This window comes from Cnephaeus nilssonii (genome assembly GCF_951640355.1).
Source record: "Cnephaeus nilssonii genome assembly, chromosome: 22".
Lineage (NCBI taxonomy): Eukaryota > Metazoa > Chordata > Mammalia > Chiroptera > Vespertilionidae > Cnephaeus > Cnephaeus nilssonii.
In genome coordinates, this window is record NC_137093.1 from 11,756,639 (window position 1) to 11,863,760 (window position 107,122).

General features: G+C 51.0%; 3 protein-coding genes across 7 annotated transcripts; all 3 read left to right on the plus strand.

The window, feature by feature from the left end:
- Positions 1-1,513: 1,513 nt before the first annotated feature.
- Positions 1,514-10,450, plus strand: PSMD9 (proteasome 26S subunit, non-ATPase 9). Its single transcript, XM_079763331.1, has 6 exons — positions 1,514-1,685; positions 5,479-5,581; positions 7,385-7,596; positions 8,395-8,496; positions 9,712-9,800; positions 10,096-10,450. The coding sequence occupies exons 1-6, from the start codon at positions 1,548-1,550 to the stop codon at positions 10,121-10,123; spliced, it is 672 nt and encodes a 223-aa protein (XP_079619457.1). The 5' UTR covers positions 1,514-1,547; the 3' UTR covers positions 10,124-10,450.
- Positions 10,451-12,660: 2,210 nt separating this feature from the next.
- On the plus strand, positions 12,661-61,106 carry CFAP251 (cilia and flagella associated protein 251). 5 transcript variants are annotated; one of them, XM_079762401.1, is made up of 22 exons: positions 12,661-12,736; positions 14,244-14,758; positions 15,450-15,788; positions 17,746-17,886; positions 19,483-19,592; positions 23,257-23,368; positions 23,620-23,700; positions 25,337-25,414; positions 26,924-26,974; positions 28,785-28,999; positions 32,333-32,527; positions 33,468-33,718; positions 34,247-34,398; positions 36,723-36,896; positions 37,915-38,099; positions 45,485-45,599; positions 47,915-48,078; positions 50,752-50,842; positions 51,081-51,224; positions 57,657-57,885; positions 59,077-59,178; positions 60,853-61,106. In XM_079762401.1, the coding sequence occupies exons 2-22, from the start codon at positions 14,264-14,266 to the stop codon at positions 60,987-60,989; spliced, it is 3,561 nt and encodes a 1,186-aa protein (XP_079618527.1). In that variant the 5' UTR covers positions 12,661-12,736; positions 14,244-14,263; the 3' UTR covers positions 60,990-61,106. The 5 variants fall into 5 exon arrangements, with proteins under 5 accessions (XP_079618527.1, XP_079618528.1, XP_079618526.1 ...); XM_079762402.1 differs by having other exon boundaries at positions 12,713-12,736; positions 14,141-14,758; XM_079762400.1 differs by lacking the exon at positions 12,661-12,736 and having other exon boundaries at positions 13,901-14,758.
- A 10,357-nt stretch (positions 61,107-71,463) lies between these two features.
- Positions 71,464-95,319, plus strand: BCL7A (BAF chromatin remodeling complex subunit BCL7A). The gene is made up of 7 exons (XM_079762455.1): positions 71,464-71,970; positions 72,422-72,517; positions 79,413-79,494; positions 81,831-81,927; positions 84,190-84,357; positions 88,837-88,958; positions 92,565-95,319. The coding sequence occupies exons 2-7, from the start codon at positions 72,426-72,428 to the stop codon at positions 92,634-92,636; spliced, it is 633 nt and encodes a 210-aa protein (XP_079618581.1). The 5' UTR covers positions 71,464-71,970; positions 72,422-72,425; the 3' UTR covers positions 92,637-95,319.
- Positions 95,320-107,122: the final 11,803 nt, after the last annotated feature.

Genomic DNA, 107,122 nt, shown 5'->3' on the forward strand with positions numbered 1-107,122 from the left:
TCAGGCCGGTTGTTCTGAAGAATGTCCCTCGTTTAGGATTTGAGTGTTTGTTTGCCGTGACTGAATTCAGGGTAAACATGTTTGAATACTACATAAGTGATGGTGTGTCCTTTTCGGTGTGGATGGGCTATTCGGGCTATGGTACACCTTTCGGGGCGAGGCTGGGCTCTTCGGAGCTAGGCTCCGCCCTTCACGACTGGCTCTGGCTATCGGGAAGTAGGTTGGGGTCTTAGGGGCCAGTCTCCGGTTTTAGGGGCTAGTCTCGGCTCTTCAGAACTAGTTTCAGCCCTAAGGGAGGAGATTCAGCTCTTAGTTCTTGGCTGGACTCTTCGGGGTTAGGCTACACCTTTCAGGGCAAAACATTAGGGGACACATGTTACGAAATTAAGTTCCGTCAGTTTGCTTTAGGCAGGGTTGAAATTCAGGCTGCTGGCTTTGCTACTCGGGCAAGTTGGTTATTGAGATGGTGTTGTCGGCTGTCAAGTGAGGGTAATAACAATCCTGGTTTCAAGAGGTTGTTTATATGTAAGGCACTTAAAACAGTGTCTGGCACATTGTAACTATTTGATAAATTATTAGTATTAATTTATTATCATCAATACTATAAAAATAGTAAAACCCAAAATTTGTAGAGATCTACTATCTGACAGGCACTGAGCCCAGCACTCAATTCTTTACCCATCCAGCACCCAGGACAGAGTATGACACAAAGGAGGCATCCAATAAATATTTGCTGGCAAAATGTCAGCTCTATGAGATGGATTTCTATTGATACACAGATGAGAAAACTGAGGCTCAGAGAAGTGAAGTAATTTACTCAAGATCACTACATTGCCGTAAGTGGCAAGAGCCCTGAGTTTGAACACAACCTCGTAGGCTTTGTAAAAAATGAGGGATAGGAATAAGAATATGTTTTGTAAACCCTCCAGCACGCGTAGATGCGAAGAGCTGGATTTGAGCACCACGCACAGTGCTCTCACAATGCACACAGTGGGCGCTCAATAAATGTTAGTTGAATGAATGAGGACAGAAAATGAGTCAGCTAGCCCGGCAGGTGTGGCTCGTGGTTGAGTGTGGACCCAGGAACTAAGAGATCACGGTTGGATTCCTGGTCAGGGCACAAACCTGGGTGTGGGTCGAACCCCAGTAGAGGGGCGTGCAGGAGGCAGCAGGTTGATGATGTTTCTCCCTTATTGATGTTTCTATCTCTCTATTCGTCTCCCTTCCTCTCTCTCTAAAAATCAATTTTAAAAAAAGTCAGCTAGAGAGAGAGAGATAAACTAACTGGCCTTGTCCCTAGCCGTGGGGTACAGGGAACCATTCCTGCGCACCCTGCGCCAGGTGGAGGCACCACAAGACCGCTGGTTCCAGCAGGGTGTGGCTTCAGGCGACCCCGCCCACCGACGAAGCCACGCCCCTTGCTCCTCCCAGCGCTCGCGGACGGACGGACCGCGGTGTTTTGGCCCGCGGGCGGAGCCGTAGCCAAAGTCTTCTCGGGGGTCCGCGACCGGAAGCCGGGTGTCCAGAATCCTGGCTGGAGGTCCAAGATGTCGGAGAAGGGAGGCGAGTCGAGCGGGGGCTCCCCGCAGGCCAGCGCGGTGACGGTCAGCGATGTCCAGGAGCTGATACGGCGCAAGGAGGAGATCGAAGCGCAGATCAAGGCCAATTATGGCGTACTGGAGAGCGTGAGTGTGGGCGCCCCGACCCCTCCGGACTCGGCCCCACCCCCCGACCCGGGGGACTGGGAGGCCCTAGAAGCCGCAACTGCGGCCTCTGTCGGTGGCAGAGAGGCTCCGCACGTTGAGAACTAAACGGCGTGGGTGTCCTAGCAAGCGTGTATGGAGCCCTTACTCTGTGCGGGGCGTGGTTTCACGTGCTTTCGTTCCACCCGTGAGCTCATTTCATCCTCGCCGCAACCCTTTGAGATGAGCTCTGTTATTTCGCCCATTTTAGGGATGAGGAAACTGAGGCGTTGCTTACCTTAGACCTGCCTCCCGTCACAGAGCTAATAAGTTTGCAGAGGCCGGGTGATGGACAGTCACCAGCATCACCAGTCTGTGTTGAACGTTTACCAGATGTTCCGGGTTTTGCTAACCCATCATGATGGGGGCGGGCAGAGCGCGCCGGAGCAGATGCTGCATTTCTGGCAAATTATTAGCGATGCTGATGCTCCTGGTCAAAGGACTGAACTTGGAGCGACAGTGAAGGCTCATTGTCCTTATTGCATAAAGAGGAAACTGAGGCCCAGAGTGCGGCGCACCCTTGCCTAGGGTCTTGTAACTAAAAAGTGGCCGTGGTCGAGCTCGATCCTAGGTCTCTCTGGCTCCAAAACTGATAGTTTTCCTTAAGCCATCTGATAGTTTTTCTTAAAACCACAAAGCAATTTATAGAGGAAGTAAGTTAATTACATCCTGCATAGGGCGGATGGATGCTTTTTAGGTAATGGGAGTAAGATGAAGTACTGGATGGGAGGCCAGGGTACCATTTTACTGGGTGCTGACTGTGTATGCCTGGAGGGCAGTGGGTTATGAAGGGGAAGTCACTTGCTCAAAGTCACACAGTGGGATTTGGGTCGCAGGCCTGTTGAATCCAGAACCTGTGCTTTCAGGTGTTATGCCAGCAATTTCTTTAACTTTAATTACTGTCTACCATAAGCACGATGCTGTATCCATATACTTCTTGTTATTCCCTTTATGTGTTTTTTTTTTTTTTCATCCTCACCCGAGGATATATTTTCACTGATTTTTAGAGAGAGGAAAGGAGAGAAAAAGAGAAACATTGATGTGAGAGAGAGACATTGATCGGCTGCCTCCCGCATTACCACGTGTGTCTGGACAGGGGTTGGAACCTGAAACCCAGCCATGTGCCCCGAATGGGAATTGAACTAGCAACCTTTTGGTGTATGGGATGATGCTCCAACCAACCGAGCCACCCAGCCAGGGGCTCCTTGTATGTTTTACTTTAAGTTGACCCACTTTTTTTACTTAAATAAATTTATTTTAAAAGGAAATTTTACTAGTATAGTTCTATAGCATGTGAAAAAATGAGAATCTCTTCCCTTAAATATAAGGTAAAAATGTACACATCAAGATGATCCATTCAAATCTCCATTAACTGATGAGTGGATAAATAAAATGTGGTCTCCATACAATGGATGTTATTTAATAAAAAGGGACAAAGCACTAACACACACCACAATGTGCGTGAACCTTGAAAGCATGATGCTGAGTGAAAGAAGTTCATCAAAAAGGCCACATATCTTATGATTCTGTTTATACGAAATGTCTAGAATAGGCAACTCCATAGAGACAGGAAGTAGCTTCGTGGTTGCTAGAGGCTGAGGGGAGGGGAGAATGGGAATGAGGGTGATGAAAATGTTCCAAAATTGATTGTGGCGATGGTTGCACAACCCTGCAAATATTCTAAAAACCATTGAATTGTACACTTTAAATGGATGGATTGTATGGTTTGTGAATTCTATCTCAGTAAAGCTGTTAAAAACGAACTTGAGGCCCAGAGATAGCAGGTGATCTGTGGGTGATGTCACCAAATGGAGACTTTCTTCCTGATTATTGGAGGATCGGAGATCATTGGAAAGGGAGTTATTTAATGCCCTGTGTGTGAGGCGCCAGTGGTGTGTGTCCCCACTTTGGAAATCAGTATCTTACATGGTATTGCTTCGGGAATGCCAGTGAACTCAGGCATTGTGGAAAGGCGGGCGGCTGATACAGGTGTGTAGCCGTGGGACATTTATGCAGCATCTGTAGAGCGTCCTGTCTTAAGGGACTATAGTGGACCCCCATCCCCCCACCCTCTTGCCAACAGGAAACAGTCTGTGTAACCCAGTGGCTTCCAGAGAGACAGGGAGAGAAGCAAATGGAATCCCTCCACCCGGTACCTGTGTGCGCTGGGCGCTGTCTCTGTGCTCACTAGGAATTACCGGTACAGCCATCATTTACTGCTGTGTGTATTCAGTTCCTAGGGCCGCCATAACAAATGACCACAAACTGGGTGGCTTAAAACAAGATAAATTTACTCTCTCACAGTTGTGGAGGTTAGAAATGAAGTCCGAAGTCAAGGTGAAGGCAGGGTCTGAAGGACAGTCCATTCGATGCCTCTCTCCTAGTTCCTGGTGGCTGTCAGCCATCCTTGGATTGTAGCTATTTTACTTCCTTCTCTGCCCTCTACCTTCACATGGCCTTCTCTCTGTGTCCCAGATGTCTCTCTCCTTTCTCTTATACGGATACCCGGTACTGGATTTAGGGCCCACCCCAAATCTAGGGTGATCTCAGAGACCCTTAACTTAATTACATCTGCAAAAATCCTTTTTCCAAGTAAGGTCACATCCCCAGGTTCTGGGGTTAGAATTTGGACATATCTTTTGGGGGCCGCTGTTCAACCCACTTTGCATTTTCCTGGCACTGTGCTAAGCACTCTACATAGGTCAACTCATCAATTCTCATGATAGGTGGGCGGGGTGAGTACCTTTGTTCCCATTTAGTAACCGAGGAAGCTGAGACTGAAGGAGGTAAAGGTCTTAGCCAAGGCACCCAGATTGTTTGTGGCAGAATTGAGATCACATCAAAGGCTGTCCGACTGCAGAATCCCTCCCCTACATCATCATCGGTGTATAACACGTTTCACTGCTTCTGTACATCATGCTCTGACTTATGTAGGAAAAGACTAAAATGTTGAAAGAGATCTATTGTTTCAAATAGGGAATACAGTCCCATGGTCAAAATTCAAAGGCTACTAAAGGATGTAAAATGAAAAGTCTCTCTTCCTCGCCTGTTCCCCAGCCCCCCAGTTCCTGTCCCTCATGGGCCCTTGGTGATATCAGTGTGTCCTGCCAGGGGCGGGAGCCTCTTTGAAAGCCCTCTGAGGCCATCTTTTGTACATTCAGCAGAATCCAAGTTGGGCCACAGCTGGATGCATCTGGGGCTTTCACTCCCTTCCAGCTTCCAAGGCTGTTTGTTGGCCAGATGTCAGCTGCCTGGAGGAGGAGGGTTTGGAGGAGCCAGAGGAGGCTGGTCTTGGGGCTCATGCTCAAACGAGTCCTTAGTTTTATCTGCACAGTTCTAACTTCAAAAAGGGAGAATGATTCACACAGTACTTGTATTTTTCAAAAATTAATTTAAAAAACAGGGCCCATCGTAGAGGGTACTTGTGAGAGAATGTGGGTAACATACCGAGTCTATGCCAGGTGGTCGCCTTCATTATGACTACGAAGGCAGAGTCTGGGAAAGAGGTCTTGAGGACTTCAGACCTGTGCGACTTTAAATTTAAAAAAAAAAAAATGTTTTTGTTGATTTTTCAGAGAGAGGAAGGGAGAGGGGGAGAGAGAGATACAAACATTAATGATGTGCCCTGACCGGGAATTGAACTGTGATCTTCCTGGTTCATGGGTCCTTGCTCAATCACTGAGCCACACCGGGCGGGCCTGTGCAATTTTTTAAAATCCACATTTCTTTCCTCCAGCTAAAAGGTGTTGGGATGAATGAGCCGCTGGTGGACTGCGAGGGCTACCCCCGCTCAGACGTGGACCTGTACCAAGTTCGAACTGCCAGGCACAACATCGTCTGTGAGTGACCCGTGGGGCCCCACCTTGCAGAGGGGGACATTAAAGGCACACAAATGAAATCACCAGTATCCCATGTTATCTGCTGCCGCGACAGGGTTATCTCATTGTCTCCATGGAGGAATGAGAGCTCAGGGAATGGGTTAAACTCAGGGTTCTGTATTTATAGCTTCCTTTTGTTTTTAAGAGCTTTACTTCATTCTGGAAACTTTATTGAAATAACAATAGAAACCCAGGTCAGATATTGCTGACGATCCTAACCACATCGATTATGTGTTAGGAATTATGTTTCGCTGTTGATGATAGTGACCCAGGAACGGAGGGAGAACAGAGGTGGGGCAGTGCATTCGTTTTCTGTTTCTCATGTAACACATCACCTCATACTTAGTGGCCTAAAACGTCACAGACTTGTTATCTCACAGCTCTGGAGGTGAGACCTCCAAATGGGTCTCACTGGGCTAAGATCAAGGTGTTGGGCAGGGCGTGTTCCTGCCGGAGGGTCCAGGGGCGAGCCCGGTTCCTTGTCTTTTCCAGCTCCTAGAGGCCGCCCGCATCCCTTGTTTTGTGGCTCCTTCCATCTTCAAAGCTGACAGTCAAATCCCTCCAACTCCGATTCTGTCACATCGCTTTCTTTCATTTTGCCTCCCTCCTTCACTTAAAAAGACCCATGATGGCATCGGGCCAGTGGTTCCCAACCTTTTTTTTGGCCATGCCCCACCTAAGCATCTCTAAAATCCTGATGCCCCCCTATGACATATAATTCTTATTATTCAAAAAGTGAACTCCTATTCACGGGGAGGAAGCCTAAAAGGCCATTCACTTGGTCTAAACAAGTTTCCAAAGAACATGGCATCCGTGAAAGAGAAATAAAAGAAGGAAAGGACAGTTGAAGTACTGAGGAAGAAATTACTAAGAAATTGTTAAAAAATAATAATATGAAGTGGTATGAAAAATAGCAAATAAAGTTTGAAAACATAAAGAACTGAAATGCATAAATATGTCACAATATATATATATATATATTATATATATATATATATATATATATATATATATATATATATATATATACTGTATCCGAGGCTCCTAGAACCGTAATACATACAAAAATTCACTGTTAATAACTCATTCTCGAATTGCCCCCCTTAAAAATCAAATTGCCCCCCCTGTGGGCGTGTGCCCCACGTTGAGAACCACTGTATTGGGCCCACCCCCTCGATAATCCAGGATAACCTCGTTCTCAGGGTCATAAACTTAATCACATCGACAAGTCCCTGTTGCCATGTAAAGCAGCACAGTCACAGGTCCCGGGGATTAGGACGTGGACATCTTTGCGGGGCCCTTGTTCACACTGCCACAGGTGGGCAGCCAGTGGTCTGCCACCAAGTCATATTAGAAGGGAATTATCGCCCTGACTGGTGTGGCTCGGTTGGCTGGGCATCATCACTGAGAGGTCGCCAGTTCGATTCCTGGTCAGGGTGCATGCCCAGGTTGTGGGTTCGGTCCCTGGTCAGGGTGTGTACCTGAGGCACCTGATCGATATTTCTCTCTCACATCAGTGTTTCTCTCTGTCTCTCTCTCTCCTCTCTCAAATTAATAAAAAGCATTTTAAGAGAAGGAAGGGAATTATCGTCTACATTTTCTGCTTCCTGACTTCTGTTACTGTTTGAATCATGACTCCATCTGAGTGTTTCAGTATAAGGCCGAGCATGTAGGCCGTGCTCGCTGAGTATTCAGTGAATGAAAGAGGGAGTCTTGTGTCCTCGGCTGTCATCCTTGGCCCCTGATCCGGTTTCCTCCTCCCAGGCTTGCAGAACGATCACAAGGCGGTGATGAAGCAGGTGGAGGAGGCCCTGCACCAGCTGCACGCTCGGGACAAGGAGAAGCAGGCCCGGGACATGGCCGAGGCCCAGGAAGAGGCCATGAGCCAAAGCCTGGGCCAGAGCGAGGGCCTCAGCCCCCCTCAGGCCTTTGCCAAAGTGAACAGCATCAGCCCCGGCTCCCCCGCGAGCATCGCGGTAAGCCAGGGCCTGTTACACAGAGGCTCTGTCCTGTTCACCACTGTATCCACGCATTCAGCACAGGGCTGTCGTTGGCCCATAGCAAACATATATTTTTTAAATATATTTTTATTGATTTCAGAGAGGAAGGGAGAGGGAGAGAGAGATAGAAACAATGATGAGAGAGAATCATTGATCGGCTGCCTCCTGCACACCCCCCACTGGGGACCAAGCCCACATCCCAGGCATATGCCCTTGACCAGACTTGAACCTAGGACCCTTCAGTCTGCAGGCCAACACTCTATCCACTGAGCCAAACTGGCTAGGAGAACACAGCAAATATTTGTTGAAGGGATGAGTGCATCACCATCTGTATTCTTAGAATGAAAAGGTCACACTAAGGCCTGTGGTCAGCCTTGTGCCTATGGCTGCTCATTTGAGGGCAAACTTATCTAAGTTCTGACCCCTGAACAAAAGAGGTCCAGACTGTCCTGCGTCTGTCTGCCCCGAACCTGGGTCAGGACCCCAGAGAGCAGCAGTTGGCTTTTCCCCACATATCTCAAGGCCTCCACAACCGCCAGCTTTTATCAGACACTGGGCAGACCTGGCCACCTTCTACTACATCTGCCCTAGAAGGAGCCCCCCGGAGGAGGTGCCCAATTATCTGCCTTCTGCATGACCTCTTCGCTTTGGGCCTGTCCTTGTCCCCGGTAGAAAACACGCTCTTGGCCTTGACATTCATTAGGTATGGAAGGGTAAAGAACACCAGAAGCACATCTAACCTCTAGCCTGGTTTTCCATCTCTTCTTTCTTTAGGGTCTGCAAGTGGATGATGAGATTGTGGAGTTTGGCTCCGTAAACACCCAAAACTTCCAGTCGCTGCAAAACATTGGCACCGTGGTGCAGCACAGTGAGGGGGTGAGTTGGGGGTTACGTGGCATTCGGTCAGTAACCCTAGAATTTCCGGAATCATATAATATTTGTCCTTTTGTGACTGGTGTATTGCACTTAGCATAATGTCTGCATGGTCCTTCAATGTCGTTATATATGTCAGAATTTTCTTCCTTTTTAAGGGTTGGTTTTTTCACTCTGTTGATAGTATCCTTTGATGCACAAAAATTTTAAATTTTGATGCATCTTGTTTTAATTTTTATTAAAGTAGTACATACAGCCTGGCTGGTGTGGCTCAGTTGGTTGAGTATCGTCACATGCACCAAGGGGCCGCCGGTTCAATTCCTGGTCAGGGCACATTACTGGGTTACGGGCTCCATCCCTGATCAGGGGCATGTGGGAGGCAGCTGGTTGATGTTTCGCTCTCACATTGATGTTTCTCTCTCACATTGGTGTTTCTCTCTCCTCCTTTCTTCTCTTTCTAAAATTAATAAAAGCATATTTTAAAAAATACTAATACATGCACATCATTAAAAAGTTAATGGTATAGAAAGATATAAAAGTAAATGTTTTCTCTGACTCCATTCTCTCTGGGAAGTAACGCTGTTCACAGTGTTTTGGTATATCTTCCAGAAAACGTTGTATGCACCAAGCAATACATATGTTCTTTTAGAAAATATATTCAAATGGGTTCATTCTTAGTTGGTTTTGCTTTGTATCCTAAAACTGCCTCATTCACTGTACTATATTTGAATCATACCTGACTAAGGGATATTTTGGGTGTTTCCAGTTTTTGAATTTATAAACTGTCCTGGGATGAACACTTTGTTCATATATCTTTCTGTATTTTTGCAAAATGTATTTTATATGCACATTTTAATTTTAATATTTGTTAATCCTCACTTGATGCTCTTATCCACTGAGCCAAACCTGCTAGGGCTGTATGCACTTCTTAAAGATTTTTTTTTTTTGGGGGGGGATGTGTCTCTGAAAGAGGATGGTACCGATTTGCAGCCCCACTGACTGCCCTGAGAGTGCCACATCCCCCACCCACCAACTGCAGGCTAATGCTTAAAGGAAGCATCCTTGCTAACCTGATGGACGAAAAGCCGGAATCGAACCCAGGACCCTTCAGTCTGCAGGCGGACACTGTGTTTACTGATAGAGCATCTCAGCATTTTAGCCTGGATTTCTTTGAATGCTAAGGAGGTTGAACATAAAACAAGCTCATTTTCTTTTCAGAAGCCCCTGAATGTGACAGTGATCCGCAGAGGGGAGAAACACCGGCTTAGACTTGTCCCGACACGCTGGGCGGGGAAAGGACTGCTGGGGTAAAGTATCTGTTTTGGTTCATTCACACGGCAGTGTCCATTGCATGTTTGTTAGACATAAAGCTGGGGGGGAGGTTGGGAAATGATGGGAATCCCCAGGTGACCTGTAGAACTGATGATGAATACTTGGGGCAGGAATGAGACTGTAGGTGCAGAGGTGGAGGGAGCCCTGGTCTCTGGGCATTTGCTTTACGGGACTAAAGATTGTAATTGAAAAGCTCAGGAGGGCTCACCTCCTGATCTCTCTGAATGGAGCCGTCAAACTTACGCTGTTTCTTTTCTTTTTTTCTTCCAGCTGCAACATTATTCCTTTGCAAAGTTGATTGTCCCTGAGGAACAGTATTAGGAAAGCATGTTCTGTGGCCCTAGACTTGTGTCTAGGGGGGGATTTCTCCCTTTTCTTCTCTCCCTGGAGTTTTAGGATCTGGAAGCCTGAACTTCTAGGTGGGAGAAACGCCGTGGCCTCCGAGTGAAGTCTCTTGGGATTAAGGCTTGTTCAGAACTTGATTTGTGCTCAACATCTTTCTGAGTTAGACCTTGGCCCCCAACGGGAATCTCTGATGGCAAGCGGGTGGGAGTTATTCCAACAGGTGCTGCCATGACTTTATTCTTTGAGGAATTATTTTCTCCAAATAAACAGTTTTATAGTACTGATATGAGCGTGTTATCACCCCAACTAAACTCCTTGGGGCCCTCTCAGACCAAATCTTAGAGCATCCTCACAGAAAGTTGGGCCCTGGCCGGTGGCTCAGTTGGTTGGAGCGTTGAACTGATGTGCCAGGGTTGTGGGCTCGATCCCCGGTCAGGGCCCATGCAGGGGTCATCCGATGAGTGCATGAATAAGTGGAACAACAGAACGATATTTCTCTCTCTCCTCTCCCTAAAATAAAAAGAAAGGAAGGAAGGAAGGAAGGAAGGAAGGAAGGAAGGAAGGAAGGAAGGAAGGAAGGAAGGAAGGAAGGAAGGAAGGAAGGAAGGAAGGAAGGAAGGAAGAACAATAATTGTACCAAAGTCAAATTTGACCACGATATTTCAGGAACATCCTTCTTTATGGCACGGGGTTTCCAGACACCGGCTGCCTGTCTCCCTTTGCAGTGCGGCGTTGCTGCCCTAGATACAGAAATCTTGTCCTTAGCACTTGGACCTCCAGAGCCACAGCTGCTCCCTTTAAGTATATGACATGCAAATTCGTGAAGCATTCCATATTTTTATAACTTAAAAAAAAAAGAATAGATAAGCCAGGAGGCTCCCCAGGCAGCCCAGCAGGTGTCCGCTTTCTCATCCATAATCCACCAGAGGGCAGCACGCTCCCTTCACTTCTAGAATAAAAATGGCTGCAGATTAGCTTCTAATTTGGCTTTTTATCATTGAACCGCCTTGTCACGCCCTCAGCTCAGCACATTTTATAAACTGCTAAGGTGTGCTTGACGCTGATGGGAACAGCAGTGTGTACGGATCTGACCGTTTGAAAATGCCGAGTCCTCCTTTTGTTCTCTCTAATACGGCAAAATGGATTTCAGGGATTCCTAGGGACTCTAGTCTTTCTCTCTTCACTGTATTCATTCCCACAGTTTGTGTAGACCCCTCTCTTTCAGAGATCTGGCACATTCTGCCGGGGCATCTGTGTCTCGGGACTGGATTTGCTTGGGTTGGATACAGGTCCCAGCTTGCCCTGACGGGAGTCGGTATTGGCCTGTGCTTCCTGCCATGGGTTCTCATGCTCAACTGGGAAGCCTTCCTGTGGAGGGTCTTCCCCAGACTTACTCCAGCCCTGCCTCCACGTGTATTCCCCTCCCAGAGCCACAGTGTTGACCGAGCTTTGCTGTTTCAATTGAGTGTTCTAATTCCAAGTGTTTTTCAATCTTTTTTTTTTTTTTTTTATAAGCCCTAGACTATAATCAACACAGCTTCTCCCATCCAGGCCATGGGGGTGAGGGTGGGGAGGATCAGGGGGTGCCCAGCAAAGCATTCTCCTAAAGTGCTAGCAGCAGAGTCTTCTGCATCGTGCCTTTGGCTGGTTTCCTGCAGGTCTTCCTTTGGGAACCTCGGGATGGCCAGGTGTGCCCTCTTCCATGAGATTCTAGGGGAGGGTCACTGGGAGGTAGAATGGTCCTAATTTTAAAAAAATATATTTTTTATTAATTTGAGAGAGGAAGGGAGAGAGAGAGAGAAACATCAATGATGAGAGAATCATTGATTGGTTGCCTCCTGCACGCCCCACACTGGGGATCGAGCCTGCAACCCAGGCATGTGCCCTGACCCAGAATCCAACCGTGACCTCCTGGTTCATAGGTCCATGTTCAACCACTGAGCCACATTGGCCAGGCGATCCTAATAGATTTAACCAAACTGGATTTGCAGAAATCTTTTGTGATAAGAACAGCAAGACAATGTAACCTCTACTATAATCTCCCGGCTAGCTAAAACTCGCTGAACACTTTGCCTCGGTGAGAAGCTGTGGGAGACATCTAGGTGCAGCGTCCGCGAGACCGGGAAATTTAGTCTGCTTTTGGAAAAGAGAATTTTATCAAAACATTTCATACTTCACTTAATCTTGTTAAACCTTCAGAAAGTCAAAACTGCTAGTGTTTGCTGCTGCAGTTTCTCAGGGGATGGCGCCATGGGAAAAGTGGATGGAAGGAAAGAAAGACCAGAAAAGCCAATTTCGCCGCCCCACTCGCGGTGGCACCTCTCCGGGGAGACCGGCAGGGGGCGCGCGGGCCGGCTCGCGGCTGCTTTCTGGGCACGTGACCACCGTACAGCCCTTTCGCTTTACGGCACGTCGCCTGCCGCGGCGGCGGTTACCATGGGGATAGGGCTTGGGTGGCAACCGTAACTAGGGAGCCGGTGTTGGAGAAAGCGGCTGCTGGGAAGTGTCTGAGGAGTCCAAGCGGCGGGACGACCCTGGCCTGTGAGCACCTGGCTGGGCGCGCTCTGTGAGTCAGGGTCGCAGGCCACGCGGTCCGCGCAGGGGGTGCCCAGCAAAGCAGGACTTGGTGCCTCGCGGGGGTGCTCACCCGCGTCGGGCCGGGCCGGGCCGGGCTGGGCCTGGGCGGCCCACAGACCACACACCTGCGCTTCCCACCCCCCCGCTCCTCCCCCTCGCCCCTCCCCCTCGCCCCCGCATCCAGATTCACCGGCCGCGTTTGGCATTCGGAGGAGGCTCAGTGCCAAGGGCCCTAGACTTGACCTCAGTAATTTTTCGGGTGGAGGAGCAGAGCGGGAGGAGGGTCTGCTGCTTACCAGCTGTGTGATCTGGAATAAGTCACTTCAACTCGCAGAGCCGCAAATTCTCAAGTTTGTGTAAGGAATAAATGAGAGGAAAAAAGGCTTTTTAAACAGTTGCTACCATTTCTCAAGCACCGTGGGCCACAACTGTGTTGAGCATTTTATCTATATCATATAATCTTCACAATAACGCCAGAATGAGGAGTTGCTATTTTTAAAAAAGATATATATATATATATATATATATATATATATATATATATATATTTTTATTTCAGAGAGGAGGGGAGAGGGAGAGACAAATATCAATGATGAGAGAGAATCATTGATCGGCTGCCTTCTGCGCGCCCCCTACTGGGGATTGAGCCCACAACCTGGATATGTGTCCTTGACCGGAATTGAACCTGGGACCCTTCAGTCCGCAGGCCGACGCTCTATCCACTGAGCCAAACCGGCTAAGGCGGGAGTTATTTTTATTTTGCCTGTGAGCAAATGTAGACCCTGAGGCATAAATTGACTTGCCCAAGGTCACAGAGCAAGTGGCGGGCCGGGGGGAGGGAAGGGAACTGGGGTGCCAGGAGAGGCTGGCTGCAGAGCCTGTGCTATACATATATATTTCAGAGAGGAAGGGAGTATCATTGATCAGCTGCCTCCTGCACACCCCACACTGGGGATCAAGCCCACCACCCAGGCATGTGCCTTGAATGAAATTAAATCTTGACCTCCTGGTTCATAGGTCAACACTCAACCACTGAGCCACACAGGCTGGGCACAGAGTCTGTGCTTGCTTGCTTATTTATTTATTCATTTATTTTTGAGCGAAAATGAAGGTTTATTACAGAAAAGCTCCCTGCTATAGGGAGGAGGCCCAAGCGGATTGCCCGAGCCTGTGCTTTTAACCACGAAGCTACACTGCTTCTCAGTCATTATTGGAATTGTCAGCAATGCCTGGGTTACGCATGTTGCTGCCTGTTGGAATACGAATATCTTTAACATGAGTTAGAGAGCTCTGAAGTTATTCCTAGAAAGATGAGAGGCCCTGGGATCAATATTGTCAAGATTTGGGACAGGCTTTCCCAGGAGTCTGACATCCTTTTTATTCCCGTGGGAAGGAGCCAGAGCTGGTCTTGCACATTTCAACGGTAGATGACGTCACCAAGGAATGAAAATGGGAAACAGAGGGTCTTGCTGATTATTATTGTCAAATTTCTCTAGAGGAAACGCCAGAGAGAAGAATGTCAGATGCAGAGAGAAACCCACTAGAAGAAGCGGAAGATGGAGAAACAGAAATGAAAGAAGAAGAATATCCAGATTATTCTGAAGAGGAAGAAAATGTACCACAGGAATCAGAAGCTGACCTAGTACCATGGAGAGACTCTCAGGAGGAGAAAGAGGCAGGGGATGAGGAAGAGGAAGGACAGCTGGAGGAGGAGGAAGAGGAAGGACAGCTGGAGGAGGAGGAAGGGGGAAGACAGCTGGAGGAGGAGGAAGAGGAAGGACAGCTGGAGGAGGAGGAAGAAGGAGAAGGACAGCTGGAGGAAGAGGAAGGACAGCTAGAGGAAGAGGAAGGCGGAGAAACAGAGGAAAAGGCTGGAGCAGCACTGGACGAGGTGGTTGCACGATTCCAGGAAGAACTCACAGAGGAGCCCCAAGAGATCACCATGTCCATGATCAGTTTGCAGGGACGCCCACCGACTGATTCCCAGTCAATCATGTCAGAAAATTCTCCAGTAAGTAGTAATCATCATTCATCCATCCATCATCCATCCATCCATCCATCCATCCATCCATCCATTCATTCATAACCATTCATTGAATGCTTACTATATGCCAGGCTATGGGGATACAAAACCAAGTAAGACACAGTCCATTTCCCATTCTCTTGAGTTCTAGGGTGTGTAGGGAGGCAGACCCACAACCAAACATTATAAAACAATATGCTAAGTGCCGAGATTGAGAGGTGTATAGGAGATATTTTTCAAACAAGGACACATTAACACAGTTTGGAGGGTGGTCCGGGAGAGCTTCCTGGAGGAGGAGCTGACTTTAAAGGGCTGGTGGGGGTTAGCTGGTCGGTGTGCTGTCAGTGTGATGATAGTAACATAAACTTCCCAGAGACCCTCCCTGTAGGAGAAACTCAGCTCTGGTCCAGGGAGAACTGACTCTCTGACTAGTCGGCCATTTGGAGACCACCAGGAGAACGACTGTGCTGTTGTGGTCTGCTGGAAGGCCAGGGATAAACCGGTCACACCCACGATTCGTGTTATTTGAATACCAAGATGTCCAGGCTCCTTTTAAAAACACTTCCTAGCTCCAGTTCGAGGCTAACACTGAGCCCGGCTGATTTAGGAAAAGAAAGGGAGGTAAGTGAGGATGTATCGTATTTGGAATCACAATCTCCTTTTACTTCTTTTTTTAAAGACAACGCGTAAGGAGTCAGAGCATTCATTGCAAGGGGGGAGTTCGAGCACCCTGAGCTCATCATACGACTATGACTTGGAGATGACCAGTTCTGAGGAAAAACTGGTAACTTCCCTTCAAAAGAAAACGGCCCAAATGCCCGCGGAGGAACCGGGCCAAGAGAGAGTTTCAGAACCAGTAAAGGGGGAAAGGAGACGAGACAAAAGAGTATCTTACTTCGACATGCGAAAAGAGAAAGAAGCGGAGCCCAAAGCCCGCCCCCGGACGGACTCGCTGGTGTCCATCAGCAGTAAGGACATCTTGTTTCAAAAGGACGACCAGGCCAAGGTGTATCCCTTGGTAAGGGTAACGCGCTTCTGTGTTTCCCCGGTACTTTGAGAGTATTGTGAAAGGCGGGGGGGTGGGGGGGGGCGGGCGGGGGGGAGTTATGCATGTGGAAAGAAATACCACCAGAAAGATCCCTTTAAAACTAATCGTAGACTCTGTATTTTAAAGTCCAGTTCAGAGCTCTGGCTGGAGATGGGTGACAGCATGCGGACGTGAAGGAGCGCTGCATCCGGGTCCAACAGTGTTGCCCCGCAGGCAGGAAAGGCCCGTGTCGCCTGTCTTTGCACAGGGTGCTGTTTGTTTTGTGTGTGTGTGTGGGGGAATTCAAAATCCATCTCTCCCTCTCCCCCTCCTCCCCACTCCTTTCCTCCTTTTCTCCTTCTGCTCCCTCTCCCTCTCCCCTCCCTCTTCTCTTTCTTTCTTCCTCCCTCCCTCCGTCCCTCCCTCACGATACAACTCCTCCATTCCATCGATTCCTTCTTGTAAAATTTTTACTGATTTTTAGAAAGAGAGGAAGGGAGAGGGAGAGAGAAACATTGAATGTGAGAGTGAGATATTTATCGGCTGCCTCCTGCACACCCTCTACTGAGGATCGAGCCCAAAACGCTGGCATGTGCCCTGGCCAGGAATCTAACCAGCAACCTTCCGGTGTACGGGATGACGCCCCACCAGCCGAGCCACACCAGCCAGGGCATCGGTTCCTCCTTTTTCCCTCCTCCCCTCGCCCCTCCTGCCTTCACTGGTTCCTGAAACGATCCATTTGCAGACAGATCATCAGGTAAAAGGTCTGGAGAACTGAAAGCCACCGGGACAGGCACCAGGCAGCCCAGAGCGCCCTGCCTTGGCGGCCGCTGACAATATTCCAGGAGGCACCATCTGCCAGGAGTAAAAATGTTATCGTTTACCAAGGGAAGGAAGAGCAGGGCTTTCCCCCCTTCTTTCTCCATCTGCTGTTTTCTGAAAATCGTTTCCTAGGATTCATCCCCCTCCCCCTCTTCCTCCTTTCCCCCTGTAGATTCATGGCTGTGGAAGATCTGTAAGTGACTGAGTGTATGTGAAGTACTTAATGTCGTTCCTAACACACAGCGAGCACTTGACAGGTGTTAACACCGAGATGAGGAGGAGGAGGAGGATGGGAAAATGCCTAGTGGGAAATGCAGACAACAGACAGCCTCCTTTCTGCGGGTTTGGCTCCTCTGAGCAGTGGAGTTCAAGGTTAAACTTGCAGTTGCTCAGCCTGGAAGAAAGAATCGTTGGGTTTTAGAGCCAGTGAAGACTTTTGCCTCCATCAGCCAGCTCCCAGGAAATCGGGGACCGTCCACTCATGAGAGCAGGTGGTCTCCGCGTCGGGGCCCCGCTCTCCGGACCTGACGAAAGCCGCTGCCCGGGTGTGGGTCCCCCGTCAGCCTCGGGCTCACTGCAGAACCAGAACTTTCCTGGACCCCTTTGCTTTGCAGATTTGTTTAGCTCTTTTTCCTTTTATCTTTTCCCTTTCCTTTTGCCTTTATTGTTTCTTCTTTCTGTTAAAACGAATAGATGCTCTTTATTGATTTATTTTCTTAAAGGCAGGGTTCCAATTCTTGCACCCTCCCTACCCCAATCCCTTCTGCCTGAGGCGGCTACTGTTACAGTTCGGTGTAACTGCAGCCCTCTCCTGTCCCCTCTGTGCTGGTGGCATCCAGACCAGCCGTGGCTTTTTCCAGCTGCACCTCCTGGGCATCACTTGATGCATTTCAACATTTATTTGGTTCCTACTGTTTACCTAGTGCTGGTCATGCTAGGAATAAGGGAGAAAGCCTTGTTCCTCACGATGACCCTCAAGGGACCCACAGGCCATTGCCTGGATACCTGACTTACGTCCGGAACTGTGATGGGGCTGCAAGGAGAAGAAGGGACGAGGGAAGTGCCTGGAGCCACAGACCGGGGCTGGGCACGTTTAGTGTCTTGCTGGTCTCGCCCTGTCTTCCAGACCATGACTTGGAAGTTCGGGTGGAACAGTTCTCTCCCCGTGTACTACATCCGAGACGAAAAGCAGAGGGTGCTCCTGTACGCCAGCGCCCACACCGCGGTCATCTACAACGTCTTCAAGAACGATCAGCATCACCTCATGGTAGGCGTCTGTTCTGACTGCGGCCCCCGCGGCCATCTTCAGCCTGAACGCAGCATTTCGTCTTTTATCGCGAGGGCTGACTTCACTCTGTATCACCCCCATGCTTCCGCACCTCTTGTAGCAAACCCTGTGTTTAGGAACACATTTTATTTTATTTTTAAATATATGTACATATATGCATATATATATATATATATATATATATATATATATATATATATATATATATTTGATTTTTTTACAGAGAGGAAGGGAGAGGGATAGAGAGTTAGAAACATTGATGAGAGAGAAACATTGATCAGCTGCCTCCTGCACCCCCCCCACCCCCCCCCCCCCACTGAGGATGTGCCCGCAACCAAGGTACATGCCCTTGACCGGAATCGAACCTGGGACCCTTCAGTCCGCAGGCCAACACTCTATCCACTGAGCCAAACCGGTTAGGGCTAGGAACACATTTTATGGTTCGTTGTCTCTGATTCTAATCAGAATCAATTTACAAACAGCAGCGGATTTTAATTTTAGAGTAACACGAATTTAAAACATCTGCGCGTTTCACATTTCCGTAAAAACGCGGCCAGAAGAGATGGTGTTGTCCCTGCAGAACTACGCACAAAGGGCTTCCCTTCCAGCTTTCACAGGGCGTTGGTCCGCTTACTCATGCTGAGAGGTGGGCGTTAATCTCCCCATTTCAGGAGAAGAAACCGAGGCTCAGAGCATTTAACTGACTTGCTCAGGACGGCACTGGTACCTGGGGAAGCGGGTTGGAAACCTGGGTCTTCTGACTTGACAGTATTCCGTGGATCAGTTTGTCCTGTCCCTCCCTCCCTCCACATCTTCCTTCATGTTCACCCCGCTCCGCGCCGCCCCGAGCAGCCTCCCTGTCTGCCCTCCCCCACCACTCTGCTTCCTCTGCTCTGACATTTGGGGCCGTTTCATAGCCATCGTTTACCTGTCCGAGTGCCACGTTTCCTTGGTGTCTAACTTCCTAATGGTTAGCCTGACAGACAGTTCTCTGTTCCCCTTTCTATGAACATGTATTTTTAAAATTTTTATTTTGATTTTTTAAATATATTTTTTATTGATTTCAGAGAGGAAGGGGGAGGGGAGGGGAGGGAAGAGAGAGAGAGAAAGGGAGAGGGGGAGAGAGAGAGAGAGAGAGAGAGAGAGATCAATGATGAGAGAGAATCATTGATCGGCTGCTTCCTGCACGCCCCCGACTGGGGATGGAGCCTCTAACCTGAGCACGTGCCCTGGACTAGGAATCGAACTGTGACCTCTGGGTGCATGGCACAAGGCTCAACCAACTGAGCCACACCAGCCAGGGCAATTAGCATATATTTAAATAAGGACTTCCTTAGTCAATGCCTAGAACAAAACACCAGGAAGTATTTTCCAAGAGGTCAGTTAATACTCAGCATTGTGCCAGGGGTCCCAGACATGTGGCTGCAACTTAAGGCATCTGCCTCCTAGCAGTAGAATTTCCAGCCCCATGCGCCCGGGAAGGGGCTCAGTTCTCTGTGGGGCCCCAGTCTTTCCTGATACCAGGGCTGGGCTGCATCCTGGATGTTTCAAAGCTGCTTCTCTCCGTTTCCGCAGGGCCACCCTAACGTGATCTCCTGCATGTGCGTCAGCGAGGACAGGCGGTGGATTGCCACGGCCGACAAAGGGCCCAACTGCCTGTTAATTATATGGGACTCCTTCACAGGGTAGGCTTGGCGCAGTCTCTACCCCGCCCCCCCCCCCCGCCCCCCAATTTTCCTAGAATATCTGCCACTGTGACCAGCAAGCAATGAACAGAGCCGGCGCGGGCAGGCTGACGCCAGGGATGGGGCACAGTGAGTGGGAGGCTGCCAGGGAAGCCTGGCTGTCCTGTCGCCTCGAGGCCTGACGGACATCGCCTTGGCGAATTTCCCATTTACGATTCTTGGTTCTTTCAGCCCGAAACTCAGTCTGTTTGTGCCCCAGAGTGGACTGGGCCGAGGGGAGCCAGGTCGCACTCACCCGGCTTGGAGGCCCAGAGAAGTGAGGACTGTCCCCATGGAGCCATACCTGTCCTTTCCTTTCCCGCGGCTCCCGCGAGAAAGGACCGCCCACTGGGTGGCTGAAAATAACAGAGATTTCTCCGTTCATGAGTCCAGCAGTCGGCAGCCGGGTTGGTTCCGACTCTCCTGAGAGCATCTGTCCCATGTCCTCTCCCGGCTGCGAGCCCTAGTGCTCCTGGCCAGTAGACCAGTCCTCCAGGCTGTCTCCATCTTCACACGCATTTCCCCTACGCGTCCCTCTGTGCCTTCTCTTCTGGGAGGACACCAGTCATTGGATTCAGGGCCCAACCTGTCCAGTGTCACCTCATCTTAACTGAATTAATTACATCTGCAAAGACCCTGTTTCTAGAGGAGATCACATTCCGAGGTTCCGGGTGGACAGGAATTCCACTCTCCAGACCACTGCACAACCTGCCGGGATTGTTGGGGAGAGCGGCGGGCACAATGCCTGCTGCCTCTTCTCAGAAGCTCCTCCTCCCCAGGCCTCGAGGGCCCCTTGCAGTGGGTTATCCTTTGATTTTTTTCTTGTTTATAAAGCTGTTTCCTCCCCCACTAGACTGGGAGCAACGTGTAACAGTTTTTTTTGTTTTTTTTTAAATTACAAAGTAAAGCATATCTACCCCAGCCGGGTGGCTCAGTTGGTTGGAACATCATCCTGAACACCAAAAAGTTTGCAGGTTTGATTCCTGGTCAGGGCACATACCTAGGTTGCAGGTTCACTCCCCAGTCAGGTGCTTGTGGGAGCAACCGATGTTTCTCTCTCACATCAATGTTTCTCTCTCTCTCTCTCTCTCTCTCTCTCTCTCTCTCTCTCTCTTTCCCTCCCTCTCTCTCTAAAACATTACAAAGTAAAGCTTATCTGTGGCTAACAATTCAAGCAATAGGTCGCTATGAGTTTTATGATTCGCAAATGACTTGGGGACCCAGAAAAGATTACTTGGTTTTGGAATTAATATTCACTTTATTAAAGTGACAAATTGAAAACTATAGTTCTTCTTTAAGCTTTTTCTTCAATTTATAAGTCTTACTCTATTTATGAACCTAGCATATTTTTGCAATCTCCTTTAAGAGGACTTTGATTAATGTTTGGCTCCACTTACAAATTTGATTATTTACTCCTTTTAAACATTTTAAACTGCATTTAAAAATTGAATATACTTGGTTTCATCTTTAAGTTCTGGAGTAGTCCTTCACCCATGCTTAAGTGATTCTTGTAAATCTAATAAATTAGACATAAATATGGCAAATCTTAATTCTCTTAAGCGTCCTAATATTGTTTATAAACCTAATACGATTTGAATTTAAAATTACAAGTCAAAGTCAACTATGTACTTTGAATTAGAATCACAAATATAATGTTAGAGACTCTGATATGTTAAATTCTCTTAAACATCACCCATTCCTAATAAGAAGCAACTGATTCTCTGATCACAGATATGTTAAGAGTGTAGGTCTGGCCCTAGCTAGTTTGGCTCAGCGGATAGTGTCAGCCTGCAGACCAAAGAGTCCCGGGTTCAATTCTGGTCAAGGGCATGTACCTTGGTTGCAGGCTTCTCCCTGGCCTGGGCCCTGGTCAGGGTGCGTACAGGAGGCAACCAATCGATGTGTTTCTCTCACATCGATGTTTCTCTCTAGCTCTCCCTCTCTTTTCCACTTTCTCTAAAATCAATGGAAAAATATCCTTGGGTGAGGATAAAAAAAAAAAAGGTGAGGACCACTCAACCAACACTGATTTCATCTTCTCTATATTGAATTCTAAATCTCCCCAGGGGTAAGATATATCCTCCAACTAAGGACATCATTGTGCCATTCCCAACAATGTGAGGACCGCCTTTCCACGTGAATGTTTGGGGCGGCTACACGGTGGGATGGAGTTTCCCAGGCGACAGAGAACCAGACTGGCCCTCAGCCAGCACACAGACCTGGTTCTGGCCAAGCGGGACACTGATCATATTCTCTGTACCAACGGCTCCATGATGAAAAAATAAAAATAAAAAAATGGGGAGCTGCTAGCCAGGTTCCTGGATCGAATCTTCTTACCACCACCCGCTCTTCATTTCTGATGGAAGTCAGGACCCCAACGTGACAGCTCACTTCCATCATGGCTTCTGTTGTCCCTTGCATTCGTTTGGTTCTCGTAGATGTTTAAATGTCCCGATTAATCTCTGCATGTGTCGAGGCTCTGTCTGTCTCTGTATCCTACAGTTCTAAAATCTTGCCAAGTGACACAGTACAGAAGTTTATAAAAAAAAAAAAGCAAGTCCTTCACACTCAAACCCCTTCCCCAAGTCACCATTGTTTAGTTGGGAATCTATTCTCATAACACACACACACACACACACACACACACACACACACACACACACGATCAGGACATGCTGTGTATACTGTTTTGCAATTTGCTTTTTTCACAAAATTGTGGTGACTTTCCCCAATCTATCTTATTCTTTTTAAAAAATATCTTTTTATTAGCTGTGGTACATTTATATCATGGAATACTATGCAGTGGTAAAAAAGAAGAATCTCTTACCCTTTGAGATAGCATGGAGGGACCTGGAGAGCATCATGCTAAGTGAAATAAGTCATTCAGAGAAAGACAAGAATCACATGATCTCACTCATATGTGGAATCTAAGTAACAAAATAAACTGATGAACGGAGTGGATCCAGAGACATGGAAGCATGGAACAGAGTGCAGAATATCAGAGGAAAGGTGGGGGAGGGTGGTTAGGTGGGAGGTAATCAACCAAAGACCTTGTATACATATATGCATGGCCCATGGACACAGACAATGGGGTGGTGAGGGCCTGAGGCAGGGGGCAGGGGCGGGCTGGAGGGGGTCAATGGAGGAAAAAGAAGACATATGTAATGCTTTCAACAATAAAGAATTATTTTTAAAATATCTTTTTATTGATTTCATAGAGAGGAAGGGAGAGGGATAGAAACATCAATGAGAGAGAATCATCGATTGGCTGCCCCTTGCACGCCCCCTACTGGGGATTAAGCCTTCAACTCGGGCATGTGCCCTGATCAGGAATTGAGCTGGTCAACACTCAACCATTGAGCCATGCCGGCCAGGCTCTGCATGATGTTTTCAAGGTTCATCCATGTTGCAGTGTGTCTCTCTCTCTCTCTCTCTCTCTCTCTCTCTCTCTCTCTCTCTCTCTCTCTCTCTCTCTCGGTGATTCATTCCTTTTCATGGCTGAGTAATATTCCACTATATGGAAATACCACATTTATTTATCCACAGTGGTTATGCTTTTGAAGTGGGTCCCTGTGGGAACCAGGGCAGGCCCAGCAAATGCTTGTCCCCCTGTCCTGTCTTGCAGGATTCCCGTGCACACAATATTCGACAGCTGCCCGGAAGGGGACGGCATCAGGGCCATAGCCATCACCCGCGATGCCAAGTATCTGGCAACCATCTCAGATGCTGAAATCCAGGTACAGGGACCTTCAGGGTGGCCTCCGTGGGCTGGCCGGCACATCCAGAGCGTCCCTGGGAGCTGCTCTGTTCAGGCCGCGTGGCATCGGTGATGCTCTTGGGAAGACTGGACTCCACGTTGTCAGGAGCTCTGTGCCTCGCGGCTTAGCTCGCGGTACTGTGCTTAGTTAACAAGTTACAGGGTTAACCAGCGGTGTGGTGACGCCAGAGGCCCCCGGAAAACCCGTCCTCCTGTCGCTCTCACTTACAGAAAGTTTGCATCTGGAGGTGGACTTTAGCGGCCGAAACACCGGCATGCACGCTGGACCTTCCCAAAGAGTACGGTTTTCAGGTGAGTCCAGTCTGAGCCTGGAGGATCTACCTCAAGTCACACTCAGGCCAGGCCAAAGCGACTCCTTGTTTTAGTGGAGTTTTGGTGCAGTAGAGCTTTTAAAAACGAGAAAAGTTAGTTATTATCATTTGATTTCTGATAATAACTAACTTTTTTGAGTACTTCTTATGTGCCGGGTTCTGCTATATTATTTTTTTAAAAATATATATTTTTATTGATTTCAGAGAGGAAGGGAGAGGGAGAGAGCAGTAGATTGATGGGCTGTCTCCTGCTCACCCTCCACTGGGGATTGAGCCTGAAACTCCAGGCATGTGCCCTGACCGGGAATCGAACTGTGACTTCCTGGTTCATAGGTTGACACTCAACTACTGAGCCACACCAGCCAGGCTCCAACCTGCTGCTGATTTAAAAAAAAAAAATAATGCTTTATTATTGAAAGTATTACATATGTCCCCTTTTTTCCTCCATTGACCCCCTCCAGCCTGCCCCCATCCCCCCTCCTCCCCGCCCCAGGCCTTCAGCACCCTATTGTCTGTGAACATGGGTTATGCATATATGCATTAAACGTCTTTGTCCAACTTGCTTCTTGATGCCACGTCTGCAACCCTGCACCTCGGGCTGTACCCATGCCATCTTATGATGTACGCGGAAAGTCTCCCCAGGGATTTCTCACTTTTTGTTGTGGGATTGTTTAATTTCTGCATTGCCCGTTTCCCTCACTTCTGTAGTATCTGCGGGGTTGATTTTGGGGAAGGGAGCCAGGTACCCCTGCTATTCAGCATTTTTGGCAGGAAGCAGAATCCCCTTCCAATATTTTGTGTTCATTCCAAGCTACCTGTGGCCCTGTCAGATTCAGAAATGTGTACGCAGCGGCCTTTCTCCTAAAGAACACAGAATAAAGGTTGTTGGTGAATACTGGTTTACTTTTGCTTGTTCTAATTCCTAGATGATGAGTTATAGTAAACTAGAGGCCCAGTGCACGAAATTCGTGCGGGGGTGGGGGTCGTCCCCTCAGCCCAGCCTGCACCCTCTCCAATCCAGGACACCTCGGGAGATGTCCGACTGCCAGTTTCAGCTTGATTTCTGGGATCAGGCCAAAACCGGCAGTCAGACATCCCTCTCACAATCCGGGACCACTGGCTCCTAACTGCTCACCTGCCTGCCTGCCTGATCGCCCCTAACTGCCCCCCCCCTGCCAGCCTAATCACCCCTAACCACCCATTCCTGCCAGCCTGATCGCCCCTAACTGCCCCCCCTGCCAGCCTAGTCACCCCACGCAGCCTGCTGATCAGTCGTTTGGTCGTCCCTCACTAACCCCCCTGCCGGCCTTGTCGTCCCACGCAGCCTGCTGTTTGGTTGTTACTGTGAGGGCGTCATGACCAATTTGCATATTACCATTTTATTAGTATAGATAGATGAGACTAAGAAAGGGGATACACTGAGACCATTAACTTTAATGATCGGTATTTAAATTATATTCCTAGTGCTTATAAAATGCCATGTCTGCTCTGTTTTATATTCCTATTCAGTTATATATTTTAATAAAAATCTCACTTAATTTTAACATTTAGCTTAACCAGAGAGAAACAGAAAATTTATTGTTTATTGTAATACGTCTCCATACTTTATATTTCAGAACTACCTTATTTTTAATCCAACAAATAATAAAGAATTGGTGAGCAATAGTAAAATACAGGCAATATATTATTTGTGGGTAAGTACAAATATTTTGATTTGTTTTAAATGTACTAACAAACACATGTTCATCCTTTAAGGACAGATGTTTTGGTAATGTAACAATATTGTATCTACTTAAGAAGCAATAAATATATTGAAATGTTTTGATTTAATTACAGTATTTATTTTAGTCACATTGGAAATTAGCATATTAATTCTGAAGTAGATCATTTAAATTTTATTTAATTTTTAAGTAAAAAGACAAATATTTATATGAATATATTTAACAGGTCTAAAGTATAGGGTGGTTTTTTGGTTTTTTTTTTAGATCTTGGGCCTTTTAGAAAGGGTTAGAAAACAGATCAGCAATATATATACTGACACAGGGCAAAATTATGACATTAAAACAAGATCAAAAGTCAAACATAGTCCAGCCAGTGTGGCTCAGTGGATTGAGCATCATCTCATGTACCAAGAGGTCGCTGGTTCGATTTCCCATCAGGGTATATGCTGGGGTTTCAGGCTCGATCCTCAGTAGGGGGTGTACAGGAGGCAGCTCATCAATGTTTCTCTATCATAGATGTTTCTATCTTTTTTTCTCTCTCCCTCCCTCTCTCTCTCTCAAAAACCAATAACAACATGTATTTTTTTAACAGTTAAATGTAAAATTACCAGATGAGCCAGCAATTCCTAGGTATAGCCTCAAAAAACAGACAAAAAATACTCACACAGGTGTTCACAGCAGCGGCGGCATTTGCAATAACCAAAAAGTTGAACCAAACCAAATGTCCATCAACACATGAATGGATAAACAAAAAATGGTCCATCTATACAATGGAATATTAGTTAGCCATTAAAAGGAATGGAGAGCTGATTTCATCCTACAACGTGGATGAACCTTGAAAACGTGACGCTGAGTGAGAGAAGCCAGACACAAAAAGTCACGTAGTGTAAATGGAACAATACTCCATTTATGTGAAATGTCCAGAATAGGTAAACCCATCTAGACAGAATCCAGAATAGTGGCTGTCGGGGGCTGGAGGAGGGGCTGGGGCAGGACCACTTAATGGGTAGGGGCTTCCCTTTGGGGGGAGGAATGATGGTTACACAGCATTGTTAACCTACTAAGTATCACTGAATTGTACACTTCAAAATGGTCGATGGCTAGTTTTATTTTATGTCCATTTTACCCCAATAAAAGATGCCAATGAATAACAAAAACACATTGCTTGGCTGCTTTTCAGCGATAATCCTTACTTCAGGTGTTGATGAAAGCTTGAAAGCCTCAGACCTGTAGGATCCACTCGCACCGACCACCATTTCCAGTCACAGTCACTTGTGGCAATTGCTCACATTGTATTTGCTCTCCTGGCTGAATGTTTCTGGCTGTCCCCGAGGCAGCAGGTTCTCTTACCTGGAGAAGCTGCGAACTCTGAGCCTGTTGAGACGCGTGCGTTTCGATTTTGTTGTTACGTAGTTAGTTCTTCTTTGGGAAACCAGGTCTTTGTTTTAGTAGTGATGGTTTGTTTTTTTCTGTGCTTACCAGTATGAAGAGAGAGAGATGCTTATTCACAGTGCCCCACTTTTAACAGAAAAAGTGAGTATGTCCGTCGCTTTTTTATTTACTTATATTTATTTTTTCCTCATCGCTTTTTTATAACATCCGATTTTGTGGAGAATAAACATGTATGTGTGAGATTAGTCATTTTGGGCTGCTCTGTGCATGTCTTAATATAGGTAAATAATATATAAAAATACTTTTAGTTGGGTCCTTTACCATATTGAATTTGTCGGTTGAAAATAACGGATGTGCTGTTAAAAATAAAATGTTATAGAAAAGGAAGTTTACTCCCATGAGAAAATATCCCCCCCAGAAAGTGATGGCTTCAGTAAGCTATGTGTGCATATATGACAAAGGAGGGAAGTTAATATAGAGTCATGTAAGTAGAGTAGTTGAACGTAGAGTAGCTAGCTGCTCAGTGTTCAGAGTAATAAAGATATTGAGCCTGGCCGGTGTGGCTCAGTGGTTGAGCATGGACCTATGAACCAGGAGGTCACGGTTCTATTCCTGGTCAAGGGCACATGCCCAGGTTGTGGGCTTGATCCCCAGTGTGGGGCATGCAGGAGGCAGCTGATTGATGATTCTCTCTCATCACTGATGTTTCTCTCTCTCTCCCTTCCTCTCTCTGAAATCTATAAAAGCATATTTTAAAAAAAGACATTGGGCATTTAGGTTTGTAAGAGCCAGTAGAAGAGCGGAGAGCCAGGCCTTGGAGGAAGCACTGTCCTTGCCTGGTCACCCGAAGCGATGGCCTGTGAGGCGGAACTGAGTCCTGTCTCCTGCGCATTTCCTGACCTGAGACCCACGTGGTCTGCGCTCAGCGAGAACCACAGGATCGTTTTTTCTGCTTCCCGTCTTCACTCCTGGTGTGACTCACAGAAATTCCATTTTTAAGAGGGCATGCCAAGAGGAAAGAAGAAGACGGAGACGGACATGGGAGAGATGATCCTGTCTGCAAACTCTTGTTTTTCGTAGATCAAATTATCAACAAATAAATGCAGTCAGTTCCAGTTATTCGTGGCAGCTATGTTCCACGGAGTCTCTGCAGTTTGAAATAATAAAAAGGCTTCGTATTGAAACGGGGCTGCTCTTGGAAAAAGCCCGGTGCCCTGGCCTAACCAGTTTTTGTTTTGCTTTGTTTTACGGATCCCGTTGTGTTCAGGCCAGACGGGGTAAACCTTAGATCTTAGACATTGGGCAGCAGACCTGCTGCGGCATAGGACAGACAGACGTCAGGTTTCCTCCATTGATTTCATCTGCTGATCCCTCACGGAGGGGCTTCGCTCACTGCCTGGGTTCTCTCTATACTTCCCCGCTAAGACGGTGTCTGCGGCCACCTCGTGCCTTATCTTACGCAGCACAAACTTCACAGGGAGCCTGAGGGACACTTCCATGTACAGTGCTTCACTTCCACTGATGAGGAAAGAATTGACGGTCACAGGGAGGCTGGGAGGACTGTTTATGGTCTCTCACGGCTGGGGCGTGCTTCTGCCCACGGCAGACCTTGGTTTCTTTATCCGTCTCTGCAACCTCAGCGGGAAAAGTGGAACAGGTGGGAGCAGCGGTGGGCCACTCTGGCATTTGCTTTAAGCAAACAGTTTAATGGACAGAGTACACAACCCTTCACTCAATCTTAGCACGTGAGCTTCAGAGCTGCCTGGACCAGGGCCATCCACCGGGGAGCCTTTTTTTTTTTTTTTTTAAAGGGATTGATTTGTGCTTTTTTAACTTTTGTATCTTTTTCTACTATATTTCAGGGCGGTATTATAAAACGCCGTGTGTTGGTAAACAGTTTGTTTCATACGTGTCACCAATGATAACTCATAATCTGCCTTTTGAAATGCAGACATTCAACAAGCACGTGGGCAAGTTCAGCCAGTCCATCTTTCACCTGAACCTGACACAAGTCCTCTCGGCGACCCTGGAAGGGAAGCTGGTGGTCTGGGACGTGTACCGCCCGCCGCTCTCTGCCTCCGCCTCTCCGGCCCTTCCCTACATGAAGCCTTGTAAACTGGTTCATTTGCAGAAAGAGGGTATCACTGTGCTTACTACAGTTGACAGGTAATTAAGGGAACTAAAAAGTAGCTGTAGATGATTACAGAAATACTAGAGGCCCAGTGCACGGATTCGTGCACATTGAAAGGAAATCAATCAGAAGGTGGCCGGTGGGGTGAGACTAGGCGAGGTGGGCTGGACACACCCTGGAGCCAACCTCCCGAGTCCCTCCTCCCCGACTGGCCATACCTGGGGTGGCACTGGGGCTCAAAGGGCGTCTGCGGAGTGAGTGGGGTCCCTCCAGCAGGTGGGGTCCCTCAGCTTGGCCTGCAGGGATTGGGCTGAAACTGGCAGTTCAACATCCCCCGAGGGGTCTCAGAGTGCGACAGGGCACTCTGCAAAGTTGCTGTCACTCGGTAGCTCCTGCATTGAGCGTCTGCCCCTTGGTGGTCAGTGTGCATCGTACCTACTGGCCGGTTGGCCGGTTGGCTGGTTGGCTGGTCACTTAGCCTTTTATATATATAGATTTCATTTCTTAAAAAGACCATCAAAGTCTTTTATAAAATTTTATTTATTGATTTTTAGAGAGAGAGGAAGGGAGGGAGAGAGAGAAACATTGATTTGTTATCCCACTTATTCATGCATTCATTGGTTGATTCTTGTATGTTCCCTGACTGGGGATCAAGCCCACAATCTTGGCATATCAAATTGATGCTCTAACCAACAGAGCTACCTGGCCAGGGCCTATAAAGGTATTAAAAACCCCTTTGAATGTATACTGTATTTTGTATATGCATAGAATATATTCAGGGAAATTAGTTGGGCTCAGTGGATAGAGTGTTGGCCTGGGGACTGAAGGGTCCCAGGTTTGATTCCGGCCAAGGGCACATGCCTGGGTTGCAGGCTCAATCCCCAGTAGGAGTTGTGCAGGAGGCAGCCAATCAATGATTCTATCATTGATGTTTCTATCTCTCTCTCTCCTTCTCCCTTCCTCTCTGAAATCAATAAAAATATATATTTTTTAAAAAGCCTTCACCTCAGAGAGAGAGGGGTTCCCATTCCAGATACATCCCTATCTTGCTGAGTGGGCAAAGAACTGAACTTTGTCAAGCTTCCATTTTTCCATCTGTAAGATGGACACAGCAATAGTATCCAACTCCAAGTGATTTCGTGAGGATTTAGGGAGACCAGGCATGTAAAACTCTTAGCTCACTGTCTGGCACAGGGCAGCTCTAAGCCAAATAGTCCTCATTAGTGTGATAGAGAAGTTCCCAAAAGGATGGAGAAAATTCCCTAAAGACCAGGACCCTGCCCATATGGTCGGAGTCCCCGTGCCACCGGCTTTCTGAAAGCTGCTTTGCCTTCCCTTTCCTTTTTTTTTTTTTTTAAATCCTCACCGGAGTATATTCTTTCCATTGATTTTTAGAGCGTGGAAGGGAGGGGGAGAGACACACACAGAGAGAGAAACATCGATGTGAGAGAGACACATAGATTGCTTGCCTCCTGCACACGCCCCAACCAGCGCTGGGGATCGATCCTGCAACCCAGTTACCTGCCCTTGAGCAGAGATTCACTGGGCCAAACCGGCCAGGGCCCTTTCTTTTGTACAGCAGACACTGAGGCCCTGGTGCAGGTTTACAGAGAAACGCAAATTGTCATCCTCACTCAGCGGTGCGAAGAGATCAGTAGTAGAATTGCAGTTCACGATGCCATCAACCTTGAATTAGTCGGGGGTTAGGGCCCGGGAAAGACCAGGCCTCGCTTCCCCCATGTTCAATGAAACCCAGCCAGGAAAGCTCTCTGAAAACGCGTGGCCTGTTTTGCCGTTTCTGTCCAGCAGAGGGCAGTGAAAGATGTTTTCGCCAATTACACAGCCCACCTGCCTTGCTTATTAATCGGAAACCTCACTTAATCACTTTGGGTATGTAAGAGGAAACAAAACCCCCCCCCCCCCCCCACCACCACCGCAACACACACACACACACACACACACACTTCCCCCGTGATTAGAATTATGTCAGAGGCTTAAAAAAAGCAAGTCCTTGCCCTTGCTGGTTTGGCTCAGTGGATGGAGCGTCGGCCTGCAGACTGAAGGGTCCCAGGTTTGATTCCAGTCAAAGACACATACCTGGATTGCAGGCTCGATCCCCAGTAGGGGGCGTGCAGGAGGCAGCCAATCAATGATTCTCTCTCATCATTGATGTTTCTGTCTGTTTCTATCTCTCCCTCTCCCTTCGTCTCTGAAATGAATTTATATATATATATATATATATATATATATATATATATATATATATATATATATTTAGCAAGCCCATTTGGGATGGATCTGAGGACTGGAAATAAAAGCATCTTTGCCTTTGGCTGTGGTGATTGGACAGGGTTTTACAATCCCTCTAAGAGCAGTGCCTTCTTGTTTTTAAAAAATATGTTTTAATTGTATTTTAGATAGAAGAAAGGAGAGGGATAGAGAGAGAGAAACATCATTGATCGGCTGCCTCCTGCACGCCCCCTACTGGGAATGGAGCCCGAAACCCAGCCATGTGCCCTGACCGGGAATCGAACGGTGACCTCTTGGTACCTGGGTCGACGATCCACCACTGAGCCACACTGGCCGGGCAGCAGTGCCTTCTTATAAAGTGGCTGGTATCCCATTTGCAGCTTGTGAGATTTGGGAAGGCTGGTGGATAGACTCTGTGGTCATCTGCAGTCGCAAGGCGGAGAATGTGAGTGACGGTGGCAGGTCTTGGAGAGCAGGGGGTCATAGAGCAGAGAGCAGCGACTTTGTGTTGGACACACCTGGGCCCCTGCATGGTCTCACCCCGTGAGCCTGAAAGGGTTGCCAGGCATAAGTATGTCCCATGCAATATGGGGGACGAACTTACAGTAAAAAATTACTTATTGTTTGTCTGAAATTCACATTTAACTGGGCTCCTGCATTTTTATTTGCTAAATCTGGCAACCCCAGGCCTTGAGCAGGTTTCTTAACTTCTCTGAGCCTCAGTTCCCTAGCTGTAAAGGGGATAAGGGCAAAACCAGCCTCACAGGGCAGAGCCTTAAGTGAAGTTTTTACAATGCCCAGAAGGAATCCAGAGCCTGACATACAATTAAGTGCTGAGTACATGGTACTGAGGCCCTGGCTGGGTAGCTCAGTTGGCTGGAGCATCATTCTGATATGCCAAGGTTGCAGGTTCAATCCCCAGTCAGGGGACATGCAGGAAGTAACCAACAAATGCATAAATAAGTGAAACAACAAAGCAGCATTTCTCTCTCTCCCTCCCGCCCTTTCCTCTCTCTCCAACCAACAACAAATTTTTTTTTTAATTTGAAAAAATGTTTAAAAATATAGATGATACTTATTACTATTCTTTAACAAACTGATGTTATTCTCCATTTCAGCTATATTGTCACAGGTGACGTTAAGGGTAACATTAAGTTCTACGATTGCACCCTGTCCATCATTTACTGGTTCAGCAACTTCAAACTGAGCTCCATAAGAACGCTGTCCTTTTCGAAGACCCCGGCAACGCCTCCTACTGAGAAATCAAACTACCCTTCAGACTGCACTTTAAAAGGTGACCTTTTTGTCGTAAGGTACGTTGTTCATGAATCTAGTCGTTTGAATGGTCAGAAAGGATTGGCCTGGAGTGTCCACCTCGTTCCTGGGATGGGAAGTGAGGGAACCGGCCGTCCTGGTCAGTCCTGGACCTGGCTGGTAGATGGGTTTCTCTGGCTGATTATAATCCCTACTCATTTTTAAAAATATATATATTTTATTGATTTTTTACAGAGAGGAAGGGAGAAGGATAGAGTGTTAGAAACATGGATGAGTGAGAAACATTGATCAGCTGCCTCCTGCACACCCCCTACTGGGGATGTGCCCGCAACCAAGATACATGCCCTTGACCAGAATCGAACCTGGGACCCTTGAGTCCACAGGCCGACGCTCTATCCACTGAGCCAAACCGGTCAGGGCCCTATTCATTTTTAAACATGAAACATGAATTTCATATGAAGAATCTTCCGTGCCTGGAAGCTGAAAGGGCTTATCCCTGCGCTCTGGTCTCTGCTCCGCCTGGAGTCCTTTGCTTGCAGGCTGGTCTCTTCTGGAAGCTGAGTTTGTCCTCGCGGCGCAGATAAAGGCCTTTGATAATTAATAGCCATAACATTTCAAGACGGAATTATCTGTGAGCCTGCTCAATTACCCTGGCGGTATCTGCAGGCGCGGCTGTGTGTGTGCGCCCAGCTCCATATTTGCATACACAAATGAATATTTGCATGTGCAGATTAGCTAATTGTACAACCGACTGTCCATCTGCATGCCTAATGACTCAATTTCCATGGAGAAATGTGGGCTTTTTCACTTGCAAATGGAGGCTGTTGGGGGTGCGTGGTATATTTTTGGAGGCGTTGGGTTAATAATGTCACTAAATTACAGACGACAGAGGCGTTTCATGGGCAATTAGAAGCAGCGTGGCGGGCGCACCCGTTCCCTGCAAACGCTGATGCTGTTCGGTCTCTGCTTGGCAAACAGGAATTTTATCATCGGAACATCTGATGCGATCGTGTACCACTTAAAGGCAGATGAGACCAAACTGGAGAAGTTACTCATAGAGCCCAAGGAAGCCATTTGTGCTATCGCCTGCCACCCCTACCAGCCCCTCATCACCATCGGGAGTTTCTGTGGGATGATCAAAGTGTGGGATTATAGGAAGAAAAGATACCTTTTCAGCAGAGTCTTCGAGAAGGGGCTTGGAATCCAGAGTCTGACCTACAACCCCGAAGGTATTTTCATTTGATCAGTCTCTTAGGTTCCAGAGCGAAGCAGACACAAATGGCTGCGGCCTTGGCTGCTGGAAGTTCGCTTTGACCGACTCCCTCCGCCTGGTCAGACGAGACACTTTCTCCCTCTGTGCTTGGGGGTCTCTGAGCGTTCATCCCAGGCTGTCATGCTTTTCAGGTTTTTTTTCTCCTACGAGGGACCTTGTCTGTCACAGACAAGGCCTGGCACAGAGTCTGTGTTTCTTAAAAAATTTAAAATTTTTTATTGATTTCAGAGAGGAAGGGAGAGGGAGGGAGGGAGGGAGAGAGAAAGAGAGAGAGAGAGAGAGACATCAATGATGAGAGAGAATCATTGACCGGTTGCCTCCTGCACGCCCCACACTGGGAATCAAGCCTGCAATCTCTGGGCATGTGCCCTGTCCTGGAATTGAACTGTGACCTCCTGGTTCATAGGTCGACGCTCAACCATTGAGCCACACCAGCCAGGCAAGAAGCCCTTTTCGACCGCTGTTCTCTGGCTTGTGATTTCAGGAGACCTTCTTGGAGCTGGCTTCACAGAGGGGACAGTTTACATTCTTGATGCAATGTCCTTGGAAAATGGAATCCCAGAGCCTTTCAAATATTCCAGGACCAGCGTGACTCACATAAGCTTCTCCCATAACTCCCAGTACATGGCAACCGCGGTGAGTGTTTTCGCCGAGAACTGTTCTGTGTGGCTCAGCAACTTTATTGAAAACCAAAGGAGGCACTGGCCCCAGGTAGCTCAGTTGGTTAGAGTGTCATCCTGATTCACAGAGGTTGTGGGTTTGATCTCTGGTCAGGGCACATACAAGAATCAACCCATAAAAGCATAAATAAGTGGGACAACAAACCAGTCTCTCTCTCTCTCTCTTCCCCTCCTTCCCCCCTTTCTTTCTCTCTCTCTAAAAAAAATTGTTTTTAAAGAGAGGGGGGCCTGGCTGGTGTAGCTCAGTGGTTGAGCATTGACCCATGAACCAGGAGGTCAGGGTTTGATTCCTGGTCAGGGCACATGCCTGGGTTTAGGGCTCAGTCCCCAGTAGGGGGCATGCAGGAGGCAGCCATTTGAAAATCCTCTCTCATCATTGATGTTTCTCTCTCTCTCTCTCTCTCTCCCCCCCACTTCTCTGAAATAAATTAAAAAACATTAAAAAATAGGGGGATTGGGAGGGATGGAGAATAACTGCTAAAGGATACAGGGGTTCTTTTGGGGGTGCTGAAAACGCTCTGAAATTTTGATGATGGATGTACAGCTCGGAATATACTAAAACCCATTGAACCGTACACTTTAAATGAGTTGCATTGTATGTGAATTATAGCTCGATAAAGCTGTTATCAAAAGAGAACGGGGTGGGGTGAGGGGACTTTTGCCTGAAAATAAGCCAGGGCCTCAGAACTCCAAGCTTGGACCCTGACACCCTGACAACTCACTGTGGTTTGCTAGTTTTGGGGGCCCCTTCTCTGCACCCATCCTTTCATCTGTCCCTTTCATTGTTGTGACAAGATGACATTCTCCTTCATCTCAAAGCCAAGTCTTCCCCCCGTGCTTTGGACTCTGTCCTCCCTCTGTGAACAGGGGTCCTCAGCCCAGTGAAGACTTCCTCCGCCCCCGCCCTCTCCCTTCCTGCCGGTTCTCTTAGTCGGCACTGTTCTCATCCCACCTGGATGTTCGGGATGTTCATGGGAAGAGACAAAGCAACCGTCTTCACTCGACAAAACCGCCGTCCATCCCTTCCAGTGCGTCCCCATCGCCTCCGGCCTCGGCCTGACCTGCCTTCCGGTCCGATCACAGCGCTGCCCAAGGCCAGAGCCACCCCTCTCGACTCCCGCCACACACCCACTGAGTGTCCCTTCAGACCACTCCCACCCACTCTCTGACCCAGTCACTCTCAGCCATGATACTTTAAAAAAATTTTTTTTTATAGTGAGCATGTGTCAATTTTTAGGAGAACAATAAAGTCATTTTTTTTTGTTTTGTTAATTCTCACCCAAGGATATTTTTTCCATTGATTTTTTATTTTATTTTTTTAAAAATATTTTTTATTGATTTTTTACAGAGAGGAAGGGAGAGAGATAGAGAGTTAGAAACATCCATGAGAGAGAAACATCGATCAGCTGCCTCCTGCACGCCCCCCACTGGGGATGCGCCCGCAACCAAGGCACGTGCCATTGACCAGAATCGAACCTGGGACCTTTCAGTCCGCAGACCGATGCTCTATCCACTGAGCCAAACTGGTTTTGGCTCCATTGATTATTTAGAGAGAGTAGAAGGGAGGGAAGGAGAGGGAGAGAAAGAGAGAAACATCAATGTGAAAGAGACACATCGATGGGTTGCCTCCCAAATGCACCCCCGACCAGGGCTAGGGATTGAGCCTGCAACCCAGGTACATGCCCTTGACTAGGAATCGAACCCACCACCCTTTGGTTCAAGGTCTGAAACTCTACCCACTGAGCCACACGGGCCAGGGCTCAGCCATCATACTTTTTAGAAAAAAAAGTCTACCTTTTCATTTGTGTAGCTGGATGTAGAGATGGGGAGACAAAGGCAAAAGGAGTCAAGGCTTCCACAGAGGATGAGGTGGGGGCGAGGTGGTGTCAGAGACACGCCTGCTCCCCCACTACCTTTGTCAGTTATCTGCTTTCAACCTTAATTTTCTCATCTGTAAAATGGGCATCATTTTACCACTTGCTCCGATAGACAAAGATTTATTTTCACACAAAATATTCTAACAGCGAAATTGGTACAAAAAATGTAATGATGACTTTTTAAATTGCTTTTGAGAGAGAGAGAAACATCGATTTGTTGTTCCACTTGTTTATGCATTCGTTGGTTGCTTCTTGTATGTGCCCTGACCGAGATCGAACCCATAACCGTGGCATATTGGGACGACACTCTAACCAACTGAGCTACCCAGCCAGGGCAATAAGGATGATTTTTAAGTTAAAAACTGTAAAAAGGAATAACTTGTGTTCTTTTGCTCTTATTCAGGATGCAAATTTTACTGTGGCCGTTTACATAGTCAAGGTCAGAAATAGTCAGAGGGTCTGGGAATACCTGGCAAGACTGCGTTCTCATCGCCAGAGCATCCGAAGTCTCCTGTTCGGGGTTCATCTGGATAGCAATGAGCCCAGACTGCTGAGCCTCGGGAGAGACAGGCTCCTGGTGAGCTGGCTTGTTTTCGTTCACGGGGCCACCGGTGTGTCTCATTCGTGTTCCATCCCTGGTGTCCGGCTCAGACCCGGTCCCACGTGTGTGTGTCTGTTGGAGACAATGAATGCACCGAGAAGTAGTGTAAACCTCTCCCAATTGGCACTTGGTCTTAACATGGCTCCGACTCGTGTCCTGAGTGAGGAGGCTTCTGGGAAGCAGCACGGCGGGCGGCAGGGAGGTGGTGTTCCCACAGCGTGGAAAACCTAGCCGCCCTCGCCTCTCAGTGTAATCTGGAAAGCCGACACTCACTGACACTTCTCCGTGTCCAGGGGGTGGGGGCAGGCTGTTACCTAAATGTGACAACTAACAGAGAATGTGAGGTAAGAGGGAAAGGTAGGGACAGCATCAAATGTAATGTTACACGATCCAGCCAAAAGCATTCGAAATCAATCAGTCTGTGTATCTGTCCATCATCTTAATTTCCCTCCCCTTCCTTTATTCTATCCATTCACCCATCCACCCATCCATTCATCCACCCGTCCATCCATTCATCCTTCCATCCTGGTTTGGTCACCAGAACCTGCCTGTGGGTGAAATTCAGCAGGCCGCTAATTTATGACTATCAAGTGCTGAGACTTAGGTATGAATGAGGTCCTACCCCCAAAATAATGGGAAAGGAAGCAGTATAACATAACTGTACGAGTTCAGGTTTTGGAGTCAGTTGGACCTAAATCTGAATCCTCACCCTACCACTTCTTAACTGTGCCACCTTGGGCAAGCCCCTGACCCTCTCTGAACATCGGTTTTCTCATCCGTAAAATGGGCACAGCAGTACTACTTGGCCGGGGAGTGGTGAGCATGAAATGGCATCATGTTTCAGAGCGCTTACTCCTCATGTTGCTCGTGATGAATACTCCCTCATGGTAGCTTTTTAGCTTAAGGGTCTAGTCCAGTCTTCTCTTAGAATAGGACTTTGGGCTGACTTCATCCAGCTCAGTCTTCATGTTTGTCCGTCTGGGCTCCTCTGCAGATCGAGTATAATCTTCTCCAGAGCTACAAAAACCACCTGGAAGTGCTGGACATTCACCAAACTGACCAGGGCAACTACCCCACCTGTATGATCTGGTACCCACCACTCACCAAGGAACTCTTCCTGCTCATCTCCAACAGCGGCTACAAAGTGAAACTTTTCAATTCTACCACCAAAATGTGCAGGTATGCCCGGGGTTCCCACTAACATGGCACGTAATTCAGTTTCTCAGCCCCTGGCCCGTTTCAAGTCCCAGCTTAAGGACCTGTGAGCAGCATGGCTATCACTGGTTTTGCAGAGGAGGAAACTGAGGCACAGATAAGGTCACAGGGCGGGGAAGTGCCAGAGGCAAGATTCCAGCCCAGAGCCCTGGCTTCTGAGCCCCGCCCTGCACAGAGATAGGGCACCCAGAACTCAGTGCCTGAGGCGCAGTGAAGGAGCCAGAAAAGTCACTAGGCTCAATAAAACTTCCATTCTGCTCTGGCCGCTGTTGCTCAGTCCTTAGAGTGTCGGCCCAAGAACCAAAGTGTCACGGGTTCAATTCCTGGTCAAGGGCACATACCTGGGTTGCAGTATTGATCCCCGGCCCAGGGTGCATGTGGGAGGTAACTAATTGATGTCTCTCTCATAGCAATGCTTCTCCCCTCCCCCCCCCCCCCTCTTCTCCTACTCCTTCCTTCCTCTCTTCCACTTTCTCTAAAAAAAAAAAATCAACGGAAAAAATATCCTGGAGCCCTAGCCAGCTTGGCTCAGTGGATAGAGCGTCGGCCTGTGGACTGAAGGGACCCAGGTTCGATTCCAGACGAGGGCACATGCCTGGGTTGTGGGCTTGATCCCCAGTGGGGGGCATGCAGGAGGCAGCCCATCAATGATTCTCTCTCATCATTGATGTTTCTGTCTCTCCTTCTCCCTTCTTCTCTGAAATCAATAAAAATATATATTAAAAGTGTATATATATCCCGGAGTCAGGATTAAAAAAAAAAATCTCCCACTATTCCCTAGTGGAGGAAAACAGATATAGCCAATTCAATACCACCAGATGTATGATTGTTCTTACTCTTGGTTCGGAAGGAGTTTTTCAGGTCACGGGATTGCCGTCCTGTGTTTACTCAGTATTTCCTGAGCCCCTACCTGAGCCAGGTGCTGTTCTAGGTGCTGAAGGTGAGGATGCAAACAAAACCATCTTTCATCCTGGAGTTTGCATTTTAATGGGAGGAGTGGAGTTCATGGGCGAGGCTGGGCTGGAGATCCAGGGCAAGAGCACACGGTGCTTTAAAGCCATGAGCCAAGAGAAGGTTCCGGAAGGGAAGGGTGGCCGGAGAAGAGGTCCAAGGACCAAACCCGGTGCATCCGAAGCTTGGCATCTGAGAGCAGCAGCTCCTCCGCCCCGAAGCAGGTCTGCGTTTGTGGTCGGCCTCTGGTGCTGCTTGGCCTGGGCGTCCCGGGTCGGCTCCTCGTGATAATACTGACGACTGTGCACCATCCCTGCGGGGCCCCCGGCTCTGCCCTTGTCATCTCGTTTCATCTCAAACAGCCCTGCGGAGTATGATCCCACCCAGGTCCAGAGCAGCGACGAAGCAAGGTCAAGCAGCAGGGCTGGGCCCTTGAGCCTGGCTCTGACTCTGTTGGCCACTTGGCACAAGTGGGCCCTGATGCAGGCCTGGCTTTGGGATCCTACCTAGTCAGCCCTACGGGGCAGCCTCTTTCCGCCTGCGGCCTGGCTGCCGCGTGGGCGTGGCTGGGGAGAGCAGGGGCACTGAGGCAGGAGAGGCAGAGTGAGAATGCTCTCGTGACCCTGCCCAGAGAAGGGGGTCAGGAAAGTGGTCAGCAGCAGCTGACCCCAGGCTTGAGAAGGTCATTTAAAAAATGTATCTCAATAAAATGGGTCCCCCAAAGGCCACGATCACCCAGAATTTTTTAAAGTTCCTTCTAGAAGGGCACAAGGAGAAATGACTGAGAAGTGCCCTGTCGTGTGGCGGAACTGGAGAGAAATCCAGCTCAATTAAAAACAACAACTATGAAAACACGGGGAAGGAAGCATTTGAAGGAAATGTGTAAAAAGGAGTTTTAGGAAGATTGCAGAGTCTTCGTACGTCACTGTTAATGGACACAAACTTACTGGACAGAGAATTTCTGCAGACATGCCCAGTCCTGAGAAGACGGAGCTTGCTGAGCACGTGGACGGGGGAAGGCACCAGGCCTGAAGCTCCGCCCACAGCCACCGATCAGCACTTGGAGCCACACACATAGGAGTTTCTGCACTTGAAAATCAGCCTGGAATTAGCAGAAAGATCTTCCTTCCTTCCTTCCTTCCTTCCTTCCTTCCTTCCTTCCTTCCTTCCTTCCTTCCTTCCTTCCTTCCCTTCTTCTCTCTCTCCCTCCCTCCCTCCCTCCCTCTTTCCTTCCTTCCTTCCTTCCTTCCTTCCTTCCTTCCTTCCTTCCTTCCCTTCTTCTCTCTCTCCCTCCCTCCCTCCCTCCCTCCCTCCCTCCCTCCCTCCCTCTTTCCTTCCTTCCTTCCTTCCTTCCTTCCTTCCTTCCTTCCTTCCTTCCTTCCTTCCTTCCCTCCCTCCCCTTCTCTCTCTTTCTTTCTTTCTTTCTTTCTTTCTTTCTTTCTTTCTTTCTTTCTTTCTTTCTTTCTTTCTTTCTTTCTTCCTTCCTTCCTTCCTTCCTTCCTTCCTTCCTTCCTTCCTTCCTTCCTTCCTTCCTTCCTTTCTTTCTTTTCTTTCTTTCTTTCTTTCTTTCTTTCTTTCTTTCTTTCTTCTCACCAGAGGATATTTTTTCCCATTGACTTTTTAGAGAGAGTGGAAGGGGGGGGGGAGAGAGAGAGAGAGAGAGAGAACATTGATGTGAGAGAGACACAATGACTGGTTGCCTCCCACAGGTGCCCTTGACCGGGAATCAAACCTGAAACCCTTAGATGCACAGGTCGACACTGTAACCACTGAGCACACTGGCCAGGGCAGTATCTTTCTTAAATAAATCTATCGAGATAAAACTTGTCCATTTTAGAGTGGACATGTCTGGGGCACTGAGTATATTTATTCACATTGTTGTTCAACCACCACCTCTGGTTCAAACATTTCATCCTTCCAAGGGAAACCCCTCACGAAAAGCACTGGAAGTGGCAGGAATAATAAAGCCTATAACCACACCTTAGCTGGGAAGGAACTGTCTTTTCATGATGAATCTAAAAACAGGTTTCAAATGCATTTAAAATATTCGAAAGGACACGGAGAGGCAGTTCACAGGGAAAGGCCAATAAACCTGAGCAGATGCTCACTGGAATCGCACAAATGCAAATGAGAGCAAGACACCGTTCCCACAAATCAGATTAGCAAAGATAAAAATGATCGATGGCGTCTGGAGGGGCACTTCTCCCCAGCCGCTGCGGCGGGGCTGGAATCGGGCGACCTTTGGGAACGCAATCCGTTACCCTCGATTAAATTTGATGGTATCTCTGACTTCCAGGAACTCGGCCCCAGAAGGGCTCACAGTATGCCAAGACATAAGTCAAAGGGTGTCTTGTTTGAAAATATTTTTAAAAATGGAAACAATCCAAATGTCTATTAATAGGGGATTAGTTAGATGGTGGCTTGTCAGTGCACTGAAACATGATGCTTTTATTTTTCAAGTTTTATTTTTTTAGTTGAGAGAGAGAGAGAGAGATCTGTTTGTTGTTTCACTTATTTATGCATTCTGGGTACTTCTTGTAAATGCCCTCACTGGGATTGAACCTGCAACCTTGGCGTATCCGGATGGTGCTCTAACCAACTGAGCTCCCTTGGCCTGGGCCAACATGATGCTGTTTTTAGAAAAGAAAAAAGAAGCCCCAAGTGGTTTGGCTCAGTGGATAAGCCTGCAGTCCCGAGTTCGACTCCCAGTCAAGGGCACATGCCCGGGTTTCGGGCTCCATCCCCAGTAGTGGGCGTGCAGGAGGCAGCCAATCCATGATTCTCTCTTATTATAGATGTTTCTCTCTCTCCCTTCTCCCGTCCTCCCTGAAATCAATAAAAGTATATTTTTAAAAAAGAAAAGAAAAGGATAAGCTGTCTGCAGAGAATCATGGAAAAATCTCCAAGATATAACATGAGATGAAGCAAATTGCCAAATAAGCATGAATATATTTTCATACAAAATCATACTTACTTAATTTATAGATTTTCATATAAAATTATAATTATGTAGGTTAGAATATATATAAAATAACTATTGACTTATACACACCAAACTATTCCCATGATTCTCTTAGGATAAAGGGTACAGCAATGTACTTATGGCTAGATTTTCTGCTTTACGCCAACATGTTTGAAAATTTTCACAATAAATATGTGATACTTTTTTTAATCAGAAGAAAAATGTTAATTTTATGAAATTGTTAGATTTTTTTAAAAAAAATTAATTCATTTTTAGAGAAAGAGGAAGGGAGAAAGAGAAACATTGATGTGAGAGTGAAACATGGACCAGCTGCCTCCTGCACACCTCCTACTAGGGTTGAGCTCACAACCTAGGCATGTGCTCTGACCAAGAATCAAATTGGCAACCTTTCATTGCATGGGACAATGCCCAACCAGCTGAGCCATACTGGCCAGGGCTAGGTATTTTAACAATACCAGGTAATAGTTATACAGCTCCTACTATGTGCTTTATATATATTAACTTATTTAGTGCTCACCACAGTCTCAGGGTGTAAATACTATCATTTTCCCTATCCGGTATAATAAAAGGCTAATATGCAAATCGACCGAACGGAGGAACTACCAGTTGCTATGATGTGCACTGACCACCAGGGGCAGACACTCAATGCAGGAGCTGCCCCCTGCTGGTCAGTGCAGTCCCACAGGGGGAGCGCCGCTCTGTCAGAAGCCCTGAGCTGGGCTCATGGCTGGCAGGTGCAGCGGTGGTGGCGGGAGCCTTTCCCACCTCCTCGCGGCAGCACTAAGGATGTCTGGGGAGTGGGCCTAAGTGGTCAGTCGGACATCCCCTGAGGGCTCCTGGACTGTGAGAGGGCACAGGCTGGACTTAGGAACCCACCCCCAAGTGTACAAATGTCATGCACCGGGCCTGTAGTTTTACCAGAAGAGCATAAGGTACAGGTTGAATCGCTTGGCCTTATCTACACTAATAAAAGAGAAACATGCAAATTAACCATCACTCCGCTATGCCCACCAGCCATGCCCACCAGCCAATCAGGAACAAGTATGCAAATTAACCCAACCAAGATGGCAGCTGGCCACGGAGCTGGAGCAAGCAGGAGGCTTGGGTTGCCCCGGCAATGGAGGAAGCCAAGCTTCCTGCCTGCCCTGGCCGGCCCTGGCCTCCGCTCAAGGCTATAAAGTTTCAATTATAGAAGATAAATAAATCCTAGATACTTGCTTCCAGCCTTCCCTGGCCTCCGCTCAAGGAGGCGCTGAAAAAATAAAAACAAGAAAAAGAAAAAAAGGAGGGGCTGGGACCTTGGGTCACCGGAGGATGATCAGGCCAGGATGGGATGGCAGGGGCCATTGGGGGTAAGCAGACCAGCAGGGGGGCCAGTTGGGGGTGATCAGGCTGGCGGGGGGTCATTTGGGGGTGAGCACACCATCCCAGATTGTGAGAGGGATGTCTGACTGCCAGTTTAGGCCCGATCCCTGTAAACTGGCAGTAGGACATCCTTCGAGGGGTCCCAGATTGGAGAGGGTGCAGGCCGGGCTGAGGAACACCCTCACCCCCCCCCCCCCGCACGAATTTCGTGCACCGGGTCACTAGTTTGTTTATAATTTAAATTTACATATAATTCACATGCCATAAAATTTACTTTTTTCCCCAATGGTTTTTACTGTATTCACCAAGTTGTGCAACCATCACCACTATGTAATTCAACCAAATCTTACTCATTTCTGTGTCCCAAGCACCTAACATGGTGCTAAAATGGCTGTCAAATGGATTTGCTCTTCATTTATTCAGCACATATACCTGGAGAATGTCTGCTGTGCCCGCCAGACACAGGCTGGGTGCAGGGGACACAGGAACAAAACACCTGAACAGTGAGGGGCTCGTAATACAATAAGATGAGATAGCCACCAGCCTTACACAGCACACATCCAGGTGTAGTGGGGTGTGAGTGTATTAGATTTTGTGGACCCTCTTTTTTTTACAAGGTACATAATTAAGAATAAAAAATGGTTAGATCCGCCGAAACCGGTTTGGCTCAGTGGATAGAGCGTCGGCCTGCAGACTGAAGGGTCCCAGGTTCGATTCCGGACAAGGGCATGTACCTTGGTTGCGGGCACATCCCCAGTGGGGAGTGTGCAGGAGGCAGCTGGTCGATGTTTCTCTCTCATCGATGTTTCTAACTCTCTATCCTTCTCCCTTCCTCTCTGTAAAAAATCAATAAAATATTTAAAAAATAATAATAATTAAAAATCAAGCAAAGTTAATATATATATAAAAAAAAGGTTAGATCCCTGGCCAGTATGGCTCAGTTGGTTGAAGCATCATCCCGTGCAGCGAAGGGTTTCAGGTTCGGTTCCGGTCAGGGCACATACCTGAGTGGCAGGTGCAGTCCACAGACGGGGCACATACAGGAGGGCAACTGATCCATGTTTCTCTCTCTCTCTCCCTCTCCCTTCCTCTCTCTCTAAAATCACTGAGGGCATGTCCTCAGGTGAGGATCTATAATAATAAAAGCGTAATATGCTTATTAGACCGGACTCCTTCTGGGTGTCCTTCCAGATGACCTTCTGGATGAAGCTGGGGCTGCCAGGGTCCCGGGTGCCTGCTGGCGGCCAGAGGGAAGCCCGGGTCACGGGTGCCATAGGGAAGCCAGTGCCGGCAGCTGGGGAAGGAAGGCCTACACTTGCACGAATTTCATGCATCAGGCTTCTAGTTAAAACATAAATAAATAAAGGCTAGGGCCTTCCAGAGCCTCAGAAGGAGTGAGCAAGGGGTCCCGAGGCTCAGGTTTTGCTAGCTCAGGGGAAATCCAGCACTGGGCTTAAGGTCCTAACTGGGAACCTCACCTCAGATTTAATTCCTAATTAGTGTAAGAGTCTGAATTAAAGAAGCCTGCCAGCTGGTTGGAGGGGGGGGACGGGGACGATTCATTACCACTTGATTCCCAGCTAGGAGTTTTGGAAATCTGTGTGATGTGCCGAGGCCGAGTGTCAGGTGCCTGGAACAACCGGCGCATCTCCCTCTAATCTCCGGGCCTGCCACTGGGAAGGGGCGCTGCACGCCTCCTGCCAGCGGTGTCACTTCCTCGCGGCGGCCTTTTTCCCATCCCTCGTCCCTCGTTCATGTACACGTTCTCGAGGCATAATGTTCCCTTCACTCAGCTGTCAGGAGGCCAGTCAGAGGCTCCCCGCTAAAAGCGCCTTCACAGTCAGCTCCCCGGGGGCCCTCGCTGTTTGGAGCTGTTGCCCTTATTTACAGCAGCTGGAGCAGCGGGGAGAGCGCGCCTTATGGACGGGCTCTGCTGAGTGACAAGGCAGGAAACGCACAGTTGGAAATGTGCAGGGGATCACGAAAGGCAGCTAGTCATACAGCCCGTGTTCCCATTTGTGGATGGGAAACGGCTCTCTTCCTCCTGCAGAAAGACCCTTCTGGGGCCGGTCTACGGGTCTCCCATGGAGCAGATCCAGGTCCTCCCCGTGAAAACCGCCATCGAGCTGCAGCGGCGCTACCTGGTGTTCATCAACAGAGACAAGGTACGCTCCGCTCCGCCTGCCTCTGGGAGGCGACTGTGTGTTTTGAGTGGCAGTCCGTCCCAAGGATTCTATCAAGGATGCTTGGTTTCCTAGCCAAGTCCAGCTCCTTCCACCCGGGTCCACGGTGATACTGACAACTGCCACAGACAAGTGAGGGTGACTCTGAGAAGGTATTTCCAAGCAGACACATAGTCCCCCAAAGGATTTTATTCTTCCCGACTTATTTATGTGGGGGAAAAAATCTTGCTTGCCCAGTGTGACTCGTGGTTGAGCATCAACCTGTGAATCAGGAGGTCACAGTTCGATTCCCTGACAGGGCACATGCCCGGGTTGCAGGCTTGATCCCCAGTAGGGGGTGTGCAGGAGGCGGCCGGTCAGTGATTCTCTCTCATCATTGATGTTTCTATCTCTCTCTCCCTCTCCCTTCCTCTCTCTGAAATCAATCTATCTATATATATAAAAGCCTAAGTGACCGAACGACTGGTCCACTGGTCACTATGATGCGCACTGACCACCAGGGGGCAGATGCTCCCACAGCCAACCTCCCGCAGCCAGCCGGCCCCGATTGGCCCCACCAACCTCCCATGGCCCCTCACCCCGGCCAGCCAGCCCTGATTGGCCCCAAGCCCCAATCGGGGCAGGAGACAGCCCCAATGGGCCGTGGGACCCCACCCTTGCACGAATCCGTGCACTGGGCCTCTAGTGTATATATAAAAGGCTAATATGCTAAGTGTCCAACCATCCGACCAGTCACTATGATGCACACTAACCACCAAGGGGCAGACGCTCAATGCAGGAGCTGCTGTGATGTGCACTGGCCATTTACAGAGAAATGGCACTGTGGACCTGGTGCTCACAAAGCAACACTCGGCTTCCCCCAAGTGGGACACAGGCCTCACCACCAGCCTGGAGCGACAGCCCACTAAATTGCAGCTGATGCTGCTGAGACCCCACGGTGCAAAATGCAGCCCACAGCCCAGCCCAGCCCAGCAACAGTGGCTGTGGGCACCGGGTAATGACGTCACGTAGCAATGTCTGGCTTCCTCTCCCTAGCACAGTGATGGCGAACCTATGACACGCGTGTCAGCACTAACACGCGTAGCCATTTCTGATGACTCGTGGCTGCTGAGGGGGCCGCATGCCAAGGATGAAACATTTGCGAAATAATGTTTTTTCCTCAAAGTGACACGCTACCCGAGTTATGCTCAGTTTTTTGGTGAAGTTTGACACACCAAGCTCAAAAGGTTGCCCATCACTGCCCTAGCAGCTAGCCTCCTTAGAGTTTCTTCAGCCCAGGAACATGACTTGCTTTATAGCCAGGTGGAAACATTTTACACTTTAACCAAATGTCTGAAAAGCGTTTTCCCGTGCCTCATCTCATTTGATCCTCACAGAAGTCCTGGAGTAGGAGACTTGGTGGAATCCTATTTTCTTTTCGTTAGCCAGGAAACGGAGATTTAAAAAGCTTAGAAACTTGACCAGACTGAAAAGTAAGAAATGGTGGACCTTGAAAATGACTTCAGGTTTTCTCACTGCACAGAACATAGTCAAAACACTGCTGCAGTTAAATATTTTACCCTTTGCTCTCCCTGCGTGATCTACAATAATAATCTGCTTTGTGTTGATATTTACTGCTGTGTTGCTGACAATTACCTGAAAGAGAAGGTGGGGTACTTTACTGGGCTGGAAAAAGTTTAGCTAAATCAGAAAGCAGGTCTAATTAAGCAAGTTTATTTCATATATAGAAAAGGCTAAGTTGACTTGCACATGTGTGATACGTATAAAGCTCTCGCTGGTGCCAATTGCACACGTGTGTTTCGATCTGTCATTGTCTATCGTGAATTTGGTTGGCACTTCTATTATAGAGAAAGGGCGAATAGCGATATTAAAATATTTCTTCTAATTAATTTCCTTTCAATGTGCACAAATTTGTGCACTGGGCCACTAGTAAACATATTTTTAAAAATCTTATAAAGGCATACAAATTAGTTACACTTAGTTGTGCATTTAATGAGTGACCTATACGGGAAAGCATAACATCGTAGAATGTTTATTCTGGAAAACTTGGACATCCGCCTATGAAGACGAGAGAGGAAAGCTCCCCTCTGTGTCCTTGCTGGAACCTAAGGGACCATCCTGCAGGGGTCCGTGCGTGCGAACCCTCTGCCACCTGAAACGCGGCTCACACACCCTGAGCCGGTTCCCGACGCAGGGGTCTTCCCGGTGACAGACCGGAAGGTCACTGTGAAGGTGCCGGGCCCAGCCTGGGACCTGCTCATCCGAGCCTGAGTATCCGATTGCCTATTCCTTTCCAGGTCGGACTCCAGATCTTACCGATAGATGGCAATCCCCATAAGACCTGTGCTATCGTCTGCCACCCAAACGGGACGGCCGGGATGGCCCTCTCCCATAATGGCCACTACATCTTCACGGCCGGAGGACAGGATCTGTCTGTGGTGCAGTGGGAAGTCAACCTCAGGTGCGTGTTGGGGGAGCAGCTTGGCCCTGAGAGGAAGGGGTCCAGAGCAGAACCCCTTCTTAATACTCAGCAAAGGCAGACAGGTGTTACACCCCGACCAATGCCGGGCACGGTGCCAGGGCCGCGGTTACAAAGGTGACCAGGGACTCAGGCGTTGCCAGGCCAGTGTGGCTCAGTGGTTGAGCATGGAACAATGAACCAGGAGGTCACGGTTCTATTCCCAGTCAGGGTATGTGCCCAGGTTGCGGGCTCGGTCCCCGATGTGGGGGTGTGCAGGAGGCAGCCAATTGGTGATTCTCTCTCATCATTGATGATTCTGTCTCTCTTCTCCCTTCCTCTCTGAAATCAATAAAACTATTTTTTTTAAGAATGTAAAATCAAAAGGACTCAGGCCTTGCCCTAGGTCGCCCCTGTGGCGACGAAAGCTTGCTACTCTGCCCGCAGGGGACATGGTGTAGTTGGGACCACCAGAGGCTGCTCGCAGAGGACGGGGCTCCTGTGAGCCTGTCCCCTTGGGCATCCCTGGTGTTGGCAGGCTCCTCGGTGTTACTTCTGGCCTTTACCCGGCGCTCCTCCAGAGCCACATGGCCACAGTGTCCTCCCTGCCCACAGAGCCTGTTGGGACTGGGCTTGGGCCTGGCCTGGAGGCCACAGCAACGGAGCCCTCCCAGCTGGGCACCTGCCTCGATGGCTAACATCAGAGCCAAGAGCCGCGTGAAGACTGGGATAGGTCCCCAGGTCCACCTGGCAAACACGCCGGCTCCACAGACCTTGTGCACGGCCCCAGCAAGAGGACTGGGGACAGTTTTGTGGGAGGTGGAGGTGCATGTCCGTTCCCAGTCAACGGTAGTAATAATTTTTTTATTTTTTATTTATTTTTTAAAATATATTTTTATTGATTTTTTACAGAGAGGAAGGGAGAGGGATAGAGAGCTAGAAACATCGATGAGAGAGAAATATCGACCAGCTGCCTTCTGCACGCCCCCTACCGGGGATGTGCCCACAACCAATGTACATGCCCCTGACCGGAATTGAACCCAGGACCCTTGAGTCTACAGACCGACGCTCTATCCACTGAGCCAAACCGGTTTCGGCGGTAGTAATAATTTTAACTACTCGTACCAAGTCTGTTCCGGGCCAGGCCCTGTTCAGGTGCTTTCCACATACTGTCCAATACCATCTTCACAGCTGCCCAGGAGGGAGGCACTGTCGCCGTCCCCCCTGTACAGGCCTGGAAACTAGCTCCCAGGGGTTACGTGACCTGCACAGCGGTGACGGAGTGGTGGTGGGGGTTCTCGCCGTCTTTCTGATTCAAGCCCACACCTCAGCAGACACTCATCACAGCACAAAAATAAAGGACTTCTTGCCCTGGCCAGTTTGGCTCACTGGATAGAGCGTCAGCTTGTGGACGGAAGGGTCCCAGGTTCGATTCCTGGTTGAGGGCATATGCCCAGGTTTCGGACTCATCCCCACTGGGGGGGCGTGCAGGAGGTGGCCAGTCGGTGATTCTCTCTCCTCCTTGATGTTTCTATCTCTCTCTCCCCCTCCCTTCCTCTCTGAAATCAATACAAATATATATATTTTTTAAATAAAGGACTTCTTGTCAAATCCTTTATTGCATCCATTTAATTCTCACAACAACCTGTGAGGCAGACCCTGCAATTATTCCCACTTTACAGAAGAGGAAACTGAGGCCCAGGAAGGTGATGTTACCTGCAAGGGGCAGAACCGGGAGCCCAGAGTCTAGATACTAAACCTAGACTGTGGTCTACACTGCAGTGTGTTGTGGTTTTTAAAAATATATATTTTTATTGATTTCAGAGAGGAAGGAAGAGGGAGAGAGAAAAACATCAATGATGAGAGAGAATCACTGATGGGCTCCTGCACACCCCACACTGGGGATCAAGCCCGCAACCTGGGCATGTGCCCCGACCGGGAATGGAACCCTGACCTCCTGGTTCATAGGTCGACGCTCAACCACCGAGCCACACTGGCCGGCGGCAGTGTGTTTTAATAACCCACAAGGAGGCTAATGGCCTGGTTAGCAGAGACCCAGTTAGTGGGTTATTATAATGACTTCATATTATTATTAGCATTCTATGTGAGGCAAAGGCGGTCTCATACAAAAGTAGGTTTTCTTACCTTACGGGCCTATTTTTGGAAAACCTGACCCGGTGTTAGAGAGCAGAGGGTTATTTTTATCCGACTGGCCTGGGTCCGCTGTGGCCTCCCGAGTTTTCATGGAAGCAATTAGCTTTGGCAGTTCACCTCTACCACCCGGTGCCCTCGGCCCGGGCCGCAGGCAGGTCTAGCGTCACGGGCGGAGCTGCTGTGCAGGGAGGACGGTGGCTTCCGCTCGCAGGAGCCCTCCCTCTGGAGAGGCGTGGTCCCCGAAGGTCCGCAGACACCTTGCCAAGCACCTGCTCTGCCATCTGCGAGCGGGTATCACCATCAGTGAGGCGTTGGACCTGTACCACTGGGCGCTGCGCTTAGAATAGAATTTTTCATTTTTGGCTTCATCATGGAGGGCATTTTCTTAACAGGTTTACAGAGACCCTAATTGTAGCTGCGCCCCGCAATAGCCTTCGGAGGCCCGCAGTGCCCGGCGGCCCCCGGCCCAGGCTGCTGGCGCTCCAGAGCTTTCTAACGGCCCCGTTTCTGCTCCCGTTCTAGCGCCCTGGAGGCAGCCGTTTCTCTTGGGGGCGAAGACTTGATCCCGTTCTATGGCCTGGTGTCTGGTGGCAGGGAAGGAAAATTCTACAGGGTAATCGTCCTCAGAGTAAACACTGCCTGGTAACATCTAGTTAGGAGTTTGCAAAACACACGTGTCCGGGGGTTAACCCTCTTGCTTCCCCACCTGAAGCTCTTTTTCTCTTCCCCCTTCCCCCCCTCCCCCCCACGGAGCTCAAAATGTACTTTCTAGAAAATGTCCTTGAAGTCTTAATGGATGCTTCCCACTTAAGCCACAATGCACGCTGTGTTTCCATTTTATCCCCACGCAGGAGCTGGAAGACTATTTTTACTACTCGCAGCTCCGTAGTCAAGGCATCGACACAATGGAGGCCAGGAAGGTGTCGGAACACATCTGCCTGTCGGAGGTGCCTTTTGTCATGAGAGCGATCGGCTTTTACCCATCGGAAGAGAAGGTAGGCAGAAGGCGGGCAAGGATGGCGGTGGGATGTGCTCTTTAGGAAAACGGCCCCCGGGGAACAGCGAGCTCGGGTCAGCGTGAAGCATCGAATATTGTTCTTGCGTCAGTGGCTCAGGAGGAAGGTTCTGGGACGAGCAGACGAGCTCCTTAGGAACACACTCCCCTGCAGATACTCCTCAGAGACAGGTTCCTCACCACCAAGGGCGGACGTGGGTCAGAGCGTGGGTCTGGGAGTTAGCGGGTCGGGCCCGGGCTGGGGGGACCCAAGGAGGCGATGCCGGAGAAGCACTCGGCGCAGGAAGAGCTTAGTGACCGTTATTCCCCGTCTGGTTGCTGCTAACCTGGCCCGTGGGGATGGGCTGCCTCTGGGAGTTGGGGCTCAGACAATGTCATCTCCGCATGACCTCACTAAGCACCCCCAGCTGTGGGGTGGCGGTGGGGTCCACAGGGGCACCAGCGACACTCCCAGTAGAGTGTTCCACAGAGAAACTGTGATTTCAAATGTAATTGAGCCCGGCCAGTGTGGCTCAGTGGTTGAGCATTGACCTGTGAACCAGGGCACATGCAAGTTGCCTTCTCAATCCCCAGTGGGGGGTGTGCAGGAGGCAGCACATTGATGATTCTCTCTCATCATGGATGTTTCTATCCCTCTCTCCCTCTCCCTTCCTCTCTGAAATCAATAAGAACATGTTTTTTAAAAATGCAATTGATTGAGTTTCTTCCTGACTTTAAATGTTAACACATCAGAAAAGATATATAAGTGGAATGAAGAAAACAATTACAGTCCCTCTGCACAGGCTTAATGGTTATTAGTATTTTAAATCACACACACACATATTTATTTTAATTTTTTAAATCCTTACCCCAGGATATGTTTTTATTGATTTTTAGAGAGAGAGAGAGGAAGGGGGGAAGAGAGAGAGAGAAACATTGATTGTTTGCCTTCCATATGCTCCCTGACTGCGAATCAAACCTGCAACCTAGGTATGTGCCCTGACTGGGAATCAAACCCACAACCTTTTGGTGTACAGAATGATGTTCCAACCAACTGAACCGCCCGGCCAGGGCTTCTCACTGTGTTTTCAAGGCGCCCCCACGTTGTAGCGTGAATCAGTCCTGCATTCCTTTTTATGGCTGAATCTTATTCTACTCATTCATATGGGCAGGGCACCTCTTATTTCTTTCCCTTCATCAACTGGTGGACACCTGGGCTGTTCCCACCTTTTGGCTGTTAGGAGTAATACTGCCTTGAGTATTTGCCTACACGTCTTTGTGTACTAGTAGAGGCGTTTTGACTTCTCTTGCATGCATACCTGGGAGGGATATGGCTGTGTCAATGGTGACTCCGTGGTGAGCTGTTTGAGGAACTGCCAGTGTTTGTTTATCTATCTATCTATCTATCTATCTATCTATCTATCTATCTATCATCTATCTATCTATCATCTATCAATCTATCTACCTATCTATCTCTCTATCTATCATCTATCTATCTATCTATCTATGTATCTATCTATCTATCTATCTATCTATCTATCTATCTATCACCTATCTATTTATTTAAAGTGATTGGGGTGACCTTGGTTAATAGGAACATACAGGTTTCAGGTGTGGATTTCTGTGTTATAAGATCTGAATACCAGTGTCCTTTATCCACACTATTTCTGGGTGCAGCTGCAAGGCAGGATCGAGTTTTCAAAGAGCTGCGGGCCCTTCGCTGACCCTCGATTGTGGGTTTGGAACAAGATGAAAGACTTGTCATTCTGATTTGGAAACCTTAAAAACCTTCACGTGAGGCAGGGAAGCGTCCTGGAGGTGTTTGAGGCCCGGGCTCTGATGAGCAGCTGGGAGAAGGTCACCAGGAAGGGCCCTGTGATTGGGTGGTGGCCTCATTTCTGAGTCACCCACCACAGACGACAGGGAGACAGCACTGTGGCCGGGCACTAAAGGCGACTGCGTCCAGTGGGCAGGACTTGGCGCTCCGTGGCGTGTCCCTGGACAGAGAGGCAGCTGTCATCCAGATGTGGTTACTGGCGGAAGCAGAGGGCAGCTGTGAGTCACACAATGATGCAGAAATAGCAGAGGCGTCTCCAGATGTGACTGTGTCATGCCCCTGGCCAGCCCTGACACCTGCCCCTCAGCCCCTCCTCGGCTGCCCCAGGTCAGTGCAGAAGCGCTGGGGCGGCAACACGAAGGTGATGCTGTGACAGAAGACGGTCTCCTTGTTGCGGAGCACGTCCCAGAGAGCTCTGTGCGCCGGGAGTGGGCGGAAGGAGGGGGAGAGCCCTCCCAGAGTCTCTGGAACTGTCACAGAAGAACCCGGCTCACACCAGGCGCCATTACAAAAGCGCGAGATGGCCTCCATTCAGATGCATGGTGTTCCCCTCCTGTTAACAGGGAGGCTATAAAGCTTAATTATGAAACATAATTCTGAGGACATCGATGGCTTCCTGCCATCGATGGCAGGATCACCAGCCCGAAGGCCTGTGGGGTGGATGTCAGAGGCGGCCGTGAAATCATCCTGGGCCTGGGGCTCTGGCCACCAGGCACAGGCTGCCCTCATGTCACGGGCCAGGCAGCAGTGCCACGGAGGGCCAGGTGCTGTGTGTCTGAATGTTCAAAAGCTGTTGAATAAAATGCCTGCCCTGACGTTCTCCCCTTTAGCACGGGCTGGTTCTACTGGAGGGTTCTGAACTTCTCAGAGTTTCCCACTTGGATGGGCAGCATGGGGGGAGCCAGGCCAGCAACCTGCTTGCCTTTTCACCCCTGGCACCTTCCTTGGCCACCCTTCAAGCCCTTCCCCGCCCTCCCTCGCTTCCACTCTAAAAATCAAGGAGTCCGGCCCCTGTGGCTCAGTGGTTGAGTGTTGACCTATGAACCAGGAAGTCACAGTTCAATTCCCAGTCAGGGCACATGCCCTGGTTTCGGGCTCAATCCCCAGTAGGGAGTGTGCAGGAGGCAGGCAATCAATGATTCTCTTTCATCATTGATGTTTCTCTCTCTCTCTCTCTCTCTCTCTCTCTCTCTCTCTCTCTCTCTCTCCCTTCCTCTCTGAAATCAATAAAATCAATGGAAAATCTCTCTATATAAAAGGCTAATATGCTAAGTGTCTGTCCGGGTAATGATGTCACATAGCAACACCCAGCCGGCTTCCTCTCCTTAGCAACTAGCCTCTTTGGAGTTTCTTTAGCGCAGAAACACGACTTGCTTTATAGCCAGGTGGAAACATTTTACACTTTAACCAAATGTCTGTGAAGCATTTCCGGTGCCTCATCTCATTTGATCCTCACAGAAGTCCTGGAGTAGGTAGATAGGAGACTCGGTGGAATCCTATTTTCTTTTCATTAGCAGGGAAACAGAGATTTAGAAAGCTTAGAAACTTGACCCGGCTGAAAAGAAGTAAGAAATGGTGGACCTTGAAAATGACTTCAGGTTTTCTCACTGCACAGAGTATAGTCAAAACACTGCTGCAGTTAAATATTTTACCCTTTGCTCTCCCTGCGTGACCTACAATAATAATCTGGTTCATGTTGATATTTACTGCTGTGTTGCTGACAATTACCTGAAAGAGAAGGTGGGGTGCTTCACTGGGCTGTAAAACGTTTAGCTAAATCAGAAAGCAGGTCTCATTAAGCAAGTTTATTCTATATATAGAAAAGGCTAAGTTGACTCGCACATGTGTGATATCTATAAAGCTCTCCATGGTGCCAATTGCACGTGTGTGTTTCGATCTGTCATTGTCGATCGTGAATTTGGGTGACACTTCTATTATAGAGAAAGGGTGAATAGTGATATTAAAATATTTCTTCTAATTAATTTCCTTTCAATGTGCACAAATTCGTGCACTGGGCCACTAGTAAATAAATAAAAATCAATGGAAAGGATATCCTCGGTAAGGATCAACAACAACAAAATAAAAATTAAAAATAAAATAAAAACCACAACACCACCCCACGCCCGTTAAATCAGCATCTCTGGGGATGGGACTTGGGCATCAGGACGTTTTAGCTTTCTGGGTGAATCAGAGGAACCACTGCCTTAGTGGAGGGTGGGCCCGTGAGAGAATGCCAGCACAGGCCAGCCGAGCGCCCCGGGCCGGGCAGCGTCATGCTGGGGCATCGGGAAGGCACTCGGTGTTCTGGTTCCGTCTCTGAGGTTCCTCTCCAAGCATGAACTCTGTTTCGACACGCAGCAGAACCTGCCTTCTCACCTACCACTTGCAGAGTAGGCTCGGGAAAGAGATGTCAGTGACGCTGAAACTGCCAGCTTTGCCCATTGAGCAGTGGTTCTTGATCAGCCACGCAGGGGAGGAGTAAGAGGTGAATCCCCATGCAGTGGATCACGCTGAGGACACACACCGGGATCTTTGCACTGCTCTGGGCACGAGTGACTTCAGGCACCTTTGGGTTCCTTTGGGTTATCTTTGGGTTAGTCTCCTATTTCTGAATTGAGTCAGATCATATGTCACATTTATACTTTACATGTATCACTTGTATTATTTATGTACTTACAAAGTGTAATTTATATACTAGAGGCCCAGTGCACAGATTGGTGCATCATTGGAGTCCCTTGGCCTGGCCTGCGCCCTCTTGCAATCCTTGGGGGATGTCAGACTGCTGGTTTCTGCCTGGTCCCCACAGGCCAGGCTGAGAGACCCCACCGGTGCACGAATCCATGCACCGGACCTCTAGTATGCATGTAAGATCTTTGGTTAATCTCTTTCCACCCTCCCTCCTCCCCATTCCCTCTGAGATTCATCAGTCTCTTCCATGTTTCCATGCCTATGCATTGAGCATCTGCCCCCCTGGTGGTCAGTGCGCGTCATAGCTACCGGTTGAACGGTCAAATGGTCGAACAGTCGCTTAGGCTTTTATATAGAGAGAGTATAATTACATATAAGTGGCAAGGACATACAAAGCATAACCACAGGCCCTAGCTGGTTTGACTCAGTGGAAAGAGCATCGGCCTGCAGACCAAAGGATCCCGGGTTTGATTCCAGTCAAGGGCACATACCTCTGTGGCAGACTCCTCCCCGGCCTGGGCCCTGGTTGGGGCTCATCAGGAGGCAACCAATTGATGTGTTTCTCTCACATCGATACTCCTCTCTGTCTTTCCCTCTCTCTTCCACTCTCTCTAAAAATTAGTGGAAAAATATCCTCAGGTGAGGATTAAAAACAAAGCATAACCACAGGAGTAATTACTGCTTGCTGAGTACTTGTTATGTGCTAGGCCTTACGTTGAGCACTTTACACACGTGGTCGTAGTTAGCTTCAAAACAGTCTAATGCAAGTGTTTTAAGACGAGAAAACCGAGGATGAGGAATGTTAAGTTACTCCCCCAGGTCATGTAGAAAGTGGCAGACCCAGGGTTTGAACCTAGGTCTGTCATCAAAGATCATACCTACAGCCCCAGTCTCCAATGGCCCAGTGAGTAAAAGCATGTGTATATAATAACACTTAAAATTACATAGTACAATATGTAAAGAATGTGCTCCGAGATAGTGTTTTATTTATAGATAAAATTATACATAATCTAACATGCAAATATAACATGCAGTTATGTATACTATAAACTCACTAAATGCTATATTTGAGACAGTGTTACCATTTAAAGCTACTTTTATACTATCAATTGTAGTTCATTGGTATCCTAATATATACTGAGTGGCCAGATTATTATAATCTCTGAACACATAATAATCTGGCCACTGAGTGTATATCCTATGTAACAAAAGGCTAATATGCAAATTGTCCCCTCGACCAGGAGTTCAACCAGCAGGCAGGCCGGCCAACCGCCCAGGCTGGCCGGACCCCACCCATGCACGAATTCATGTACCGGGCCTCTAATATATATATATATTTTATATATATACACATACACACACACACACACATATATATACTGAGTGGCCAGATTATTACGTGTTCAGAGATCATAATAATCTGGCCACTCAGTGTATATATAGTATCAAATTTGCAAAAAATCAACCCCATAACAGACATGTTCTAAACTGACTGTGAACATTTGTCTGTTGTCAACCAGTGTCACCTCAATAAATTGAATAAAAAATGAAAAGTAAAACCCCCCACAAAACACACATTTGTCTGTTACCCTCCTATTTTTAGAATATATCAAAAGTGCCAGCCTGGCCAGCATGGTTCAGTGGTTGAGCGTCGACCTATGAACCAGGAGGTCACGGTTCAATTCTCCGTCATGGCACATGTCAGGGTTGCAGGCTCCATCCCCAGTGGGGGGTGTGCAGGAGGCAGCTGATCAATGATTCTCTTTCATCATTGATGTTTCTATCTCTCCCTCTTCCTTCCTCTCTGAAATCAATAATATATATATATTTTAAAGGGTGCCTTTCTGCTTACCATAGTTATTTCCTGTTTTGTTTTGTTTTTTGTTTTGTTTTTTATCTCTTCCCTAGATCGATGATATGTTTAATGAAATCAAATTTAGTGAGTATGTGGACACTGGAGAGGTCATTGACAAAATCAACTTACCGGATTTCCTGAAAGTTTACCTTAACCACCGGCCACCTTTTGGTAACACCATGAGTGCCATCCAGGAGAGCTTCGACATTCTGGGCTATACCAACTCGGAAGGAAAGAAAGTTATTCGAAGAGAGGATTTCCTGAAACTGCTTCTAACTAAAGGTGAACACACAAATCGGGTTATCTCACAAGGTCCTTGGGCCACTCTCCCTGGAGAGAGGCGAGCTGGGGAGACAGGACCCCCGCCCCTCGCCCCCCCGCCCCTCCAGCTTCTTTAATTTGACAGGATGCGCTCAGTGACCCGCACGGCCAGCACAGGTGGGGTAGTGTGAAGGATGCTGACCTGGAGGCCTGAAGAATGCCAGTCATGCCCCCACTTCCTGGCACCTCGAGGCTCCCTGTCCCCACTTGTCAAGTGGGAATAAAAGTGCCAGCCACCAATCCCACGGGGCGATGATGAGGCAAAGTTGTGAAATCAATGCTTTTCCTTCTCCCCTGCTGTTTTCCTCATTATTTTATGTGAGGAAGTCAAGCCAGCTCTCTCTGTGGGTGATCGTTTTATCTTAGTCAAACCCGGGGATCGAGGGTTGTGAGGGAGTTCGAAGGAAAGCTGAGGTTAGTCTTGATCAGAAAGTTGTCTGATGTCTCCATACAAGCCCCAAAGAATGTCCCCTGTGGGAGTCCCATTTTTAACCCCATATCAGGACGTACATGTAACAGCAACAGGGGACTCTCCAGATATATTTTTAAAAGATTTTTAAATTGACTTTTAGAGACAGAGGGAGAGAGAAACATCAATGTGAGAGTGCAACGTTGATAGGTTGCCTCCTGCATGCCCCCTACTAGGGATAGAGCCCAAAACCTGGGCATGTGCCTTGACTGGGAATGGAACTGGCAACTTTCGATGCACGGGACGATGCCCAGCCAACTGAGCCAGGGCTCTAGAAAAGGAAATCGTGCCTGGCCGTTGTGGCTCAGTGGTTGAGCATCGACCTATGAACCAGGAGGTCATGGTTCGATTCTGGGTCAAGGCACATTCCCAGGTTGTGGGTTCAGTCCCCAGTGGGGGTGGGAGGTTGCAGGAAGCAGCCAATCAATGATTCTCTCTTGTCATTGATGTTTCTATCACTCCCTTCCTCTCTGAAATATATATATATATATATATATATATATATATATATATATATACCTTTATATATGTGTATATATATATACTTTTTTTTTTTCCTTTTTTAAAAGAGAAGGAAATCGTGGAGTAATTCTCTTTCAGACCTCGCAGTGCTGATGCTAAGCTCTGACATCTGGCTTAGTCCCGAGAGCTGACCGGCCACCTTTTCCCTTTCCGACGCCCAGGGGAGCACATGACGGAGGAGGAGCTGTCCGACTGCTTCGCCACGCTGCTGGGCCTGAATCCCGAGGGCTGGAAATCCGAGCCGGCCGCCTCCTCCCTCAAAGGTACTGGGGCCGCTCTGTCCCGTCCTGTCCGGGCAGGCCGCTGCGCTCACTCATCTGCTGTCGGCTTAAGTGCGTTTGTCTCTCCGGGCCTGTGCGAGCCGCCCTCCTTCATACCCTGCACACGACACAGCGAGTCGGCCGGGAACCCGCCATGAACACGCTGTGACAGGGCCAGCGAGCGGTGGCCATGTCTAGGCCGTGGTCCTGGTGTCTGTCCCTCCTTCGTGCCGCTGGCCCGGCTGCTTCCTTTACACCACCGCCCCGTCTTCATCTTCCCGGCTCGGGTGGGTGATGACGGGCCGCCGGTAGAGAATACAGGTCGGAAGCTGTTTCAGAAGAAGAGGAATTGTCCAGAGGGACTTGATTAGAAGCGGACAATGACTTTGGTAGGCGGCACAAGCCCAACTTCAAGCTGCCAGACTTTAAAGGTTTCTTTGTTGTTGTTGATCCTCACCTGAGGCTCTTTCTCCATTGATGTTTGGAGAGAGTGGAAGGGAGAGGGAGAGTCAGAGAGAAACATCGATGTGCGAGAGAATCATCCGTTGGTTGCCTCCCGCACGCGCCCTGACTGGGCCGGGGATCAAGCCTGCAACCTAGGTATGTGCCCTTGACCTGAGTCAAACCGGGATCCTTCAGTCCGAGGACCAATGCTTTATCCACTGAGCCAAGCTGGCTAGGGCGACTTTAAAGTTTTTAATGATCATCCCTCTCTCCTTTCCTGAGGATTTCCTGCCTCCCTCTACTCCACCAGAGGGAGGAAAATGGCCCTGAAGTTTGGGTTGCAAAGTTAAGCTCAGGAGGAGCCCATCCAGACCCCGCTCTGGGGCTGCCTGTGTGCACATGACTCCAGTGAAGCCCTGCACGCTGGGCCGGTGACGCCGCGGTGGTCAGAGCCGCCCTGTTACTGAGCCTGGAGTCAGGAGCAACGATTTCTCACCGGCCTGCCTTCTCCCTCTTGTATTGTCGGTACCCAATATCTTTTTATTTTATTTTATTAAGTTTCTATTGATTTCAGAGAGGAAGGGAGAGGGAGAGAGAGATAGAAACATCCATGATGAGAGAGAATCATTGATGGGCTGCTTCCTGCAGGCCCCTTACTGGGATGGAGCCCACAACCCGGGCATGTGCCCTGACCAGGAATCAAACTGTGACCTCCTGGTTCATAGGTTGATGCTCAACCACTGAGCCACACCGGCTGGGCCATCCCGTCCCCAATTTCAAGTGAGACAGTGCGCCTGAACTTAGTTCTATACCCCGGGATCTGATGGGTCACCGCCAACCTGCACCGCCCCCCCCCCACCCCACCCCCGTTCCTTGCGATCTTGCGGGGGCGGGGGGGGGGGGGTGTCTCAGAATGTAACTTTCCCAATTGTTACGTATTCCTAAGAGCCTCGAAACGGTGAAATGGGCAATACCATGTGGTTAAGGCTTTCCAGTGAGGTTTGCAGAGATTCAGGACACCAGTGGCCCAAACCATAAAGGAAGGCTTGTAACCAGTACTCCCCCAACCACCCCCCGCCCCCCTGCCCTCTGGGGATTTTCAAGGAATCAAAGCCAAACCACAGCACAAAGCACCTCTCCCTTATGAGTATCCCTTCCTTGTATTTCTGGGAAAACGCTCGCGCGTTAGAAACCCAATCATTAGGAAGACATTTGCATTCTCTTGTCTGTCAGGGCCGGAAGTACGCTTGGAAGAGGAACTCCCAGACGAGATCACCGCGGAAATATTCGTCACGGACATTCTGGGCCTGAGCATCGCACCCGGTTTCGCACAAGATGCTGAGGTCAGCGAGGGGCCAAGGGATGTCTGAAGGACAAAGGACTGTGTGTGGGGGAGGGCTTTTTTTTCCCTCCGAGAGGCAGTCCTTGCCCCGTGTTTCCCTACCCCCATGCCAGCCTTTACAACATGTAGGCATTAAAAGCAAACTTCTGGTAAGCAGTGGGATTCACCAAGTTGGACGTTCCACTGTTTCTGAAACAGACAAGCCAGGCAAGGCTGCCGGAGAGGGTTCTGAGGGGGAGCGGGCGGTGGTGTGGGCCCCAGGAGCCTCAGCCCGCAGCAGGCCTTCCTAGGGACACTGGTGACCTATTCCCTTCCCCGCGAATGTCCCCTGGGCCCCGGCCTACAGTGGCCCAATGTGGATGGGACCGCCCCTGCCTGCTGTCAGGGCCCCTGGGAGTCTCTTGCTCACGGCTTCTCATCAGCAAAACACCCAAGCAGCTGTGCGTGCCGTTACGAAGAGCACCACTGGCCATGCTTAACGCGGTGGCAACTGTCAGAGAGGATGCAAAAGGCACCCTGTGTGCACTGCACCTGGACCCGCAACCACGGGCCGCCCTGCCCCCTTCCCCCCAACACACACAGCAGACACCGGCCCGGTGGGTCCGCCACCTCACCCTCCGTGGGCTTCAGAACACGCAGAAGGCAAGAAACGGGCCAGCCCCCCAGCTCAGGGGATGTTTAGGGAACACACTATGTTTTTAGCGGTGTTTTGACCTTAAAAAGGAAGTGCTGTCGTTGCATAAACAGGTGGAAGTTATGGTCTGATTTTAGAGTTTTGTCCTCAGTTACCAGGTCCCCTTTTTCAGGTGAATGTGCGCGATGTTATCCCCCACACATGCTCAGTCCAGCAGGCCCCCCCGCCCAAACCAGGGCCTTCCCAGAGAGGCTAGCCTCCGGGCAGCGTCTCTGAGCCCTGTCCCGGTGCCTGTGCGAGGCGCGGGCCTGGCCAGGCGCAGAGCCTTCCCCGCTGCCTGGCGCCCACCTGGACCACAGACTGGAACCGTCCGCCCCGGACCAGCCAGTGTCACTGCGACCTCGGGACAGACAGCGTCTCGTTGTGTCACCAGTGCTAGCTTACATTTTGTTCTTAAAACAAAAAACAAGCTCTGTGAATCAGTTTTGCAGCTGCTCAGGGCTTCAGAGACATATTACCAAACAGCAAGCCAGTTAGAACGTTCTCAGGGACATTTTAGGCAACAGGAAACCCCAAATGACTTGTTCTCTTAAAACAACAACTCAGAGTTGGATGCAGTCTAGACACCAGAGGCTTCTTTCTCTTTTTTTTTTTTTTAATTTATTTCAGAGAGGAAGGGAGAGGGGGATAGAGAGGGAGAGAGAAACATCAATGATGAGAGAGAATCATGGATCGGCTGCCTCCTGCACGCCCCCCACTGGGGATGGAGCCCGCAACCCGGCGTGTGCCCTGACCGGGAATCGAACTGTGACCTCCTGACGCTCAACCGCTGAGCCACATCAGACGCGCCAGAGGCCTCTTTCATCGAGCCCGCGCACTCTGATTTTGTTCTGATCGACTGCACATATCGGGGCAGTTGTCTTCAGCAGAACTGACCAAGGACCACGTGGACCCGCTGTGGCTGGACCACTGTCGCACCCAGGCTGAGCCACGCCCCCTGCGCTGAGCCAGCTTCCTGTGTCTCAAGGTCAGCATGCGGTCCTTGCCAGAATATCAAGGACAGCAAGATCCCTGCCGATGACTTCCCACTCGGCTCCCAGCCCAGCCCGGCCTGTGGGGCCCTCTCTCACCTCCGGGACTCCTTCCTGCAGGCCCTTTGGTCCTGCTGTCTCTCAACTCGTCTGACCAGCGCGGAGAGCAGCCCAGGAGGGCCTCTCCCCGTCCCGGGCCGGGCCGGGCCGCACAGGCAGTGGGGAGGAAGGACATCCATCCAAGGGCACCCTCCCTCCAAGTGAGCAGAGAACTCAGACTCGCCAACGCTGTGGGTGGCCGGACAACGATGCCAGAAAGGGAGGAAGGAGACTGGAGACAGGACTGTTGGGCTCGTACGTCAAGCCTTAGGGACAAAACCCTGAGCACCAAAAAGCACGTGGTGACGTCCCTTTGCAAACAGAATACTATTTCAGATGGGGCCCCTGGCCACTGGCCAACCCCCCCAGTTTATCGCTGGCCGAGTTCAGGGGCACGTAGAACAGCAGTGGTCCTCCCAGCACCACCATGAGCCGCCCCCACAAACCCCACTTCCCACCGCAGACTCCCACCCCCCCCCCCCCCCCGACGCAGGCTTCAGCGCTGGGGGAGGGTTTTCTGCTTCTCCTACCTACTCGATCCTGGGCACCCTCGGGAGCAGCTCATCTCTTAAACCTCAGTTTCCTCCCGGAACGCCGGACTCACAGGGTGGTGGTGAGGATGAAAGGAGATGGTGCAATGGAAGAGCTGGCTACTGGCAGGAAGGAGGCAGCGCTTAAAATAGGACAGCAGCTATTATTATTACAGGCAGACACGGTGCCTGAGATTGGGGGAGACTTGGAGAGAACGAACCTCTCCTAATCCCAGAGTTTTTGACGACGGGCCCTCAATAAGCACTGTGGGCTGACCAAATGAATGAACTTGAAGCTCCGGTGCCCTTCTAGGAGCCGACTTGGCTTTTCGACAGCAGCACACGCCCGTCCTCACTGGCGGTTCCTGCAGAGGGCGGGGAGTACACGCTGCAGCTCGGTCAGCAGATGGGCTGCGTCTCAGCTCCTGAGCCGGGCCAGCGGCGAAGCAGCCACGGGCGATTCGGGAAAGAAGGACCGTGGCCTCGTGCCGATCAGATGGAGGTGTGGACACGGACGTGGATTTTATGAGAATTCCCACGTAGCACAAAGCCATCTCCTTCTTTTTATTATTTCAACCATTTAAAGGTGCAGAAACCATTTTTCTAGCTCGTGGGCCACCCGAAACAGCAGCCCCCGATTCGCTCCACAGGCCGGAGCCTGCTGTGCCTCGCAGGCCAGGATCCACTCCTCCCACAGATGTTTACAAACACAGTGAATGTGTGCACAGTCCTCGGCCGGTTCTCTTCAAAACCGTCTTGAGCAACAAGAAAAGACCGGGAGACGGTCACCGATGGGAGGAGATGGAGGGGACACAGCGGTGAAACGCCAAGTGGGAACGGGATTTCCGGAGAAACTGGTGACGTGACGTGAAGTCTGCAGTGCAGGGTGCAGTTCAGTTACTTTCTTAGTTTCCATCACTGTGTGCTGGTTACATAAGACGTGCGCCCATGGGAAGCTAGGTGACAGGTCCGCAGGGACTCTCTCGGTTCTGCCTTTGCAGCTCTCCTGTAAATCTAAAATTATATCAAGATTTAAAAAAAGAAAAAGAAATCTGGCCCTGGCTAGGTAGCTCAGTTGGTTAGAGCCGTGGTCGGCAAACTCATTAGTTAGAGCATCGTCTGGATACACCAAGGTTGTGAGTTCGATCCCCGGTCAGGACACATACAAAAATCCACCAGTGAATGCCTCGATACGTGGAACAACAAATCAATGTTTCTCTCTCTGTCTCTCTAAAATCAATTTTATTTTTATTTTTTTTAAATATATTTTATTGATTTTTTACAGAGAGGAAGAGAGAGGGATAGAGAGTTAGAAACATCGATGAGAGAGAAACATCGATCAGCTGCCTCTTGCACACCCCCTACTGGGGATGTGCCCACAACCAAGGTACATGCCCTTGACCGGAATCGAACCTGGGACCCTTCAGTCCGCAGGCCGACGCTCTATCCACTGAGCCAAACCGGTTTCGGCTCTAAAATCAATTTTAAAATATATTTTTTTATTGATTTCAGAGAGGAAGGAAGAGGGAGAGAGAGAGAGAAACATCAATGATGAGAGAGAATCTTTGATCAGCTGCCTCCTGCACACCCCCTACTGGGGATGGAGCCCGCAACCCAGGCATGTGCCCTGACCAGGAATCAAACCTTGATGCTCAACGACTGAGCCACACTGGTCAGGCCAATAAATCAACTTTAAAAAGAACGAAATCTGTGCCCTAGCTGGTTTGGCTCAGTGGATAGAGTGTTGGCCTGCAGACCAAAGGGTTTCAGGGTCAATTCCAGTCAAGGGCATGTACCATGGTTGCAGGCTCCTCCCCAGCCTGGGCCCTGGTCGGGGCTCGTGCAGGAGGCAAAACCAATCGATGTGTTTCTCTCACATTGATCTTTCTCTCTCTCTTCCACTCTCCCTAAAAATCAATGGGGAAAAAACCCCGGGTGAGGATTAACAACAGCAACCTGTACCACCTTCCTGACGCAGTGACCCCTGAATCATTTCCATGGTCTGCCCTACGTCGTGCAAATGCACCTGGGGCCAGTCAGGCCGCTGCTCCCGGGTCGCCTCACTTGCTGTCTGTCCTCTGCAAACACCTTGAGGCAATGCAGGTGGGTCTTATTTTAAAGATCTGTGTCCTTAAGCCACAGCCACCCTAGACACTGGTGTTTTCAGCTTGAGTGCGTTCTTCAGGGATTTGGCCGGCGTTTCCCTATGGGCAGCTGCTTCAAAACCGACGGCAATAAATAGATCCGGGCACTGGGGATCTGCAGCAAGTTGCCACCCGACTCATAGGTCGTATAACTACCCTCTGCTAGCTTAGCTTAAAGGAATATTACAAACAAAAAAAAAGAAAGAAAGGAAGAAAACAGCCCAGGGTGATGCAACCTTCGTTAACAGCAGTGCAATACTGAGTGTAGGGACTGACCTGAGGGGACAGTTCCTAGAGGGGTCCCTGTCCCCTGAGCTTTGTCTTCCTGAGCTGCTGAAAGGGGCTCCCCTGCCTCTCCATAGCTGGAAGTCACTAACGCTGCAGTGGGGACCTTCAACGCCCAAGTCGCCACGGAAAGGGGCTGGGCCGGCGTGTCCTGCCCGCGCCCTCCTGCTCTCCTGTTGCGCTGATTGGAAGTCACAGGCCACAGGATGGTATTTATGTGTGGATCCCGTTCTCTTTAAGCAAGTGGGGCTGTTTCCTTTGGGAGTGGGACGAGATGGGTTACAACTAGTACCTGCTCCTCGCCAGCAGGTCAGACAGTACAGAAGCGTGTGCTGTGGCGTGTCCCTGGGCCGGCGTGTCCGTCCTGGTGAGGGGAGCAGCGGGTGGGGTGGTGCACCTCGGGCCCCAAGTGCAGAGAAGCTGAGAGCCACGTGGCAAGCGAGCGGGGAGGACATGCAGACAGGGCACCGTGTGCATCAGAGCCAGAAGCCGTACGCACGTCCCGTCAGGTGTGGAGCCAGCCCTGAAGTGGCCACAGCACAAGGTGGAAACGCTCACAGCGGGTTTCAGCCCTGAGTCGGCATGTCTTCTTCTTAATTTTTTAGGGATTCCAGTATTTTTTAAACACGTAAGCACGGTTTTCTCCATGATCTCGTCGTCCCTTCATGCATGATCACGTTTATGCATTTGCCCGCCTCCCCTGGTGATCGCCAGAAGGCAGCCTTGCTGCAGGAAAGCTCCGGCGAATGCTTGCCACCGCCCCCCCCCCCCCCCCCCTCAGTGCGGCCTACAGATCCTCTGACAGTGACCGCAGTGTCAACACACTGTGCTAAGCTGAGACACACTGTGGCACGAAGCATGGTTCTTGCGCTTAAGAAGGCTACATTGTAGCGAGGGAAGCGTCAATAATTATACATCTTGTGCCATGATATAGGGGCATCCAGAGCAGATGGGTGGGAAGGAGGGGAGATCAGGGAAGGCAGACGAGAAATTACATAAGTGAGGCACTCTAAGCCCGTGGTCGGCCAACTGCGGCTCTCGAGCCACATGCGGCTCTTTGGCCCCTTGAGTGTGGCTCTTCCACAAAATACCACGGCCTGGGCGAGTCTATTTTGAAGAAGTGGTGTTAGAAGAAGTTTAAGTTTAAAAAATTTGGCTCTCAAAAGAAATTTCAATCGTACTGTTGATATTTGGCTCTGTTGACTAATGAGTTTGCCAACCACTGCTCTAAGCCAATCTGAGGGGTGCCTGGGGGCGATGGCCAGAGAAGGCAGTGGTCACATTATGGATGGCCTTGTGTGCTGAATCAAGGAGGTTAAACTTGACTATTTAAATGAAGGCAAAATGGAATAAATTTGCATCTTAGAGGCATAGAACTGGGTGATGGGCAGGAGGGTGTGTCTGGGGAAGGGACAAGAGTGAGGAGACTATTCAGGGAGAAGTGAAGGATTACAACAAGAGACAAGGCATTCAGGATGTATAGTGACCAAGGGGCTTGAATATGATATCAGTCATGATCTCTGGTTTGTGGCCATAGGAATTGGTTCTGGTTAGCTTATGTGGAAAGGGACTTTATTTGAAGACTGTCGGGTAACTCACAGAATCAATGAAGAGACCATGTAACCTCTGAGAATGAGCAGGGCCCAAGGCAGCCGGATGCCAGGGCACTGCCACCCGTGGGAGCTCAGTGCTCCAATCCTCTTAGGTGCTCCAAGGGCCACGCTGTTATGAGTCAATTCTCTCCTGCCCGTCTCTCTCTCTCTCTCTCTCTCTCTCTCTCTCTCTCTCTCCCTCTCTCTCTCTCTCAAAATCAAAGCCAGAATCAAAGCCACAATGAGATACCACTTCACTTCCACCAGGATGGCTGAAATAAAAAAGACAAATAATAACGTGTTGGTGAGGATGTGGAGAAGTTGGAAACTTCATTTAATGCTGGTGGAAATATACAATGGTGCAGCCACATTGGAAAACAGCCTGGCACTTCCTAAAAATATTAAACATAGTATTACCATGTGGCCCAGCAATTCCACCCCTAGGTATATAGGTAAGAGAAATGAAAATACACATCTGCACGCACACCTGCATATTAATGTTCATAGCAACATTATTCATAATAGCCAAAAAGTGGAGACAACCCAATGTCCAACAATGGATGAATGGATAAATAAAATGTGAGAAATCCATACAGTGGAATCTCATTCAGTCATAAAAAGGAATGAAGTATTAACACACACTACAACATGGATGAACCTTGTAAGCACGCCAAGTAAAAAGAAGCCAGATGCAAAATGACACATATTATACAATTTCTTTTATGTGAAATGTCCAGAATAGGCAAATCCATAGAGACAGGAAGTAGATTCCTGGGGGCTGGGGCTGGGGGAGGGGAGAGGAAGACTGACTGCTAATGTAAGTGCTAGTAGAGGGTTTCTTTTTGGGGATGACAAAAATATTCTAAAATTGATTGTGGTGATGGTTTCACAACTCAATGAACATAGTAAAAACCACTTTAAAAGGGTGTGTTTTATGGTATGTTAATTATATTTCAACAATGCTATTTATTATTTTAAATATATATGTGTGTTTTTACTGATTTCAGAGAGGATGGGAGAGGGAGAAAGAGAGAGAAACATCCATGATGAGAATCATTGATCGGCTGCCTCCTGCATGCCCCCTACTGGGGATTGAGTCTGAAACCCAGACATAAGCCCTGACTGGCAATTGAACGCTCGACCACTGAGCCGCACTGGCCAGGCAACAATGCTATTATTTTTTTAAAAATCAGCTGGCTAGACCATTCACCAGCGGGCTAATCCCAGGACCTGATTCCCTGGGTGAAGAGAGAAACAGGCCCCTTTAGCTTCTGTAGTGGGGTGGGGGTGGGGGGGGACTTCAGATGCCGGGCAGCCAAAACGACTGCACCCATGGGAGTGAAGCAGCTGACGCGTGGGCAGCCTTCTGGATGCCTGGCCTGAGAAGTCCCCAAGCCTGTTTGTGGACGGGTTCCCACTTTGCTCCGGGTCACTGGGTCATGACTCCACAGTCTGCGCTTAATCATCTATCGTTAGAGGAGTGTCTAGATTACCTTGTCTCACCTTTGAACACATTAGTCTTTCCAAACACTTTATGTGTACTGTCGCTTTATTTTCTTCTTATTTCTTTTTGTTTTTGTTGTTAATCTTCACTCAAGGATATTTTTCCATTGATTTTTTAAAAAAATACATCTTATTGATTTTAGAGAAGAAGGGAGAGGGAGAGAGAGAGATAGAAATATCAACGATGAGAGAGAATCATTGATTGGCTGCCTCCTGCACGCCCCCTACTGGGCATTGAGCCCGCGACCCAAGCATGTGCCCTTGGCAGGAATCAAACCTGGGACCCTTCAGTCCACAGGCCGACGCTCTATCCATTGAGTCAAACCAGCTAGGGCTCCATTGATTTTTAGGGAGAGTGGAAGAGAGAGGGAAAGACAGAGAGAAACGTCAATGTGCGAGAAACACAGATTGGTTGCCTCCCGCAGAAGCTTTGACCAGGGCCCGGGCAGGGGAGGAGCCTGCAACCAAGGTACATGCCCTTGACCGGAATTGAACCCAGGATCTTTTGGTCAGCAAGCCGACACTCTGTCCACTGAGCCAAACTGGCCAGGGCTAACTATTTTCATGTGACTTAAAGTGGCCCAACTTTCAGGCAAGCCAGTGGCTGTGTCGATGGCTATGCGAGTTGCCAACCCACTAGTATCTGAGCTGTGAGTTTTTACAGTTGTGCTTATAGGCAAGAAAAAATACTGAGCGGCAGATTTCAGTGTTTGGTTTATCAAAAAAACTCCCCCCCCCCCCTCCAAGGCTCCCCAGTCTTTTTGAAATTCATCCTAAGGTTCACTATTTGGGGGAGACCTTCCCCACAATATTTTTGGACTTCATTAAGCTCTACCACTGGTAAATGTTTAACAACCCACTCTGGGTGGGGTCGGGAAAAGGGTCCTGATGTGTATGTAGCTTTTGCCAATTTCCACAGTGTAAATGCTCCCGCCATGCCCTTTTCAAACCATCAAGGGGAGGTCACTGAACACAGAATTGGGAAGTGTAGGCCTATCAGCCAGCTGCTCTGCACCAGGGACCCACCCCTCAGGGGCAAACTAGCCTTGCTCAATTGGGTTACCTATATTGGCATCACCTGGGTGGTCCACAAGTCCTGAACTTGCATGTAGGTCATCCTGGACTAGCCACGTCCTTAGGAGCCTGGCAGGGCAAACGTAAAGCATCTCTCAAGGAAGGTAACTTCACCCTGGGCCTCCAATGATCCCTATGAATACATTTTAAAATCCAGTGTTCAGCCTGGTCAAGGAGAACCAGGCGGATCACAAGGAAACGGGACACCATGAGCAAGAACCAGCAGAAACAGACCCTCAGACACTTCAAGTATTAGACTTATCAGACACAGACTATAAAACAACTGTGCTTTGATCAAAGAAAGACGTCTTAAAGTCCCCTTGAAGAAGGGGACAGGAAACCATAAAAAGGGACATACTGGATTTATAAAGAACATTGTAGAAAGCTTTACAGTTTAATCACAGATCAAAAACAAATTCCTTTAGGGGCCATCTGGTAATACAAATGGTAAAGGGACCTGACACGCTGGTGACCTAGGGAGCTTTGAGGGGCACAGGGCTCCTCAGCTGCAGCTGGTCGTGGCCGTGTGGAACTGGGGGCCCAGCGTGTACATCTTCTGCTATTTCCAGAAAAAGCTCCATATTAAAAAAATTATATTTTTTTAATTAAATTTATTGGGATGACATTGGTTAACCAAATTATATAGGTTTTAGGTGGATATTTGGATTGCTTTTTGTTGTAGTAAAATACAGACAACATAAAATTGACCGTTGTAAGAGGTAAGCATTTTAAAGTGTACAGTTCAGTGGCATTAGGTACATTCATAGTCTGTGCAGCCACCACCACTAGAACCTTTTCATCCAGAACTTTCTCATCACCCCCAAAGGAAACCCCGTACCCACTGGAAGTCACTCCCCATTCCCATGGCCCCTGGCAACCACCAATCTGTGTTCTGTCTCCGTGGCTTTGTCTAGTGGACATACCTCATGTGAGTGGAAGCAGGCAATATTTGTCCATTTGTGTCTGGCTTCTTTCACTTAGCATGTTTCCAAGATTCATTCATGTTGTGGCATGTGCCAGTACTTCACTCCTTTTTCAACGGCTGAATAGATATATGCATTAATCAATTGGTACTTGGATTTCTGATATGCTATCTTCCATATATATATATATATATATATATATATATATATATATATATATATGGATGGCAGTTCTGTGTGGCCCTCAGCACATACCTGCTGGCCTGACCTCTGCATGTGAGGTCAGGGCCGACAAGAGGAGACCTCTGCATTAGGACTTGCTGCTACGAATGTCCTCAGAACGAGTCTCTGAGGCTGGTGTTCTGTTCGTGTTTCACATTAGGAACTTGAGGTTCAGAATGGTAGAAAGACATGCCTAGAAAAAGGCCTGCACTACAGTCCCCCGCTCCATCACCCGGTAGCTCATCTACCCCAAATCAAAACCTCAGGGCAAACTGATGGGCTCCAGAGTGAGTGGGAGCCCAAGATCCAACGCATGGCTATGACCTTGAACTTCCCGGTGACTTAGTTTCCCCAGGTGTAAAATGGCTGGTGCTGGAATAGTTTATCTCCAAGACCCCGAGCTTGCTGGCAGGGTCACTCCCACTTTCCCCAGCATCCATCGGGGCGTGAATTAGCTCTGGTCAAATCGGTTTAGCGGCACCTGAACAAAGATGTGGCACCTGGGTTGTCCTGGTAACTGCAGATTCCTCCCCAGAACTACCCTGGGGCAGGATCGGGGAGAAACAGCCTCAAGCGCCTTCCAAAATGCTGATCATCCTTGAACTTTCCCTGCTGGGAGCCGTTTAACTAGCAGGGGCGAGTGTCTGCCCCGCCCCAGGCACCTTTCCTCTGACCCCAGTTTTCCAAAAGGACGCAGGAAAGGGAAGCGACGTCCTAGCGCGCGTGTTTACGCGGGGCAGAGCGTTTCTCCACTCTTTCCAGGAGCACCTCGCGTCCCCGATCGCCGCCTTCAACTCCGATCGCTGCCTTCAACTCCGCGAAGTCAAGAGCCCCGCAGGAAACTTGCGTTATTGCACCCGCTGCCGCAAACCCGCAAACCCCGGGCGGCGGACGGGCCGCCAGGCTGGCTCCCAAGGAACGCGCCCCCTCCGCGGCTGGCCCGCCCTCCCCCGGGGAACCCGCGGCCTCGGGGTGAGTGTCCGCGCTCCCGCCCCCACCCCCGACGGGTGGCCGGGCGCCCCTCACCGCCTCCCCGGGGTGGGTGGGAGGCTGGCGGCCCGGCGACGGCGGCGCCCGGAGGCCGCACTGCTGGCGGCCGCGGCAGCGCTGCTCCCCCTGCTCGGTGCAGCTGCCGCCCGGCGCTTGCGCACTGGGCCCGGGCGCGCGGTGGCCTCGGCTTTGTGTGTGTGTATATATGTGTGTGTGTGTGTGTGTGTCTGTGTGTTTGAGTGTGTATGTGTGTGTGAGTGAGAGTGTGTGTATGTGTGTGTGAGAGTGTGTGTGTGTGTGTGAGTGTGTGTGTGTGAGAGAGAGAGTCTGTGTGTGAGAGTGAGCGGCGGGCGGGCGGGCGGGCGCGAGTGTGGCCGCCGCGGAGCGCGAGCAGGACCGGGCGGCGCGCTCGCAGCCTCTCTCTCCCCGCCAGAACCATGTCGGGCAGGTCAGTTCGAGCCGAGACCAGGAGTCGGGCCAAAGATGATATCAAGAGGGTCATGGCGGCTATCGAGAAAGTGCGCAAATGGTAAGCGGAGGCGCCGCGGCCGCGCGACCCCAGACCACATACAAAAAGCCGGCGGGCGCAGCGCCCCGACCGCCCGCGGCCCGGGACTCGGAGAGGGCGGGCGGCGCGCGAGCCGGGTCACCTGCGCGAGGCGGGGGCCGCGGCCGCTGCCCAGGTGCGCTCGCGCCTGTCGCCCACCTGGCGCGGCGGCGGCGGCGGCGGCGGCAGCCTGGAGGCGGGGGCTCCCCGGGCCGGGCGGCCGAGCTGCGGGCAGTCCCCGCCGCGGCGCTCGGCTCCCGGGAGGAGAGCTCGGGGCCGGCCCCAGAAGCCATTTCGTTTTGTGCAAGTCACATGAAAGCGGCTTCCCGCGCGCCGGGGCCGCGATGCCGGCGGCGGAGGGGAGAGCGCGAGCTCCATTGTGCAGCGCCGAGCGGGCCGCCGCCGTCTCCGTCTCCTCCCCGCGCGCCCCGGGCGGCGCAGCGCCGGCCCCCGCGCCCTTGCCCGCGCCGGGCCTCCCTCCCTCGCTCCCTCTCCGGCTGGCTCGCTCGCTCGCCCGCTCCCCGCCTCCCAGGCCCGGCGCCCTCGAGTCTGCGGAGTTTGCAGAGCGCGAGCCGTTTAAATTTAGCGCTTTGGGCTGCCTGGAGCGAGGGCTCCTGGCGGGGAAGCAAGATGGGGGCGAGCGCGAGGAGGGGACGCCGCGGGGCCCGGAGCGCGGGGCACCCCCTACGCCCTCTCCGCTCGGCACCCCAGGCGCGGGGCTCGGGCGAGCGAATGTTTTGGGGTTTTTTTTTTTGGTCAGAAACCGGTCCTGGGCCGCGTCTGCCTTTCCCACACCAGCAGCTCGTGTTTGTTTTGCGGAGGGAGCCGTTGTTTTGTTCTCTGAGCCGGGGGCACCGGGGGGTCGGGGCCGGCCGCGCGTGTTTGTGCAGCTCGCGGGCGAGTGCCCGGCTTGGCCTGGTGGTAATGACCGGGACTGGACGTGGGTTGGGCATCGGCGGGGTCTGACTCGGAATCGGCCCGAGGGCCGGGCCCGAGGCGCCCGCGATGGCCAGGTCGAGGCGGACTTGTTGAAAACTCCCGGCTCCCGGGTTTCAACTTCATTATTTCCTTTCCCACGGCAGCACCAGGGTCAGGGAGGTGGAGGAGCCGCCGCGATGCTCTCACGTGTCCGCGCCGGCGGGCTTGTCGGGGGACCCTGGATTGAAAGCATGAAGAGAATTGGTCGCCCCACCCCCACCCCCCCTCGGCGGGCTATGTTTACGTTTAGGGGTGTCATGTCTCGAGTAACGCCTCGGTCTCTAAAAACCACAGGGGGGCGAGGATCCAGTCTAGCCGGGTCGCGAGTTAGCTGCCCTTCCCGAGTCAAACCCCAACAAAAAAGGCGAGAGGGAAATCAATAAAGCCCACGTGCTCGCGGCCTCCTATGGAAAGGGCTGCCTGCAGATGGCCGGATGCCCGGCGGAGGGCTGGGTTTGGCTCCAATGGGACAAAGAATTTTCAGAACCGTGAGAAGGGGAGGCTTTCCAAAGTTGAGATCCAAGTCCTCCGAGCCGTGGGAGCTCCCCGAGTGCGCAGGGCACCCCGAGGCCGCCTGGAGCCATTTAAAAATGGCAGAAACAGCTGCAGGCCAACACACACACACAGGAAAGCAAGCCCACACAGCCCCTTCTCCTCCTGGGGGACTCCCAGAGGGAAGCCTGGAGTGGTCCCCTTAGCGCCTGGGCAAAGGAAACGCGTGTCCGGGCCGAGTCCCTACTGTCACCGGCCTGGAGCTGAGCAAGGGGCTGGGGGCAAGGTACCCCACAGTCCCTGTTCCAGGAGGCGTGGTGGGGCCTTCTGCCCCAGGGTCCCAGCGGGGCACAGGCCCTGCACCCAGACAGCTGCTCCTGCTGGGCCCGCCTGCCAGCTGCTCTGCAGGGAGGGCAGATGGAAGGATGGGGTTTTCCACCCTGCTGGCCCCGCTGCGGGCCAGGCCTGTGTTTGGGGGGAGGGGAGGAGAACGCATCTCCTCCCTCCTTTTGGGAAACAACTCTGAAGACCTCAGGCTTTGGGATCCCAGGGCCCGGCGTCCAGTTCACTTCCTGTGTGTGACCTTGGACAGACCAGGTAACTTCTCTAACCGTGGCCGCAGGGGGTCCTGAGCTCCCCCCCTCCCCCCCAAAATAAGATCTTGTCTCTACCAGCCCTCATCCCTGTACACAGGAGCCACCATTAAATGTTGTCTTTACAGTAAGGTGGGCTCCACAGAAACGTACATTTTGCTGATTTTTTCTTTCTTTTTTTTTTTCCTGCCCCTTCTAAGCAAAACAAACAAACAAACAAACCAACTTTGCCTTATTTCTTGGGTTTCCCCTGCCTGGAGAAGCCAGATCTCACCTTCACTCTGCCTTTAGGATGGGCCTTCCCGTCCGTCCTGCAGACTTTGGGTTGTTTATTAACTGCGTGGCCACCTACCGTGCAGTCACTGCTGGCTGGGAGGCTGGGTTGCCAGATTTAGCAAATAAATTCATGGACACTGAGTTAAATTTGAATTTCAGGTAAACAACAAAATAATTTTTTAAAGATATTTCTCTACATCGTAAGTATGTCCCGCACAGTCTTTGGGACATACTTACACCGAAACAATTAATTCATTGTTTATCTGAAATTCAGATTCGGTTCAGCAGTCTGTATTTTACCCAGAGGATAAAGGTGGTGTCTGGCATGCCATTCAGCCTGGAAGCCTAGGGTGGTGTTTCTCCCCAGCCCCAGGGACCCCACCCCTGCCCCTCTGCCAGCCCTACCCTGCCCCTGCCCCTGCCCCCGGAAAAGCCAGCCACCAGCCATGACCAACCTGTCTGGAGCTGCTGACCCTCCCCTTTCTGTCTGGTGCCCCAGCAGGCCGGGCGGGTAGCGTGTGAGGCAGCCAGAGATGGCTGAGGGAAGGACAATGTGTGGGACCCTTTTCCGGAAACTGGGCCAGGGTAGGAGGCCTGGTGTGGTGTGGGTGGAGAAGAGCAGGGTAGGCGGGGTGGTTGGGCAGGAGGCAAAGGCTTGAGCTGAGAGGTAGGCTTAGGCTGGGGACCCCCTGGGCCTTTGGTCTGAAGGGTCCCTCAGTGTCTTGTGGTTGATGGAGACAGGCCTGTTCCCAAGGATTTCCCACTGTCCCTGGGGGAGGGGGAGGTTTGTGCCTCGGGCCTCCCCTCGGAACCCCGAGGGTGCCCTCCTGCCAGACACAGGGCAGGGCAGGTGAGTCTCGGCCTAGTTCGGACAAGGGCAGCCGCCAGCCAGGCCTCCTGAGGCATCGAGTGCTAGCCCTGGGAAATGAATGCAAAGCGAGGGATTCAGAGCTCTCGCTGAGGGAGCCAGGTGACCCCCAAGATAGTGTTGCCCTGGGACCTGGACCTGGGAGATCATTGGAAATTGGCCTTGGCCTGGGAATTCTGGATGGGTACTTGTAGTTTATATAGGAGCCCGTGCTGAGGAGGCGCTCTGCTATGGCTGGGACCGCACTTAGCCTTTTCACCCAGGAGCCCGAGTCTGATGTGGAAGACAGATCCTTAAGCATGGCTGGTTCCTGGGGGCCATCAAGGCAGGAGGGCCCAGTGCGCCCAGGGGCGGCTTTATGGCAAGGTTGGGGTGGGCCCAGTGTCTACACGTGGGGAGAGCTGGGGGATCTGAGGGAGCCTCAGACCCCGGGGAGGAGGGTCTGTGGGCCCCTTGTGATCAGACCATGTTTTTGAGAGTAGCCAGGAGTCTGGATTTTTATGTTGTTGGACTTTTTTCTTTTTGTCAAGTTTGGGAAACTGATTCAAATTTTTAAAAGTACCGTGCAGGCCAGGCCAAACGGCCTGTTGGCCACTGACTTGCCGCCTGAGATGTAAGGTAGTAACTACAGCTTAGTACCCTCGTTGGGGGTGGGCCGTGTGCCGGGGGCGATGGGTTTGGGGGTGGTAGTGGGCGCTCCGCTGCTCCTCTGAGCCCACGGGGTATGTTTCCCAAGGCGCTGTCGAGCCGCCCGCTAGATGAGACCCCAGAGCTCAGGCGGCACGTCTGCGAAATCCCTTCTCGTCGTCCCTGGTGCTCGCCCAGTGACTCACACCTGAGCTCCCGGGCCCCATCTCTGCCTGGCTGGCTGCTGGCCGAACGGCAGGCCTGAGGTCGGGCTTTAACTCCCTACCCTGTGTCCCCTAGCCCCTCAGTGTCCACACCTAGAAATGCAACTGGAGCCCAGTGACCTGGGGACTCGGGCCAAGGGTTGCCGCTGGGTCATCGGGACAACCTGGTTGTGCTGAGCTCCTAACCCGGCGGGCCTGTGACCTCTCTGAGAAGCACCTGCAATTGCAAAGATTCATCTTCACCGTCGTGTGGCCGGCAAACCCAGATCTGGTCCAGGGTGGTCATGGCCAGATCTGAAAGGTGTCGTGTGTATTACAAGTCAATTCCTTTAAAGAAAAAAATTTATTTTTTTAGTGATTTGAGAGAGGGAGAGAAGAGATAGAAACATCCATGATGAGAATCATTGATCAGCTGCCTCTTGCACGCCCCCTACTGGGAATGGAGCCTGTAACCCCAGGATGTGCCCTGACTGGGAATCAAACCATGACCTCCTGGTTCATAGGTCGATGCTCAACCACTGAGCCACACCGGCTGTGTGTTTTTTGTTATTGTTTTTAACATAAATTGTGGATTTGCTGACCTACTGGGGCCCAGGCCCAGGCCCAGGCAGCCGGTTGAGGCCTTGTGCGTGGTGGGGGCCTTTGGTCCCTTGCGCAGGTACCAGCAGTTGGCGCTTCTGCCCGGCACCTGTGGCTGATGTGCTCTGTGGGATGGATTCCTCGCTGTCACGGGAGACAGGAGAGCCGAAGGTGGGCTCCGGGGTCACAGTCCCGGTTCTGCCATTGACTAGCTACGCGACCACGAACTGGCGGTGTCACTGCTCCGGACCCCCCGTTTCCCCGTCTGTAACGTGGGGTGATAGTAGCCCCCCTTTCCGAGGCCTGTTGGCGATGTCTGGGAGAGAGAGCATGTAAATAAGACGCTTGGCAGGAGGCCTGGGCACACAATGGCTATTGTGGTTGTTGCTTTGTCACTGGGACTGTTTCTTGGAACGCCCCTGTCCCTTCCCGGCACCTCCTGACTGTTCAGGATGGAGGTGGGGGGGGACGCGGACTGAGTACGGTCAATCCTGCCTCCAGGCGGGGGCGGCAGGCAGTGACCTAGACACCTGCCCCGACTCCTCCTTTCTGGGCTGAAAGGGGCAGGGACGGGGGCGGAGAGGCTCGAATACTGGCTCTGGGGGGATGCCTTCACCTCCCTGTGCCTCCGTTTCTTTGTCTGTCACAGGGGGGAGGTGACCATTCATGCCAACAAGGTTATGGGAAGAGTAGAGCAAGTGTGTCCAGTGCTTCGCACAGAAAACATACCAGAAAGGCCGCGAGTGTAATAATAACACGGTCACTCGCTCCCCCCAGAGGGACGCGCGGGGTCCGCACAGCACAGTGTGGGGGTAGGGGTGTCCGTGGTTTGGGGGAGGTGGTTTTGAGTGTGCTCGGGCACCCAGAAACCCCTGTGGGGAAGGGGGCGCCTGGTGGCTGTGACGTGTCCCACCAGCCCATGAGGTCCCCCCACCCCACATGGAGGGGAGGACCCAAGACTGAGATGATCTGGGCCGGGAGGTTGGAGAAGGTGCCAGACAGCCCACGGACAGAGGTGCCCACGCCACGCGCAGTTCTCGGTTCTGGTGGAGCCTTGTCCCGGACATTGCCGAGGGCTCCGGGCAACGGCACCACCTGCTCCAGGTGTGCATCTGGCCCTAGCCTCCCACGTCTCCCCAGATGGTGCCGGGAGCGTGGACCCTGGAGCCAGAACTGCCTGGGTTCAAATCCTAGCTCTCCCTCGGGCGGGTCATCCCCGGGGTTTGGGGCAGGAGGTGATACGACCTGGCTTATGGACTGCGGGGGGTCAAGGACAGGAGTTCAAGGCGGAACAATAATTGAGAGAATGACAGGGGCTTGGAGCAGAGTGCTGGGGAGGAGAGGGGGGTCATTATCCTTCGTGAAGAGAGCGACCCCTCCTCCTCCCAGTGGCTGGTGGCTTTTTCACTCATAAGCCTGCCTCTGGCAGCAGGGGCCCTGGACACTGTCCCCCAGGAGTTCAGGATGCGGCCGGGCAGGGGTAGGGGCAGCTGTGCAGACGGGGGCCTTCGGAGACAAGACCCCGAAGCAGCTGCCAGGCTCAGGACCGAGCAGTGGGAGGCTCGGGGCATCTCTCCAACCGGCCGCGCCCACAGTCCAGGCTGGCCTTCCCTGTTACAACCTTCGGTATCGGCGCTCGGGCCCTGCCCCTGGGGATTTGCCCCTGCTCTCCTGCCCCCTCTGCTGCTCCAGAGGGCAGAGCGAGGGGTGGTTAGTCCAGCCCCTGCTTCCCCCCCCCCCCGCCCAACCTTAGACCCCGCCCCCAGGAGGAAACACCTGGCTGGCCTGAAGCCTTCCCTGCTGCCCAGAGGGGCTTGGCTGGCCCCGTTTGCTGGCTCTATGGGGTGAAAGCTGGAGGAACCTGGGGCCCAGTTCCCCTCGTCCAGGGGAGTCATCCTAATGGCAGCCCCTCTCCCACCCCCCCAGTCTTACCAAGCACTTCCTCCCAGACATCCGAAGACTTGAACACACACAGTCTCAGGTAGCCCTCACGCAGCCTGGCGAGATTGACAACCAGCCGTGGTCTAGCAGATGGAGACACTGAGGCTCGGAGAGGGGACCCAGTGAGCAGCAGAGACGGGATACAAACCACATCTGTGTGACCTAGAGCTTGTCCTCTCAACCCCGAGCGGCCACCACATCCCAGCTGCCCCGAGGGCATGCGGCCAGGGCCCCCACAAGGGGTGAGCAGGGCCCTGCCCCAGAGCCCCCGGTAACAGGCTCTTCCTCCTCCTCCGCAGGGAGAAGAAGTGGGTGACGGTGGGTGACACGTCCCTGCGAATCTACAAGTGGGTCCCTGTGACGGAGCCAAAGGTTGACGATGTGAGTATGAGGGGCCCGTCCTCTGGAACACCCCCTGCCTGTCACCTCGGTGCAGAGGCAGCCCTTCCCCGTGGGCACCAGGATTTGGGGGCTGCCGGAGTGGTACCCACAGACAGGCAGGCGCTCCCCACCATTGTAGCACCGTTCCCAAGCACCCGACTCTGTGCCGGGTGTTACCGCGTTTATTTCTCATCCCGAGTCTGTGGAGTTGATCTCTTATCTTCTCTGTGCAAGTGAGGACACGGGCCCAGAGAGGGGAAGCCATTTCCCCAGAGTCACACAGCAAGGGTCACTTGTGTCTTGACTCCGGGGTACATGCTCTCTCTCTCCACGCTTGGAGAACCTTTTGTTCTCACCCCAGAGTTTTTGCACAGGGAAGCCTGGGTGGCTCCAGGAGGGGTGGTGACTGTGACCACTAGGGGGAGCCCCAGAGGCTGTGATTTTTAGGGGGGGCTGGATGATGACAACCCCTCAGAGGCTCTGAGGCCAGTGACTCCCAAAGACCCCAGGTCAGCTACTCTCATTCCCAGTCAAAATCCTGAGCGGTCCCACCCCCAGGCCTTTGCATGGGCTGTTCCTCCTGCCTGGAGTGCCTTTCCTGCTCTTGTGATTGGTCCCACCTCCAGGAAGACGGCTCACAGGGAGCCGCCTGGTTTCATTTGCTCCTGGAGGTGCCAGGATCGTGATCGGCAGGTTTAGAGGGGGCCAGAAAGGCTGGTTTAAAGCCGCCGTCTTTGGTTACCAGCCTGAGTCTCCTGGGGAGAGGGGCGCTGGGCTGAGACCAGGGGTGTGTGTCTCTTCTGGTTCTGTCTGGTCCGGGTTCGTGGAGCCACCAGAGCTGCCTTCCCCAGCGGCCCCGAGACCTAGACCGTTGCGGCATTTGGCGCTGGCCGCTCCGGAGGGAGACACGGGGTGACAGGCTCCTCAGGCAGCCCTGGCTCTGCCGTGGTCTGTGCCTTGCACACCGTCAGGTGTTGTATAAACACGGTTGCATGTGAGAAGACGTGGTCCCTGCTCTCAAGGAATTTATAATCTCGCCGGGGGAAGATAATTATAGAATAGCTCGGAACAGGCATCAGGGAAGTGCCAAATGGATCGCGATCAAGGAGAAGCCACAACGTGCGGGCTGTCGGGAGGACAGGGCAGCGCCAGCTGGGCAAAGCACCCCTGACGAACCCGGGATGCTGGGCAGGGGCCCCACCTCGCTGGGCCTCAGTTCCCTCTTTCCTGCCACGAAGCAGTAATGTCCAGGTCCTGGGGGGTCTGTATATCTCTTTTTTAAATCCTTACCCGAGGATATGTGTGGGTGTTTTGTTTTTGTTTTTTTTTTTAATTTTATTTTAGAGAAAGAAGAAGGGAGGGAGAGAGAAACATCGATTGGTTGCCTCCCGTACACACCCCAACTGGGGATCGAACTCCCAACCTCGGTATGTGCCCTGACCGGGAATGGAGCCGGTTACCTTTTGGTGTGTGGGCCGACCCTCCAGCCAGCTGAGCTCCCTGGCCAGGGCTTTCCTGTGTGTCTTTTATAAATGGTTTGCCTTCCCTGTGCACGGCCCCACCCCGCTCAGCTCACTTCCTGGGAGGCACCCAGGGTGCCCGCAGACGCGTCCGTTTGTCCTTTCCTTCGCCATCAATGGCCGCAGTCCGCCCCGTGCCTTTTGTAAAAACGCCTTGGAGATGCCGAAACGTGTTCGACGTTGGCATTTCCGTGGATCGTGTCCCATTATTAAACAAAGAGCTGCCCGACTCTGTGATTGTTGCATCACGTGAACATCGAACGAACGCCCGGTAATTTGTTTAACGAGTCTCTTCCCGATGGACACAGGGCGCTTCTGACACTGTTCTCTTCCAGGTTTAAAAGTGGGACCCCACGCACAAGCACCCCTCCCCCGCCCTCCTCCCCTCGTCTCCCTCTGTGGTGCCCGAGAGAGGCCGCCTGGGGCCTGGCCGTAGTGGGAGTGTGTGAAACCGGCGTTTTCCCGTGGCTCACCTGGCGTCACTGCACCTGCCCTGGGAGGGTAGCCATGGCCTGTCCCCCAGAAGATCCCCCTAAAGGAGGAGGAGACCCCCGCCAGCCAGGGTGTTTGCGTGCCCCTGGTGCTGGCCCCACGAGCACCGGGGGTTTATCCCAGCCCCAGGAGCCTCCCTCTGCCGGGCTCTGATTCCGAAGCAGGCGAGGCCCCCGACGGGACATGTTCAGATGCAGGCCAAGGAGAGCCCTCCAGGGACCCGGGGGCTCCAAAGGGAGTCGTGCACGGCGCCCTCCAGGGCTCGCTCCTGCCTGCACACAACGCGATTTGGTGACTCCGTGTCTGCTCCGTTTTCTCCTCCAGAAAAACAAGAACAAGAAGAAGGGCAAAGATGAGAAGTGTGGCTCGGAGGTGACCACGCCGGAGAACAGCTCCTCCCCGGGGATGATGGACATGCACGGTGAGCTCCCCCGGCCGCCCGGCCCGCTCCTGCCAGGCCCCTGGGCCGGAGCGGCTCGGTCGTATTTTGTTTCACCAGCAGGTTCGTTCACATTCCAGGCCGAGGGGTAGGAGGGCTGGGCAGGCCGGGCCTCTGTGCCAAGGAAGAGGCTCCGTGGAGGAGGAGAAGCTTCTTTTCCGAGCGCGGCAAGCCAGGAAACATGAACTGAAGACCCTCCTCTCACCCAGCGACAGATCTCACAGGAGACGTTCTTTTTCCCTCCGAGGCCTGACTTACTACACACATGGCTGCGTTGTATTTCCTGTTTTGCTTTGGCCACTGGGAAGCTCCAACCTGGGTTTCTGGCTTCGTGTAAATCCACCTCGACCGCCTCCCTTCCTTTGTTGTCTTATTTCAACACTTGTCACCAGTGTCCCACCCAGCATCTCCAGGCTGGCGCCGTGCGTTCGCCAGTCTGCCGTGGCCTTGACGTCGCTGGCGTTCATTTCTCCTTTTGCCTTTTTATCCGAGAGGAGGGACACACATCCCCAGCCTATGGCTCCATGAAATGTTCGCAAACTGCACACACCCACGGAACTGGCCCACATCGAGACAGAACGTCCCCAGTGCTCCCCCGGGGGTCCCCCCTCCTGCCCGACATGTCGTCGGTGCCCCGGACGAATGGATCTCCCCTCTCGCATTTTTACACAAATGGCCTTGGTCCCAGGTGTGCAGGGCGGCCCAGAAAAGCAGCGTGCGGCTGCAGTCGTGTTTTTGAAATCACTCCTTGAAAAGCTGCCGTTTACGGTGACTCTCCGTGCCCGTGAAAGGGGACCCAAAGCAAGGGTGTATGTGCCCCGGGACCCCCAGCTCTGCCACCAGCTCAACCACCACTGTCATCGCCCAAGTAACGTTCTTTCCTTTGTTTTTTCTTTTTACTGTGAAAAATTTCATAAGAGAGAAGAATGGAGAGTAGAGAGGCAGGCCTGGGCCTCTGTGCCAAGGAAAAGGCTCAGTGGATTTCCACTGATACATGCCGTTTCTGCCTCGTCTGTCGTTAAAAAACGTGTTAACGTTTTTCTGATTGAAATACAATGTGCGTATCAAAAATGCACAGCTCTTGAGAGTAAAGTTCAGGGAATTCTGAAAATGGTATGTAGCTCTCTCTCCCCCCTTCCTCTCTCTAAAATCAATTTATTTTTAAATTGATTTTAGAGAGAGGAAGGGGGGAGAGAAAGAAACATCCATGAGAGAGAACCATCAATCAGCTATCTCTTGCACACCTCCCTCCCTACCACCTTACCCTCCTCCCCTTCCCCCCCACCCCACCCCCCCACACACACTGGGGATCAAACGTGCAACCTGGGCATACGCCCTGACCAGGAATTGAATCGGCAACCTCCTGGTGCACAGGACTACACCCAACCAACTGAGCCACACTGGCCAGGGCTAGAGCATTTTAAAGTAAATTTCCCTTCATCATGATATTTAAGTCTGCACCTGAACACTTGAGCACGGTCACTAATGAATGGCATTGGTATGCTGTGTGCCCAGTGTACCGTTATCACCCCTAACAAAATTAAGGAAAATTCCTTAATGTGTTTTAGACTTCAGACTGTATTCAAATTCCCCAGTCATCGAAAAACGTCTCTCACCAACTGGCATGTTCAACACAGAATTTAGATAATGTCCTCACATCATGCTTAGCTGTTAGAGCTCTTAAGTTTCTTTTTCACCTACAATAATCTTCCCTGACTCTTCTCCCCCTTCATGGTATTGACTAGCAGAGGCTGGCCGGCTGGCCTGTGGAATATCCCACTTTGTGGGGTAACTTTTCTCTCCCTTTTGTTTCGGATCAAGTGGGGGTCGGTTAGAGGCTCGATCAGACCGGATGGAACATTCCGGCAGCGCCGCCCCGTGCACTGCGCTTCGGCCTCTGTGTTACTTCCGAGCCAAGCACCCACGATGCCTGGTTTCCTCACCCAGAACCAGGCCTCAGATGCCCCCAGAGACTTACCATGTGCCAGGCCTCCGTCTGTGGCTGGCTGCCTCCAAACGCAGGGCTCTCGGGAGCCTGTGGGGGCGGGGCGGCCCAGCTCCCGGAGCCCGTGGGGGCGGGCCCTGGGTGTGCCAGCTCGGACGTCCGTGGGGGGGGGGGGGGCGCGAGTGTCCCCTTTCCTGGGACAGCGTCCCGTGGGCAGTGAGGCGTGGGGAAGCTGAGCCCCCCAGCCCGCCGTCCCAGCAGCTGCAGGAGTTCACCTGTGCTTCTGTCCCCCCACCCAGATGACAACAGCAACCAGAGCTCCATCGCAGACGCCTCCCCCATCAAACAGGAGAACAGCAGCAACTCCAGCCCCGCGCCGGAGCCCACCCCCTCCGCGCCCTGCGAGGGCACCACCGCCAAGGCCGAGGAGGCCCAGGCCGAGGGCAAGGAGCTCCCTGGGGCCGAAGGTACGTGCCCTCAGGGCTGGGCTCAGGGGCCGCTCCCCATCCGGACAGTCCAGCCTTCTGTCCAGGAAGGCGATGGCAGGTCTTTTTTTTTCTTCTTTAATATATTTTTATTGATTTCAGAGATGAAGGGAGACGGAGAGAGAGATAGAAACATCGATGATGAGAGAGAATCATGGATTGGCTGCCTCCTGCACGCCCCCCATCGGGGGTCAAGCCTGCAACATGGGCATATGCCCTTGACCAGAATTGAACCTAGCACTCTTCAGTCCGCAGGCCGATGCTCTAGCCACTGAGCCAAACCAGCCAGGGTGATGCCTGGGGCTCCTATTCTTGGGGGGGGCAACTTAAAAATCCCACAATCTAGCATTTGGAAAGTATGTGTTCTGGAGAGTGATGAAGTAAGAAAGGGGGATGGGGAGTCTTGCTCCATGTTGGGGGATATTGTGATTTTAAATAGGTGGCCCGGAGAAGCCTCACCCAGCAAATGAGGCTCAAATTAGGCGAGGGAGGAAGCTGCCTGGGATCACGGGGAGGGCACTGCAGGCAGAGGGAGCCCGTGCAAAGGTCCTGAGGCAGGAGCATGCTCAGTGTGGCTGGAGGGGAGTGGGCAGGGCGAGGGGCTCAGATGCTGAGACCCCAGAGGAGGCGGGGCCTGGAGAGTCCAGGGTTCAGAAGGCCACTTAGAAGACCCTGTCTTTGATGCTGAGTGCGCAGGGAGCCATGGGGAGCTCCCACGCCGAGATCTGAAGGATCACTTCGACTTTGGTTCTGTGAACATACGGGGCGGGGCGGGGCTGATGCCATCCTCCAGGTGAGAGCGGGTGGCGCTGCTCCAGGCGGGAGTGGAGGAGGCGTTAAGAAGTGCCCTAATGCCGAGACCGGTTTGGCTCAGTGGATGGAGCGTCGGCCTGCGGACTCAAGGGTCCCGGGTTCGATTCCGGTCAGGGGCATGTACCTTGGTTGCGGGCACATCCCCAGTGGGGGGTGTGCAGGAGGCAGCTGATCGATGTTTCTCTCTCATCGATGTTTCTAGCTCTCTATCCCTCTCTCTTCCTCTCTGTAAAAAATCAATAAAATATATTAAAAAAAAAAAAAAAGAAGTGCCCTAGCTGGTTTGGCTCAGTGGATAGAGCGTCAGCCTGTGGACTGAAGGGTCCCCGGTTCGATACCGGCCAAGGGCACATGCCTGGGTTGCTGGCTAGGTCCCCAGTAGGGGGCGTGCAGGAGGCAGCCAATCAATGATTCTCATCATTGATGTTTCTATCTCTCTCTCCCTCTCCCTTTCTCTCTAAAATCAATAAAATATATTTTTTTAAAAAGAAGAAGAAGAAGAAGTGGTCTGTGGAGGATGTGTGTGTTTACATGGGTATATGTTTGTTTATGTTGAGGTCTCTGGACCCCCTTTAAATGAAGATGTTCACAGATAGACGGTCCCTGGTTTACAAATGGGTCGGCTTTACGATGATATGAATGAAAGCCATACCCACGCCGTAGAAACCGTACTTTTAAAAATTGGATCTTTCCCGGGCCACTGCCGTGCAGCCGCTCCTCGCTCCGTGCTGGGCGGGGAGTCCCGGCTCCCACTCCGCCACACGATCACGAGCCAGGGCGCGGCGAACACAGGACGAGCTGGTCCCATCTGGGCCGGCACTTGCCAGCTGTGTGGCCTTGGGCTGACAGCGTCCACTCCTGCACGCCTTCCTGTTTCCTTGTTTATAAGATGAGACAAATAAAAGTTGCCTCTCTTGTCGGGCCACTACCGGAAAGTAAGTGAGAGAGCAGAATGCTCGGCCGAGCCTGGCGCTAGGAAGGGCCTGGTGAGCCATTGGGAGGTTGGGGGACACTGGGGCGGGGCCGTGCAGGACCAGGTGTGGGCCATGTCCTGGCTGCTTTCTGTCCTGCTTTCTCTAACCAACCGAGCTGCCTGGCCAGGGCCTGCGTCTCCCCTTAAAGGGCCCATTGCAGGAATCCTATCCCCGGTTAAGACCTCCTTTCATAACTGCCACATTTTGGTCATCCTCACCGCCCCCCCCCATATCCCCCTCACAAGCTTTCCGGGTCCAGGTGGGAACCACAACAGGGTCCTCTTCCAGCCGCCCCGGCCCCTGGCCCTGCCCAGGTGCCCAGCATTGTTCAGACGGGACCACCCCAGCGGGCCAGGCCCACCTGCCCACCTGCCCTTGTCAGAGCTCCCCCCCACAGCCTCCCCAGGTGGGTGGACGCTGCCTGTGGGACAAAGCCGGTTGGTCGCCAGCTGTCGACCTTGCTTTGAACTTGTTTACTGCTGAGTGAGTTTAGGGAATGACATCATGTTCAAGCTCCCTGGACTAAATTTAGGCGCCAGGAAAATAATTCCCCTGGGTGAGTTCCAGGCCCGTTCTGCTGAGAGAATCCGGCCGCGGTGCCGAGCCCATGAACGCGCCCCGCGCTCCAAGGCCTGTTCCCACACTGAGCGCGCAGGCCAGGCAAGGGGTCAGCGTGACTCCAGGCCACCAGCCTCCTTCGTGATTTCTATGCCTACATCTGCGACCCCACTTCCCACTCCACTCCACAGAGCTCACTCCACAGGGTAGGGAGGGACTCGGGTCGGAGAGAAGGAGGACAGTTACAATGGAAAATGTTTGCTAAAGCAAACACATACCGTACTTCCCGGCGTATAAGACGGCTTTTTAACCCAGGAAAATCTTCTCAAAAGTCGGGGGTCTTATACGCCGGAAAAATACGGTAGGTTAGAAAAATCTCTGACAATGTATATCAGATTGCTTAAAACCCAAATACTGTATTTTCCGGCGTATAAGACCCCCGACTTTTGAGAAGATTTTCCTGGGTTAAAAAGTCGTCTTATACGCCGGAAAATAGGTTATCTATATCTATAAAAAGCCAGCGACCCGGAACGCCAGAACGACTGGTGGCTATGACACCCACTGAGTCCAGCGAACCAGCCAGATCTGGGGGCGGGGCAGGCCAGCCAACCTCCTGCAGCCCCTCCCCCTGCCCAGCCCCACCCCAGATTGGCCCCCCACCCCCACCCCAATCAGGAGCAGGGCCAGCTGGCCAACCACCCCCAGCCCCTCTCCCAGCCAGTCCGGCCCTGACCGCCCCAATCCGCTGATTGGGGCTGGGCCAGCCGGACCCCTCAGCTGCACGAATTTGTGCGCTGGGCCTCTAGTTATGAAATAGAATATAACATGAGTGTGGGTTTTTTCTTTTAAATATATTTTTGTTGATTTCAGAGAGGAAGGGAGAGGGAGAGGGATAGAAACATCAATGATGAGAGAGACTCATTGATCAGCTGCCTCCTGCATGCCCCCTACTGGGGATTGAGCCTGCAACCTGGGCATGTGCCCTGACCAGGAATTGAACTGTGACCTCCTGGTTCATAGGTTGATGCTCAACCACTGAGGCATACCTGCCGGGCTATTTTAGTGTACTTTTAAAAAGCCAGGTGACATTTTACTGGGACCCTGAGAGCCAGCAGAGTGGGACCCTGTGTGGGATGCTGGCGCTGCATACCCCCTCTCCCCATCCCCCCCCCCCCCCCCCGTGAGCTCTCCTGCTTTGTGCCCCCAAATAAGCTTCAGGTAGAGCAGGTACTTCTTTTTCCAAAGCCACACTACAACCTGCTGTGTCCTGCACCTTCCTTCTGCTAAAGGGACGTGGTTGGGGAGCAGGGAGACTGACGCATCAGAAATAGTCCAAATAACGGGTGAAACAGGATTCATGAAATAAGCAATTGGTGACTAGAATGCCATGCAGCCATCTTGTATGCTCTTGTATTTAGAGAATTTTCAAAGGCATGGCAAATCCTCCAAAATACTGTGTGAGTCCCATTTGGGGAGAGAGGAGCATTATGTGCGTGTAGGGGGAAACATCTGGGAAAATGGGACTAGATCCTCTGAAATGTTACTGGGGTGGTGGTAGCTGTGGGTGGTGTGAAATAATTGGCGATTTCAACCAGATTTTTTCCCCCTGTATTTTCTGCTTGTTGCAAAGGTCAGTCATTGCTCTGACGATCAGAAAAGAATACCCATGGTATTAAGAGAAACGTTTACCAGTCCCCTCGGCGCGCGTTCCCCAGTGGCGAATGCGGGCTCTGTGATGGGAAGAGGGAGGAGTCCGCAGCCATGGTGGTTGGAGCGCGCTGTGGCCACCAGAGGGCGCCGGTGCACGTGGCACAGAGCCTGTCGCTTTTTTTTTCTTTTCTTTTTTTTTTTTTTAGGTGCCCTCTGCGGACATTTGGCAGGTAATGTGTGTGCAGGAAAGGGTTGGAGGTTATAGGGCCAGCATATGGCCTGGATGCTTTAAGCATCGCTAAAAAAGTAAGCTAGCGTCTTCCCAAGCCCCCCAGGCTTATTGTAGCCCTGACAGGCCGCCGAGCCACCACACTACCCCGTTTCCAGGTATTTTTAGTAATTGTTCCATCTGGCCCCGCAAACCACGTGTCTAAAAACAGCTTCTGTCGCCTTGCTTTACCCTCAGATGCTTCTGACGAGCAGAATTCACAGTCTTCCGTGGAAAACTCGGTGAACAGTTCAGAGAAAGCCGAGCGGCAGCCATCTGGAGAAGCGGGTCTAGCTGCAGAGACGCCCTCCATCTCTCAGGTACCCCGATCGAGGCATCAGAGGCGCAGCCAGGTCGGCCGGGTGCCCATTAGGGGGCCGGGGGTACATGGAAAGGTGTTTTGTTATTTTGTTTTGCTTTCTCGTTGGACGATCGGAACTTTGGTGCCTCCCTTGAGTGGGTTGTGGGAGCGTCCCGCCGTGGGCGCTGGGGCTGCAGGGAAGGGCGAGACACGGGCGGGTGTAGGAAGAGGAAGGGTCCTCAGCTCCGTCACTTTGTTTCCACAAAAGCAGTGCCTGCTCTCAGTGATCCAGTCAACTTCCTGTAGAGCTGGGGCGATAAGTCTTCAGAATCCTCAACGCTGGATAAAATAGTCTTTGAAAATGTTTTGCAACCGACCCTACTCCCCGTGCCCAGAACTCCTCTCTGGGGCATCACTGTTGGTCAGAACCTGTTCTGAGTCAGTGCAGAAGCAGGTGGCCCGGGGGATAGGAGCAACGGCCCGGGTGCGAGTCCCAGCTTTGTCAGTTCGCACACACAGACGTTGGCTTCAGTGTCTCCAGCTGCCAAAATGGGGTCGCTGAGCTGTCTTGGGGCTGGGGTTTGATGAGATGAGAGGACGTGGGTAACACGCAGTGGAGCTGGACGCAGAAGATGCCTCCGTGTTGCCTCGGCGACCGTGATGACTTTCACTGTCAGCCCTCTGTGCTCATTTAAAAGAAGGGGGACTCGGTGGTATCCCAGCGTCAGCGAATAAAACCGCGTCCACTGTGCTGAACGGTTTCCGGTACCTGGGGATAAACTGATGCGCAGCCACGGAAACAAGGGACAGGGCAGGACTTGGTCCTCATGGTGTGCGGCCTGGAGCCAGGCCTTCCCGGGGGCGCTCCTCTCAGACTTGAGCATCCAGGTACCCTTGGATCTGCACCTCCCCTTCGTGCTGTAGGACACTCTCCAAATGCCCAGAGGCCTAGAGGGAGAGAGGATGGAAGATGTTTGCAGTGGCAGGAAGTTCGTCGAAAGGGATCTATTTAAATAAATCTAGGGTCGTGTGTAAAACAGTCTGGCACACAGTTGTTAAAAAGGGCACCGCCCTAGCCAGTTTGGCTCAGTGGATAGAGCGTCTGTCTGCGGACTGGAGGGTCCCGGGTTCGATTCTGGTCAAGGGCACATGCCTCGGTTGTGGGCTCGATCCCCAATAGGGGGCATGCAGGAGGCAGCCAATCAATGATTCGTTCTCATCATTGATGTTTCTGTCTGTCCTTCTCCCTCTCCCTTCCTCTCTGAAATCAATAAAAATATATTTAAAAAAAATAAAAATAAGAAGGGCACGGTTGAGGCCAGCCAGTGTGGCTTGGTGGTTAAGCATCGATCCATGAACCAGGAGCTCAGGGTTCGATTCCAGTTGGGGTGCATACCTGGGTTGTGGGCTGGATCCCCAGTAGAGGGCATGCAGGGGGCAGCCGATCAATGATTCTCTCATCATTGATGTTTCTCCCTCTTACTTTATCTGAAGTCTGAGAGCTGAAGTGTCCCGGGTTTGATTCCGGTCAAGGGCATGTACTTTGGTTGCAGGCTCCTCCCTGGCCCGGGCCCTGATCAGGGCACGTGCAGGAAACAACCAATCGATGTGTTTCTCTCACACTGATATTTCTCTGTCTTTCTCTCTCCCACCCTCTAAAAATCAATGGAAAAATACCCTCGGGTGAGGATTTTTAAAAAAACCCAAAAAACAAAAAAACCAGGGAGGGGGCCACGGTTGACCCAGGTACAGATGAAGAATGAAGAAATATTCTCACCATGTGAACTGAGAAAAGCAGGTCACAGAGTCTCAGGCCTAGCGTGAGCCCACTGATGAAAAGTCAAAATCAAAGCCTCTTGTATAGTTTGTGAAACCAAGGTGTCGGCTGGGGTCTCCTGACCTCTTGAACTCAGTGGAGGGAAGGTCAGTTTGAAACATAGACCCACACTCTGGGGGGGGGGTATCGAGTGCTGGGGCCTGCCCCCTGCCTCCCCCGACGTCTGAACAGTCCAGGGGTCTTTCAGTTCACCTCCACTCCCATTCCCAGGCGCCCAGTCCTGAATTGGGGCCGCCTCCGCCATTTTCGTGCCCACACAGACACGCATCCGCGCCTGCAGGGCTGCCAGGCTTTCGAGCAGGAGGGAGGATGCGTGGCAGCTTGATACTGAAGTTTAGCCATTACTGTTTTGTTTATTTTTATTCTTTTAAATATTGTTTTATTGATTTCAGAGAGGAAGAGAGAGAGAGAGAGAAACGTCAATGATGAGAAAGACTCACTGGTCGGCTGCCTCCTCAAACGCCCCCTCCCGGGGATCGAGCCTGCCACCTGGTCATGTGCCCTGACCGGGTTCATAAGGTCGATGCTCAACCCCTGGGCCGCGCTGGCTGGGCTGGTTTCTGTTCTGAGAGGAGCTCCTGGGCTGTGTTGAAGGCTGTGTAGGGAGGCTGTCATTTGGGCGAGAGATGGTGGCAGCTCAGGTGTGGACAGGGCACTAGGCAGAGGGAGAGGCAGGCGAGCTCAAGGGTCTTTGGAGAGAGAGGTGATGGGACTTGCTGTTAGGCTGGGTGTGGGGGTGTGGAGAGAAAGGGGGGGCTCTCGGGCATCGTCCCGCTTTATCCCAGGAAGATATCAGCACCCCCAACAGGTAGGGGATGGGCGAAGTCAAGAGTTGGTGCCCGGCCCGTGTGGCTCAGTGGTTGAGTGTTGACCAATGAACCAGGAGGTCATGGTTCCATTCCTGGTCAGGGCACATGCCTGGGTTGCAGGTTCGATCCCCAGTGTAGGGTTTGCAGGTGGCAGCCAATCAATGATTCTCTCTCATCACTAATGTTTCTTTCTATCTCTCCCCCTTCCTCTTTGAAATCCATTGGGGGGGCGAAAAAAAGCTGGTCTCAGATGGTGCACACAAATGCAATATACAGATGATGTCTTATAGAATTGTACCCCTGAACCCTATATAATTTTATTAACCAATGTCACCCCAATAAATTCAATTTTTTAAAAAAAAGTTGTTCTCAAGTGACAGGTGAGGTTGGAGATGATGGTGTGGGACCGCCAAGGCAGGATGTGGGAGAGGGACCCTTGAACCTGTTTTTGAGTCAAGGGACTTCTTGGGAATTGGGTGACAACCACAGACCGTCTCCCCACTGTGACATACCCGGGCACATTGAACAAATGCCGAGCGTTCGCCTGGGCCGGGCACCGGTGCTGGGCCCCAGGGGGCAATTGTTAGCACGGCAAGGCTGGTCTAGGCGTGGCGCTTGGAGAAGTGAACTTCAGAATCACCCTGGCGGTCACTCACAGGTTGGAGGATGGAGAATGGGGGTACACCTGCTCCAGGAGGGGCGGACTGAGGGAGAGCTTAGGGGCACCGGGGGAGGACGCGGAGGGAGGTCAGTGTGACGGGGACAGGCAGGGCCGAGGCGACTCCGGGTTCGGGAGACCCAGGAGGAGTTTGGGTTTGAGGTTTCCTGCCGGTGTGTGATCCTCCTAAAGTCCGTGCTCACCGGCCCTCGGGTCCTGCCCTCGGTTCCCTCCCGGGCTGACCTTTCACCTCACGACTGCCCTGAACGGATCTCCTGGCCTGTTAACCTGCCATTCTCTTTCCTTCCTCTTCCCCCCAAGGATTTGGAAGGAGGGCCGCCCTCTAAAAAGATGAAACTGGAGACTTCCCAACAAAACTCCGAAGAGATGTAGACGTTCGGGGTTCAGGCTCCGGTCCACGTTTCCCGGGAGATCCCTCAGCAGGCTTCTTAATTCTACGACTTCCCCGAGCGAGCCCTCGGGTTAGAACGACGGACTTTCCAAGTTTACCAAGTGCACATCCAAGAGAACCCAGAACGGCGTGACTTCTCTCAGACACTGAAGAACTTTCTGCTGTGAAGCAAAACACTCGGATCTGGAAGCGACCGTCCTTGTGGAGGTGGGTCGACCGCTCAGGAGTGTCAGACACTGTCTCTGAAGCTGAGATTACATTTGCGTTGCTGCTGTATTGTCTTTCCGCCCCACTTCTCTCTCCAACGACATACGCTCTCTGAGGGTGGTACCCGTCAGGAGTTCACGTTGCGTCGGGGATTTTCACCGTCCCACCGATTCCTCCCGCTTTCTTTCTGTGTGCCTTGTGCCCTTGAGGTGACCTCCGGCATGTTTTCCCCGTTGTTTTGCATCTCCCTTTGCAAAGTGCCCTCTCGGCTCTGTTGAGGCTGCCACTGCCCCGGCCCTCGGGTCTCGTTCCTCCCTGTCCCAGGACTTCAGTGGGAACTGAGCAGGCAGGGCGGAGGAGAGCCCGAGGCTGCAGAGGAGTGGGACCTCCTCGGCCACCTGCCCAGCCTCCACGGTCCGGTCCGGGGGGGTCTCCGATGGCAGGGCACTCTCCCCGAGCACCGGCGACTCGATAGGCTCACTTCCTCGGGGCCTCTGAACCTGGCGTTTCCAAGTGGCCCACATGGACACGCAGAGCCCCTCGATCCTTCTGGCGCTTCCACCCTCTGCCCCCCGCCATACCGCTTCCTCCCACACCTCCGAAGATGGGGTGACCTCTGTGGCTGACTGCAGGATCGTCTCCAGATGACAGAAAGGCTGAGGAGTCTGGGAGCAGGCGGCAGAAGCTGGTGCTCGCAAAGGATTTCAGATCCACAGGAATCTGCTGCCCTGTGCCTCCCCAGGGCCCCCCTAGCCCCACCCGGGGGAAGGGGCTCAAGATTGCAATCCAGGAAACCCGCTTGCTTCTGCATAACGTTCCCGACACCACCGAGCCAACAGTAGGGTCCTGTCTTATTCCCGGGGTACCCTGCGGTCGGTCCCCCCAAGGAGCGGGCCTTGATGGTTCAGCCATGAAGGCCAGAAGGGAGGCACCGAGGAGCGGAAAGCTTTGCCCTCCAAGAAGGGGGGATCGGATCCCTGCCTCCACCCCTGCCCGCCTGGGGCAGCTGCTTCTCGCTGAAAGGAATCGGCCCCTTGGACCAGCGGCCTGAGTGTCTGGCTCTGAGGCCTGGCTGCTCTTCGTTCCTCCATGGACTTCTCAGCCCCTCGCCCCGTCCCCGGCTTTCTTTCCTGCACTGGAGTTCCACCTCCCTTTGAGCTGTGTGTGGTGGGGGAGGGGGGGGGAGGGTTGCGAGGTTTTGTTGGTGGTTTTCTGTTGTTTTGTTTTGTTTTATTTTGCTAATTGGTGCATATTCAGGTTCCACCTTTGACGTGGGGATCTCTCTCCTGACCACCGTGGGAAGCATCTGTCGGATTCCACTTTCTGAGAGTTTCTGAGGGTGAGGCTCTTACTCTCGCTTTTTTAAAGGGAGCCCATCCATTTCCTGCACTTCAAGAAGAATCAAAATGTTCCTGAATTTCAAATACCTCACGCAAAAATGTCTCCCGAGATAAGGGGAAACACACATGCGAACTTTGGAGATCCCAATGTTGAAGTGAGCGGTGGTGGCCGAAAGTGTTTTGTCTTAAAAAAAAAAACCACACAAAAAAAATCCTTATCAGTTTCACGCCCCTCAGGCGGTCAGCGCTACGCAGACCTGGGCTCCTTCTCCGTGTTACCTCTCAGCGACGCCAGGTGGCTTTACCTCCAGATCCTGTAGGGTTTGAATCACGTTTTCCTTTGCAGCAAAACTCCACTTTGATGAAAGGTGAATTGGGATGTTTATTTCCTGCTCTTGTTTGGGAAGCGAGAGGTGACAACCAGGAGAGTCACGCACGCACTTGCACACGCATGTCCATCGGCCAGGGTCCCCCGCGCCCTCTGCCGGCCCCGCGGACAGGCCGGGGGCGTCCACGCGGTGGGGAACGAGGACGCCGTCCACGACACCGCGGCTGTCATTAGTTTTTCTCTGAAGTGCCTGAAGGGAGGGGTGGGCCGGTGGCCTGGGAGCAGCCTGGCCCCACCGCGGCCACGGCCACGCCAGGCGACGTGCCAGCGCGCCCCGCACTTGACGCTGGTCCAGATGAGACTGCAAAATCCAGATGTGCTTCCTTCCCCGTCCCCCGCCCACCCCGCGCCACGCCCTCTCCCACCTTGCAGCTGGCCCAGCCGGGGCCCTACGCGAATGAATGCCTTCCGTGGACACCAGGCCCCCGTGGCCTAAAGGGCTCCCAGGGCAAACCCGTTCCCCCAGACGCCGGGGAAGCTGTGGCTACACATTCCACAAAGTGCTGGCACTTACACCCGAACCCTGGAAGGCCGTCTGCTGACGCCGCGGGTGGTGACCTCCCATTTCCAACAGCGTCGTGGCTTGGCATGTTCGTGACCGCCAAGGACCTGGTTAGAGGTATAAAGACCTTTTTTTCACGTTACCTGATTTTTGTTGTTGTTTTCTCTTACGATTTTTTTTTTTGGTGTGTTGTACAGCAGTATAATTTTTCACTTATTTATTCCATCAGTAGATATGGTTTGTACAATGTACAATGGTTCCATTTCAGAAAATAAAAAAAAATTTGGATCATGAACAACACCATGTGGTTTTAGTAACATTGTAATAAAGAGTGAAATCCAGCTGATGGTGAGCAAGTCCCTCCGCCCCTGCTCTGGCCTCCCGCACGGCTGGCTGTGTGTCCCGGACGTGGTACAGGACGCCGTAAGCTCCTTGCACACAGTCGTGCCAGCTGCCATCATTAGGCACCAGTGGGTGCTGTGGGCAGGTGTTGTGGCCGCCCTACCACGGGGAGGCAACATCAGGACTGTCTCATGCGTGAGTCATGCAGCCAATCAGAGCCCCAGTTTAGAAGCCACACCTGCCCAACCCCCACCCCCCACCCCAACCTGGGTCCCGACCGAGGACCCTGTCCCTGGCTCTGGGCAGCTGTGGCCCGTGGCGGGGACTCTGAGAGGTCAGACCACATCCCAGGTGTGTTGTCCTGACTTGTCTTAACTCGCCATCTGGTGACGTGCTCCGCCCGGAGCCAGAACCTTCCGGGCCCCTTTCCCCCTCCCAGCGGCGCGGCCTTTCCCTCTCAGCTCAGACTTCCTCCCTGAATTGACGTTTTTATTTTACTTTTCTCAGTCCAGCCTCACTTCCTCTTGCACCTGCCACCGGCCCTGGGGGAGCGGAGATAAGGGAAGGGGAGGGCTAATATGGAGCCTACTCCAAGCCTCACCCCGTTGATCCACCTGGAGGCAAATGTTCCCTCCGTGTTTGCGAGCCTCTCTGCTCCCCACCCCTCTGCTTTCTAACACATCCCGGTGTTTTCACCAGGACTGGTTGCTCAGCAAAATAAACTCCCGACGTGGAAAGTTCAGCTGGACGGAACACCGGTCACGGGGGCCTGTTTGCTTAGCAACCAAAACGCGTTAGCCGGCCCCCCTTCCCCTCCCCTTTCCTGCCCTCGCTGAGGGCCTGCTCCCTGCGTCACAGTCCGGGACGGAGGTCCCTTCCTTCCAGACTGGTCTCCCTATGCATCTGCCCCTCTCCCTGCCGTTCTTCCCCCACCCCCAGGCCGCTGTCTCCCAGGCGTTTTGTTTCTGGTTCTCTGTGTTTCTCTTGGCTTCTCTGGCTTTTTCAGCTCCCTGCCTGTCTGCCTGTCTGTCTGTCTGTCTGTCTGTCTGTCTGTCTGTAGCTGTCTGACTTCCTCTCCTCTCCCCGCACTGAGGAGCAGTCAGTTTTGCAGGCTTTCCAGGCATCCCTTGAGCACCACGTGCGTGCTGAGCCCTGGTCAGCAGTGACTCGAACTTGACCCTTCCCCTCGGGACAGAGAAGCGAGCCAGCCGGTGCGCTAGGGTGTCTGGCAGTTTGTGAGGAATTATGGGAGAGATGCATTTTGATGGTGTGGTTAGGAAGGCTCCTAGGGTGGTGGAGGAAGCCCAGGCACAGGGCTAAGAAGCTTGTTTTTCCTTGTTGATAAGGAGTGGCTGGAGGTTTCTGAGCCAGGGCTCTGCTGGACTGAGGGCAGGGCTGCCAGTATGGCATGGGTTGGCAAAGGTCAGACTGGAGGTGGGGCAGGACAACCAGGGAACTGGGGCAGTAGGCCAAGCAGCAGGCGGGGTGTTGGCTGGAGGGGCTGTGTGCCCCGAGGTAATGTGAGGCAATAGACTGCAGACAGGGGGGACGGGGACAGGTAGGCTGGGGAGGCCGGTAGAGAAAGCTCTTGTGCAAGTCCGAGTTCTGAATCACCTGAGTGTCATGGAGGTCAGTGGCTGGTTTCAAGGGGGAATTGCACCAAGCCTTCAACCCCAAGTCTACCCACTCCCTCTGGGCGAGGAATGCATATTTTCCTGCTAGAGGTGGATAGTAGACACCAGCTGCCTTTGCCAGGTGCAGTCTCTTCTTCTTCCAGTAGAGGGCCCCCTCACTCACTCTCAGTCCCAGGGATGACCATGTGACCCAGGTCTAGGTCCCTCCCCCTAGTGACAGCAATTGGTTCCTGGGTGATCACATGACCAAAAGTGGCCCAATGAGAGTGAGCCCTGGGATTTTTTGCGGGAACTGTTGGGAAAGAGTTCTACTGGAGTGTGAAATGGAGCTGCTGGGGCCCGGCCAAGGTGGGGAGAAGCCTGCCTAAAAATGAAGCCAGCACCGGAGAGAGTTGAAAGGCGGTGAGTGTGAGCTTCCTGAGAGTAGCATTGGACCACTTGGTCCCAGCCGGCCCTGAGCCAGCCCTTCTCCTGAACTTTCCAATTTTGTGAGCCAGTACATGCCCGTGATCGTTTCGGTCCGTTTTCAGTGGGTCGTTCCCACGTGAGCCCCCATGTGGGGTGTCTCCTGGACAAATCCCGGAGGAGTGGTTGCTGAGATGGTAGCTCTGACTCCTAACCGGGAGTGTTCCTCTCCCCCTCCAAACTGCTCCTCTTTCCATGTTCCCATGTGACAAGGACTTGGAAATTTCACCGCTGGCACCAGGAACTAAGCGGAGGATAACATGGACCCGTTGGGGACTTCGGAAGCAGCCTCTTCTGGAATCCTCAGAGCTGCAGCACCTTAGAGCTGTGTGACCTCAGGTACGTATTTTAACAGCTCTGGGCCGCAGTTCCCTCATCGGGAAAATGGGGAGAATAATAGTGCCTACTCGGGTGGTTGTGAGGATTAAATGAATTAAAACATGTAAAATGCTTGGGACGAGCCCCGGCACATAGTGAATCTCAATAAATGTTAGCTGCCATTGTTATTACCACTGTAGTTATTATCCTCAAGCGTGTTTAGACTCCAGAAGTCCAGCTCCTAGAAAATGATGCACAGGGGAAGGCAAGAGTCACCCACCTCCAGCTGCTTCGGGCTTGCCCTCTGAATTACTCTCCCTCTCTCTCTCTCTCTTTAAATATATTTTATTGACTTTTTACAGAGAGGAAGGGAGAAGGATAGAGTTAGAAACATCGATGACAGAGAAACATCAATCAGTTGCCTCCTGCACACCCTACTGGGGATGTGCCCGCAACCAAGGTACATGCCCTTGACCGGAATCGAACCTGGGACCCTTGAGTCCGCAGGCCAACGCTCTATCCACTGAGCCAAACTGGTTAGGGCAGTGGTCGGCAAACTGCGGCTCTTGAGCCACATGCGGCTCTTTGGCCCCTTGAGTGTGGCTCTTCCACAAAATACCACGTGCTGGCACGCACGCACAGTGCGATTGAAACTTCGTGGCCCATGCACAGAAGTCGGTTTTCGGCTCTCAAAAGAAATTTCCATCGTTGTACTATTGATATTTGGCTCTGTTGACTAATGAGTTTGCCGACCACTGGGTTAGGGCTACACCTTCTCTCTTAAGACTCACCTCTTTTCCATATGATTGACACTGGACTTATTCAACCAGCACCCCCAGATGGTCCTTGCCTGAGTCATGCCTTGGGGGATGAGTAGAAGCCCACTAGGAAACAGGAGGAAGAGAGATCTGGCCGAAGGAAGGGTGTGAGCAAAGGGCTGGAGATTTGACAAGACATCCCCACATCCCAGTCGCCACCAGATCCCTCTTGCAGGGAGCTCGGGCCCTGGGGCCAAGAGGAACAGGCCCTTGTGGGAGCTTCTGGGAGGCAAGAATCAGGATGTGGTGCCAGGCCCGTGGGTCCTGTCTCCCTCTGGGATACCCCTGGGATACTGGTGCCCACGGCTGCACTGGATGACTTCGGGTCAAGGTCTCTCCAGATTTTGACAGAAATATCCCTCTGCTTTGTATTGAAGAATCTCAAGACACGGTTAACTCCTGCCTCCCCCTCGCCCCCAGAGGGCTCCCTCAGTTATGAACTCATTTGATCTCCTTGCAGCACTGAATGGTAGTGTTGAACTGGAATCAGCCTCCCATTATACAGATAGAAAAACTGAGGCTGGGGAAGTGACTGAACGGCCCTGCAGAGACGTGGTGAAAGAGGCTTTGGAATCCAGCCCATCTTCCACTAGATGAGGCAAGTCTGGCCCGCCACTTGTTTTTGTAAATAAAGTATTATTAAAACACAGCCATGCATACGTGTTTACACATTGTCCTGGGCTGTTTGCAAGCTACAACAGCAGATTGGAGTAGTTGCTACAGAGACTAGATCGCTTGCAAAGTCGAAAGTGTTTACCATCCTGCCCCTTCAGAAAATGTTTGCCACTGTTGCACTCAGTTATAGTTTCCTATTGAAACACTGTGTCCTTGAAATAATAATAATTACCTACTACGTGCCAGGCACCTGCAAGACTTTTCTGAATTTTATATCCACATGTAAGGGAGTAGCTCAGTGAATGTACTCAAGGCACCTGCATGACCAGCTCCTTGATCAAGAAACAGCAGATTACTAGCCCCAGACATCACCCACATTCCTCCTGGTCACTACCATCCAAGGGTAACCACTACCTGACTTTCCTTTGCACAGATGAATTTTGCCCATTTTTTGGACTTTCTATTCATGGATGTGCTCTTTTGTGTTTGGCTTCTTTCACTCGATGTGATGTGTGTGAGATTCGTCGATATTGCCCCATGCCCCTGGAGTCCATTCATTGTCATTCCTGAGAATCCTCCACGGGGCGAGAACACAGCAGTGGACTCGCCCACCCTCCTGCTGCTGGGTGTTCGTTCTGCTTCCAGTGTCCATGGAGTATGATGAATATGCGAGACATTGGAGCTCCATTAGCTCCTTCCACCCTGGCTTTACCCCTAAAATGGGGCTTTAACCCAACATGTAGCCCCATTTTAAAGATATGAAGACTGAGGTTCAGATACGATGGTGCCACAGGTGACCCAGCACGCAGGGAAAGCCCTGGGTGCAGGTGGGCGTGCTTGCTGTCCTGGCTCACTGCTCCCTTGTTAGATTCGGGCTTGAAATCCCACTGTGACTGCAGACTGGATCCCACTTATATGAAATTTCTAGAAAAAGCAAAGCTAGAACATGCAATCAGAAGGTAGAACTTGGGCTGTCTGGGGCTGGGAACAAAGATTAGCTGCATAGAGGAAGGAGGAAATGTTTTGAATTGTACTCTTAAAAGTGGGCGAATCTCCTGGGGGGTGTAAAATTCGTTGAATAAAGCCCAAGAAATGCCTCTATTTCTTCTTCCCCTGTGCCTCAGTTTCCCTTAGAGGTGTGAGGCTGGCTGTCCGGACTGTCAAGGGCTATCCACCCATGGAAGTCTTCCCTTTCCCCCCACAATTAGATGCTCCCCACCAGCATGACCTGACCCAGCAAAGGTATCTGTCGGGCGGGGGGGGGGGGGTCTCCCAGGCCAGAGGTGACACTGAATGACAGTGAAGCGTCCTGTTTGGCGTCCCTGTATCCGACCTGCTGTCCGGCGGGGCAGGGGAGCCACGCGCAGCGGATGCCCAGGCCTCAAACTGTTTCTCCAAGTAGTCCCCAGAGACGGCTGCTGCCTTTCAGTTTCCGCGCTTGTTTATTTTCAAAGGGATGTTGCCAGACCGCGAGGCCACCCCTGCCCTTTCATGGTTTGTTTCACGTAAAAAAATTCAGGAGGAGAGTGAGGCGGGAACGCGACCTGAAATCAATTCTTCTGCCAGCAAAGAACGGCAAGAGGCCCCAGCTGTCAGGTTTGAGGAACGTGTGGGGCCAGGAGGTCCCCTTGCTGACCCTGTCCCCCAGAACACCTGAGATCCTGATGGTGTTAATGCTCATTGCGAATATCCAGTGACTGATGCTGGGACAATTGGACATCCCTGTACAAGACTGCATGAACCTCAGCCCCTACCTTGCACCTTATAGCTGGCAAAAGTCACTCAAAATGGATCCTAGGCCCAAATGTAACTAAAAGTTCTAGAGGGAAACATAAGAAAAAATATCTTGGTGACCTTGTGGATAGGCAAAACTTTTTAGGCATCAAAGCGCTAACTATAAAAGGAAAATATTGATAAATTGGACTTCATCAGAATTACAAACTTCTGCTCTGCTAAAGAACTGCTAAGAGAATAAAAAGACAAGCCACAGCCGAAACCGGTTTGGCTCAGTGGATAGAGCGTCGGCCTGCGGACTGAAGGGTCCCGGGTTCGATTCCGGTCAAGGGCATGTACCTTGGTTGCGGGCACATCCCCAGTGGGGGGTGTGCAGGAGGCAGCTGATCGATGTTTCTCTGTCATCGATGTTCCTAACTCTCTATCCCTCTCTTTTCCTCTCTGTGAAAAATCAATAAAATATAAATAAATAAAAAGACAAGCCACAGATGGGCAGATGATCTTTGCAAAAACACTTATCAGATAAAGGACTTGTATCTAGACTATGTAAATAATTCTCTGGCGGGTTCGCAGGGGTCAATGGGAGAAGAAGGGGGACATATGTAATACTTTCAACAATAAAATTTTAAATATATTTTTATTGATTTCAAAAAGGAAGTGAGAGAAAGAAATAGAATCATCACTGATGAGAGAGAAGCAATCGGCTGCCTCCTGCACGCCCCACATTGGGGATTGAGCCTGAAATCTGGGCAAGTAACCTGACCAGGAATCGAACCGTGACCTCCTGGTTCGTAGGTCGACGCTTAACCACTGAGTACGCCAGCTGGGCAACGATAAAGCTATTTTAAAAATAAAAAAAAAAAAAAGAGTTCTCAAAAGTCAATAATAAGAAAGCCAGAAACTAACCCCTAAAAAACCTAGCAAAATATTTGCAGACACGTCATCAAAGAAAATGTACAGAAAGTCAATAAGCACATGAAAGATGATGAGCATCATTAGTTTTTAGGAAAATGCAAACTAAAACCATAATGAGATGCTCTACATTTCCACTAAAAAGCTAAAAAGAGCCCTAGCTGGTCTGGCTCAATGGACAGAGCGTCTGCCTGCGGACTGAAGGGTCCCAGGTTCGATTCAGGCCAAGGGCACATGCCTGGGTTGCGGGCTCGACCCCCAGTAGGGGGCATGCAGGAGGCAGCCAATCAATGATTCTCTCTCATCATTGATGTTTCTCTCTCCCTTCCTCTCTAAAATCAATAAAATATATTAAAAAAAAAAAAAAAGCTAAAAAGAGAGACCATACCAAATGCTGGTAAGGATGCAGAGAGATGAAAATTCTACGTGCTGGTGGAAAGGGAAAATGGTGCCGCCACTGAGAAAAATGTTTGGCAGGTAACAAACTTACCCTACAAGCCGGCCAGTCCCACTCCTAACTATTTACCTAAGAGGAATCAAAATGTACGGAAGCCTGTGTGGGAATGTTTACAGCGGCCTCATTCGTCATCACCAAAAACTGGAAGCAACTGAAATGGCCTTCAACTGGTGAACGGACCGACAAACTGCGCTATACTCACAACACGAAACCCTACTCAGACATGAAAAGGAGTGGACGACAGCTACCCGCAGTAATGGGGGAGGATCTGGATGCGTTAGGCTGAGCGAAAGGAAGCCAGACGCAAGGTTGCTTACTGAATGGTTCCATTTATATGAAATTCTGGAAAAGGCAAAGCTATAGAGACAGGAAGCCGATCAGTGGCTGCCGGCGCCTGGGGTGGGGAGAGGGGCTGACTACTGCAAAGGGGGAGGGAATTATGTGTGTGTGTGTGTTAGGGCTATTATGTCATGGTTGACGCTGGTGAGTACGTGACTATATGTTTGTCAAGCTCATGGAATTGTACACAAAAAAGAGAGGACGTTACTGTAGGTAATTCATACCTTCTTCTGCTTCTGCTAAAGAACTGCTAAGAGGCCCTAGCTGGTTTCGCTCAGTGGATAGAGCATCGGCCTGCGGAATGAAGGATCCCGGGTTGATTCCGGCCAAGGGATGATGCCTGGATTGCGGGCTTGATCCCCAGTAGGGGGCAAGCAGGAGGCAGCTGATCAATGATTCTTTCTCATCATTGATGTTTCTATCTCTCTCTCCCTCTCCCTTCCTCTCTGAAACCAATAAAAAAAATTTTTTAAAAAAGAACTGCTAAGAGAATAAAACAAAACAAATAAAAACAATAATAGCCAACATCACACCATAGGTTATGTGCCAGGCAGGTTGAAGTACTTTACGTACGATAATTCACTCAGTCCTTACAACGACCCTGTGACGTAAGTATTAATTATCCCCAAATTGTAATAAAAGTTTTGTCCCCAGAGCCCTCTCACCTCCTTGGTCTCCAAGCCCCTCGGTCTGACCCTCACGACCCTCTTCCTTCTGTGCCTCTCCCCTTTCCCGGGACGGTCTTTTTCACCCACGGCCGTGTAGGAAGTTGCCGCTGACTTGTCCCACGGAGGAGCACACAGTTAGTAATGAGGCTTAGCAGGGATTTCAAACTCCAATGCCTGCAGGAACCAGGCAGGCGATGCAGACCAGCAAAACCCACGGGACAACGGGGGGTGGTGGGGACTGTGGAAAGCTGGGGAGCACATGCTGTGTCCAAAGGGGATAGTGGCTCCTTCGCTCCAGCTGCGACGAAGTGGAAACAATATGGGCCCAGTGTTGTCAGATCTTCGGAGAGTTCAAGGAAGTCCTAACATTCTGATGTTTATGTCGATTTTTAAAATGTTAGCAAATCATAACCAATGGATACAAGACACTGGGGGAGGGGGGAGGCAGGTGAGGGCATGTACTGGGGGGTAGGGGAGGCCGGGGGGAGGTCAATAGGGGGAAAAAGGAGACATATGTACTACTATTTGTAATACTTCAAACAATAAAAAACAAACAAACAAAGAACAAAAGGGCAGACAGGAAAATAAGAGCCCAAACTCCTGAAATCCCAAGGATTTGAAAAATAAAATGGCATTACACTTTTCTGAAAAATAAATAAAATAAAATGTTAGCAAATAAGTCACAGTTTAAAAAGCCGTTTAGATACTGGTTTTTACTATTGTAAAGACATGTTCACCCCTTTTTTTTTTTTCCAAAGTCACCCCAAAGTACAAGGAAATAAGAAGCAGAGGCAGAAAATCCATAGTTAGTGAAATAAGGCAACATGTGTAGCCCAAACCACCATATAAAGGAGGATGGCGGAGTGGAAACGAACTTTGCAAGGCGCAGGAACACAGACCCAAGTGCTGCAGAAATAGATCCCACCGCGCAGGTCAGTCCTCCCCCGAACCCTAGAAAATCTCAGGAATTGGAGGCATCAGGTATTGCAGAAAGCAGAGGATTAAAAACAGGGGTTGGTTGCCCGGCCAGCAAGGCTCAGTGGCTGAGCATCGACCTATGAACCAGGAGGTCACGGTTTGATTCCCAGTCAGGGCCCATGCCTGGGTCGGGCTTGATCCCTAGTGTGGGGCGTGCAGGAGGCAGCCGATCAATGATTCCCTCTCATCATTGATGTGTCTCCCTCTCCCTCTCCCTCTCCCTTCTCTGATAGCAATAACAATATATTTAAAGACAACAGTAACAGGGTTTGGTTGAAAGATTGCATGTGAAACAGACCTCTAGGCTGCCAGTCCCATCCTGCGGTCTCAGCTGACTGCCCCCCTCTCTCTCTCCTTTCTGCTGGAGACTGAAGTTCAACATCTGGAGAAGTTCATTATCATGGAGACTTGAGCATCACAGACAGTAAGCATGGAGGAGTGCGGGGAGTGAGGTGCCAGAGGCTGCAAGCAATGGGTAGCAATGTGGTGGCAGTGAGCAGAGCGAACAGCAAGGCTACTGTCCTCTTCCCTGGCCTTGCTCCAGAGTTTCGGCAGCTAAGCTTGTACCCTCCCTCCCAAAGGCAACTGGAGGTCATCGGTGCCATCTGAGCCACCCAGAGAGAAGACCTCCAGGTTCCGCCAGTTTTTAACATCAGCCTGAAGAGGTTCCCTCCTTCCCAGAAATGGGTATTGACTTTTTCAATTAAAGAAAAAGTATAGCCCTAACCGGTTTGGCTCAGTGGATAGAGCATCAGCCTGCGGACTCAAGGGTCCCAGGTTCGATTCCGGTCAAGGGCATGTACCTTGGTTGCGGGCACATCCCCAGTAGGGGGTGTGCAGGAGGCAGCTGATTGGTGTTTCTCTCTCATCGATGTTTCTAACTCTCTCTCCCTCTCCCTTCCTCTCTGTAAAAAATCAATAAAATATATTAAAAAAAAAAAGAAAGAAAAGAAAAGAAAAAGTATACATCCTCCTTCATGGATGTCTTTCGTGTTTAAGAAACCAAACAGAAATAAAGAGTATACTCCCCCCCAAAAAAAGTATACAAGTAATAATTGTTTCTTTTGGAAATTAGTAAAGATAGATAAGCATAAAGAAGAAAAATAAAAATCACCCTCACCCAAGCAGACAACTGGTGTTAGTTAACATGGTGCACTTTCTGACATATACACATAAATATATGAATGTATTTATTTTTGAAATTGATATCAAATTACTGATAATTTTTTATCCTTTTTTTGTTTTGTTTTGTTAATTCTTACCCGAGGATATTTTTTACATTGATTTTTAGAGAGAGTGGAAGGGAGGGAGGAGGGGGAGAGAAAGGGAGATTGGTTGTCTCCCACATGGGCCCCAACTGGGGTTAGGGATCAAACCTGCAACCTAGTTACCTGCCAACCTCAGACCCTTTGGTCTGCTGGCCAACACTCTAACCACTGAGCAGAACCAGCCAGGGCTACTGATAACTTTTTATTTATTTATTTATTTTAAAATATATTTTATTGATTTTTTTACAGAGAGGAAGGGAGAGGGAGAGGGAGTTAGAAACATCGATGAGAGAGAAACATCAATCAGCTGCCTCCTGCACACCCCCTACTGGGGATGTGCCCGCAACCAAGGCACATGCCCTTGACCAGAATCGAACCTGGGACCCTTGAGTCCGCAGGCCGACGCTCTATCCACTGAGCCAAACCGGTTAGGGCCTGATAACTTTTTAAAAGTTGTTTTTCCATCCAATATATTATGGACTTCTTCCCATGTCAATAAATATACACGTACATCATTTAATATGTAGTGTCCCATTATATTTGGGGCCATATATACCCAACGACTTCCCTCTTGTTAGACATTACATTGTTCCTGCTTATGCTTTATAAATGGCACTGCAGTCATCATCCTTGCACACGTATCCTTAGGCTAAAATTCTAGAAGTGAAAGTGCGGTGTCATATGTGTCTGGGCATTTAAGAGTTTACCAAGAAGAAAAATTTCCAGGTGAAAGAAGGCAAATCATAGGCTGGAAGCTTCAGACTTTTGCAACCAGAGTTCAAAGCGATGGTTTGGGCAAGCAGGGTGGGGATCTCAAACTCCTAGCGGAAGCTGGCAGTCCCTGGTGACCTCCTCCTCCTGAGAGACATCTAGGAAAGGAGTGAGTGCCGCCTGTTTGGAGAGCCCTTCCTCCCTTCCATTCCCAACACCCGCCCCTTCAGGAGGAGGGTGGGGCAAGGCGACCAGCCTGCCTCCAAATGTGGAAGTGAAACTGGCTTCAAAGCAGAGGAGGGTGAGTCACTAGAGGACTCAGGAGGTCCTGATGGGACTGGGGTGGGTGCTCTGGGCCCAGGGGCCTCACTAGGCCTCTTGATGCCCTGCCACCCCCACTCTCCCCACACCACCCCCATCCCAGGCTGGCTCTGAGTTCCTAAAACTTTCTCAGCTTTCTAGAAGTGTTAACTATTAGATTGAACCATACCAAACTGCCGTTTCTGCGGGTCAAAAGTGGTTGGGTATTGGCATTATTTAGATATGTCTACATTGCACATTTATTGAACACTCACCTGGGCCAGGTGTTGTGCTAAGCACTTTGTATTCTTTTTTTTTAACTGTCATAACTTTCTGGTGTATAGGAATTGTTCCCCCGCTTGACGGAAAACAAATCTCTGGCTCAGAATTTCCCTGGCTCGCCCTCCAAACTTCAAGATCTTAAAACAAGCGCCTCTGCGGACGGACGTACTGCGATCTCCCAGGAAAATG

Excerpts from the sequence above, each read along its gene's own strand:
- PSMD9 (XM_079763331.1), top strand. The coding sequence starts at position 1,548 with ATGTCGGAGAAGGGAGGCGAGTCGAGCGGGGGCTCCCCGCAGGCCAGC. Across the intron at positions 5,582-7,384 it reads TGCCAGGCACAACATCGTCT|GCTTGCAGAACGATCACAAG; the intron begins GTGAGTGACCCG and ends TCCTCCTCCCAG. Across the intron at positions 7,597-8,394 it reads GCTCCCCCGCGAGCATCGCG|GGTCTGCAAGTGGATGATGA; the intron begins GTAAGCCAGGGC and ends TTCTTTCTTTAG.
- CFAP251 (XM_079762401.1), top strand. The coding sequence starts at position 14,264 with ATGTCAGATGCAGAGAGAAACCCACTAGAAGAAGCGGAAGATGGAGAA. Across the intron at positions 17,887-19,482 it reads ACGATCAGCATCACCTCATG|GGCCACCCTAACGTGATCTC; the intron begins GTAGGCGTCTGT and ends CCGTTTCCGCAG. Across the intron at positions 36,897-37,914 it reads TCGGGAGAGACAGGCTCCTG|ATCGAGTATAATCTTCTCCA; the intron begins GTGAGCTGGCTT and ends GCTCCTCTGCAG.
- BCL7A (XM_079762455.1), top strand. The coding sequence starts at position 72,426 with ATGTCGGGCAGGTCAGTTCGAGCCGAGACCAGGAGTCGGGCCAAAGAT. Across the intron at positions 72,518-79,412 it reads ATCGAGAAAGTGCGCAAATG|GGAGAAGAAGTGGGTGACGG; the intron begins GTAAGCGGAGGC and ends CCTCCTCCGCAG. Across the intron at positions 79,495-81,830 it reads CGGAGCCAAAGGTTGACGAT|AAAAACAAGAACAAGAAGAA; the intron begins GTGAGTATGAGG and ends TTTCTCCTCCAG.